General features: G+C 38.8%; 5 protein-coding genes, 1 long non-coding RNA gene, 2 other non-coding genes and 3 pseudogenes across 8 annotated transcripts; 8 read left to right on the forward strand and 3 right to left on the reverse strand.

The window, feature by feature from the left end:
- The first annotated feature begins 12,498 nt into the window (after positions 1–12,498).
- Positions 12,499–14,927, forward strand: LOC137732024 (ferredoxin C 2, chloroplastic). The gene is made up of 6 exons (XM_068471307.2): positions 12,499–12,882; positions 12,991–13,054; positions 13,388–13,476; positions 13,876–13,944; positions 14,322–14,366; positions 14,576–14,927. The coding sequence occupies exons 1-6, from the start codon at positions 12,598–12,600 to the stop codon at positions 14,618–14,620; spliced, it is 597 nt and encodes a 198-aa protein (XP_068327408.2). The 5' UTR covers positions 12,499–12,597; the 3' UTR covers positions 14,621–14,927.
- A 16,127-nt stretch (positions 14,928–31,054) lies between these two features.
- LOC137730537 (aluminum-activated malate transporter 12-like) lies at positions 31,055–33,887 on the forward strand. Its single transcript, XM_068469526.2, has 6 exons — positions 31,055–31,643; positions 31,748–31,888; positions 32,063–32,335; positions 32,510–32,628; positions 32,721–32,864; positions 33,156–33,887. Exons 1-6 carry the CDS (start codon positions 31,337–31,339, stop codon positions 33,768–33,770), a joined length of 1,599 nt encoding a protein of 532 aa, XP_068325627.2. The 5' UTR covers positions 31,055–31,336; the 3' UTR covers positions 33,771–33,887.
- Positions 33,888–34,110: 223 nt separating this feature from the next.
- Positions 34,111–34,182, reverse strand: TRNAC-GCA (transfer RNA cysteine (anticodon GCA)). The gene has a single exon. It is a non-coding gene; the product is annotated as a tRNA-Cys (tRNA).
- Positions 34,183–35,056: 874 nt separating this feature from the next.
- LOC148690232 (uncharacterized) lies at positions 35,057–58,403 on the forward strand (annotated as a pseudogene).
- LOC137712189 (uncharacterized) lies at positions 48,654–50,320 on the forward strand (annotated as a pseudogene).
- A 2,051-nt stretch (positions 58,404–60,454) lies between the features above and the next one.
- On the reverse strand, positions 60,455–63,501 carry LOC137732389 (NAC domain-containing protein 71). The gene is made up of 5 exons (XM_068471697.2): positions 62,673–63,501; positions 61,857–62,134; positions 61,404–61,727; positions 61,066–61,300; positions 60,455–60,974 (listed from the first exon to the last, which is right to left on the reverse strand). The coding sequence occupies exons 1-5, from the start codon at positions 62,827–62,829 to the stop codon at positions 60,859–60,861; spliced, it is 1,110 nt and encodes a 369-aa protein (XP_068327798.2). The 5' UTR covers positions 62,830–63,501; the 3' UTR covers positions 60,455–60,858.
- Positions 63,502–81,405: 17,904 nt separating this feature from the next.
- On the forward strand, positions 81,406–82,225 carry LOC148690233 (uncharacterized). The gene is made up of 3 exons (XR_015957693.1): positions 81,406–81,517; positions 81,613–81,723; positions 82,176–82,225. It is a non-coding gene; the product is annotated as an uncharacterized LOC148690233 (long non-coding RNA).
- Positions 82,226–84,136: 1,911 nt separating this feature from the next.
- LOC137732916 (3-oxo-Delta(4,5)-steroid 5-beta-reductase pseudogene) lies at positions 84,137–84,939 on the forward strand (annotated as a pseudogene).
- Positions 84,940–89,239: 4,300 nt separating this feature from the next.
- LOC137731173 (pentatricopeptide (PPR) repeat-containing protein) lies at positions 89,240–91,887 on the forward strand. The gene has a single exon (XM_068470279.2). The coding sequence runs from the start codon at positions 89,585–89,587 to the stop codon at positions 91,739–91,741; it is 2,157 nt and encodes a 718-aa protein (XP_068326380.2). The 5' UTR covers positions 89,240–89,584; the 3' UTR covers positions 91,742–91,887.
- On the forward strand, positions 89,300–89,429 carry LOC137733074 (U6atac minor spliceosomal RNA). Its single transcript, XR_011068392.2, has one exon. It is a non-coding gene; the product is annotated as a U6atac minor spliceosomal RNA (small nuclear RNA).
- Positions 91,888–92,435: 548 nt separating the features above from the next.
- Positions 92,436–98,841, reverse strand: LOC137731832 (protein phosphatase 2C 29). The gene is made up of 4 exons (XM_068471066.2): positions 96,810–98,841; positions 95,322–95,435; positions 94,561–94,825; positions 92,436–93,115 (listed from the first exon to the last, which is right to left on the reverse strand). The coding sequence occupies exons 1-4, from the start codon at positions 98,655–98,657 to the stop codon at positions 92,991–92,993; spliced, it is 2,352 nt and encodes a 783-aa protein (XP_068327167.2). The 5' UTR covers positions 98,658–98,841; the 3' UTR covers positions 92,436–92,990.
- Positions 98,842–101,148: the final 2,307 nt, after the last annotated feature.

Genomic DNA, 101,148 nt, shown 5'->3' on the forward strand with positions numbered 1-101,148 from the left:
CGTGGGGCCTAACCGGAAGGATTGGAGCATGCGTTTAGACGATGCACTATGGGCATATCGCACTGCCTACAAAACACCCCTAGGGATGTCTCCATTTCGGCTAGTTTATGGAAAACCTTGTCACTTACCCGTGGAGCTAGAGCATAAGGCACATTGGGCCATCAAAACGTTCAATTTGGACTTAGATGCTGCTGGAATGCATCGGAAGCTCCAATTGAATGAGCTTGAGGAACTAAGGAATGAAGCCTACGAGAATGCCCGCATTTACAAGGAAAAGACGAAGGCGTTTCATGACAAGATGATTAGGGGCAAAACCTTCACAATTGGGCAGAAAGTTTTACTTTTTAATTCTCGTCTACGTTTATTTCCCGGAAAGTTACGTTCTAAATGGATTGGACCTTTTGTTGTTACTAATGTTTTTCCACATGGTGCAGTTCAAGTCCAAAGCTTAAGGAATGGGGTGGAATTCAAGGTCAACGGACATAGATTGAAGCCATACTATGAGAATGTCGTGGGGCAGGTTGTGGAGGAGATCTCACTCCATGCCGTGGGCACCAATGGTGCCTGAACATGTTCTTCGTCCGGCTGCAAGACGTTAAAGAAAGCGCTACTTGGGAGGCAACCCATGCCATTCAACAAAGGAAGACCTAGAAAGCACTCCAATTCCAGATTTGCGTTCCTAAACCCTTATCTTTGTTGATTCTTTCTAATCTGCCTATTTAGTTGTTTTACTTGCTGTTTGTGTGTTTCTTTGTGTGATTTTATGCTTAAAACATTGAGGACAATGTTTGATTTTAAGTGTGGGGGGGTAACTAAGTGTTTTTCATGCAAATTCGTGGGATTTTATCACCCATTATTTCAAAACTTGTTCCTTGCTGTTTTTAAGTGTTTTTAAGCAGTTTTGGTGTGTTTTAGTATGTTTTGAATAAAAATCCGAAAATCAAAGAAAAATTTGAAAAATTTGTTTTAAAAAACCCAAAAAAGAGTTGTTTTTGTGTGTTTGTTTGTGTCTTAGGGTACCTTCCAACACAATGATGAGGATTTGGTTTTTAAATACATGGCTGTTAAAGAGAGTGATTAACATGGATGAAAGTTTGATTTACTCTATGTTTATGCTTGGTTGTGGTTATAACTTATGAATTCACATGCAATCATAAAAGAAAAAAATCAGTTTTTGTAACATGCTTGAAGGAAGGAACTCAAATTAACGCTACAACCTTGTGAGACTTGAACCTAAACGTTTATTTGGAGAGTTAAAATCTGTGCATTCTTTGTTTTCTAAAATCGTTGCATGATCTCATTATTCTTTGCTTGGTTGCTACTTAGAAGGCGTTTCATCATTTAGTTCCAAACACTAGAAGTCATGCCCATTTCATTCAAAGCATGGTATTGATTAGCATAACACATATTCAAGATGAAGTTGTGTAGTGACCACCACTTTAACCAAAAAGCCGTGTGCCCTACTCCATTATATGTTTAGGTGTTAACCCCATTGAGCCTTGTTTAGCCTTTTCTTTGTTAACCCACATTACCTTCACCTAGCCTAGATTAGGACTATCCATACCCTCGTTCTTAAAGTATAGTAAGCATGATTCAAATGGAATTCCTTTATGGCAGAAACCAAGTGTGGGGGAAGTAGAAAGAAAAGAAAAGAAAAATTCGTAAAAAAAAAAAAAAAAAAAAAAAAAAAGTATGAAAAGAGTTGAACAACATGAGAAAAAGAGTTCCAAGGTGTTGTTTGTTGAAGAAAGGGTCCAAAAAGTTGAATTCGGCCCTAAGAAGTTGTTTAAAGTCTTCCCCTTGTGTTTTTAAGTTAATTTCTGCAAACTAAGTGAATTCTAAGTCTTAATTTCATTACTTTGCTTACTAATGCTTGAAGTAACGTTTGTTTTCCCTATCCTTTCTTTGTTAACCAATACCCCAAGCCCCGTTGCAACCCTTAAACTTCTATCTTGAGTGTTATGTGTTTCAATTTGTTGAGTTTGAATTTGGTATGAGCATATGGTGTCACTGGTTCTCGCATCTAAGTAGTAGCATTCCATTCATGAGATCATATCTAAACATGCCTATTAACTCCGGAAATTGCATTCTTTGTGATACATATATGTGAGCATTCGTTTTTATATCTACATCAATTCTCTCACATATAACTAGTATAGGGTGTGTAGTTAGAAAATCTGAGTGAAAATAGAGTGCAAATCTATTAAGGATAGAAGGAATTCTCTAAGGCATGTTACTACATTCAAAACATTGTTTTAATTGGTTAATTGTGAACTAGTAAGTAGTGACTATGATTAAGCATGTGCTTAAGTGTTAAATTGACTCAAATCTGTGGGAATGATAATCTTTAACATGTCATGTGCATTGGAAACCCCTGAGGCAAACGTTGGAAGGTTTAGATTATGTTTGTTTGTTTTGTCTTGTTTTATTTCTTTGTTTTGCTCGAGGACTAGCAAAAGCTAAGTGTGGGGGAATTTGATAGGAGCATTTTTATGCGACTTAATTGGCTTGTTCTCATGCATTTATGTTGTTTTTCCTTAGTTAGTTTAGTGTTTAAAGTCATTTTCGTGCAATTTCAGGTTTTAGTGTCAAAGTATGCAAAAAGAAGCAATTTGGAGCATTCTAGAGCATTTTTGGGCCAAGATTGGATAGTGCAAGCATGGAGGCATAAGGATGGACGAATTTGAAGGCTTGAATTCAGTTAGGGAGCTGCAAGGGGGCCTAAAAAACCTTATTTCTAGAAGGCTTTATCTAATCACACATGGTGCCTAATTTCTAGCTTGTCTCCTAGCCGTCCTAGCTTGTCTCCTAGCCGTCCTACCTTGTCTCCTAGCCGTCCTAGCTTGTCACTAGCCGTCCTACCTTGTCTCCTAGCCGTCCTAGCTTGTCTCCTAGCCGTCCTAGCTTGTCACTAGCCGTCCTAGCTTGTCTCCTAGCCGTCCTAGCTTGTCACTAGCCGTCCTAGCTTGTCACTAGCCGTCCTAGCTTGTCTCCTAGCCGTCCTAGCTTGTCTCCTAGCCGTCCTACCTTGTCTCCTAGCCGTCCTACCTTGTCTCCTACCTTGTCCAAGCTACACACATATATCCTTTAAGTGTTTCAACTAAGTTCAAAAACCTTTCCTAGCCCTATAAATAAGGCTTTGCAGCAAGGCACTTGGGGGGATCACTCATTCACCCAATTTTCGTCCATTCATCTAGCCACACCACTCTATACATCCTAAAATCCTAAAAACACAATTCCAGCCAAACACTACACCTTGTCGTGCCTATCCTCCATCCAATTCCATAATCCCTGATCCTAAAACACATCCCAACCATCCCATCCACCTTTGTGCCGTAGCAAGGAGAAAGAAGGAAAGACTCTTGGATGCTCAAGCTTCGTCGTTGGTGCATTCTAGGTGTAATTCGTTTTATGATTTCAATGTTTAATTTATTTTCCTTTCATTTTGCTATGAACATGAGTGGCTAAACCCCTATTGGTTAGGGGTGATTTCGAAGCCATAACTATGTGTGCAAGTTGATTTGATAAATTCCAGTTATGAGTTCTTGAATCGTGAATGCAATTGGCTTAACTGTGAGAGTAATAACGTATTTGTGTTTGTTAATTAGGGGTCGACACTTAATTGGCTTGCATGAATATGATGCTAGAATATAAGTTTGTTTCACATAATTGTCACACACTTATATTCACAAGTAGTGAAGGTTGCTAGTCACAATCGCGTTAAGTTCAATTCCTAGCATAAGTGTCATGATGTCATAGTCACAAGTGCTTTGTCAATGCTTATAGTTTTCATTGAACGTAATGATCTTTGATTGTATCTTTATTATGATGTCATGTAAGGAACTTTTGAAGAATGCTTTGGGTTGTCGTATGATGTCATCCAATTCAATAACACAAGGAAAACTTGAGAATTAACTAGTGATGTCATGGTTAATTTGGGGCATTGTCATTCATAATTCTATGAAGGAATAACTGGAAATCGAGTCATTTGCATACTTGTCATGTGTGGAGAAGGAACCCCTAACTAGTCCATCATCCATTAAAAACCCCAAAAACGTTTCAAAATCAGTTTTACTTTGCAATCTGTTTTCTCAACTTTAATTTCGTCCAAATCAAATCCCCCTTTACTTTGAAGTCTCAATTTAGTTAGAAATTGTTTTGGTTCATGTTTTTAAGTGTTTTGAGTCAAGTTTTCAACCAATTTCGTCCAAATTAGTGTAGGTGCTCAAAACTGCCCAGAAAGTGGTTTTTAGGCAGTTTTGAGTCTTCTAGTTGCTGTTTTGAGTTTTTGTTTTGTTTTAGTGTTTTAACTTTGGTTTTTCATTCTTTGAGTCCAAATTAGTGTTTTTAACTTTGTTTTGGAGTTCTTAGGTCAGTTTTCAAGAGTTTAGCAATCCCTCCTAATCCCCGGTTTTGAACGATCCCTACTTACATACTTTGCTACAATTGTCAGAAGAGGGTTTAATTTGTGTGCTTAATATATTTCGCATCAGTGGAGCACCAAGTTAGCCTAGGGTTTTCAAGGTCTTAAGTCCAGGTGGTGATGGTGGTTGTTGTTGTGTGTGTGATTTTCAGAGAGGGGAGGGAGCTCTTGCAGAGTGAGAGAGAGAGAGCTCGGAGTGAGTTTGAGAGAAAAGGAGAGAAAGTGATAAAGTGAAGGGGGAGAGAGAGATAAGGACAAGGAAATCCAAAAAGGAAAGGGGATCATTTGGTAGGGATAAGGGGGACAAAAATCTTAAGTGGGTCCCCTTGGTTCGTAGTTAGGAACGTATACACAAAATATTCGAACAATGTTCGACATTCGAATGTAGAATCTTCGTTACAAATCCGATTTTGAATCCGTTCATGCCTATGCATTCGTGGCGATAAGTACATTAAGAATCATTTAATAAAATTAAAACTACACGTTTCAGCGAGACGATCAAACAAAATCAACTCAAGGGCAAAATGGTAATTTCATGAGTCCGTTAATACGAAAATACACTAAATTTGGGACGGGGTTTCATAATCTACCCCCTTAAATGAATTTCGTCCCCGAAATTACAATCTCAAATAAATAAGTACGGATACTGACACCTTATCAGTTCTTTTGTTTCCCACGTCGCTTCCTCAACTGCATGGTTCATCCACAACACATTTACTAATGGAATGACTTTGTTCCCCAGAGTTTTATCCTGTGGGTCGATGATCACCACAGGTTCCTTAACATAACTTGCATCCTGACTCACCTCTAATGGTTTCAGCTGAATAACGTGAGAAAGATTTGATACATACTTCTGAAATATGGAAACATGAAATACGCCGTGAATCTACGACAACTCTGGTGGTAGTTCCAATCTATAAGCAACCGTACCAATTCTCTCTGTGATTTGGTAGGGGCCGACATATCGAGGACTAAAGTTTTCCCGCTTACCAAAACGAACTACACCTTTCCAAGGCGACAACTTCAAAAAGACAAAGTCACCAATCCCATGCTCATGATCCCTGGAATGTTGGTCCATGATGCTCTTCCGCCGATCTTGTGCCGACTTCAAATTCCACTTAATTAACTAGATGTTAGTATTAGTGGTGTCAACAATTTTTGGCCCTACTAACACCCATTCACCTACCTCAGTCCAACACAACTGTGTCCAGCATGCCTTCCCATATAGTGCCTCGAACAATGCCATACCGATACTGGAGTGGTAGCTATTGTTGTAGGAAAACTCGATCAAAGGCAAATAGTTATCCCAACTACCCTTCCATTGAAGAACAGACACTCTCAACATGTCATCCAAAGTCTAAATCGTCCTCTCAGATTGACCATCGGTTTGTGGATGATAGGCAGTGCTCTACAACAGCTAAGTATTCATGGCGTCATGGAATGCTCTCCAAAAACTAGAGGTGAATCTTGGATGTCTGTCCGAAACAATGGTGACGGGCACACCATGAAGTTTAACAATATTATCAATGAACAACTGTGCTAACTTCTCCAGTGTGTAGGTTTGTCAAACAGGTAAGAAATGAGCAGTCTTGGTGAATCGATCCACAATCACCCAAACGCCATCCAACCTTGATCGTGTGCTCAGCAAACCATACACGAAATCCATGGTGACGTCTTCCCACGTCCACGCTGGTATAGGGAGATTTTGCATTAGCCCTTCAAGTTTTTGTCGGTCCACCTTCACCTGTTGGCAAATAAAACATCTATACACATACTCTGCCATATCCCGTTTCATCCCATACCAGTAGAAGAACGGACGGATAATGTGATACAATTTGGTACTTCCCGGATACATGGTATACACCCCAGAAGGTTGTAGTTGAATATCATTCTCATCGTAAGAAGTTTGAATCAAACTTTATGCAAGTGGATGAACTGGAGAACCAAGATGGAGATTTCTAACTTTCAAGAGGATGCCACCCCAATGGAAGATTAGAATCTTATACATAAACTTTTTTTTTTTTAGTGAATCTTGGACATAAACTATTTTTCTTAGACATAAACTATTTTTTTAGTTGAATTTGTTTTTTGATATTAAGTTTTTAATTAATTACTACCCTTGAATAATTATATTATTTTGAATGGATATTTATTTTTAGAACTTTTATGCATGTGACCGATTCAAATTCATTTTTATTTCTAGGTATGACTAGTGGGAAAGTTAGTTGTCTAGTAGATAGTGTAACCACGCACACCGTTTTGTGTGAACACATCTATTTCACTAACTTCATACCTAAGAAGGCACCTCTGACAACCCTCTCAAGCCCATCCAACCTGATCGAATGATACGGTAAGGCACGTTTAATGTTGTCCAATGGTACAATCTTGACCATTGATGAGGTACCTTATTCTCTGCCTTCTGAAAGAACGTTGCTGAGTTTCAAGGAAATTAGAAATAATAATTACCATTCTGAAATCTATGTAGAAAACGGAGCTGAATTTCTGCATAACTTCCTATGATTATGGCCAGAAGTGTATTCTAGAGAAGATGGAGCGTATGCCGAGTCTGTATACTATGACCATACGCCCTATAAAAAGCCACTATGTGGTCGGCCCTACCTTTCGAACCACACACAAAATTACACTTTGGCATGATCGTTTGGGACACCCTGGACAAACAATGATGCGTCGTATCCTCAAATCATCACATGGTCATCCACTATCCCAAAGTTTAGGTTCTATTCAAGAAATCGCATGTTAAACATGCTCCATGGGAAAAATTATTATTAAGCCTTCTTATGACAAGATTTGTTCGAATCCTTATATTCTTCTACAAAGGATTCAATGGGACATTTGTGAACCGATTCACCCTCCTTGCAGACCATTTAGATGTTTTATGGTTTTGGTTGACATTTTCATACGTGGTCACACGTGTGCTTGTTGTCCACAAGGAACGCTACATTCTCTAAATTGTTGGCTCAGGTTATCATGCTCACGGCTCACCACCCTGATTTTCTGGTCCAATTTATTCCATTGGATAATTCACATCTAAAACTTTGTATGGCTATTGTATGTTGGTTAGGGTTAAACTTGAACATTCAATACCCCATGTTCACACCCAGAACGGCCTGGCAGAGGCATGCATTAAGCGCTTACAAATGATTGCTCGATCGTTAGTTATACATACCAAGTTCCTGATTGTTGCTTGAGGCTATGTAATATTGCACGCAACCATGTCTGTCTGCCTAAGGCCTATTGCAACCCAACCATATAACACTTTTCAGTTGGTTACCGGATACGAATCTGACATATCACATATGCGCGTTTTTTGTTGTGTGGTCTATGTGCCGATTTCGCCACCCTTACATACAAAAATGAGGCCTCAACGAAGGATGGGAATTTATGTCGGATATGACTCCTTCAATTATTCATTACTTAGAACCTTTGACAGACAATCTATTTAGCACTCGTTTCGCAGATTGTCATTTCTATAAGACAATCTTCCCGTCTTTAGAGGGAGATAAGAATGTCAACGTTCCTGAAGAACGATGCAAATTATCATGGGTGACTCCCATTTTGTCTCATTTAGATCCTGCATTGTTCAGTCTGAAACTGAAGTGCAGCACATATTAGATCTCCAGAGCATAGTTTAGAGCACGCCAGATGCTTTCACCGATTTAGCGCGAGTGACAAGATCATATATTCCAGTTGCGAAACAAATATGGATGTACTAAATGTACGACGAACTTCCCTGATGGAGGCCCGGGACGCCACTTTGGTCGATCCACAAACATTGGTGGCTAGCCAATCATCTGCCCTTATACAGAAGCATGGCATACCATTTGGTTCAAAGGATTCACACCTTCAGAAGAGGAAACCCATGGCATAGGCTCCTTCTGAGCCTACCGTGAATCTGATTGTCACCCACTCATTCTATCCAACTCATGAGAAAATTCTAGATTATGGAAGCTTGGATGATGTTTGGTGTAGAATCGTGAGATTTCAGTCCATTATGCTAGCTAGGATGATGTTTGGTGTAGAAATGAGATGATCATCGACGATGCATTAGCATATGCAGTAGCTACTAAGATCATGTTGAGCAATGACATTGAACCCCGTTCTGTTGATGAATGTTGACATATAGCTGATTGGTTAAACTGGAAACAAGCAATCCAAGTTGAACTCGATTCGCTTGCGAAATGTAAGTTGTTTGGACCTGTAGCTCATACTTCTCCACATGTGAAACCCGTTGGCTACAAGTGGGTTTTTGTTCGGAAGCATAATGAGAATAACGAAATTATGTGTTACAAAGCTTGCCTTGTTACGCAAGGCTTCTCACAACATCCCAGGGATTGACTATGACAAAACTTATTCACATGTTATGGATGTGATTACTGATAAGCTTATATTTATATATATTTTATATCAAATTCACTTGTCTTTTCTTAGTTAGTTCCTTATATTTTTGAGTTATTTACTTTGTTTTTGTGTTTTGTAGGATTTGTCAAGTAAAGAAAAGAAAAATAACACAAGTGGAATTTTAAGTAATAAATTCGTCAAAACTGCCTGTGCAGGTCAGCTGACTTTGGAAGCAAGTTGCGGACAGCTCAGAATGAATTAGAGAATGAGCCTTATATTCTTGGAAAGCTACGGATGTCTATTTTCTGGAGCATTTCGCAGATTGTTAATATCATTTTTCTAGAAGAAGTTATGGCCGTTTTAACACTGAAAGGTTCCCAAGAAGCTGAGCAGTTTGTAACTGACAAGAAAGCATTGCAGGCAATAAATCCCATAAAACTAACAGCCAAAACTGATGCAGCCAAGAATAAGCCAGCTGACACCTATTCAAATATCAGAGGAAATGAAATTAAAGATGAGGATTAAAAGGGAGTAATTGGCATAAAGGCTACCCAAAGAGTTACAATTGTTTTAGCATTTCCTCTCACTTATTGTCATCACTAAATGGCTATTAGTGGGTGAGTGAAGGAGAAGAAAATGATGCAGCAAGAATTGGTTTAAAAGTAGCATTGGGGAAGGAAGGAGAAAAGGAAGCCTCAGGCGATTTCTTTCGGTTCTATTTTCTCAAACTCATGCCTATCTTTTGTTTTAACTTAAGGATTGTGTAACTAAATTTTTAGTAGTTAGGGGCTGTTTGAAGCCCCGAATATGATTGCAAGTTTGTTATGACATTTCATTTGAATTACTTTTATAATGGATGAAAATTGGTTAACTACTTGTCTCATTGATGAATTCTTTATGAGTTTTCTACGGATGCATACTTAGTAAGCATATCTAGGATTCTAATGCTATGAATATGTGTGTGCCTGCCCTTGTCAAATGAGGACCTACATATGTTCCAGAGTAGTACTTGTTAATTGCGATTAACATGTGAACCAATTTCTAGGATAAGTAAGACAACACCAGTACTTACGATGCCTTGTGATGACTCAAACTCTTTTCGTTCTTAATGATTTCTACTTGTTAAATCTATGAACACACCCTTCTAGATTTCATGTTAGGGACTAAGTTAAGTTGAAAACGCCATTCTCTTAACATACTACATAAAAAAGAGTAATAGGTTGGGTTCTAACATTGAGCCAACTTGAGCATCTTCATCCGAAAAATGAAAGGAATTTGAATGAAACATAACATGTTTGCATGATTATTTGGTGGTGGATAGCAATTCCCCTAACTCGTTTTTCTTAATTTGTGAATTACTTAAAAATTTGTCTCTGTCTTGTTTTTGTTCAATTTAATTTAAATATCAAATCAACTCCAAAAATCCCAAAAATTTGTGTGAGTGTAGCTCTATGTGTCTAGTATCTGTATATAAAATTTCGTAGACTTTAGATAAGTGTAAGTCGGTCTAATAATTATTTTTCGGTGGCTGGTGAGTAGTGACAGCAGCCCAGTTTTTGTGACATTTTAAGTGGTTAGATAAAACAATCTTCTGCGGGAAAGACCCTTATTTTCATATTCTACAATTGACAAATCTTAGTGTTAATAAGGAAAATCAATAGGACATTTGTGTGCTACTTTGTGGTGTGCTTTTAATCCTATCAATTACTTTTCGCTACCTTATCAGTTTGATAGTTTTCGAAAAACTAAGTATGCAGCTGATGAACATAGTAACTGTGTATCTCTACGAGGATCTTGATACGGAAATTTATATGAAAGTTCCCGAATGACTTACATTGATTGGATCAAATATTTCCAAACCTCGGAATACGTTCTCAATTCGGCTGAGGCGTTCACTTTACAGTTTGAAGCAATATGGAAGAATGTGTTATAACTGTCTGAGTGAGTATTTGACTACTCAGGGATATGTGAACAACAAACTATGCACTCGTGTGTTCATTAAGAAGTCACATTCCGGTTTTGTGATCGTTGCAGTATATATCGATGACATGAACCTCATCGGAACTCCTAAAGAGCTCGAGAGAATTTATGTGCACCTTAAGTTGGAATTTGAGATGAAAGATCTAGGAAAGACTTGATACTGTCATAATCAAACTACACCCAGAAGGTGTTGTGTTGCTTTAATGAGGATAAAGTGAAGCCTTCGAGTACTCCTATGGTCGTTCGATCACTAGATGCAAAACGAGATCCTTTCCATCTGAAGGAAGATGATGAAGAGATTTGGAGCCTAAAGTTCCTTTTCTAATTGTGATAGGCGCTTTATTGTACTTAGCTCAATGCACTAGACCCGACATCTCATTCACTGTTAATCTTTTGGCAAGATACAGTAATGCACTAACACGCAAACACTGGACTGATGTTAAAGACATTTTTCGTTACCTTAAGGGTACCACGGATTTGGGCTTCTTCTATCTTTACGGATCCTTGAGTGAGGTCGCACTCCCTTTATCTCGAGTCGATTCTTGCATTGTTGGTTATGCCGATACAAGATACTTATCTAATCCACACAAGGCACGCTCTCAAACGGGTTATGCCTTTACCGTTGGAGGCACCACAATCTCTTGGAGGTCAACTAAACAGATCTCAGTTGCTACTTCATCTAACCATGTTGAAATTCTTGCCCTACCTGAAGCAACTATGGAATACTTCTGATTGAGATCTTTACCCTGTCATTGATGTCCTGACGACAATCTATGAAGCAACGCAACATGCATCGAACAACTCAAGAAGGGTTACAACAAAGGAGACAACACCAAGCACATTGTTCCAAAGTTATTCTTCTTACATCAACAATAAGAGCATCAGAAGATTGAAGTCATGCAAATCTGTTCACAAGACAATCTGGCCGACCTTTTCACCAAATCATTACCGAAGGCGACGTTTCAAAAGTTTGTTCAAGGAATAGGTATGCGTAAACTTTCTGAGTTGTAACATTGCTAGTTCTCTTTGGAATTATGTCGAACTCAGGGGGAGTAACCTGAAGTATACTTGCTTGATCTTAATGTACTATTTTTCCCTACTATTAGGAGCATTTTTCCCACTGGGTTTTTGCTACCTAATGAGGTTTTGACTAGGCACCCACCTTGGTTGATCATGTCCCTAATGACGTCCTGTAGATATTTCATTTGACTTTGCATTTTTCACACATTTTTCCTTAGACTATGGATTTTGTCCCTACTCGGGTTTTTACCATAGCTATAGGTTTTTTGTGAGACTTAGTTCCATATGAAAGTTCCTACCTTATTTGAAAATAGCGTGTTCTTAGAATCAGTGTCCGCGAGTCGATCTCGTCAACTTTACATGATGCCGAATCTACTTGAGTATTTACACACTCAAGGGGGAGTGTTATAAACTTCTTATTTAAGTGTGATTGTGTAAATCTTAGAGTAAATTTAATTCTAGTTATTCTTCCCTATTAGGACTTGTATTTCTTGGAGGAAAAATATTTCTTCCCTCCGTTATTACTATAAATAAAGACATTGCGTAAGGAGAATAACACATCCTCTACACAACCCTACAAACACATCTCTTTCTATATTTTCTCTGTGCCGCCGGCCCCTCTTCCTATCAGTTAAATATAGACCGCAACGTGAATTTTATTTTCTAGAATTGTGAATTTTCTTATTTAGTTATTACAAGCGCCATCTTGGAATAATCCAAGCGCTTTGGTGCTCATTCTGCACGGTTGCTCCATACTGTCGGGAACAGCGTATAATAGTCCCCATCTTCTTTATCTTCTTGACCGCCCATGGACCATGCTGTCAACCAGAATTAGTGTCATGGACCATGCCATTCCCTGCAATCCCTGCGTTTCCCTTTCTATCCACCGGAAACCGCCACTCTACCGCCAAATCACTTGGCCAAACACCGTCACCCACCACTCCAACATAACCAAATGGCGCCGCAACACGATTTCCGAGCTCCAAACTCCGGTGGCTGTCACCGACCGAACCGGTGACTACTCTCCTTCAGTTCCCACACACAAAGTCACCGTTCACGACAGACAACGAGGAGTCTCCCACCAGTTCCTCGTCCCCGAGGTAACTATCCGAGTCTTAACTTTGTTTTTCTTTCTTTGTTTGGTTGCTGAGAAATTCGCCTAGAAAATTCTATCTATTTTCTCCTGAAAATTAAGTGAATAATTTCAGGACCAGTACATATTGCACACAGCAGAGTCGCAGGACATCACGCTTCCATTCGCTTGCAGGCACGGTACTGTTCGTTCAATCATTTTCTAGTAATAATTTTCTTCAAGAGGATTAAATTCGGGACTGGCTAAGGTTCATGTAATCGACACAATTACTATATCGGTCATATATAGTCATGTATGATATTCTCTCTTTTCCGTTGTATATCTGATTTAGGGTTAATGGTGAATGGATTAAGTAAATGCATGTAATCGTAGCCAAATTCATCCCGGATATGTTATAAAGTGATGTGGAGATTTTCCAATTCAACTCTTATAATTTGAAGTAGGTTGTGTTTTTTTTTTTTTCTTTTTCCAATTCATTCTATGATAGAATCTCGATTGTTTTTACTTGGCAGGTTGTTGTACTAGTTGTGCGGTACGCGTAAAATCTGGAGAACTTAGACAGCCTGAGGCACTAGGAATTTCTACCGAACTGAAATCAAAGGCATGTAGTTGTGTGGCTTTTTCAGTAGTTTAATCAATGTGTTTTGCATCAAAGATTTGTTCTTTGATAATCAACTTATGTTTTCGAGTTTACTTGAAGGTTGGGTTTGTTCTGTGAAGAAATTATAGAAAACAAGAAATGAATTTCAGAACTACTACTTCAGTATCGTCTTAAGTTAATGTATTGAAATTGGAAACAATAATATTGCAAAACGGCATTCCGAATTGCTGACAAAATGTGAAACTTATGGGGTCTTTGATCTTTCGAAACATTTTGGGAACTAGTCCTTTTGTGCTTGGAAGATGTTGATGCATCTGCCCCCTACAATGTCACATTATGTTAAACTAATAATAATGAATAAAGTAGTCTTGAATTGTTGTAATTTTGTCTGAAATGCAGGGCTATGCACTTCTCTGTGTGGGTTATCCATCATCTGATCTTGAAGTAGAAACGCAAGACGAGGATGAGGTAATCTACTGAGATCTACCTTTCTCTCTCTGGAAATGTAAAGATCCTATTTGGAAGTCAAAAAGTTCCAATCTATGTCATTGAGATGTAAATACCATATAAAGTTTACTCCTCCTTTAATGAAAATTGTTGAGTCATTTTTCTGTCATCATATGTGGTTTAGTACTAGAACTCTTCTACCTTTATCTTTTGCAACTACTGTTTGTTCTCTTTTCTTTTTTATGGATTTATTTGGTATATGATGGTGTTTTGCACTGTGTGATTGATCGTGAAAAAAATTGTATCATCGTCAACCACCTGAATTGTGCATGGATTATTTATTCTAATTGTCTTTCCATTCATCTGGTTATAGAAATCTGAAATATTTGTAACTACAGGTATATTGGCTTCAGTTTGGCAGATATTTTGCTCGGGGACCAATTGTGAGTTCCTCCTCATTATCTAAAATTTTTCAAATGTCTAATAACAAGTTTAAGACTGATATCATGAGGTATTTAAAAAAACATTAAGATTCATTTCATGGGGAGACCTCGGACTGAAAACAGATCTCATGTGGGGAACAGAAGAACAATGATTAAGGCAATGCCAAGAAACTAGTGTATCTTAATTCTACAATATGTTCATGATGCAGGAAAGAGATGATTATGCATTGGAGTTAGCTATGGGGGATGAATAAGCAATGTAGAGTACTGGCTTTGGAGTTGCGACCTACTGATTAATCATGCATGTCGTATTTTGTTTGCCTGCCCAGAACGGTTCCTTTCCATCTTCATGGACCTTGGTTTATGTACCATCCTTTCCACTGAGTGTACATCCAATGCTAAGTATGGTCGTTGCCTAGGTAATGTTCTCTTATACTTGCTTTGCTGTTGTCATTGTTTTTTAGCTTGGATTGAACAAGGCCATGTGTGGGTTGAATCAATTATCTAGGATGACCTCTATGTAATCAACTGTTATGCAATACAAATTATTTCTTTGCTCGATGACAAGAAAGAATGATAGGAGATCCCTTGTCAATGTATCTATCAAAAATGCTCATGCCAATAATAACCCATGCGTGTTACTAATTTGGTTGTGAGCAATGAATATGTGTCAATGCCCCATTTGCTCTATGTTGTGTATTTCGTCACTTGTTACTATTTTGTCACCAGATTAGAATACACTTGTAGTGGGAAAAATGTATATTGGAAAGTTATCGCCATTAATACTTTCGTTACCTGTTGGAAATGACCATCTTTAGTTCGAATGAAGCAGGACTTCTTTGTTTGTCTTGGTAGTTTTCTTTTGTAGCATCTCTCTCTCTCTCTCTCTCTCTAGATTCCTAGTTGTATAAAAAAACTGGGAATTCTGTTTGTTCTTTACATTCTAAACATATGTAATATGTGGCGCGTCTTAAGTTTATAGGCATTTATCTTGTATCGTTTGGATAAGAACCAGATATCAGTTAGTTGGATCTCTTTTTGGCCGCTATGAGAGGTAATACTGCTAACCAAGGGAGGAGTAGATCCCTGTCGTCCCTTTGAGGACCGCATCTGATCATATCCATCCAAATAGGATCGTCACCTTCAACAAAACGAAATCGGTCATTAAATTTGATCGATAGTGATAATGGGTTTGGTTCCCAAAGTTAGTGTAAGCAAGCACTGGTTCACTCTCTTCTCCCATCTTTATTTCGTTGGCCGAATTCTGTGTCTTCAAATTGGTAATCAAATGCCGGTGGCCGCCACACTGATAAACATCAAAGGCCAAAAAATCTTTCCAGATTGTCACCGGTGTCTGTAAAAGGCGCTAACTCCGGTCTTCAAGATACTTATGAGGTTCAATGGTTTGAAAGAAGAGCTAATTGTGGTAGGGATGCATAATGACCTGGTTTTGTGATGTGCGAGCCAGCAATAAATTCAGGACGACACCGGTCGGGATTATGATCATCCATTTTATATTTAAGGGCAATTCCGGGAAAGGAACTCTTGGTTCAGATACATCGCCCTCTCAGTTCCCCTCTACCAAGAGAAGGTCGGTATACCTTGTCCTAACCAGGACAGTCGGTGATGTAAGCAAGCCACCGAAAAGTAGATCGAGACTGAAAGAAGTAACGAGTATTAATGCTTTTTCGGATGTGTAGAGAACGCGAAATTCGAATAAGCCCACTCTGGCATGATACCACTCATTTAAGCATTCGGAGCAGAAGATAGTACGGACGAAAGTAAGAGTAAGGTTGCAACGACCAATTTGTAAATGCAGAAGGATCTCCTTCCATAGCTGCGACAAGGGAAATCTCAACCCCAAATCAAGGTAACAAGGATGGATCCTGGTATAAGGACGACGGGGATCAAGGGTGGGGGAAGATTGTAGGTCACATCATTGGTGTCTTCCAACTCGACACGACACCCGTTGAAGAGATGACTACGACCCGCGAGAAAGGCTTCTTCCTCACCCTTATTATGAACCCTGACCATGTTTGGGGTTATCTAGAACCGCAGGTTGAGTAGGTTAGGCAGAGGAACTAGCGGCCATGATTTTGTTTGAATACAACAAGGGTAACAACGACAAATGTAAAATTGAAGTGCTTTTGGGTGAGACGAAGATTTGGGAATTTAGGAAAAGAGTGAAAGTAGTGGTACGACATATAGTTAAAGAAGATATTTCAAATCATCCTACCGTTAAATACGGATTGGTTCGTCTCAAGATCAATTGACTCGACTCTTGTGTCTTTAGGGTACGATATCGAAGGCGATTTCTTGTATTTTGCGCACACGCAACAGGTGCGATGCATCATCATTACGGGGTCTGAGGGATGGAGTTCAAGTCAGCCCATTCAAAACTGAAAACGCCGCTGCTTCAGATCCAAAAGTTGCATCGTTTGCAAAAATTTGAAGACCAAATGGTACGTATTCTAGCTTACTCCGAAAGACATGGTCTTCAGTTAACAATCCATCGTCAAAGGATATAGGTTGCCTCTCAGACGGATCGTTAGGGGCAATTGTGGGACCATGATTTTCTAGGGCCGGAGTAAGTTTGATCCAAGTACAGTTACCTCAGAAGTCCAATCATGGACTCACCAGCTATGAGCGGAGCTGTATCAGACGGAGTAGCGATGCCACCATCACTCTACTCCAGGACATTAGGCAAAGTCTAGATGACCATGCTTATCCTACAAGACACGCGATCTACTCCGAATATGGACACAATTAGATCTTATAAGTCATGGTGTTCCTACAAACTAGGGATTGGCGTACACCATAAGTAATCACAAGAGGGTGCAATATCTACTTCTAGATTTCCTCTAGGATTCTCTGAGCTTAGAACGAGAATTCTATCCTAAAAGGGTTTCTCTCCCCACAGTATGAATACACCCACCTAAGGTTCATCTATGGTAACGTAATCTAAACACTTGCATTCTCTTGCCATTGCTTGATTCTAAAATCATTCACTAACTTGACTATCAAAAAGCCTTTGGCCAACACATCATCTCCCCCTTCCCCCGGGTATTAGGCTGGCTCATTGTTGGGTACTATTTTGCAGGTTGCTCAAATTTACTCGAATTTGCGCTCGACCACCGCTCACGGAGGTGCGCGAATTTGGTTCCAACACACATCATGCTACACTTGTATAAATAGGCTTCTCACACTTAGTTGCCACAACCATTAACTCCATAGCAAAAAAGGTATTCTACTTCTCAGATAGCCAAAAACAATTCACAACACATACATGTCCAAGCTCAGACATGAAACTGAGGGTTTTAACATCAAGTTTGTACAACGTGGAACCTCCTCACTTTCGAGGTCACCCAAGGCAAATCCTACATCATCGTTTAGCTCTGTTGACTCAGAGATGCCACAAAAAAATATAGATCAGGTCTGTTGACTCAGAGATGCCACAAAAAAATATAGATCAGGTCTATGGAAGACTTGATACGAGACGATGTTGCCGAGTAGTGGAAGCACAAGCTGATGAAGGCAGAAAAAGAGCTTGTGGACCTCAACAGTAAAGCCAACGAAGCGCTTTATCGTGCAAGCAAGCAGAAAACGAAGGCTACCACGTTTGGAGAAAGGATCCCATTCTTAAATTTTCAATTGTCGCAGAAGCGTCACAACTATATTGAGTGTTATAAGCATTCCGGGGAGGGAAATGCCAAAATGAAGGAGGAACGCAACAAAGGGTTTGAAGATTTTCGTCAAGTAGTGAAGGAAAAGGAACCAAATGAACCACAATGGGATTCTATAACAGTGTAGGAGGTCAAATCTTTTAATAAAATTTGGTATCGGTGATCGTTGGTGAGGGCTATGGTTAATAGCTATGGTAGAATAAATTTGAAGGCACAACCTGCTTGTGGTTGACTTGAAATGTTTAATTATATGTTAAGCAATATAACATAGTTGTACAATATATTTGCTTGTTATTATATGATAATAAACATGAGAATTATGTATCCTTGTTATCTTGGGCACCTACCATGTCCTAAACTACCTTAATGCGAAGACTATCAAATATGAAAATACTCACTATATACACTGTATGTAAACAATATGCATATTGTATGCATACGATATGCACATGATATGTACACTATATGCACATGATATGTACACTACATGCAGATCTTATGCACAAAACTAAAGATCGGGTAGAGAGCTACTTTTGGCATTTATAAGACAATTTAACGGCATGTTATTGCTATAGTGCGTACCACTATAACATAATCCACAACGATCACATATATAAGGTTACGGTAACATATAGTGGATACAATTACAGCATAATCCATAACGATCACATATATAAGGTTACAATGACAATTTGCAAGTCTTGTTCCATATATCAACCACCACTTAACCGGGCACGTGGAAAACATGAAACTCGGTGTCACTTATTTTATGGACACGCATGACCCTTAACGTCCTCTAACCTTTTTCTTAATTTTGTTTTTCACCAAGGCCGGACCACAACTAGGTTGTGGTCATACTCGCTAATTTTCGGGGCACAACATAAGTGCATCATAACTAGTGAACATTCCCGCTTCTCATGTTATGGGAAAATTTTCTTGAATTTCACAAATTTCTACAATTGGACACTTAAAACAGAAATCGGAACATACCCAGTATTCTAGCACCTCAAAAATAAAGTTTTTTCCACAACCCATAGCCCCCAACATGAAACACAAACCTTAATTGAACTTCCAAATATAAATTCACTTTACAAACAACCTATATATTCCATAAATCATTGATATAGGAACTTGGAATTAAACACCCTACCTTACTAGCCTCCAAACCGAGCAGATGCCTAAGGTGCCCAAATATGCCTACCGAAGCTTCAGTCCCTGGAAAAAATGAAACTTTCTAGCCAAAATGGAAAATATGGTACAAATGTCCTATCCTTAAGGATGGAAGAATTTGGTGTGTTTGGTTATGGAAGAATAACACACATAGCTCAGAGATCTGACCTCAAACCCGAAAACCCTGACCTTACTTTTCTCACATCTCTCTCGACATCCTTGTGTTTGAGACTAGAGCTCTGAGCTCAACCAAAAACCCAGGGCTCACTCTTCTCACCTCTCTCTCGACTTTCCTCTCTTCGAAATCAAAGCTCACACATCTGAGCTCAATACGTGGTGAATTGCCCTGATAAATATGGTTTTCATCTTCTATCCACTACAATCTAAAGTTCAAACTTTCTCTCTCCTTTTAATGTAGTTTACTGTAGTAATATCGCTTGCAATAAAAAAATATTTATTATATAAAAAATCTTGAACGGATTGGAACATAATTAATTAAAAAAACTATATTCTTTACAGAATATTGGTTAAATTGTGCTCCTTGTTACAATCTTCCCTTTTTTCTTTTTATCTTAATTTTTTAATAATAAGGGGGTATGCCGCCACACATTGATGGTAGACCCATGCAACCCCAAAATACAATGAGGGCGGCAATACTTTTGGTCTCTGCGTCAAATGGTATGCCAAAGCAGAGCTGTTTGCCCTCAAGTAATGCATCCATAGAAGTTCAAACTCGAGTTAGAAGTTCTAAACCCTGATCGCTTTTTGCTGGACCAACTCCTTATAGAGTAAAAAAAAGAAAAATACAGGGAGAATATATAAAACGAGCAACCAGCAGCTCTGATAGGCCGACAGCAAGACCCACAGTTGGACAAGGAAGGAAGTTGCCAAGTGGTGAAAGCTAAGCTTCATGTTGAGAAGTTGAGATGCACGGGAGCACGAGTGATGTTATTTCACACAAAAGATCAAGCAATACAGCTGTTTGAGAACAACAGCTATATATGCCCAACTGCCAAATTTCCCATGCAACAAAGTGGTTCATAATTCATGGTGTTAGGTTAACAACAAGCTTTACTTCCTTTTCTAGCAAGTTTGATATTTCTTCCATCAAAAGTTGGCTCTGTAATAACTTGTAATCCGTGAGCCTGAAGAGAACTGCTACTAGCTGCACTTTTTAATGCCACAAATTTGTTTCCACACAAGTTTTGCGGACCCTCAGTTGCATTATTTGCAATCTCCGGGTCAACTCACGTTGCACCGTTGACCCAACCAAAAATTTCTTTCATTTCTTGTATGTCAACATCGGTACGGTGCTTGCGATCTTTGTACCTGTTTTTTCATGAAGACAGAAGAACTTTAATAATTTTTTGTTTTTTTCTTTGCTAAATTAGTCAAAAGGATTCTTTTGATTAAATTCCATTTTAGTTTTAGGTTTTATTATTAGTGTTAAAGATAGAGGGAAAGCATAAGGGGAAAAATAGAGACGGGGAAGGATGGAGGGAGGGTGATGGAAAGGAAGAGGGAGAAACAAAGGAATTCTATGAAACAAATAGCATATTTACTTAATATCCATGAGGTAAGGAAGAAATTGGAGAACTTAAATAAACCAAGTAAGAAAAGAGAATATGATTACTTAATATCTATTTGGTATCATATTGCTGATTTGCAGGTATTGGGCTGTGAACTATAAAGAGATATCCACACTTTTTGGATTTCATATGTTTTAATAGATATCACAGAAGTTAAGAATGAAAATTGTCACGCCCCGATCCTAATGTCCAAGGGATATCGGGGTGTTCACATGCTGACCGACACTCAAAGGTGACGCAAACCATTTAATGAATGCATATGTTAAGAACATGTAAATCATGTGTATAAATTTCGTTAGAACTACATAAAATAATATACTAATATTCAACACATATCGTTGGAAAAGAACTACTAGGGTACGATATGATGTTTATGAATTGTAGCAAAATAATAAGAGGTGACTATTCATTCCTACATGAAGATAGTGATAGTGCATGACATGTTCAAAGCATACATCTAATTCAGAATACAATAGAAGGTGTTATTACAATGATGTCAAAGCAGAGATGATGGCACGATATCACTGCTAGGGGAAAGCCTCGTAGCGCGGAACGTAAGCCTCGTTCATATGTCCTGAGGGGGCACAAAACAAACATGAGTGGATCAAGTTGATATATATATATATATATATATATATAAAATACTGAAACAGTTATTCAACATACTAACCCCTAAAGTTCATGAGAACTAATAACATAATATTTGATAGGTTTTCTGAAACCCTAGCATGCCATAAAAACTTTCATGAAACATATATCGTATAATGTGCTAAATAGTGGCATCTTAGTCACCCGTGGTGTTCAATAATTATATCTCCTGGCCCGAAGCCAACAATTATCTTCGCTCGTAGATAGAACAGGGACCACTAGCTAAGCACAAAAACATTGAATATACTCTTTCCAAACATAGGTACATATATCTCAAAAACATCTTCATAACATATAGCCATCCATCATATATACTATAAAGAAGTGTAAAAACAAGTTCATAAGTAGTATATAGTCATCCATCATATATACTACAAAGAACATAAGTTCGGAAAAATATGGTATTCCAAAATATTCGTGGTAAGCATGATAATCATAAAGTGTAAATCTAATTTACCCATAAAACGTTTTGTAAAACGTAACCATTAAATCATGCTTTTCATGTATGAATTCATACTATTAAAACATGCATTTTAGAAGGGGTCCACTCACAAATACTCTGTCGTCGAATAGCCGTACGAAATAGGAATGACGGAATCGCCGCTAATAATTGCACCTAAGCACATAAAGGGTACAATTAACAAAACTATACTTAAACGATTGAATTTCGGTAAACGGACATCATAAACGGGTTCGAGACATCAAAAAGCATAAAAGGGGACCTTGGGTGCCCCCACGTGCCGTCGCAAGGTGCTGGCTTCAGCGGCCACGCGATGCCGCACACGCCGTCGTGGATTGCCAAAAAATTTGCCAATGCCATCGTGGACGGTGGCGTGTGTGCTCCACGTGCCAGCACCGGTAAGCACCCACGCACAGGCTCACGCGCAGCTGGGCTGCTAGGTTGGATGGGTTTGGGCCTCGGTTCTTGGGCTTAAAGGTTTAGGCCTCATGGGATTAAGGTTAACGGGCCTAAGGTCCGGGTTCTCATGGGCCAAAAGCCCTAATCGAATGGCCTAAGAGCCTCAATCTAAAGCGTTTAGGTTTAGGTTACGAAAGGGTTTAGGGTTGCGGTTTTAGCAGGCCAAAGGCCCGATGTTGGTCACGGCCCGAAGGGCCTTAACTCAAAGGGTTTGGGTTTAGGTTGCCCTAAGGCTTATGGCTCAAGCTCAACGGCCTGAAGGCCCAGTTCTACATGGCCCCAAGGGCCTGGTCCGTTTCTTGACGGGAAAGAAGGCCATAGCCTTTCTAGCTCAGGTCGCCGTCAACACTTAACCTTAGGCTACAAACTACGTACCAAAATGAAGCTAGAGACGAGAGGGACTGATTAGGTACCTTTGATTTGTCGTGGGGTGGCTGAAGTTGGTCGAAATATGGGTTCAAAGTCTCGAGACTTGCCAGACCTGGGTTGGGTGTCTTATGGGTGTCCCGGAGCTTCACAGAGATGAAAAGAGAAGAAGAGAAGGTCCACGATGGTGGTCGTGGTAGTGTTGTCGACGCCAGGGGAAAATGAGGGAGAATGAGAGGGTCCAAGAGAGAGATGAGAGTGTGTGAGAGAGAGTAAGAAAAGGTTGACTCGGGGAGGAGGAAAGAAAGAGAAAGAGTGAGTGTTTGCCACGTGGCAAGCAGAGAAAGGTGAAGAAGTTGAGGGAAAATATAATAAGGGGATTCGACACATAACTCTGGCTTCTGACATAACTCACATCCTGATTCACTTACAGTGGTTCCGGCTGAATAATATGAGAGGGATCTGGCACATACTTTTGAAGTATGGAAACATGAAAAACGTTGTGAATCTGTGCCAACTCTGGTGGTAGCTCTAATCTATAAGCAACTGCACTAATCATCTCCGTAATCTAGTAAGGGCTAACATATCTAGGGCTCAGCTTCCTTCGCTTACCAAATCGAACACACCATTCCAAAGAGACAACTTCAAGAAGACAAAGTCACCGGTCTTATACTCGCAGTCTTGGAATATCGGTCTATAATGCTCTTCTATCAGTCTTGTGCTGTCTTCAGCTTTCTCTTAATTAGCTGGATGTTAGTATTAGTAATGCCAACAATTTCTGGCCCCACTGACACTCGTTCATAGACCTCTGACCAACACAACAATGTCTGGCACGTCTTCCCATACAATGCCTCAAATGGTGCCATGCCGATATTAGAATGATAGTTATTGTTGTAGGCAAATTCAACCAACGACAAATAACTATCCCAGCTACCTTTCCACTGGAGAATAGACACTCTTAACATATCCTCTAAGGTCTAAATCATCATCTCCGATTGACCATCAGTCTGTGGATGATAGGCAATGTTATACAACAATTGAGTATCCATGGCGGCATTAAAATCTCTCCAAAACTTGGAGGTGAACATTGGATCTCTATCCGAAAAGATAGTGACAGGTACACCATAAAGCTTGACAATATTATCAATGAACAGTTTTGCCAGCTTCTTTAGTGAGTGGGTTTGTCAAACGAGTAGGAAGTAAGCAGTCTTGGTAAGTCAATTCACAATCACCCAAATGCCATCAAATCTCGATTGCATCCTTGGCAAACCGTACATGAAATCCATGGGGATGTCTTCCCACTTCCATGGTGGTATCGGGAGATTCTGCATTAGCCCCTCAAATCTTTGTCTTTCTGCCTTGACTTGTTGGCAGATAATGCTTCTCTTCGCATAATCTGCCACATCCCATTTCATCCTAAACCAGTAATAGAATGGATAGATAGTGTGATCTGTCTCTACGGATTTTCAAATCTCGTCTCAACCGATCCAGTACCTGTTTCTTTAGGTTCACACATTGTGGATCAAGCTCCTGGGCTTCCCTAACCATATCCACCAAGATAGGCCTAACCAGGAAGTGTGCCAATAGTGCCCTCTGTGAGTCTGGCTTCACTGCAACACCAGTTTCTCGAAGAGAAAACATTAGCAGAACATGGATAGCTTGAAGGGAGGCAAGTTGTCCATGAGATCTTCAGCTTAGTGCATCCGCTACTATATTGGCATGTCCAGGATGATACTCGATAGTGCAGTCATAGTCACTAATAAGCTCTATCCACCTTCTCTACCTTAAGTTCAATTCTTTCTAATGAAGACATGTTTCAGGCTCTTGTGATCAGTGAATATGCGGCACTTCTCGTTGTACAAGTAATGTCGCCAGATTTTTAGAGCAAATACCACTTCTTCAAGTTCTAGATCATGAGTGGGGTAATTTCTTTCAGGATTCTTGAGCTGTCTGGAAACATAGGCGATGACTTTCCCATGCTGCATCAGTACACAACCCATTCACAATCATCATCCCACTCAAAAGAGCAAGGACGGAAGCCTGAGTAAGACGCTGTTTAAGCTCCTAGAAACTTCATTCACAATCAACACCCCAATCGAATTTGATCCCCTTCCGAGTCAACTTAGTAAGAGGTAGGGCAATTGCTGAGAAATCTTGCACAAAGCGTCGATAATAGCCTGTCAGCCTAAGGAAGCTCCTCACTTCAGTAACATTCCTTAGTTGTTCCCATTTAGACACTGCCTAAACCTTCTAAGGGTCCACACTAATTCCCTCTACAAAGACCACATGTTCGAGGAAACTAATATGGTTCAACCAAAACTGACATTTAATGAACTTTGCATACAACTGATGATTTCTTAGCCTCTCCAACACCAGCCTCAAATGCTTCATGTACTTAACATTACTTTTGGAATATATTAAGATGTCATCAATTAACACAATCACAAACCAATCCAAATAAGGTTTGAAGACTCTGTTCATCAAATCCATGAATGCTGCAGGTGCATTTGTTAACCCAAAAGGCATGACACAAAACTCATGGTGTACATACCTAGTGCGGAAGGCAATTTTCGGCACATCTTCATCCCGGATCAGTAACTGGTGATAACCCGAATGAAGATCGATCTTACAAAATACCTGAGCACCCTTCAGTTAGTCAAACAAGTCATCGATTCAAGCAGGGGATAACGGTTCTTCACCATTATCCAATTCAGTTACCTATAGTCAATGTAAAGTCTCATCAACCCACCCTTCCTTCTTTCTGACAAACAAGACAGGAGCGCCCCAGGGTGACATGTTGGGCTGGATGTAACCTTTATCCACAAGCTCCTAGAGTTGAATCTTCAATTCCCTCAACTCCATTGGTGCCATACGATATGGTGGTAAGGAGATAGGGTTGGTACCTGAAAGTAAATCAATGCTAAATTCGATTTCCCTCATAGGTGGTAATCTTGGCAAATCCTCAGGAAACACATTGGTGAATTTATTCACCACTGGCACATCTTCAGAACACAAAGAAGGTTTACCCCATGTAACCACATGGGCTAAGAATCTCATACATCATTTCTGCAATAACTTAGTCGCCTGGATGGCATAAATAATACTATTTGGAATGATTCATCCCTCACCCTGAAACATGATCGACTATCGTCCAGGCCAATTGGATGTCACAAATTTCTCCCTACAACCAACTTAAGCATGGTGCTTGGATAGCCAATCCATTCCCAAGATGACATCGAACTCCGCAAGTTTGAAGGGAATTAAATTAGTCTCCATGAGTTCCCCTTCAACTATGACCGAGCAATCCCTATACTCCCACTGTGCACAGAAAAGATCTTTGGGTGGCATTTGTACAAGCATATCAAAATCAAGCGGTGTAGGTTGTGAGTTTACAACCTGTGCACATGATGGAGAGATAAATGCTTAAGTGGCTCCTGGATTAATTAGAACTCTAGCCTAATTACCATACACAAGTAATGTACCAGTAATGACACTGGGGTCCTGCTTCGCCTCCTGCTGAGTCATGGCGTTGATACGCCCATAGACCTGACATCTCGCTCCACTGTTACGATAGCCTCCAGTCTTAGGACCCTGGTTGTTACGGCCTACTCTGTTCCCCCGAGTATGACTACTCGAAGCTACTCCAGAGTATTATAGCTGTCGCCGAGCAGAAAACTAGGTATTATGACTACCACTACCTCCATAACTCTAATTAGTCAAATAGTCACCCTTACCGTAACCTAAAGTACTTGGATTATTACTACCACCGTAACCTAAACCAAAAGCATAACTCTCTGGTGGTGGTACCGAATGGCAATCAAGGATATAGTGCCACGTGCCACCACACATGGCAGAATTCACCCTGCAATCTCCTCGATGGCGCAAACCACACTACGTACAAGTCGTGACTATTGGACTGAAATGGCTGAAAGATCGCCTAGCCGACTCACTACCTGAGCCTTCACTAGATGATCTCGAACCCTAACCCTGTCGTTTGAACGAATGAGAGTGTCTAGGGTCGAAGGGGTAAGAAGAGGTAGAGGGATCCCTCATACTCCAGGATCGGAATCCACAACCCTGCTGATTCTAATTCCGAGGTCGGTTCTGGCTCTAAGGCTGGTTCTGACTCTCATGCTAATCCTGGTTAAGACTGTCCCATCTCGTCTGTTCAATCCTCAAGGTCGTCTTAATCATATCCTAGTAGGATCTATGCCTCTGTGATGCCAGAAGCTTGCGATAGTCTAGGTTTATTGCAATCAGTAACTGAATCGTCATCTCCCGCTGGTTCTCATAGGTTCCCTCATGGTGTCTCGAGAGATGCCGAAAAGTGCTATCAAATTCTGTAATGCTCAGATCGCCTTAGCGAAACTCTAGGAACTCAAGTCTCTTCCTTAACTGATAACTAGAGCTCAAAAAGTGTGCGCTAAAAAGTCTCCTGAATGTAGCCCAAGCCATCATAGAATTAGGTGGACGAGAGCCCCTCGCTGACTTCCACCAAAACCTTGTGTCCCCCTAAAGGAAGTAACCAGCGGTATTTGCCCATTCAAACGCTGGGCATTTCATGCTCTCTAGAATATCCTCCATTTTCTCAAACCAATCCTCAGCCTCCTGGCAGGCTCCAACTACCCTAAGGTCCATAACGCCATGGCTACGAGCAATCTCCATGTATGTATGACTAGGCCTGCTACTAGCAGGAAAAGCCTTCTGTAAAACGGAGGTTAACTGCTAAATTCCTCTCACTATGCCAAAATGAGGTCATCGAGGTACATTCCCACCAGGATGGTCCATAATTATGATAAGAGGCAAACAAGATTTAGAAAGACGTAAGATTATGGATACAAGAAAGCTTATGACTACCAAATATAAGAATGAAGTCCTAAGTATGCTCTGATACCAATTTGACATGCCCTAATCCCGTTGTCTAAGGGACATCGGGATGGCCACATGATGGCCGACACCCGAAGGTGATGCAAGCCATTTAATGAATGCATATGCTAAGAACATGTAAATCATGCGTATAAATTTCGTTGGAACTACATAAAATCATATATTAATATTCAACACATATCTTTGGAAAAGAACTACTAGGGTACGATATAATGTTTATGAATTGTAGCAAAATAATAAGAGGCGACTATTCATTCCTGCATGAAGATAGTGATAATGCATGACATGTTCAAAGCGTACATCTAATTCAGAATACAATAGAAGGTGTTATTACAATGATGTCAAAACAAAGATTATGGCATGATTTCACTGGTAGGGGAAAGCCTTGTAGCACAGATTGTAAGCCTCATTCCTATGTCCTGAAAGGGCGCAAAACAAACATGAGTAGACCAAGTTGATATATATATATATATATATATATATATATAATACTGAAATAGTTATTCAATATACTAACCACCAATGTTTATGAAAACTAATAGCAAAATATTTGATAGGTTTTCCGAAACCCTAGCATGCCATGAAAACTTTCATGAAACATATATCATATAGATGTGCTAAATAGTGGCATCCTAGTCACCCATGGTGTTCAATAATTATATCTCCTGACCCGAAGCCAACAATTATATCTCTTGGCCCGAAGCCAATAACAATATCTCCCGGCCCAAAGCCAACAACTATATCTCTTGGCCCGAAGCCAAAGATTATTTCTCTAGGCCCTCAGCCAACAATTATCTTCGCTCGTAGGCAAAACATGGACCACTAGATAAGTACAAAAACATTGAATATACTCTTTCCAAACATAGGTACATATATCTCAAAAACATATTCATAGCATATCTATCATATATACTATAAAGAAGTGTAAACAAGTTCATAAGCAGTATATAGTCATCCATCATATATACTACAAAGAACATAAGTTCGGTAAAATGTGGTATTCCAAAATATTTGTGGTAAGCATGATATCATAAAGTGTAAATCTAATTTACTTATAAAACGTAACCATTAAATCATGCTTTTCATGTATGCATTTCTACTATTAAAACATGCATTTTAGAAGGGGGTCCACTCACAGATACTCTGTCTCGAAGAGTCGTACAAAATAGGAATGACAGAATCGCCACTAATAATTGCACCTAAGCACATAAAGGATACAATTAACAAAACTATACTCAAATGACTGAATTTTGGAAAACAAACGTCATAAACAAGTTCAGGAAGTCAAAAAACATACAGAGGGACCTCGGGTACCCCCACGCGCTGTCCCAAGCACCCTCACGTGCCGTCACAAGGTGGCGGATCCGGCTGCCACGCGCCGCCGTGGGTCGCCGGAAAATTCACCAGTGCCATCGTGGATGGGGTCTTGCGCTCCACATGCCAGCCATGCGCAGGCTCATGCGCGGGCTGGGCTGCTGGGTTGGATCGGGTTTGGGCCTCATGGGCTTAAGGTCAACAGGCCCAAGGCCCGGGTTCTCACGGCGCAAAGGCCTATGATCCAAAGGTTTTAGGTTTTAGGTCTAGGGGCTGAAGGCCTTAGTTGAATGTCCCAAGGGCCTCAATCTAAGGGGTTTACGTTTAGGTTTAGGTTATGAAAGGGTTTAGGGTTGAGGTTTTAGCAGGCCAAAGGCCCGATGTTGGTCACGACCCGAAGGCCCTTAACTCAAGGGGTTTAGGTTTGGGCTACCCTAAGGCTTTGGGCTTAGGCTCAACGGCCCAAAGGCCTGGTTCTATACCGCCCCAAGGGCCTTATCCCTTTCTCGCTGGGAAAGAAGGCTGGAGCCTTTCGAGCGCCGGTCGCCGTCAGCACTAACCCCTAGGCTACAAACTAGGTACCAAAATGAAGCTAGAGATGAAAGGGAGTGATTAGATACCTTTAATTCGTCGTGGGGTGGCCGAAGGTGGCCGAAATCTGGGTTCAAATTCTCGGTACTCGCCGGACTTGGGTTGGGTGTCCCGGAGCTTCATAGAGATGAAGAGAAAGGAAGAGGAGGTCCACGATGGTGGTGGTGGTGGTGGTGTCGACTTCGGGGTGTCTCTTTAGGTAGGTGTATCGATCAGGAAAGGGGGGAGAAGGAGAAGGTCCGAGAAAGAGATGAGAGTGAGTGTGTGAGAAAGAGTGAAAGATGGTGGACTCAGGGAGGGGGAAAGAAAGAGAGAGGGTGAGTGCTTGCCACGTGGCAAGTAGAGAGAGGTGGAGAAGCTGAGGGAAAATCTAATAAGGGGATCCGGATAGGGTAATAGATGGGGGACTTAAATGTAAAATTAATAAATCTCTAGGGAAATTGTGAAATTACAACAAGTTTGGGGGTGGGGTTTAACAAAATTGTTTCTAATGTAAATCACATGGTGGAATGAATTGAAGATCAAGTTGAATGATGCAAATCGGGTAACAAGAAAAATGGTTTGCATATTTAGGCTTCGAGTATGATTTGGGCCCATGACCCCCCGTTTAGAAGAGAACGAAGTTGCACATCAAGCACACTACTTTGTTGTGACATATGCGCTTTTGGGTCAAATTCCATCATTTACAGTGTTTTAAGTCTTAAGGTATTTTTTGTATTTTGTTAATTATTTAATTCTAAATATAAGACTCCTAGGAAATCAAGGGTTAAGGGACATTATAAATAAAATGTTTAGACATTATGTTTGTTATCTATTAATTTTCCATAAATAAATTTTAAAGTTTTGTACTACTTTATGGTAGATTTATTCTTTTTCGCGTTGCACTAATACTCATATTTTAGTAAATGCTTGTAACTTAAAATTCAGATTGATTTCATTTTAATTCTCATTCTCAGTAAGTGAATGTCTTTTGCTTTTTCTTTTCTCATTTTACAACTGTTCCCCTTTTCCTCTAGCCTTGATACTGGATAAATCAAACATATCAAGTTTGATATTCAAGTACACAATTTTGGATTAGGATAAAGTTTCCACTAATGGAAATTTGAGATCTCAAATATTGGCATTGTTAATCTTAATATATGTGAATATGACCTTAATTTATAGTTGAGAATCTCTACATGATGGAAAATTTCTTTTAAGTATTTGAGATCTGAGAACACATGGTACAATACAAATTTTAAATTTGGCTGATGCTCAGTGCCCGGTTTGTGTGAGTCATTGATCTCCCTCCCATGCCATAATGTGAAAATAAAAACGTCATATATGGAAACCACTAATCAAGGTTGAGTAAATAAACAAAACAGTTTTGAGTGATGAAATCAATATTGATTCTGACCACTTGTGAAAGCAACCCATATTTAATATGAAACCCCTTTTTTGTGCTAGGCATGTGAAATGTAGCAACAGTCACCAATCTCATTTTCTCACTCCATATAAAGTAACCCTAAGCTATGTTAGAGAGAGAGTTGGGGTTTCCTGTATACAACGAAGACTCCCAGCAGCAAGGCACATCATAATACTCAGCACTATTTTAATACTTCCCCTATTATGGCTGCATGGTGTTGTTCCTCAAACTGAATATATATATATCCACACATACACATACATATATATACCAAACTTCTAGTGATCAGAACTCTAATGATCTGATCACCCCTCCACCAGTTTCAGTTTGTGGGTGTCCTCTTTTTTTTCCAATTTTTTTTTTTTTTTTTTTTGGGTGGTGGGAGGGTGTGTCCCTGTATGTTTCCCAAAGTTCATGCAGGTATGGAAATGGACATGGTCAAGGATTGTGGTAAAAATGGAGGGAATGCATTCAAGCGTTTGCAGATTTTTGCCGATAGAATGAAACGATTTCCGGGTTTGGTTTGGAGCACGGTGTGGATCGTCGCACGGGATGACCCGAGAAGGGTGATCCATGCTTTGAAAGTTGGCTTGTCTTTGACACTGGTTTCCTTGTTGTATCTGATACAGCCGCTGTTTGTTGGGATTGGACAGAATGCCATTTGGGCTGTCATGACTGTGGTTGTTGTGCTTGAGTTCACTGCAGGTGATTGATTAGCCTATGATTTGTTTAAATAATACGCACGTGTATATATACACATATGTGATGAACAAAAGTTGTTTCATATTTTTATTATTGTTTGTAAATAGGGGCAACTTTATGCAAAGGACTGAACCGTGGACTGGGGACATTGTTAGCTGGATCATTGGCCTTCTTCATAGAGTATATTGCAACTGAATCCGGTCGGACTTTCCGAGCAGTTTTCATCGGAGCGGCAGTCTTTCTGATTGGTAATCTCATTTGTGTTCACTAAACAATCTTTGATGACATTTTCTAGTGCAAGAAAAGACCAAGATTTTTTTTTTCATGTTAACTTAAAGTTATTTCTTTAGCCTAATTTGTCAATTTTCTCCACTACAATTTTCAGTAATATTTTGCTATGTTGTCACTTTTTGATTTGGCAGGAGCTGCAGCCACGTACATGAGGTTTTTTCCTTATATTAGGAAGAACTATGACTATGGAATTGTGATATTTCTCTTAACCTTCAACCTAATAACCGTGTCAAGCTACCGCGTCGAAAATGTCCTGAAGATTGCGCATGAGAGATTCTACACCATTGCCATAGGCTGTGGTATCTGCCTAATGATGAGTCTACTGGTATTTCCTAATTGGTCAGGAGAAGAGCTCCACAATTCCACAGTGTTCAAGCTTGAAGGCCTAGCTAGAGCTATTGAAGGTATATGCAAGGTTGCTTATCATCGTGATCATATTTTTGACCTTTGCATCCAAGTTTCAATCTCCCTGCACGTATTTTAGATTAGATTAGAATACTGTTCAAATAAAAAAAATAATAATATCATTAACTAAACCTGCCATGATTCGAAGTATTTTGGGATTTTTGATGTTGCAGCTTGTGTGAATGAGTACTTTAGGGAAGAAACAGAACTAAACCAAGACAAATCAACAGAGGATCCCATATATGAAGGTTATAAGGCTGTGTTGGACTCCAAGTCTCTGGATGAAACCATGGTGATTGTATTTCTTGGAAATCTTTGTTTTCGTTTATATTTGATATTCAACTTGACAGATACGTGAAATCTTTGGTGTTGCAATTTGAGCAGGCCTTACATGCAAGTTGGGAACCAAGGCATTCAAGACACTGTCACAGATTTCCATGGCAGCGATACGTGAAATTGGGAAACGTTCTTCGACATTTTGGATACACCATTGTAGCTCTACATGGATGTCTAGGAACTGAAATTCAGGTAAAATACGTATCCTAATACAGTTGCCCTATTTGTTAATATTCATTAGAAGAGAAGGGAGAAAAAAACATATGAAGTATGATGATTGTCACGAGAGTTATGATTATGTGCCAGAGAAACCTCATAATCTGTTCATAGTGAACAAGAATATAGGTCACATGTTTCTTGTTGTGATAGATCGCAGATTTGGAAAATAATTTCACACGCATCAACACAAAAGGGGATCTAATTTTGGCTTTGGTTTTTCTTAATAATTGAGGTACTTTTTTTTCTACTAAATTTCTGTTGCAGACCCCAAGATCTGTTAGGTTACTCTTCAAGGACCCATGCATTCGCCTTGCTGGAGAAGTATCGAAAGCACTAATGGAACTCGCCAACAGCATGAGAAATCGCCGCCATTGCTCTCCCGAAATACTATCCGATCACCTCCATGAAGCCCTCCAAGACCTAAACACAGCCATAAAATCACAACCAAGACTGTTCCTAGGCTCCAACAACAACCAGGCTACCAACATGCTTGCCCTCGCAGCTGCACACGCCACACAACAAAAGCAAGGAGTCTCATTATCAAGCGTGAAAACCGACAGTTCAGCGCTGTTCGAGTGGAAAACAAAGAGGGCTAATGAGCAGGCAAAGGAGCCGGAGAGAAAGTTCTTGAGGCCACAGCTGAGTAAAATTGCCATCACCAGTCTTGAGTTCTCGGAAGCGCTTCCGTTTGCCGCTTTTGCATCTCTGCTGGTGGAGACGGTGGCAAAGTTGGATAATGTGATCGAGGAAGTTGAAGAGTTGGGGAGAATTGCATGCTTCAAAGAGTACGAGCATGGGGATGAGAATATTGTTGTAACTTATGAGAGGCCACCGGTGAATCCTATCCAAAACCATTTGCCTTCCCATGGGGCTGATTAATTATTAAGACTTTATCTGTACAAGGAAGGAAGGATGTCATAATCTAAATATTATTGGCAGTGGTTAGCTAATAATTGTTAATTGAAACTATTTATCAGATATCTTTAGCTTGCTTGTCTCTAGAGACCAAATGTTTATAAGATTAAAAAATAATCGGTACTGAAAGATAGAAACCGCCATAGCCATTTTTAATATTTTTGTTTCCATGAAATTTGACAAGGAATCTGTTATGGTTATTGTTAAAACATATTTTTATTTGATTATTCAGTTCAAACTCAGCTGCAGCTAAACGATTTGAAAAAATGTTGACTTGAAAAACATGAATGATAAAAAACATGAAAGGGCCCAACCGGGTTCGAACCGGTGACCTCTTGATCTGCAGTCAAATGCTCTACCACTGAGCTATGGACCCACTTGGTGATAATACTTGCGTCTTATCTTTGATACCTATTTCCATAAATATAAGGGGAAAACACGAAGGAATTTTTTTTTTTTTCAGATTATCAATAATGACTCTCCTTTTAGTTTAAACATGTATATGTCTAGATAAAATATATAATTGGTATTTGAATTTAGGTAAAAAAAACGAAAAACATTTTATGCTTTAGTAAAAGGTTTTTTTTTTTTTTTTTTTTAATTGAAAGGATGATAAGGGATTAGGAGTCAAACTACACATAAGGTTTGCTCGTTGGATTACAATAGTAGTCTTACTCTCTAAACTCACACAAGGCCGTTTGAAAGAACCAAGACTACAAATTCCTCTTCATTCTGTTGTGCTCATCGAAGGAACTGCCTATAGCACACTTTTGTGGATCCAAACTTCTTATTCTAAGTCTTTTTCTCCAAGATAAGTCATCAACTACAAAGTATGCTACTTCTTTTCCACTCAAAGCGATTTAACTCCCCAATAAAACGATCACCCCATCTCCTATCTCCAAAATTTATTAAATAATGAAAGCGAAAGTAAAAGAATGCAAGCTGGGGTTCTAGGCCTAAACTAGTGACTCTGGAAACTTTGGCGAATGGTAGTAATGTGAAGTGAAGATGAATTTTCCTTTTATTGACCTATATTAAAAAAAAATCAAGCATCCATTGACCTACGGTGAAATATGAAAATTTTCTGGACTGAAATCAAAATTTTCTTGTAGTGGAATTATAAGTCTTAACAAGCTTAAAGCCTGGGCACATTAATGACAAAGCCAATAATTGCATGACACATTTCATTTTAAGGGTAGAAAATGTTTATGGATAATATATTACAAGCATTTTTGCAAGGATAGTAGTGAATGAGATCGTACTGTTGGGTCCGTAATGATATGCTGCACACGCACAATGGCTTACTGCTTCTCAAACACTATCTTAGTTATGGCTTGAAACTGAAATGAAGCAGCCCATATAACCTGTTTGGCTAGAATATATAGGCAAGACCAAACAGGATGAAATGCCACAAACCAGTACTATGACACTGATCTCCTATTTCCACCTTCACTGGTTGACAAAGCATTCTTAAGTGATATTTTTACTGTTGGGATATTGTGTTTATTTTTAATAACTTTAGTTTTAATATTTTGAGTTTTGGAGGAAGATGTTGGCTTCCTATTTTTTGGGAAGCAGTTTTTGGTCAACAAAAATGAGTTTGTTTTCAAGTGAGAGACCTATTCTTCTTCAACTAGTTGATTAGTTCCTAATTTGTTGGCCTGATTCTTTGGCCACTTTTCCCTCAACTTTCTGATGTAAAACTCCAAGTTTTTGTCATAATTATTTGGGCTTTTTCATCAGTCAACAGATAAGAAAAAATTGAGAAACAAAAGCTATAAAAACTCCAGTTTTCTGAGTAACTAAGAGGGTGATTGTTTTCGGATCTTCCTTCGTGCAAGTGGGGGTCTAGACACAGGGAATTCTGGGCTTTTTATCTTGAGGATGACATGACATTAAGACTACTTGCACAACTAGGGCAAAGCCACGAAACGTCTTAAAGAAAGCGACATTGTCCACTACTCAACCCAAGACATTTTTGCATCCATCAGTTTTTTGTTCACTGGTAACATTGTTCTTATTTTGGTTATATTAAGATGACATTCTTTCTGCCATGGATATTGAAACTAACTCTTTCGTTAATGATCTGAACAAACCCACCAAGTTTGAAGGACTCCACTTCAAACGTTGGAGACAAAAGATGCTATTTTTCTTAATCACCAAGAAATTTGCCTCTAACTATACCTATGAAATGTCATCACTCCCTGATCAACCCACTATTGAACAATCCAAGTTATTTCAAACAAGGACTGACGATGATTTTCTCTGCAAAAATTATATCTTAAATGGTTTATTATGGGGTGACTTGTATGACAACTATTCTTCCTGCAAGACTGCTAAGGAACTTTGGGATGAACTCCATAAGAAATATGATACTGAGAAAGCAGGTGCAAAGAAGTTTGCAAGTAGCCGGTATCTATAGTTTCAAATAGTTGATGACAAGTCAGTGGAGGCACAATCACACGAGCTACGGAAGAATGCTCATGAAATCATCTTTGAAGGGATGAATCTGGATGAACAATTTCAAGTTGCTGCGATCATTGACAAGCTACCACCGAGCTGGAAGGAGTTCAAGGACCTTTGACACAAGACTAAGGAGTTCTCACTAGAAAGTTTGATCACTCGTCTTCGTATCGAGGAAGAAGCCAAGAAGCTAGACATGAGGGAAGAGGTGCTGGTTTTTTCCAACAACAAAAAGAAGAACTACAACAAGAGTCCTACAGCTGTTGTGCTCAAACCCATTGGTAAGAATATGAAGAATCCCACCAAGAATCGCTTTGTCAACAAAAACTCTCTGAAGGTACATAATTCTCAACGAATTCAGAATAGGCAAGGACCCCCTCACGAGATGAAGTAGTTGAAGCCATTTTTGTGTTATAATTGTACCAAACCTAGACACTTGGCTAAAAACTGTCGCAACAAGTGAAGAGTTGCTCCTCAGGCAAACCCAACTGAGGATCAACTTGTTGCTATTGTGTTTGAGATCAATTTAGTTGATGGATCTGAGTGGTGGTGGGTGCAATTGGAGTTGCACGCCATGTTTACTATGATCGTGGACTTTTCAAGTCCTATTCTAAGGCTAAAAATATGAGGGTTATGATGGGAGATTCTCACTCAACAATGTCACTAAAATTGGTAAAGTTGAGGTAAAATTCACCTCAAGGGAGGCTGTGATTCTGAAGGAAGTGTTGCATGTTCCAGAGATTAGGAAGAACTTGGTATCTGGTTACCTTATCAATAAATTTGGGTTCAGTGGAACTATTGGGGCTGATATGTATACTCTCACAAAGAATGGTGCCTTTGTGAGAAAGGGGTGTGCCATTAATGGAATCTTTAAGTTGAATGTTGATGTTATGAATAAAATTTCTTCTTATGCTACATGTTGTGTTCATTTAATGTTTGGCATGCAAGACTGTGTCTTGTAAACAAGAAACCAAACAAATGAGTAGCTTTGGGGTTTTACCTAAACTATTACTAAATGATTATGTGAGTTTTGTAGTCAAGCCAAGATCACGAGATCGTCTCATAAATTAGTACATAGAGAAATTGAACTACTTGATTTAATTCACTATTATATTTGTGAATTGATAGGAGCATATTTATGCAACTTTGTTAGCCTATTTCCTTGCATTTACTCAGTTACTTTCTATTTATTAGAGTGTTTTAAGCCATTTACATGTGTGTAGGTCCAAATGGCAAAGTTGGCAAGAAAAGGTAATTTGGAGCATTTTAGAGCAGTTTTGGGCTTGGATTGGTTAGCATGCGTGTGGAGCATAATGGATGGACGTTTTTGGTGTTTTACATGTGTTAAATATGTGCTAAAATCTGGAGGAATCAAATTTGGAAGCTTGGAAGACAAGGAATCAGCTGAAAAGAAGGAACCTTATCCAAACTTACCTTATCTTATCTAGTCCTATTTTATCTCAACCTTACCTTATCTTCTCTTATACTATCCTAATCCTACCTTACCTTATCTCCAGCTGCAAGGGGGATTCCTTATCATATTAAATCACCTTTTATCTGATTTAAGGAATCCTAAAACTATGCAAACAACTAATCCTTTTCCTCCACAAACAATGTCGTGCCCTGCCTATATATATTCAATCCTTGCCGCAGGTTTGGGGAGGGAGTTTTAGAGAGAATTTCAGAGAGAAAAATACATATCTTCCGCAGCTTTGTAAGGAAGGAAGGAGAAGAAAAGCTTAGAGCCGTGCCTGCCATCCAAGGCTATTGGAGTGCTGAAGCGTTTCTAGGTGTATTCTATCCTTAGTTTTAGTCCAATGTTTGTTTTAATTTGGTTTTCAATTATGATGGACATGTGGAACTAATTTCTTTTTAGCTAGAGGTGAATTCAAAGCCATGAACATATATGTGATATGAATTGATTACATCCAGTTATTGTTTCATAAAACATGAATGCAATTTACTTATCTGTATGATTGATAACTTATTCTTGTATGTTGATTAAGGGTGCACACTTAATTTTCATGCATGAATCTAATGCTAAAATATAAGGAAATTTCACCTAATAGTTATGAACTTATATTTATAAGTAGTGGAGGTTGCTAGTGACAATTGTGTTAAGTAAATCCATGGCAGGAGTATCATGCAACTCATAGTTACGAATGCCTTGTCAATGCTTATGATTTTCATAGAACTTAATGATCTTTGATATGTTTCTCAATCATGCAGTTCATATGGGGAACTTGATAAGAATAATTTGATTGAGTCGTTGAGTCCAATTCAATGAATTTAGGAAAATCTGATGGTTAATTTGTCCAGTTCATGGTTAACTTGGGGCATTGTCATTCATGGTTTATAGGAATAATAACTGGAAATCGATTTGTATGCATATGTGTCATGTGTGGAGGAGTCTCTAGCTAGCCTTTCACCCTTTAATTCACCCAATTTCGTGCAAACTTAATTTGTTTATGCAATTTACTTAGTTTTAGTTAAATTCGTCAAAACAACCCCCATTTACTATTCTGAGTCTTTTTAGTTTAATTTTCGTCCAAACTTCTCTCTAGTTCATGTTTTGAGTCAATTTAACTTAATTTTGTGTTATTTGAGTCAATTTAGCTTGTTTTGAGTTGTTTGAGTCTAGTTTTCTGTTTTTGAGTTAAATTAGTGTAGATTAGCATCCCTTCTAATCCCCGGCCTAGAACGATCCCAACTTTCATATACTACAACTATCAAAAAGAGGGTTTAATTTGTGTGTTAATTTATACCACATCAAATTTTGGCGCCATTGTCGGGGATTAGCAAATTTGCTAATCTTCCCCTTGTTTCTGTTTTTGCTTTTCTTGTGTTTTTTATTTTGTTTTGTTTTGTTTACTTTGGTTTAGGTACTAGTTTATGACTCGACGTTCTCAACTTGTTCGTGCACATATATTGGAGTTTAACGACAATTTTGAATGAACTTTGAGAAGGAAGAGGAAGCAACCAAAACCCAATCCACCTAGTTCTAGCTCTGAATCCGAAATTGAAGAAGATGAAGAAGAAGAACAAGACATGATTGTGGACAATCGAACAATTAAGGAACTTTCAGCCTCGGGATTAGACAATGTTGTGCCCTTATGCATGAAATATCCTAGGGCGGCTCAAGGCAAGACCGATGAGTTCGAATTGAAGTCTAGCTTGCTGCATCACATTCCCAAATACCATGGGTTGTCCATGGAAGATCCAAACAAGCATCTTAAGGAATTTGAAGTAGTATGCTCAAGCATGACACCAACCAACGTGGATGGGAATATTTTGAAGATGAATATAGCACCTAGAACCATCACTTCTTGGGAAAGCATGAAAAGAGCATTCTTAGAGAAATTCTTCCCAAATTCAAGAGTCATTCTTTTAAGGAAAAAGATTAGTGGAATTCAACAAAGCCAAGGAGAATCCTTTTCAGCATATTATGAGCGTTTTAAGACTCTAGTTGCATCATGTCCACAACATCAAATGAAGGAAGAGCTTCTAATTCAATATTTCTACGAATGACTCCTTCCAATTTAAAGACAAATGCTAGATGCTTCGGTAGGTGGTGCTTTGGTTGACAATCGAGCCTTGAATGCACAACAATACGAGAGAGTTGGACAAAGAGACCCCCCACGGCAAACCCAAGTGAATGAGGTAAGTGCAATTTTCGAAATTCAATCTCAATTGGCTAATCTCACTGTTCTTGTGTTACAGGTTGTTGATGGATCCAAAGTGCAAGGAGTAAGTATTTGTGGCATGTGCACTATGCAAGGACATTCCAATGATCAATGTCCTAAATTGATAGAGAATGGAGGATGGGAAAGTGCTAATGCCATAGGATATCAAGGCGATCAATATGCCAGCACTTACAATCTGGGCTGGAGAGATCACCCAAACATGAAGTGGAGGGAGCCTCAACAAACTCAACAACAAGGAAAATTTCAACAGCCAACCCCCATGATATTTCAAAAGCCATTTGCACCAATGCAACCTCAAACACATTCGGCCCAACCAAATTCAGGTATGTCTTTGGATAATGATAAAGTTATTCAATTACTCACCTCTTTGACACAGGGAATACAAAATCCAACCAAAGAGAAGCAACATCAAGCTAAAGAGGTGGACAAATTGAAGAAACAAATGGGGCAGATGGTGGAATTCATGGGACAATTTAGGGAATAAGGCAAACTGCCTAGTTCAACCATTATTAATCCAAAGGGAGGTTTTGAAACCGACAATGCCATCACTTTGAGAAGTGGCAAGGAGGTTGAAACCAACCCACAAACATCCAAATCAAGTCAAAATGAGGACGAAAAGCTGCTGCTCGAGGAATAGGAGATTGCCAAAGTCACTGCAAGGGTAGAACAACCCTTACCGCAGCCACCTAAGGACCCTAAGTTGTCTAACACAAGTAAGGTAGGTTCAAATTCAATTGTTTCTAACCTTATTCCACCAAATGTTCCTTTTCTTAGCAGGTTTATGCAATCTAGGAACGAAGAGAATGAAAAAGACATTCTAGAGACATTTCGGAAAGTGCAAGTCAATATCCCGCTTCTTAATGCAATAAAGCAAATTCCGAAGTATGCTAAGTTTTTGAAGAAGCTTTGTACAACAAAGAAATGAATTCAGGAGAAAGAGGTGGTACATGTAAGTGAAAATGTCTCTGCAATGTTGCAAAGGAAGCTGCCACCTAAATGCAAAGATCCAGGTAGTTTCACTATCCCTTGTGTAATTGGTAATACAAGGTTTGAACATGTTATGCTAGATTTAGGTGCTTCCATTAATGTCATGCCATATTCTGTTTATGTATCTATGAATCTAGAAGAGCTTAAAAATGATGGAGTTATTATCCAATTAGCCGATCGTTCTAATGCATATCCGAAAGGAGTTTTGCAAGATGTTTTGGTGCAGGTTAACCATTTGATCTTTCCAGCCGATTTCTATGTGCTTGAGATGGAAGATTCAGCCCACTTTCCACTGTTTCCAATCTTACTTAGACAACCTTTCATAAAAATAGCCCAAACCAAGATCGATGTGGCCAAGGGAGCGTTAACAATGGAGTTTGGTGGCGACATTATTAAATTCAATGTTCCTGAATCTGTTAAGAATCCTAATGATGTTCGATCTTTTTTTGCCATAAATGTGATTAAAAATTTAGGGTAGGAACGTTTAGCAGCACCAATCAAGAAGGATGTATCTAGAACCACCATCAAAGAGGGAATTGGAGTGGAGCACAAGGAACACGCCGCTGCCCTCAAAATACCCAATCTGGCCAAGAGCATCCCTAGTGAATTTGTTAACAATGTTGCTACTTTTGAGCCTTTGTTACCTTCTTTGGTGTAGGTACCCAATCAAATCCAAGGTGGTGGGACAGTTTACGTTGACTTTTGGAAACGTAACGTCAAAATCAAGAAGGATCATTATCCCATGCCGTTCATAGATCCAATGCATGAGTACTTTGAGGAGCATGTCGTGGAGGAAATAACCCTCCATGCCGTGGACCCTAATGGAGCTCAAAATGAGGTATTGTTCGGCTAGAAGACGTTAAAGAAAGCGCTTCTTGGGAGGCAACCCATGCGTTCAAATAAAAAAGACCTAGGAATCTCCGGCTCCAAAACCAGATTTGCGTTCCTTAACCCTACTCTTTATTGCTTTTACTTTGCCATAATTGTCATGTTTGTTAGTTATGTTGTTTGATTGCTTGCATGTGAGTCTAATTTTGAAACATTGAGGACAATGTTTGGTTTAAGTGTGGGGAGTAAACAGAATGCTTTCCATGAATTGTTTTCGAATTTTATCACCTATCACTTCTAAAAGTTGTTACTCACTGTTTTTAAGTGTTTTTAGTGTGTTTTGAAGTGTTTTAATGTGTCCTATAACAGAAAATCCAAAAATTTTGAAAAAAAAAATTCGAAAAAGCTTGAGAAAATACCAAAAAAAAAGTCATTTTTGTTTGTTTGTTTGTGTCTTAGGGTACCTTCCAACACAATGATGAAGATTTGGTTTTTAATTGCATGACTATTAAAGAAAGTTACAAACATGGATGGAAGTTTGATATGCTTTTTGGTTTATGCTTAGTTGTAGTTGTCGTTTATGAATTCACATGTAATCACAAAGGAAAATATCAGTTTTTGCAACATGCTTGAAGGAAGGAACTCAAACTAACGCTACAACCCTGAGAGACTTGAGCCTAAACTTTATTTGGAGAGTTATTAATCTGTGATGTTTTTGTTTTCTAAAGTCGTTGCATGATCTCATTATTTCTTTGCTTAGTTGCTACTTAGAATGCGTTTTCATCATTTTAGTTCCAAATACTAGAACTCATACCCGTTTCATTCAAAGCATAAAATTGATTGCATAACAAGTAACAAGATGAAGTTGTTTAGTTAAACCAGAGCCAAAGAGCCTTCCCCTTTGCATATGTATTGTAGGTTTAACCCCTTAGAGTTATTTAGCCTCTTTTCTTTGTTAGCCACATTATCCTTACCTAGCCTAGAATAGGACTATCCATACCCTTGTTCTTAAAGAATAGTGGAGCATAACTTAGAGGGAATTCTTTTTTATCTACAATTTGCAGAAAGACAAGTGCGGGGGAAGGTTTTTCGTTGGAAATCTATGAGGATGTACGTTTTGTGTGCCAAAGAAAGAAAAGGGCACGAAAAAAAAACGTGGAAAAAGAAAGAAAAAGAAGAAAAAGTTGAGAAAAGAAAGAAAAAGAGTTGAGAAATAAGTGAGAATGAACTCACAAGTATTGGTGGTTGAAGAAAGGGTCCAAAAGTTTGAATCTGGCCCTAAGTGATGTGTGAATCTTCCCTTCATGTTTAAAGTTTATTTCTACAATCAAAAGTTGAATTCTAAGTGTTTATTTCATTACTTTACTTACTATCGCTTTAAGAACTTTATTTATCCTTACCTGTCTTTGTTTAACTAATACCTTCGCCCCGTTACAACCCTAGACTTCTATCTTGATTGTTATGTGTTTCAATATGTGGAGTTTGAAATTGTTACAAGCATATGGTATCCCTAGTTCTCGCGTCTAAGTAGTGGCATTCCGTTCATGAGATCATATACATGTTAATAAATTCCAGAAAGTGCTTTCTTTGTTATAACATATGTGAGTGCTAGTCTACATGTTTACATCAATCTTCTCACATATACCTAGTGTAGGGAGTGTAGTCAGAAAATCTGTGTGAAAATAGAGAGTATATCCAGTGAGGAATTGAGTGAATTCTCTAAGGCATGTTACTACATTCAAAATGTTGTTTTAATTGATTAAATGCAAGCTAGTGAGTAGTGGCTGCAGTTAAGTGTATACTCAAGAGTAAAGATGGCTAAAATATGTGGGAGTAGTGATATTTAACATGTCATGTTTCATTGGAAATCCCTAAGGCAATTGTTGGAAACTTTAGGTTGTGTTGTGTTTTCTATGTTTTGCTTGGGGACTAGCAAAAGCTAAGTGTGGGGGAATTTGATAGGAGCATATTTATGCGACTTTGTTACCCTATTTCCTTGCATTTACTCAGTTACTTTCTATTTATTAGAGTGTTTTAAGCCATTTGCGTGTGTTTGTAGGTCCAAATGTCAAAGTTGGCAAGAAAAGGCAATTTGGAGCATTTTAGAGCAATTTTGTGCTTGGATTGGTTAGCATGCGTATGGAGCATAATGGATGGATGTTTTTGGTGTTTTACATATGTTAAATATGTGCTAAAATCTGGATGAATCAAATTTGGAAGCTTGGAAGACAAGGAATCAACTGAAAAGAAGGAACCTTATCCAAACTTACCTTATCTTATCCAGTCCTGTTTTATCTCAACCTTACCTTATCTTATCCTATCCTAATCCTACCTTACCTTATCTCCAGCTGCAAAAGGGATTCCTTATCATATTAAACCACCTCTTATCTGATTTAAGGAATCCTAAAACTATGCAAACAACTAATCACTTTCCTCCACAAACAATGTCGTCCCCTGCCTATATATATTCAATCCTTGCCGCAGGTTTGGGGAAGGAGTTTTAGAGAGAATTTCAGAGAGAAAAATACATATATGCCGCAGCTTTGCAAGGAAGGAAGGAAAAGAAAAGCTTGGAGCCGTGTCTGCCATCCAAGGCCATTGGAGTGCTGAAGCGTTTCTAGGTGTATCATGTCCTTAGTTTTAGTCCAATGTTTGTTCTAATTTGGTTTTCAATTATGATGGCCATGTGGAACTAATTTCTTTTTAGCTAGAGGTGAATTCAAAGCCATGAACATATATGTGATATGAATTGATTACATCCAGTTATTGTTTCATAAAACATGAATGCGATTTACTTATCTGTTTGATTGATAACTTATTCTTGATGTTGATTAAGGGTGCACACTTAGTTTGCATGCATGAATCAGATGCTAAAATATAAGAGAATTTCACCTAATAGTTATGAACTTATATTTCTAAATAGTGGAGGTTGCTAGTCACAATCGTGTTAAGTAAATCCATGGCAGGAGTATCATGCAGTTCATAGTTACGAATGCCTTGTCAATGCTTATGATTTTCATAGAACTTAATGATCTTTGATATGTATCTCTATCATGCAATTCATATCGGGAACTTGATAAGAATAGTTTGATTGCGTCTTTGAGTCCAATTCAATGAATTTAGGAAAATCTGATGGTTAATTTGTGCAGTTCACGGTTAACTTGGGGCATTGTCATTCATGGTTTATAGGAATAATAACTGGAACTCAATTTGTATGCATATGTGTCATGTGTGGAGAATGACCCTCTAGCTAGCCTTTCACCCTTTAATTCACCCAATTTCATGCAAACTTAATTTGTTTCTACAATTTACTTAATTTTAGTTAAATTCGTCAAAACAACCCCCATTTAGTATTCTAAGTCTTTTTAGTTTAATTGTTGTCCAAACTTCTCTCTAGTTCATGTTTTGAGTCAATTTAACTTAGTTTTGTGTTATTTGAGTCAATTTAGCTTGTTTTGAGTTGTTTGAGTCTAGTTTTCTGTTTTTGAGTTAAATTAGTGTAGATTAGCATCCCTTCTAATCCCCAACCTAGAATGATCCCTACTTTCATATACTACAACTATCAAACAAAGGGTTTAATTTGTGTATTAGTTTATACCACATCATGAATTTGATGTTGTGTGAATTAAAAATGGAAATTGTTTAAATTTTTGTTATGTCTACCGTATGAAAAATAAAAGTGAAGCACTTGACATGTTTAAACTATTCATAACTGAAGTAGAAAATCAGTTCAATCGAAGGATTAAAAGGCTACGAAGTGATATGCGACTAGAGTATGAATATGGAGCTTACAGTTAAAACCTAGGTATTCTACATGATACCATTGCACCTAACTCCCCAAAAATGAATGGTAAAGCTAAAAGGAAAAAATAGGACACTTTGTGAATTAACTGTGGTTGTGCTTCTCAACTCGGGTAGTGCTTCATTTTGGTGGCATGAAATGCTGTTAACTATTCGCTATGTACTTAATAGAGTCCCATCTTCAAAACCAAAATACCACCCTATGAAATATGGAAAAATAAGAAGCCAAATGTGTCTTACTTAAGAAATTGGGGTTGTTTGGCTTTTGTGCGTAAACTTGACCCTAAAAGGTCAAAACTAGCTAGTAGAGCTTTCGAATGTGTTTCCGTTGGCTATGCATACAATAGTAAAGCATATAGATTCTATGATTTAAAGAACCATGTTATTACTTGATCAAATGATGTTGATTTGTTTGAGAATAAGTTTCCTTTTAAGTCAAGAAATAGTGGGGCCTCAACCTCCATTGGAAACCACCTAGGAAAAGTGAACCAACATTCACTGTTTTGGTCAAAATTGATTCCGAACCAAGGAAAAGTAAAAGAACTAAAGTAGCCAAGGACTTTGGAACTGACTTTCATGCTCATGCATTGGGAGAAGATCCCAAAACGCTCCAAGAAGCTTTGACTTCCTTGGATGCAAACTTATGGCAAGAAGCCATAAATGATGAGATGGATTCACTTGAATCAAATAGAACTTGACACTTGGTTGATCTTCCTCAAAGTTGTAAGACAAGTGGATGCAAATGGGTGCTGAAAAAGAAGCTAAAGTGTAATGGTACAGTTGACAAATTCAAGGCCAAGTTAGTATAGCTAAAGGTTTTAGGCAAATAGAAAATGTTGATTTCTTTGACAAATTTTGAAAAATTGCATGTGTGTTACATCTGAAAATAATTTGTGTGCCGTGACATGTTTCTATGTTGATGACTTGCTTGTATTTGGGTCTAACATTCATGTAGTGAATAATGTCAAAAAAAATTCTATGTGACAATTTCGCTATGAAAGATTTAGGAGAATCAAATGTTATCCTTGGTATACATATTACCAAGACTGAGAAAGGGTTGTCTCTTTATCAGTCACATTACATAGACAAGATTCTAAAGAAATTCAATTACTTTGAATGTAGACTAGTATGTACTCCATATGATTCTAGTGTAAAGTTGTTCAAGAACATTGGTGACAGTGTTAGAAAAACTAAGTATGTGAGCCTTTGATATACTACTGATTGCTCTAGGTCAGACATAGCTTATACAATTGGAGTACTATGTAAGTTTACAAGCAGGACCATCAATTATGGTCTATTTTATAAGAAGTTTCGTGGTGTCCTTGAATGATATATCGATGCTGATTGGAATACACTTTCAAAAGACTTTAAAGCCACAAGTGGTTATATTTTTAATATAGCTATAGTTGTAGTATCATGGAAATCTAATAAATAAACCATACTTGTTTAATCAACAATGGAGTCTGAAATGATTGCTCTAGCAACAGCTAGTGAAGAAGCAGGATGGTTAAGAGATCAGTTGTCTGACATTGCTCTATGGGAGAAGCCCATCCTCGCTATTCTCATCAAAGTGATTGCACAACAGCCATTGCAAAGGTTCAAAATTGGTATTACAGTGGAAAGAGACAACAAATTGTCGTAACCAGAGCACAATCAAAGGGTTTTTCTCTGTTGGAGCTGTTAGAGTGAATGATGTAAGGTTTGAAGACAACTGTAGACATCGAAATTTTGGTGAAATGAATGTTGACCAATAAATAAAATTTCAACGCTCAAGTGTCACATAAATTTTACACGTTGCGTGTGACTCAATGAAAAATCGAAATAAATCGGAAAAGTCATCCAATAGGACACATGTCAATACCTGGTAGAAATGATTTATTTCATCTGATTATTTAAATCCAAAAATCAAGTTTTGGAATTCTATAAATAGGAACCCAAGGCATTCATGAATGAGAGGAATTGATATCACACCAAAACCTTAAAGCTTTGAAACTCTAAAGCTCTCAAGCAAATCCCGAAGGATCAAGAAAGCTCTATTCGTTCTTCGTCAAATCCTCCTTCAAGATCAAGCCCCGACGGCCCTTGAAGAACTTCCACCAACTCAAGATCAAGCCCCAACGGCCCTTGAAGAAAGTGTTCATCGTTCATCATCCGTTCATCCCAAGATCAAGCCCCAACGGCCCTTTGGATCAACAACATCAACAAATCCACACATCCAACCGTTCTTCAAGATCAAGCCCAAAAGCCCTTAAAGATCCGCTCATCCATCAACCTTCAAGATCAAGCCCGACTGCCCTTGAAGAAATTCACACAACCATTATTCAAAGATCAGGCCCCGACGGCCCTTGAAGAAGCTCCCACCTGTTCATCCTAAGATCAAGCCCCAACAGCCATTTGGACCAACAAGTTCAAGATCAAGCCCAAAAGCCCTCAACGATCTGTTCATCCCTATTCTTCAAGATCAAGCCCCGATTGCCCTTGAAGAAACTTCCAACTGTTCATCCAAGATCAAGCCTCGACAGCCCTTGGATCAATAACACGTCAACAAACCAACATCTTACGGAGATCGAATCAGAGGACCAAATTACAAAGAGATTGTAACCCCAAAATCATTAATACAAAATATTACTTTGTACATGTGTTCTTGTCTCGTTCATCGTCAGGAAAATTCGTGTTTACAAATTTGGCATGCCCAGTGGGACAATCTCTACCTCTCATCTCTTTCTCCGTTCAAGAAAACCAAAGCACACTTCCAAAATAAATGGCATCAAGTAAGGGACAAGTTGTTCTTGCAACCACCAAGGGAAGGAGCCTGAGCACTTCCGCCTCGAATGGAGCCTCCATTGGCACCACAACCACTCATCAACATGCCGCTTCAAAGTTGATACCGCTAAGCAAGCAAGAGGATCATCAAAGGCATGAGTCGGTCATCAACCTGACCTTGCTGGGGGCACCAAAGCATGTTGTTGAGGCACACAAGATGACATCCCAAAATAGCCAATGGGGTTCTTCGTCAGCACCTTGGATGTTTGAAGGAAAGTCGTGTCTATTGGTTGCACCAGTCATGATCATCGGCGTCACCTCTATTGAAAAACAATTGGCTCAAATAAGTGAAGTAATTGCAAGGCTCACAAGGACTGTGGAGGAAAAAAACTTGCAAATCATCGTACTCATCAACCGACTGGAGACGCAGGATGACGAGAAATTTGACCTAAAGGTTAATCCACTAAAGAGATGAGCCAATGAAGAAGAGGAGTCTCCGGTGGAGAAAGTCAAAGAAGAGCAGGAGCCAGACCAAGTGGCAACACTCATGGGATCTCTTTCTATCCATCAGTTGCAGGAAATGATCACTAACACCATCAAGGCACAGTACGAATGGAGCTCACACACCTCCATGTTGTACTCAAAACCCTACTCCAAGAAGATTAACGCCTTGAAGATGCCGAGTCACCAAAATTCATGCAATTCGATGGGAAAGGAAACCTAAAGCAACGTTTCGGCCATTTCATTGAAACTTGTAACAATGCTGGGACAGAGGGAGACTACCTCGTCAAACAATTTGTGCGCTCGCTGAAAGGTAACGTCTTTGACTGGTACACCGACCTCGAGCCCGAGTCTATGAATAGTTGGGATCAGCTAGAAAAGGAATTTCTCAACCGCTTCCACAGTACTCTTCGCACTGTAAGCATGCTAGAACTAACCAGTACGAAACAGTGGATGGATGAACCTGTCGTCGACTACATCAATAGATGGCGTTCATTAAGTCTGAATTGCAAATATCGGCTTTTTGAAACCTCCGCCATTGAGATGTGCGTTCAAGGCATGCAGTGGGGACTACACTACATCCTTCAAGGCATCAAACCACGAACCTTTGAGGAGTTAGCCACCCGTGCCCATGATATGGAGTTAAGCATCGCCCATCATAGGAAGAAAGAACCGATCGCCGGCTACTAGAACGACAAAGTTTTGGGGCCAAAAGTGGATAAGGCTGTGTGAAAACCCACCAAGGAAGCAATGACGATCAACACAACTCCAGTCAAAATCTCTACATGACTTAAGGCGATTCAAATCGAAGCTTTTCGCAATCAAGAGATGCGTATACGCACTTTGAAGGAGCTTGAGGAGAAGACTTATCTATTCCCCGACTCTGATATGGTTGCCATGTTGAAAGACTTGCTTGACAAGAAGGTGATCGACCTACTTGAGTGTAGATGGCCAGAAAAGATGAATCGTACTGACAGTCCAAGGTACTGTAAATTCCACTGCTTCATCAATCATCTGACAAAAAAGTGCTTCATGCTAAAAGATCTCATCATGAAGCTAGCTCAGAAAGGAATCATCGAGCTAGATCTTGACGATATGGTAAAGTCAAACTATACCACCGTCACTTCTGGCTCTTTCGACACAAAATCTTCACCTCAACCGTTGAGGGCATGCTCCAAAACCATGTCAGTCAAGTCAAGTGAAGTTGAAGGATGGACTCATGTCACTCAAAAGAAAATACACAAGAAGCATACATCTCCTCCACAAGCTCACCAATCGGAAAGGGGGTAAAGCAGCTCTCGTCAACCTCCAAAGCCACATGAAAATGTTGAGGATGATGAAATTGTGACATGAAGATCGTCCGTTGCCATCACGATGCGTGATTTCTTCCCCAAAGACTTATTCAATCACTCGGTCAACACTCTTTGCTATGAAGATTGCAAAGAATGCCCCTCTACGATCGTTTGATAAATTCACAAAGCTCCTCATCCGCACGAGCCTAAAAGGCGACAACCAATAGCTTCTTGCCTACACGAGCTGAAACTGCAAACGGCAACAAACGCTCCTTGCCTGCACGAGCTGAAACTCTAAACGGCACCAAAAGCTCCTTGCCTGCACGAGCTGAAACTACAAATGGCACCAAAAGCTCATTGTTCGCACAAGCGTAAAAGGCGACAACAAATGCTCCTGGGCCCGTAAGAGCATAAACTGTGTACGGCAAAATGATCATCAAAACCATCACTCATTTGAACTACATCATGACTTAATCCCTCCTCAACCAAAGGTACGTAGGCAACTTGAAACTTCAAAACTTCAAGTACAGTCACATCATCAACAAAAACACAAACACTTTGAAGAATAAAGAGCGAATTCAAAATATGAATACTTTACTCTTTAAAGGAAGGATTTGGTTACAAAGCCTTATTACAAAAGAAAAATGAACAGCAGGACGACGGTCAATGCAATGGTGTGCAACGATCAGTGCAGCAACGGCGGTGCAGCAAGCAGCGGCAAGAGGCACGACGACGTCACCACCAAGGAAAGTTGTGACCAAAAGGCACTACATAGCAAAATCCCGCTGCAGTCTTTTGCACAGCACCACACGGCAGCGCACCACCGAAGGAAAACTGTGACCAAAATGCACTACACAGTATAAACTCGCTACAGTCTTTTGCATAATCCCACACGGTAAGAGCGACGCACTGGAACAATCTCCACGCAGCAATGGCAAAGAGCCCACGGAAAGCAACAAGGTCAATGTGCACGGCAACGTCACCACCAAGGAAAGTTGTGACCAAAAGGCATTAGATATCATAAACTCGCAGCAGTCTTTTGCATAACCTTACACGGTAAAAGTGACGCACTGGAACAAGCTCTAAGCAACAACGGCAAAGAGCCCACGGCAAGCAGCAAGGTCAATGTGCACGGCAATGTCACCACCGAGGAAAGTTGTGACCAAAAGGCACTACACAGCATAAACTTGCTGCAGTCTTTTGCACAACCCCACACGATAAAAGCGACGCACTGGAACAACCTCCAAGCAGCAAGGTCAATGTGCACGGCAACGTCGACCAAAAGGTATTACATAGCATAAACTTGTTGCAGTCTTTTACACAACCCCACACGATAAAAGTGACGCGTTGGAACAAACTCCAAGCAGCAACGGCAAAGAGCCCACGACAAGCAACAAGGTCAATGTGCACGGCAACGTCAACACCAAGGAAAGTTGTGACCAAAAGGCACTCTACAGCATAAACTTGCTGCAGTCTTTTATGCAACCCCACATGATAAAAGTGACGCACTGGAACAAGCTCTAAACAGCAGCGGCAAAGAGCCCACAACAAGCGGCAAGAGGCACAGCAACGTCACCACCAAGGAAAGTTATGACCAAAATGCACTACACAGCATAGACTCGCTACAGTCTTTTGCACAACCCCACACAATAAAAGTGACGCACTGCAACAAGCTCCAAGCAGCGGCAAGAGGCACGGCAACGTCACCACTGAGGAAAGTTTTGATCAAAAGGCACTACATAACATAAACTCGCTGTAGTCTTTTGCACAACCCCACACTGTAAAAGTGGCGTACTGTAACAAGCTCCAAGCACCAAGACTCACGGTGACGGCAGCAAGGACAATGTGCACGACAAGAGAGAGATATATGTAGAAGATGTACAATTCCTCATACATTTGGTCTTTCTTATATAGGAAAATGAAGATGCAAAATGACAAATCAAAAACATCCACTTACTTCACCTACAACCTCCACTCATTTCACCTACAACATCCACTTACTTCACCTACAATCTCCACTCATTTCACCTACATCATCCACTTACTTCACCTACAATCTTCGTTCATTTCACCTACATCATCCACTTACTTCACCTACAACCTCCACTCATTTCACCCACAACATCCATTTACTTCACCTACAATCTTCACTCGTTTCACCCACAACATCCACTTACTTCGCCTACAATCTCCACTCATTTCACCTACATCATCCACTTACTTCACCTACAACATCCACTACATAGTGGGCATTCATTCACCATCCATTTTCACAACAAATCTAGAATTTACATAACAAAAAAAAAATAATAAATAAATAAATAAATAAAAAACTGTACACTAAGTCAAATAAAAGCTCATTTACTGATATCTCTGAAAAAAATTACAGAAATGTGGATGTACATGAGTTAAAAAAAATAATAATAATTAAAAAAAAAAAAAAAAAAAAAAAAAAACCTTCATTGATCAGGTGGAGCCTCATCACTCGACGGAACTCCAGGAAGAAAAGGCGCCAGAGGTTGATTGTTTGGAGCCTCAACACTCGGTAAAACTCCAGAGGTCAAAGGCAATAGGTGCCTCTGGAGTAAAGCCACAAACATCTGATGGTCACTCTGAATCCGACTTTCGGATTCCTGAAGCTGGTCAAGCTTTCTCTTCATGCTCGTTGAGTAACTATTGGCAAGCATGTGCAACTCTCTATTCTCATGCCGGAGCCCTCTAATCTCTTGCTTAAAGCTCGCCACCTCAGCCATCAAGGATTCAACCTGGCGAGTTCAAGCAAAAAGGCGTTGGCCCATGTTCGATACAGAGCTCGCACACTGAACACTGAAAGCCAAAGAGTCTTGAACAGCCAGCTCATCAGACCGCTTGGAAATGATCCTGTTATCTTTTGGGGTGAGAAGATTTCTAGCAACCACCGTGGCGGTTATGTTGTTCTTCATCGTAGAGTCCTCAACTGTTAGATGACCACTAGGGGATAAGAAGGATAGGTGCCATATGTTGTCTTGAGAAGACATGTCAGGGTCTTCCTCAACATTCAAATCAAGACAACGGTCAAATAGGCAAGCTATTTGCAGGAATGATGAAGGAAGAAGAGGTCGTGTAAATCGAGTTCTTAGAAATACAAAATGAGGGAAATTCCTACAGGTAGCAACTCTCTAAGTGTGTTTTTGGAACAAGATTAATGCCTCTATAAAAAATAAAAAATAAATAAAAAAAGAGGCAACAGGGCCTGTTCATAAATCGAGGAGGCAGCATGGTCGTTCAGAAATCAAAGAGGTACCTCTCCAAAAGTCGGGCCACTTGTTAGGAAATCAAAGAGGCAATAAGGCCACTTGTTCAGAAATCGAAGAGGCACCAAGGCCACTTGTTCAGAGGTCGAAGAGGCACCGCTCTCCGAATTTCAAAAGACCGGTTTTTCCAAATTTGTCATCACCTTCCACACGCAACCTCAACTTTGCAGAAATCACGGGCAACTTTGTCAAAGATTTCTGACAAAGTTGAAAACGCGTGAATCTTACTATTTCAATTACCCAACAATTGCCGACAAAAGTAAAGGAATAGCACCACTACTAGCTGTTGGCAAATTCTTATATATGTCGACCTTCGTCCTCCACAGCAAGGCGGACCTGCAAAAAAATGCCCAACCCTTCTTCACCTCTAAGAGTACACTCCCAGCAGAGCTTCTCGAAATGCTCAATTTTCTTCCTCTCTAGGAATACCCTTGCAAACAAATGACACCAAAGCGAAAGTATCACATATCATCAAGGTTGAAAGCAAAAGTATCTCATATCATGCTTTTTCCCTGTCTTTTCCTTTGCCCTTGCTCTTACCTGCAGGACAAGGGGAAAGAGTAATCAGTCAGAACCTGAAATCAAACTTCCGAATGGAACTGATTGCCTGGAACCTTTGCCTGGTTGCTCACCTTGCATTGCTCTCAAGTACTCATCGTCACTGAGAAGTAATGTTCTGAAGCACCATTTAAATGCAAAGGTTGCATTCAACTCCTACATCAGGAACAAATACAGCAAGAGATTGAAGCATAATGATCAATGATGAGCTAGAACAGATCACTATAGCACGACGCCCTTCCCTGCAGAATGGCATAATCCAGATGGAGGAGTTTATGTCAAAACCAAGCTCGGCATCGTTGCTCTAATCAAATAGCTCAAAAAGCTTCAACAACCTTTCACTGGCACCATCGCTGAAGAGCAAAGCCTCGATGTGCAACGCTGTCAAATCACCACCACTTCTTCGAAAGCAAGAGTATCTCATATCGTGTTTTTTTCCCTGTCCTTTTCTTTGTCTTTGTTCTTACCTGCAGGATGAAGAGAAAAAGAGCAATCATTCGGAACTTGAAGTCAAACTTCCAGTTAGGGACCGACTGCTTGGAACCCTTCCCTGATTACTTACCTAGCATCGCTCTGCTGGGGAAATAGACAAGGCAGCAGAAGATACCACATCTGCCTGGAGAACAAATGAGGCAAGCAAAAATGATACACTGAAGCATGTGGAGACAAGCACAACAAAACACATGCCAATTCATCTCCTAACCCTCTTCATTATGAATTAGAAAGATTGAACAAAGAAACAGGCCATCATCTCCACCTCGCGCTTCCTTGCCATGTGTCCGAATCGTGAGACCGCTCGTGGTCCAATTTCATTCAAGATTAAGCCTCGACGGCCCTTGAAAAAATCAGAAGTCCTGTTCAAGATCAAATGTCCACCACCATTGAATCAAGTTTAACTCCAGATAAAAGGAGTAAATTCAGACATTTGGTGTAACTCTAGCAGAAGAAACCCCCCAGCCCAATTCAAGAATGAACCTGTGGAAAGTCAATGATTAGAGGAAACTAGAAAATCCTCCAACCCCGTTCAAGATCAAAGTTGCGGAAAGTCAACAAGCACAAAGATTTACCACGTGAAGCTCCTTGTGGTCCAATTTCATTCAAGATCAAGCCTCGACGGCCCTTGGATCGAAATCTACATTAAGGGACTTCAAAACGCATCTCCAACACGTGACTAAGCACATGTATGCGATGCGCCTTGAAGTGGGGACATTTGTAGATATCAAAATTTCGGTGAAATGAATGTTGACCAATAAATAAAATTTCAACGCTCACGTGTCACATAAATTTTACACGTAGCGTGTGACTTAACGAAAAATCGAAATAAATAGGAAAAGTCATCAAATAGGACACGTGTCAATACCAGGCAGAAATGATTTATTTCATCTGATTATTTAAATCCAAAAATCAAGTTTTGGAATTCTATAAATAGAAAGCCAAGGCATTCATGAATGAGAGGAATTGATATCACACCAAAACCTTCAAGCTTTGAAATTCTAAAGCTCTCAATCAAATCCCGAAGGATCAAGAAAGCTCTCTTCATTCTTCGTCAAATCCTCCTTTAAGATCAAGCCCCAACGTCCCTTGAAGAACTTCCACCAACTCAAGATCAAGCCCCAACGGCCCTTTGGATCAATAACATCAACAAATCCACACATCCAACCGTTCTTCAAGATCAAGCCCAAAAGACCTTGAAGATCCACTCATCCATCAACCTTCAAGATCAAGCCCGACGGCCCTTAAAGAAGCTCCCACCTGTTCATCCTAAAATCAAGCCCCAACGGCCCTTTGGATCAACAACTTCAAGATCAAGCCCAAAAGCCCTAGACAATCTGTTCATCCCTGTTCTTCAAGATCAAGCCCCGACGGCCCTTGAAGAAACTTCCAACTGTTCATCCAAGATCAAGCCTCGACAACCCTTGGATCAATAACATGTCAACAAACCAACATCTTACGGAGATCAAATCAGAGGACCAAATTACAAAGAGATTGTAACCCCAAAATCATTAATACCAAATATATTTTGTACACGTGTTCTTGTTTCAAGGAATTTCCGTGTTTACAACAACACTGCTGATCTTTTGACAAAAGGGTAAGCTCGTTTGGAAAATCTCTAAGGGAATAAGGTTAAAGCCCTTAATGAGTTTAGTCGTTTGTGATGGTAACCTAACCTATGGATCGGAGATCTCGAGAAATATGTTTAATAGGTAATAACAAGTCATGAAGTGATATGAGATCATGTTATACTTCTTACAGAAGTAATCTTTAAATTTTCTATGGAAACATGACGTCCTATAACATTTGTAAAGGATGAGTTACTAAACTCTTAAGGAAAACTATACTTTTTTAGAGTGGGATGTCTAGCTATAGGGATATCCTTGATAGTTTCACCTTTGTGATGGTGAAGGTTAGGCCACCTCCTATGAAGTTTTTAGGGCAAACATCTACCACTGTCACTAAACTGGGATATAAGCACATGCGCGAATTGTGTTGGCTTCGAACATCACCCAAGAAGAGTTGTATGTGCATTGTTGTCAGAGGTAGAGTTCAAAACCAAGTGTTACTCTTGTTGATCTAAAGCAATATCACTATGCAATGGTTCAAGTTGTAACAACACCTTTACTTATGCATAGCTTTATAATGCTTTACTCAATGACAAGTTTTTAAATAATCAAGTCGGGGATTGTTGGGATATTGTGTTTATTTCACAAACTTAGTTTAATATTTTGAGTTTTGGAGGAAGACGTTGGCTTCCTATTTTTTAGGGAAGTCGTTTTTGTTCAACAGAAAAAATTTTGTTTTCAAGTGGGAAACCAATTTTTCTTCAACTAGTTGATTTAGTTCCTCATTTGTTGGCCTAATTCGTTGGCCACTTTTCCATCAACTTTCCAATGTTAAACTCCAAGATTTTTTTATAAATATTAGGGTTTTTTCATTAGTCAATAGATAAGGGAAAGTTGAGAAACAGAAGCTACCAAAACTTGAGTTTACTAAGTAATTAAGAGGGTGATTGTTTTTGGATCTTTCTTTTTGCAAGTGAGGGTCTAGACAGAGGGAATTTTTGGGTTGTTTTATCATGAGAACGGCATGGCATTGAGACTGCTTGCACAGCTTGGGTGGAGCCCAAAACGTCTTAAAGAAAGCGACATTGTTCGCGACTCAACCCAAGACACTTTTGCATCCATCAGTTTTTGGTTCACATGTAACATTGTTCTTGTTTTGGTTATTCTCTCTCTCTCTCAATTGCGTTGTACATGTAACACTAGTGATTAAGAAAATTACATAATTGTAGTGGTAGGTTGCCTTAATGATTAGGGTCTTCATCTTTAACTCACTACGCCTTGAATTCAAACATTTTCCCCTCATCTTAGTGTAGACTAGTATAGAATATCGTTTGTATTAAAATATAAACAAAACTATTTAGTTAATGTATATAATTGAGTTCAAACCATATAATACAGGTCTATAATTCTTTTCTAGTGCATCTCTAATGTATAATTGAGTCCAAATGGTACAATGAAATTCCATAATAATTCTTGTGCACATTTAATGTATTATGTATAATCCCTCTAGCAATTACGTCTCTCACGAAAAGATATAAACACAAACAGAACGATGGTTTAATGGTACATATCACAGTGAGTGGCATAAAATATGAAAACACATCTAGTTTAGGGTATTTAATTTGTGATTTGTGCGTATTAGCATATATTATATAGTACAAATGGAATCCTAAGTCACATTAATAATAATAAGAAATCAAATTCTTACCTTCTTTGTTTCCACTGACCATTTAGTCCAACAAATCTGTCATTTACTTTGTTATAGAGATTCTAAGTTCAAATCTTATAGACAATTATGACCCAAATTTTTTTTGTGACATTGACCTTTAAGTCATATGATGATTTTGAGCAGGTAGGGAACTCAAGTGTTGCTATAAGGCCACAATTGACGCATTTAGTGCCATCTAATTTCCACAAACTCTGTGACTTCAAGGGGCAATGTGCCATAATTGGCTACACAAACAAGTCCTTCAAGTTTGGTGCATTCAACCCTGAAGGCCTACAGAAGCACAAACGACAACTTCCTCTTCTACTGGACAGACAATGCCATAACTGATCCAATTGTTCTGCCCAAGGTAGGAGGCAGTGGTGCAGCCCTTTTCGATTATGCTCGGGCAGGCTGCAATTTCGGTCCGATGGGCTGCTTATCAGGCCACCTCTAGCGCCCCCTGCCCAGATACTAATTTGGGTAGTGGTGATTTAAGGCAAGCCGAATGTCGACTAGGATTGCCATATTCAAAGAGGGAGGATGGAAAGGAGTCACTTTTTGGTGATGAGTCTAGAGCAACGGCAGCCTTTGCAGAAGTTGGAAGTTTATTGTAGTCCTCAAATTGCAAGCTTGTACTAAATTTAAAGTGTATATATACACACACACATACTGATCAAAGTTCTATATACTCCCTGCTTATACATGTACATGTAACCACGTGCATACATCCTCCTCTACAAATGCGGTGACGCTGTCAAGAGGATTATGCAATGTATACTCGGTTATACATAAGTGTTTCTAGTATACGTGCGCCCTCTTCATTGACATGGCTGATTTCATGACTTTCCTGATGAAGCTACTTCCTCATTTCATTTTCAACCAAAACAAGTGGAGAATACTCATTATTTTTCTTGGACGACAAAGGAAAAGTCGCAGGCACTTATTCGATACTTTAGACGAAGCAGTAGGTACTGATCTACTGATAGTGAAACGAAATGTATAGTAGTAGGGGGTGGGAGAATCTTTTTTAAAAAACAATGGTGGGTCTTGGTCTCTTAGATAGGAAAGAGTAAATTATAGGCCTTTTAGGATGGCAAAGCAATAGCTTTCCTAAAGTGAAGTGACATATGGGTATAGTCTCTTCTCTTTAACAAGATGCTTAACAAGGTGAACAACTGGAAAACTTGAGCTGAGGGAAATGTACATTGTTAATGGGTGTGGGTGGCACCCTTTAATTTTATGGCCTTTTCAAGGCATCATGCCCATATTTAAATCTATTATTTTTAATTGTCCAAAAATAAAGTTACAATTTGTTTCTTTTGGTGGAATGTTCACACTACTAACTGTCCAAAAATGTGGTGGCTGCACTTCTCATAAGAAACTCTTGTGTTTGGGGTTGTCAAAAAAACACCTCAAAGATTGAAGAATGAATGGAATTCTGATGGGTAACTTCAGTTCAGCCCCATATGATTAAATCAGAGCAACTTCAAACTTAGGTAGAAAACTGGAAGCTCCAATTTAAACACTGCTATAACTTCTCGGAGTATCGGAGGATGAGATTCTAAGTTTGAATCCGCACGACCGCATGCATAATTCAAATTTTCAGAACAATGTTCTAACTATAAAAGTTTGAATGATCACTCAACTCCATTGTCCCACTGAACAACAACAAAGCAATTTACTCTAATAGCTTTTGAACAGATAAGTGGTGGAAGTCTATCAAGTATCAAGGGGCCCTCAGGCTTAGAGCTTTTCCACTGTAAGCTCTCAAAGTTATATAATGTAATTTTTTGGATTAGAAGCAGCCAAAATAAAAGATCAAGTTTAACAGAAAAGTGAATCTTCAATCTTCAAAAGATGTGGGAATTCTAGCAAGTGAAACTCTTTTAGCTAGTTGCCCACCAAATTGAGTTGATTACAAACCAACAAAAAGCATAAAAAATGTGTCTAAACTCTAACTCCCTAATGAGATTATGGGATGGCTTATCAATACATTAAAAAGTTCACTTTCTCACTAGCTTTAAATCTCGAGAGAATATTTTGGAAAAATTTCAATAATTTGAAGGAGCATGATGATTGAAGGTGGTTGAAAGTTTAAAACACAAGTACTACTGCCTTCAGTTCACATGCTCAACCTCATCTCTCTTTTTGTTACTCTCTTTAGTATTTAATTGGCGTACTTACAAACTAATTATTCTTTGCCTTATAAAAAGTTGAACATAGGTCAGTTGGTTAAGGTAGTGTGCCCACACTCTTGCACACGAGCTCCAGTCCCCCTCTCAATACATTAGGGTTGTACTGCCTTGTTAAAGAAATGATAAAAAGTTAGAACATAGGCAGATGTGAATTAGGTTAGTTGGTTAAGGTAGTGTGCCTACCCTCTTGCACTCGAGCTCCAATTCCCCTCTCATTAGATTAGGGTTGTAATGCCCTTTTAAAGAAATGATAAAAAGTAAAAATTATAGGCAGACGTGAGTTAGATCAGTTAAGATAGTGTGTCAACTCCCTTGCACCTGACCTGCAATCCCCCTTCTAGTTTATTAGGATTGCATCGCCTTGTTAATAAAGAAAATATAAAAATTAGAAGATAGTTAAAAGAGATCAACATTAGAAGAGAAGAAGTAAAAGCACTATGTATAACAAGTTCATAAGTTCTAGTATCATATAAAAGGAATCAAATAACTAAAGGATGCTTCCACATACATGCACAAGGCATGGAAAATACACTGTATAGATAATAACCACAAGGTAGCATACATATTTAACAATAAGACTTTTTAAAACCATACAAGTAAATAGAAAAACCAACACCAAGTGCAATCGATAAAAGTGATTCACCCGGAGAAACTAACAGATTGCAAAGTAAAACAAAGTAGGAAGTTCAGAAGTGGCTTCTAAAACAACTCCAAACAACAGATGAAGGACACATGCTACTCCTGAAAAGAAAACAAGCCACTCGTTATATGTAAAAGACGAGTGATCATAGTTATCTTATACTACCAAGAACCAACATTAAAAGGCGTTGTCTTGGATATCGACTGTGGATGACACAATACATTGTACCGGGTTGATCAATCCTGCACCGGGCCGACCCCTACATCACAATGACCATATTGTCTTCCTGTAACCAAAGTCCTCCTAATTCCCCCAAACTTCCATCTGCACTCACTTGCCTGCAAATTAGAGCTTGCCTATCCCGTGTTTCAGACCCTGCATTAGAAAAAAGGAGCGATAAAATGATCTTTCGGTTCATCTTTTCAGAAGGGGTTTTGATATCTCGGTGAACTGGTTTGGTCAAGACCTTCAAATTGCATTTCCTCATTCCCATAGTAACCCACGTAGTCTGTGTGTCCAGAGAATGGTGACATGCCACCTATTTGATGCACATCATCGGCCATTTTAAGGTCCCCTGTGAAATTTGAGTATGATGAGCTAGGTGATTCTCTGGGTTCATATGACTGCAACAGCATCATTGTGCTTGGAAACTCGTACTGCTGAAAGTAATCAGGCATAGCTTCTTGTAACTGTGGGTAGTCCTACAGTAAACTCAATGAAAAATGTTTGAGAAAGTTGTAACAATATGAACAAATATCATTAGTCCTCCAGAATTTCATGGTTTTCTTTTTCTCTTATCAATACCTTAGAAGAATCAAGAATTAAATCAGGTGAGACCCAAAAGTCTGCACAGTTGGTCTCTCCCAAAGCTGGCTCAAACTCTGCCATTGGATTAATTTCATATGGAGAAGTAGCGCGGCTTGAATAATGACTTTCGTTATTCAGGCAATTCGAATGTAATATATCAGCAGAGATGCTTAAGGGGTCGGTTGAGATTCTTATTGAGGTCATATCCTCCTTATTGCTCAAAGCGCTTCCAAACCCCTTGACCTTTGGCCCTTCATGGGAATCAAGCGTCTTCTGTGCATGCTCGTTCTTTTTAACAACACGGCACAAAGCAAAAACTCCCTGCAGACATGATCAAATTCCTGAATTCAACTTAAGGTTTCCGAAATGTATATAGTAGCATCAAAAGCTCTCTAAAATGAACAACTCCAGTTATAATTAGCATTTGATGGCATTGTAGGATGGATGTACCTGATGACCTGATGGCCCCGGAGCAAGATCATCGGTGAGGCGGTACTCATGCATGATCCAGTCTGTTCTATCTCCTAGAGGAGCACGTCCACGATAGAACACAAGGGTCTTGCGATACCCAGTCACATCAGATTGACAAACAACCTTGCGGTCTTTTCCAGTGGCCTTCCAGTAGCCTGCCTTAGTAGCTCTATTTGTTCTTGAACCGTTTGGATACTTTCGATCCCGAGGACAGAAGAAGAACCATTCCATGTCACGTCTTGGGAGGAAGGATTTTTCTGCAATCAAAATTCAGAGGAAAAAAAAAAGGAATTTAGGAAGAAAACAACTTTCATTGTTCTTGTACTTATAGGGGAATATATAAAGCCAATTATCTCGGCTTTTTGGTAATAAAGTAACCTACATGCCCTGTCAAAAAAGGAAGATTATTCACAGGTTGAATTCATAAAAAGAACAAGAAAAGAAGCCAAAGTAAACATAATTGTATAACTCGCTTTATGGTATCAATCAAAACATTGATTAATTACTTAATCCAATACAGTCACAGAAGTACAATTTTAACAATAAAATTGAAGATGCATAACTCTAGTGCCATTAAAAACAGTGACATGCACGCCTGAGCGTAGCCAAGTTGGCCAGTGTTATCCCCGTGCGCTCAAGTTCAAGTTCCTCATAGTTTAGACTAAAATAATTCACTTTCCTATTGCAGAACCAACTGGTTGCAATTCATTCAATCTCTCAGAAAGCATAACAATGGACAAGTATGTACAGAAATTGTCACTAGTAAAGAGTTGCAAGCATTGAATTACTAATTACCTGGCAACTCCCAGGGATCGAATTTGTACAAATCGATCACCGGAATAACTTCAAGCTCAAATTCGAGCCCCTCCACCTTTCTATGAAGGTAATATCCAACTAATTCCTCATCAGTTGGGTGGAACCTGAAACCTGGTGGCAGTGATGCTCCTCCCATAACTCCAATATCCCAATTTAAATGAAAAATAATAAAAATGAGAACAGAGAGCCAGGAAGATTATTTATGTAATGTTATGATGAAGAATGGCTAGAAAGTTATAGCTAATAAGTTCCCAAAATGTATCTATTAAAGATGTGGAAAATCCAGAAGTAAAAATTTTTATCAAAAATTGATTTCTTATCAAGAAGTGAGTAAAATTTCGACTGCGTGCACCCGTTGTCTAGCAGAATCATTGTCCTCGAAAACCGCTATCTTATGATCGATGTGCCACCCCCACCAATCCCCCTCACAACTTATTTCTTTAAATTCCCAAAACCATATGAAAATGAACGAAACTTGATCCCTTGAAGCAAATACCAGAAGCTGATATTGCTCAAATTTCACAACTAGGGTGCCAAATCCTTGTACCGAAACCGAAAATGTCCAAGAGAGAGATTGCTCTAGAAGTAGAAACTCTAGTTACTAATTCCGAAATCAGAACCTAGAACCTATAGCAATACACAGATGTTACACCGATTCAAAATTTGTTAAAAATTGAATTTTTTTTTGTGAATGGTTGGCAGTGGCAGCTAGAAAAATGTGGCCAAGAAAGGGATGTTGGTAGAACAAGAGTCAGTGTCAAGAAAACAAAATGGGAGAAGAGAGGGTGGGAGGGAAGAAAGGTAGAGTAAAAAGAGTGGGAAGTTGGGTGTGCTTATATATAGGTATTCTGGGGGAACCAACCGTCCAAAATGCACACAGGAAAACACCGAAAGTTTAAGAAGATTGCTTGTTGACGCAGACATAAAATTCCAAATGGAACTGGCCCACGTCCACATAACTCGAACTCAGTTCACACCCTACAGTTACTTCTTATCTCCCTCTCAAACTGAATTTCGACCTTTTGATGACTCAAACACGAGACGACTAATTAGGGTACATTGAACTCAATACAATTATACATTGACAGTTAGATATAGTCGTTGAATATGTCATTAGATCATATATAAATCGGTGATTGTACCAAATATACGAATGTATTTGTTGTAAAATCGACGGTGTGAGTGCAATGAAATAAATAAAACAAGACACAAAATTTACGAGGTTCCTCTACCGTCAGTGTGACTGGAGTACATCCTCGGACAGCAGTGGTGCTTTCATTATAATTTGGAATAATAGGAGTACAAAGATAACTCTATGTATTCTCTCATCTCCTCTTCCTCTCTTTCTTTCTATGCTCTGTCTTGAAAGCATACGGAGTGCTCTATTTATAGAGCAACTCCAAGCACACATCTTTGACAATATGATCTTCCTTCATCTCCCAAGTCAAGATTAATTTTTATGGGCATTGAAAATCTACCCAATGTCTTCAGTTTCTATGTGGGCATTCATTACCCACTATTATTTTCAACAGTATTGTATTTGTAGCCAAGTTTGAAATTTACATGCAACCAAAACATCAAGGTCATTGTATTCTAATTTGTGTGTGTCAATGTTTTAAAAGGTGAAGGCGTGGGCGAGGCATTTCATGGATAGCCCCGCCTAGGCGAAAGCCTTGGGGTGTGAGGCTTCGAGACCTAAATTTTTTCATATATATATATATTATAATATGGGTTATATTAATTGTCATTCAAAAGTGCACACGTCGTCGACAAGTTTAACTCTCAAAAATAAATTTAACCAAGCAATCAAATTAATCAACAATCAAACAAATAGTCATACATTTAGAGTCTTAAGTAAGTCCCTATTTATATGTATATGAGAGTTTTGAGCAATATTTGGGTAGGATATGTAGTCTTAAAAAAAAAATTAGAATAATATAATGTTCCTTTAAGAAAAGAATAATATTAATGTAAAAAATAATAATATTAATGTTTTATCTTTTTTTTCTTGGGTTGTCATGAGAATATCTAATAAAAGATACTTATCTATTTTCAAAATAAATAAAAACAAAAGCAAAAACAAAAAAAATCTTATCCATCTATCTTGCATTTGAGGAAAAAATAATTAAAAAATTAAAAGAAGAACAGAAAAATATAGTAGGATAATAAATATTAGTAAAGTGGGTCCGTTTATATTTTAAAGAGAAAAAATTATAAATAAAAATAAAATAAAACCCTCGTCATCATCTTCTTCTTCTCTGCAACTTCAACTTCACTGGGCACCCTAGCTCTGCAACTCAAAATATTACGGATTCTGCAACTTCAAAAAAGAAAAAAGGACGCCATTAAAACGCCTAGAGGCGCACCTTAGCAGCCTAGACGCGCCTCAACCATGTCTAGGCGTGTTTTCGCTCACTCCCGCTGGGCAGAGGCGATTTCATAGCCGCCCGCCTCTGAAGCCGCCTAGGCGCACCTCGGGGCGAGTTTTTTGATACACTGGTGTGTGTGTGTGTGTAAATAAATAAATAAGTATATATATAATCTGTTCGAATACAATTTAAGTTCCCAGTGCAAATCATCATGTACTTAATAGACATATATAGTTCTATACTACTTGTTGCAGTGAACAAATTAATTATACTAGTTTGTAAAAAAATTTGTGTGCGTGATCATTCAAATACATACCAAAATCGTACATTATGGTATACCATTTGTCCCTTTCATAAATGTATATATGGAGATATAAATTAACCACGTCTAATAGGAGAAGAACACATGGATTATATGCTCTCTATGACGATTTCACCCTTGACATTGTGAACAGACCACAAACCACTTCACTAAATGTGGCATTCATCATGCAATCACACTCTTAATTGATTTAGTACTGCAACAATGAATGTATTTTATGTTGTGAAATTTAATTATTGGGGGAGAGTACAAAGAGGTGGTGGCTAGAGATGAGAGAGAAGGAGAAGGGATTGAGGAATTATGTGTTAATTCCTCATATATAGTGTCATTATTTATGCTAATCGTGATGAACTTTACTATCTCTACAAGTAATACAAGTCAAGGAAATATCTTCTAGATCCTTTGATTCCTACTTCTAATTTACACAATCACACTAATTACAAAATACTATTTAGAACATTTTATTTTGGGTAAATTAAATAATACCCCCTCAGGTTTGAGGTCTATTACAACCCCATACAACATCTTTAAAACATTTCACTTTCATACCTCACATACTATTTTTTTTTTTTTTTAACATGTATCTTCTAAATAAAAATAAAAATAAAAATAAAAATAAAACAAAAAACAAAAGCTGAAGCACACCTCCCACAACCCCCAAACCCAGAAACCTTATCCCCCCCACGACCCATGCAGACGCACCTCCCTCCCCCCCCCCTCTTTCTCCTCTCTTTTCCCCCATCTTCATCTTCTTCTCCCTGCAACCCAGGAAAAAAAAATCCCTTCAATTCGTCTTCCGCCCCCCCGCCCCCCCCCCCCATCTTCATCTTCTTTCCCTTGCAACCCAGAAAAGATAAAAAAATTAAAAAAATCCAGATCCCGTCTACGCTGCCATCATCGGGTTAGTGAGGTGAAAATGGGAGGAATAGGTGTGGATTTAAGGAATGGGGTGTGTAGAGGAGGGAGGAGGGTGGGTACGAGGGTGGGTGCGGAGGGTGGGTGGGTGTGGGGGAAGGGGGGTGGGGATGAAGAGGAGAAAGGGCTAGGGGAAGGTGGGGGTGGGGGTGGGATGGGGTGGGTTTTTGGATGGGAGGGGAGGTGAAGAGAGTGGAGGAGAGGGAGGTGGTTGGGAGGCTTGGGAGGGAGAAGAGGGGTGGGGAGAGGTTGCAGGGGTGGGTTCTACGTTTTCTAAGTTTTTTTTTAGAAGATGCAGGTTTTTATAAAAAAAAAGAAGATACAGGTTTTTATAAAAAAAAAAAATTTAAAAAAAAAAATTGCCACGTGGCACACATTTGGCAGCCACGTCAACGCTTAACGGATCAATGGATGGAAAATGTAACAGAGGTATTATTTTGAAATAAAATAGTAGGTAAGGTATGAAAATGAAATGTTTTAAAGATGTTGTATGCAATTGTAATAGATCTCAAACCTGAGGAGGTATTATGTAATTTACCCTTTTATTTTATAGTTTTTTGACTTATTAGGTTGTGGTACTTTCAGGTTTTTCAATTTTTTTTTAATAAATTAAAAGAACTTAAAATGTGGGAAAAAAAAAAAAAAACAACCAACACCAGCAACAAATAACTGAAGAGAACTTTAACGAAAAGTTTCCAGTACTGTACACTTTACCGAAAAACTATATTTTTACACTAAAAAGTCAATCCTGGTACTATTCACTTTATCCTTTATTTTGTCCTTATCATTAAAACTCAAAGTTTTTATGTCATTTTCATTAATTTTCCTATAACCTCAATGGATAGGCCTGGGTACCCATAATCTAGTGGGTCGTGTTTGATCAAGCTATTCTATGGGTATGGATGTGCCCATTAAACATGCAAATGAATTTGATGGATAACGGGTCATTTTTCATCCTTTGATCAATAAGAGCATTTTTGCTCACCATCTTCAAATGATAATAATGTTTTTCATTTTATCTATCACCATTAGATGACTTTGAATTTGAGATTTGTGTTTATCCATTACACGAATATTAAATTTTAAACTCATTTAACAATGATAAATAAGGTGCATACACCATAGTTTATGAAGATGAATAAAAATGCTCCCTTGATTAATTGGCATGGTTTTCTCCAGACCCATTATTTTTATACCATTGCCCATTCGTATTTTCATTGTACATTTGCACAACTTTTTTTTTAACTCTATCACTAGAAGAAGAAAGATGTTAATTTTGAAAATCTTCGGTTAACATCGTCTAGAGGAATATCATCATTCAATTATGTCATCTGTTGTGTTACCAGCTCCATAATATCCACTTTTAAGTCAAATATGCATCAATATTATTCTCAACTTAACATCTTAAAAAATCAATACTACAAAAATATCAAGCTTAATGGACGTCACGTATGAGATTTGATCTTAAAAGAACTCAATGCAATTAAGAGTGGATCATCTATATTTAAACCTTAAACTGTATACTAATATTAACAAAAAGAACATAACATTGAATTCTGTTAAATACTCTAATGAAATTTTCAATTCAATTTCAATCCATTTAGGTGACATAAACAACTTACAAAAAAGAGAGTGTGGGATCACTTTTTCTGGTATTGAGGTATAATTTACTTGACAAAAATGTAAATTAATCTTTGCCATACATATATATGTAGATGAATCTCAAATTTTTTTGACATCATGTGAGAAAAACTTTGGCGTAACCGAATTTATGTCTGTGAGTGAGCGAAGATCTTTTTTAGGGCATACGTTTACTCTTTAATTAATTTGTGAGATTTGCGATCGCCTCGCTGGTCCTCTGTCTCCTTGCATCTCTTTTCTTTTGTGTGGAGACTTATAGGAATATGTTAAGAAGAATAATTGAATTTGAAGAATTTGGGTTTACTAGTTGCAGTAGAGGCCAAGCTCCTTCCACATCATCATGAGTAGGAGAAAAGCACTTTTTTCCTTATTATACAGAAGTGATTGTGTCATCTTCTTTTTTGGTCTCACACGGTACAAAAAAGGACTCGTAGTAAAAGTGTGTGATTTGCTTACTCAGATTTCCAGCTTTTTTGGAATTAGAAGAGAAAAACAAAGCCTTGGTGGGAGCTGAAGGTTGAAGATGTACATGAAGACTCTTTTTGAATTTACCTATGCACATATTTGTGGATGAAAATGTCACTTGACGATCTGCTTGCAGTGGGACCAACTGATGTAGTGCTTACAAATAAGTGTTTTGATTTGATTGAATTGCACTCTCTACTTTTACTTAAAAAAAATGTAAAATTAAATGAAATGCTCTTCTCAAATTTTCACTTGAACTCAAATCAGTGTGTTGGTTTGATTGAATTGAACTCTCTATTTTTACTTAAAAAATGTAAAATTGAATGTAATGCTCTTCTCAATTTTTTACTTGAACTGGGTTTTTGCTTTTTTATTTTTTAAGTTAAGTTCTTGCTTGGTGTGCTTAGCTTTTGTTTTGTCAAAGATAACTTCATTATCAATAGAATAAGATTTCGAAAAAGAAGGTCCAAAAATAAAAGTAAGCACAAAACAAAGAAAAAGACCATCCATATACAAATATATACAAACAAAGTTTGAGCCTAATACAGAAATTGGAGCCCAAAAGAAAGAAAAAAAAATCATAGAAACGCTAGCAACTTGTTCTATCTCCTTGCAACCATCGCCGCAAGCAACCCAAGCACCAAAGAGGAGACCTAAGTCTCGACGGGAATTCTATAGAAGATTTACAATAATTTAGGAGAGGGTAAGTTTCAAACTCGGGACGCATGGGTGGAAACTCAACACCATATCCACTAGAATATTTACACATTATTACCTATTCCCGATTTTCACAATATTCACTATGTTCACAAAAATTACAATATTCACTATTTTCACAATATTACCTATTCCCGATTTCCACTATTTTCACAATATTCACCCAAAAAAAAAACAAAAACAAAAACAAAAAAAAAACCCACAATATTCACTATTTTCGCAATATTCAATATTTTCACAAAATTCATCATTTTCACTTAAATCATAATATTCAAAATATTCGTCATATTCACAATATTCTTAATAATTCACAAAAAAAAAACCACATTCCTAACAAATCTTACAAATTAATATTAAAAAACAAAAAAAACAAAAAAAAAACAAACAAACAAACCAAAAGAGAGAGAGGACTTGCAGTGAGATGCCAGTTGTGACAGTGGTGGGGGATGTGAGTTGTGGCCGAGAGAAAGAATTTAGAAGTGTTGCCAGACAAATCTATTTATATTTACCGACGACTTGAACCTACCTAATTCGCTGGGCAAATGTTAATTTTTAATTTAATTTCAAACGGTAAAAAGATCATCAAATTTGATGATTTGGTCGATTCATTGCATGGTTTTACTCTCAATTACCATCCTTCAAAAAAAAAAAAAAAAAATCAAAGGTCATATAGCCATTAGTGATTTTTCATTTGTAGCTGTCAAACGATTTCATCCCGATGCCTAACTTCTGAACATTTGTTTTTGGTGATTTTTGGCATTTGCGATCTCGGAGTACATGCAAACAAGTTTGATAGTTGGATCATTGTAACTAGTTTCATAGATCGAATTCGTATCACGTCAAAACAATAGATTTAACAAACACTTAGACTTTATTCTATGCTTCCATTACGTAGAACGTAAGATTTTATGGTATCCACTAATGTAAGTATTTTAAATTAATGATCAGGTTCGTTCATTCTATTCTTCTAGGGTCAATGAGTGCAATTTTGAAAAATCATCAAAATCGGAGCTCAAATGACTGTTGCATGATTTTTTGTTTCTAACTGTCAAAAGATTTCATTTGTAACCTAATCCTTGAAAGTTTGTTTTTGGTAATTTCTGGCGTACGTGGTCTTGGAGTATATACAAATAAGCTTGACGGTTAGATTGCTAAAATTAATTTTGAAGACTGCGAAAATTATCGAATAAATTAAATATCCCAACCATATCCTCACTTTTTCCCAACGAAATTAAAACCCTATACCCTAAATTACAACCTTTACGCGACGAAACCTAGATGTTTCACGGGTAAAGGTTGCCATTTTACGAGCCAAGGTTTCCATTGGTGCGAAACCTTTACCCAAAGACCAAAGCTTTGCCTGTCGAATCATTTTTGTCAGGCAAAAGCTTGTGAAGAAACCAAAACGTTGACCTTTTCGCCCAACAAACATAGGTCTTCCGTCGGGTAAAAGTTGCTTGCCTGACGACATGTAGTTCGTGGGACAAAACTTCGTACGGTAAATGGTAATTTCTGGTTGTGCCAACTGCAGTACTGTAGCAACTAACACTTTCTACATGTTCAGTTGAGATAAGTAATGTGGACATGATTCAAATTCTTCAACTATATATGGTATTATTATATATACTCAACCAGACTCTTCCAGTACACTCTCTTCCCCCTAGAGCTTTATGATTAACTAACTAGTAGTTGTCAAATTTTTCCTTAAATACATTTTTGGAAACGTTTTAAAGATAATAGTGCTTGACCAATATCCATGAGCTAGGGTGAACGAATTCCCTCTTAATTTGAGTTACTGGGACAAAAGTACTCATCAAATCAACTACCAACAGTTACGAGCAATGACTGAAAGTAGGGTTTACTGTACAGTAGTTGAGTAACTTGAGGCTGTGTGAAATGGAGTCAAGGGAAAAGAAGGTCAGGACTCTCTCTCTCTCTCTCTCTCTCTCTCTCTCTCTCTCTCTCTAATTGTGAACGAAGATACTAATCGAAGAAATAAGGGCAATGCAGAAGTACATTTCTGTGTCTTTTTATGGGAAATTGGCGAACGAGAAGACGACCTTGTCTTGCTTATCCTGGTCCTTGTTTGTCTACTGCTTTCGGCCCCTTTGTCTGCTGGTGCCAAGAATTATGAAGGGGTCAGTATATTGGTAAACTTGGCACTAAGTTTGCACCGGGGTAGAAAAATGTGACAATTTGCCGCCCCAATTCTCAAATTAGTGGGCTAAGATTTGATTTAGCTGCATCCACCAACTCAAAGACCCACAGATGTTTATACACACTGTTTTTATAAGTACCTTCAAGGTCATTCACACACTGGTTTTGGTGTCTAAGGACATTAGCCACCATGCAGCCACTAATGTATGATCAACGTCCTCTATCAAAGTTTCTATTTCTCCATTGCCCACTGCATGTGTTTTGGTGTCCCTCTTTCAATAGTGAACCATCACTTCAGCTTACAATGCTCACCAAAATATTATTTCTTCTTTGGTATCCCTGCTTGATGCGTTCAACACCATTCTCACATGCTGCTATTGAAACAGTGGCTTACAACAAACACACTTCCACGACATTTCCCGTGCTTTTCTTCATCACTTCCATGCAATCAACCATCATTCCGCACTTCATGGTTGCCACTTCCATGTCCATCTTATTTATTCTGCCCACTACTTCCTCTACTGTTGTACCATATTTGCCGCCTCAAGCATCTGCCTTTCCTCTTTCTGTGTGACCTCCATCCTAAGCCTCTCAATTTCATTATGAGCTTGATTTGCTGCCCCTCGTTGCTCCTCACATGCCGCTTGAACTGCCTAGACCACCCTAAACAAGCCTTCTCCTCAGTAACAATGCCTGGCACATTAGACCAATTAACTCCTCAACCAAAACCTCTAACTCGGTTTCTCTTCTCCGGTCCTAGAACAGAAGAGTATACAAGGTGGAGTGCCTCATCATTTACTTCTTCATTCCTATCCTCATACTCTTTCAGCTTTGTGTTAAATTATTCTTTCTAGATGTACATAAATATTTGATTACCATATTATTAAACTTTTACTTGTTCAACAACAATTCCAAAGAGAGCAAATTCTCAACATTGCTAAGGCTGTTTAGTTACTTGCAATGATTTTCGAGTGTGTTAGTGTTAGCTTCCAGAATTTAATACGGTCAGGTTGGCACCCATTTATTTGTTCCTGCACATAAAAGCAAGTCCTTCATATGACATATATCTCATACTCCAGTCCAAATCCACAAACCCTTCTTCCCCTTCACGTCAGATACCAGAAGACCCCTCTCCTTTGTCAAATTTACAGACCTATATAGCAAAAGACCGTTCTTCATCAAACCCTCCGACCAAGAACGTGGTTGAGCCGGATACCAATTGTGAAGTGGATGCTGTGCCTCCTCGGCCGGAGTTGGTGGCGTGGGATTGAAGACCTTGTAGGTTCTAACAAGGCAGACAAAGCAAAGGAGACGACATGAGGTCTTAGCAGTCCTCTGCTTTTTGAGGGGGGCTCGCTAAGACCTTCTAGCAAGGGACTTAATCGACGCAGGTTCCTTGTAATCCTATTAAAGCTAGTCCATGTGGTAACGACCACAGAGCTACACTAACCTTTAGTGCACTCCAGTTAGTAAGGGCTAGTGAGAGCAAACAAAGGCACCCTTAGTAGCTTAATAAAGCTCAATTCACTATAGTGCACTCTTCTCTTTATCTCGTGAATAGTTCCCCAAATTTGTTTTGGCTAGCAATTTTAACTTAACATCTCCAATGCCATTTAGTACTAAGGTCTAGTGATACTCCTCTTTACTTGTAAGCGAAGGGTCATAGGTTTATTCTCGCCAAAGGTGAATCCAAACCACATTATTTCTAGTCCATTGTAAGGTTTAGCCCACCCCACTCTCTTAGTATAAATAATATCGTTTGTTCAACAAAAAAAAAAAAAAAACTTAACATCTCCAACAACACTCTATATTCTAAACTATTTTGACTAGCTTAATATACTTTTTTTTTAACAAATAATACTCTTTGTGAAAAAATTGAGGATATGTGTGTAGTGGAACATAAAGTAAATAAGACACAGTATTTACGAGGTTCAGCAAGTGTGCATACGTCCTCAAGGCAATAGCTGACATGCCTCGATCCCGATATACTCCAAACACTAGGATGGGCACGTGCTGGCCAACACCCAAGGGTGACAAAAGCCATTTTAACATGCATGCGAGTTATGAAGAAAAGAACGAACGTAAATAAAATATGTAAATTTAAATAAAATGAAATATATAAATGCGGGAACGTGTTCAGATCATACAACTAGTCAAGAATACCGCAAAAGTAATATTATAAAAAGGTAAGATTACAGAGAAATGGGTCCTATAGCGAGATGAAGACTCAAAGCTACTAATATGAGAATGTCTCGACGCCAGGATCGTACGCCTCATTTGTAAATCCTAAAGGGGGTGCAAAACAAAGGGTGAGTGGACCAAAGTTTATAATAATAAGCAAGAACCTTTTTTCTTTAATGTACTAACTCCCTATTTTGGAAAACTCATATAGCATACATATATAGTAGGTTTTCCCAAAAACCTAACATGCCATAAAACCTTTGTAAAAATATGTGTGTGTGTGTGTGTGCGTGTGTGTGTGTGTGTGGGTAATAGTAGCGCTCGGTAGTGGTATCATAATCGCCCGAAGGCATATCCATCACCTGAGGGTGAAGCTGTACGACATTGGGTTATGCCAGTGAAGAAACATGGTAGGCCCCATCACCTGAAGGTGAAGTTGTACGACTCTAGGTTACGCCAGAGAAGAAAAGGTACATAACACATCGACATTAGTCGTGGCTTGCGAAGCCGTCCGACACTAGTTTCACTAGTGAAGCTTAGAGTATGTCATAAATATCTCACTACTCATTAATTTGTCATATGGTCATAGATAGATACATACTCGTATTGTGTGCAAGTCTTGTATGATTACCCACTAAATAAGCACAAAAAATATAAATCACATCTCTTGTATCAAATCATCAGAGCTCAAAAGCTCAAAGCATCATATCATAAATTTATAAAAGTGTTCTAGCTCAAATCATCGTCATAAACCATATTCACAAATCCATAATGTCTCAAAAGGTGTAAAAGCAATAGTTAGTAAATCTTTCGTAAGATGTAATTCAATAAATCATAAACATTTAATAAGACGTAAATTCGATAAATCATAAATATATCTCATGAAACGTAAAATCAGGAAATCCTGCTTTTCATGAATGCAATCCTAGAATTTACAATCATGCATTTAGGAAGGGGTCCACTCATAGCCATTTTTTAGTCGAGTCATAATCCGCCATGCGGGCTCTGGAAATCTTTGATATGCATTTCACCTAGAAACGAAACAGTTTACATAAATACGTAACCTACTATCCTAAATTCGCGTATTCATACAAAGTATGGTTAATAAAATAGCTATATTAAAGCGATCGAATTTCAGAAAACGGAAGGTGAATTCGAGTTCGGCATGTTGAGGAACTAAACGAGGAACCTCGGGTTCCTCTACACACCACCACAATGACATGCCTCAACCCCAACATCCCCAAATATCAGGGTAGGCACGTGCTGGCCGACACCCGACGGTGACAAAGCCATTTTAAAGCATGCATACCGATAAAATATGTAATTAGAAAGACGTACACTAGTGCAAAATCATGTTCAAAGCATACAACTAATCAAGAATTAAGTGAAATAATTATGATAGAAGGTACAAACCGAGGAATGGGACCTACATAGAGCAAACTTGAAGATACCTAAGCAAAAGTGTCATGACGCCTAGATCGCGTGCCTCAATTCTAACACCTAAAGGGGTGCAAAACCGAAAAGGTGAGTGGACCCAAGTTTGTAATAATACTAATAATACAAAAACCATTTTATTTATGAACATACTAACCCCTTATTTTGAAAACATATATATAGTACTACATAATAGGTTTTCTGAAAACTCTAACATGCCATGAAAACGTTCGTAAAACATGTATGCTTAAAACAATGCTCAGAGATGGTAGTAAAATCACCCGCAGGCAAATCCATATACTCATCCATACTATACTCTCTAAGGGTATCATAGTCGCTCAAAGGCAGTACCTGTCCGACACCACTTTCGGCGGTGAAGCTAAGGGTATATATATCTCACTACTCCTCCACTATGTCCTATGGCCATAGACGTCATACCCATGGTATGTGTATGTGCCATATGATAACCCACTAGATAAGCACCGAAAACATTTCTAAAAATCTCATATAGTATAGTACCAAAGCTCAAAGGCTTAAACTCCATCTCATAAATCATGATAATTCACATATTCATAAATTCGTAAAATAAAGCATATTCGAAAGCCATAAAATTGTATATACGAGAATCCAATAATTCACAACTTTTAATAAAATGTAAATTAGATAAATCATAAATATTTCTTAAACTATAATTATAGAAATCCATAAAACATAATATAAAACATATTCAATTCATGAAGTGTGAAATGCATGCTAGGCTAATTTTTTATAAAAATATGGAAATTTAGAAGAGGTCCACTCACAGATATTTTGTTGCCCAAGAGCCACTCGAACGAAGGAGGATGGTGTCATCTTCCAACCGACGCACCTAAACGCAAATGAAGACCATTTAATAAAACTCTATTAAAACGATGGAATTTCAAAAAAACTAATAGCAGATTCGAATTTAACACGTCAAATAACTTAAGGAAGGGCCTCAGGTTTTCCCCACACAGCGGTTTCCCGCGAACGGAACCCACAAATGCTGACCAACTCCAAAAATCACCAAATTTTACAAGTATGAAGATCTCAATGAGAGGAACAACTTTCATACTTGGGTCAAAGTCTAATTCGCCCGAGAAGTGGCCTGGAAATGCCGTGATCCGCCAGAAACCCTACAAATGGTGCACTTCGATTCGACGGCAACACGACCTTCAACGCCTTGATCTTGGCTTGGGTTTTGTTCCTAGGGTTGAAAGATATTGTTTGATGGTGATGATCGACGGCATAACTCACAGAAATAGTGGATCGCCACTGTGGAGCTCCGGAGAAGATGAAGTTTGTTCATCGTGAAATTACCACTAACAGCCATCAAGTTTGTATGGAAATTAAAGAGGGATGGTCGATGAGTCTAGTGGTGGTGGTAGGTGACTCCAACTCATCAAAAAATGGATGAAAACAACGACGGAATGAGCCACCAGAAACCGACTCAAAGGGATCCGACCCTGGTTGGCTGTTTCTCCCCTTTTCTCTTTTCCTTCCTTTATCTCCACTCTTATTAGTTCACTCCCCACCTTCCTCTTTGATTGGTCCACACCCTTCCTTTTCTTTCCTTTTCTTTCCATCACAGCCACACATGTATCTTCACAGATCTTTGCTCCAGCAATCTGGAGCCTTCCAGATGATGGTCAAATGACCATTATGCCCTCAACTTTGTTCGTTTATAATTTCTTCATTATAACTCTAAATTCGATTCCCCTTGCTCCCACACATTCTTAATGATGAGTACTTCAAGAATACACCAAGGAAATGAATCTTATGTGACACAACACGATGGTCAACAAAAGTCAACATTTTTGCCTCGAAGGGCATTTTCGTAATTTCACATTTTAAAATTATAAAAATTGTAATATTTGGGGACAAGTCGTTACAACAAGGTGGTTGTGCAGGCAACCACGCGCTGTACACACCGAGCGTAGAAGAACCCCCACGCATCCGCTAGTAAGCTAGTACTCGCCTTCCTCGTGAGTTACTACAGTTTTGCAAGTTTTTCCCCCGACTCTCAGATCTCATTTCAAGCTCGACTTTCAACCAAATTTAATGATTCAAAAGCCAAAGTGAAGCTAGGAACATGTTTATACTAAAATCGAGGCTCAATGGAGGCAGGAAATGGTCCAAAAAGAGGTTTGAAAGTGACCTAATGGCTACGGTTTCAAATTCCAAAAAAATGCACAGTGCCCTCTCTTGGGAATTCTCTGCATCCACATGTGATCAACACTTAAAACTACCCTAATCCAATGCCAAAACACAATCGAAGGGATTCTATGGGGTTCACCTTTGCCGGAGATGGTGAGAACTAGCCTGAGAAACACAAGCACAGTGGCTGCTACTATACAGCGCAGGGAGAGATATTTGAGGGGTTTTCTCCATTGTTCCTGGTTCGTGGGGCTCCCATATGTCATGAGGAGGCTATTGCAGTCCTTGTTGTTGTTGGTTGTGCGTGTGTGTAGTGCTTGGAGTGAAAGAGAGTGTAGAGAGAAATGAGAGAGAGAATAAGAGTTCTAAGATAGAGATGAGTGAGGGAAGAAAAGAGGGTCACGAGGGAAAAAGAAGAAGTCGGGGACAAGGGGACACAAGTGGGCCCTACTGGCTGACATAATAAGGTCCACAAAGGATGAAAATAGAAATATCTTCATGAAATATAAAATTACCAAAATACCCCTAACGTTTAAAATTTCGTAAAAACCTCATTCAAACTCCAAATTTAATCTGCACAACATGCCCACAAGTTCGTGACGACGAGTACGATAAGAATATGCTAAAAGAATAGGTCATACATCTCCAGATACGAGGGCCAACGGAAGTCAACATTTTTACTCGAGGGGCATTTTTCGTAAAATCACACCTTTAAAATTAATAAATCTGTAAAATCAGGGACAGGTTATTACAATCTACCCACCTTAAAAAAAATTCATCTCTAAAATTTGAAATAAGTTGCTATACCTAACATACTTGAAAAAAAAAAAAATATATATATATATATATATATAAGGAAGAAATCAAGTCAGAGCAGTTGTATAAATGAGAATGTCATTCTGTCGCGATCAGATTCGAAGGATTCCTCTTTCATGCCTCCAATCTCATACTTTCATTCTCCTTTAGTATAATATCTCTGTAACAACATAAAGTCAAAAACATACATATATACACACACACACAAAATAACATAACGTCAAGAATACATATATAATAATATAAGTTAAAATACTAGCACTAAAATTAAAACCGAAAATGATGACTCTCATCCAAACATTCGTAACGTCGTGTACTTCAAAAATATGTGTATGTGTGTCTCTTTGGGTCAAGCCCATATAATAACTAGTTAGGTACAAAACCTAATTAATCGAGATACTAACGTATACGGCCTACTTGCCTACTTGCTTAACGAACCCAAAGAATAAGCCATCGATATTACAATCTGCAACCCGCAATACCAACAACTCACTGTTGTCTCAATAAGCAAGCAACTACATCCTGAGAATGCAAAATTACCACTTTGCCCCTCACTAAAAGAATATGCATAAATCGTCCGATTTACACCTCGATCGCACTCACGCACTACCTTCCAGGGCGACATTAATAGAAATACATAGTTTCCCACATCGTAATTTCGGTCCCTCAAATACATGATCGCAATACTCTTTTGTTTATCAAGTGTTGTCCATAGAATTCCCCATACAACGTAACACCCCCTGTGGTGCCATACCCAAACTAGAATGATAAATGTCATTATAGAACAACTTTCAATGGAGATAGGTGTCCATCCCAACCTCACTAAAATTGCAGAACATATGAATGTAATATGTCCTTCAAGGCCCGGAAAGTTCGTTCAAACTGGCTATTAGTCTAAGGGTGAGTTGTGGTACAAGTTAACAACTTAGTACATGGCCTTCAAAAAAGCTTCCCAAGACTTGGAAATGAAACGTGCATCACGATGAGATACAATGTGATGGCACACCACGTAATTGAACAATATAGTTCATACATGCCTTAGCAAGCTAGCCTATTCGGAATTTCCTCCCTAATTTAGCAAGAGACCATGCCAAAAAAGCTAAAAGAACACTCAAGAATTTAAGGGTCAAAATAAGTTCATCAAATCTAAAGTACAAGATAACTGGATTGAATACATAACTCTGATGCACGAACACGTGTAAGTGCTTACCTTGATTCTGTGGTGGCAAGTTGAAATGGTTGAACATTGACTCGACTTGATCGGTAGTCTGATGAAAACTGACGAACAGGAACCACTACTACAATATTAGCTTTAGGTGTCGGATGATGGTGGCAGTTTAATAAGCCATTATGTCGGATAAAAGATATCTGACATATCATTCAGTTAGTGTCAAATGCAACCGCCATAAAGTTATTATAACCGCCAGTATTTTTGAATTCTTTTTTTTCAAATATTTTTAACATATTCCGGAGGTTTTTAAGTTAATGGTGGCGGTTATAACCGACAGAAATTGACTACTTTATTATTTTAGTTTCTGGCGGTTATAACCGACAGAAATTGACTATTTTATTATATTAAAATATTACATTGATTATAAATAAATAAATAAACACATGATTTAAATATTATTTTTTTTCACTCATGGCCCTGTCGGATATAACCGACACGAACAAAGCAAAATTTTGCGCTGCCACCAGAATAATCTCTGGATGTTTTTTTTTCACTCATGGTCCCGTTACCTAATCTCTGAATGTTTCTTTTTTTTTTTGCGATTTCCTACACATGCTATCTCAGAGTATATACAAACATATTTGACAGTTTGATCTTTGAAACTAGTTTCCTAGAATGCATATCCTATCAAATTGATAGATTTAACAAACACTTAAGACTTAATGTTATACTTCCATTAAGTATAAAATAAGATTTATCCACTAGTGTAAATATTTTAAATTAAAGATCAAATTCATTCATTGCATTCCTATAGGTTCAATGAGTGTAACTGTAAAAAAAATCATCAAAATCGGAGCTAAAATAATCGTTAAATTGTGATTTTTCATTTATAATCATCGAAAACTTTTGTTCCGTTACCTAATCTCTGAATGTTTGTGTTTTGTGATTTTTTACGTATGCAATCTCGAAGTGTGTACAAATAAGTTTGATGGTTGGATCATTGAAAAACGTTTTGTAGAATGCGTATCGCATCAAAACGGTAGATTAAACAAACATTTAGAGTTAATGTTATACTTCCCCATCAAGTATAAAATAAGATTTTGTGGTATCCACTAGTTTAAATATTTTAAATTCAAGATCGAATTCGTTCAATGCATTCTTATAGGATCAATGAGTGTAGTTGTAAAAAATTATCAAAATCGGAGCTAAAATAACCGTTAAATTGTGATTTTTCGTTTATAACCATTGAAAACTTTTGTTCTGTTACCTAATCTCTAATTTTTTTTTTATTATGATTTTTTAGTATGCAATCTCGGAGTGTCTACAAACAAATTTGATGGTTAGATCATTGAAAAAAGTTCCGTAGAATGTGTATCGCGTCAAAACGGTAGATTAAATAAACACTTAAGAGTTAATGTTGTACTTCCAGTAAGTATAAAATAAGATTTTGTGGTATCCACTAGTTTAAATATTTTAAATTGAAGATCAAATTTATTCGTTACATTCTTATAGGGTTGAGGAGTGTAACTGTAAAAAAATTTTAAAATCGGAGCTCAAATAACCGTTAAATTATGATTTTTTGTTTATAACTGTTGAAAACTTTTGTTCCGTTACGTAATCTCTGAATGTTTGTTTTTTTACGTTTTTTGACATATGCAATCTCGGAGTGTGTACAAATAAGTTTGACAGTTGAATCGTTGAAAATAGTTTCGTAGAATTTGTATCGTGTCAAAACGGTAGATTAAACAAACACAAACACTTAAGAGTTAATATTATCCTTCCATTAAGTATAAAATAAGATTTTGTGGTATCCACTTGTGTAAATATTTTAAATTGAAGATTGAATTTATTCATTGCATTCTTATAGAGTCGAGGAGTGTAGCTATAAAAAATCATTAAAAGCGGAGCTAAAATAACCGTTAAACTGTGATTTTTCGTTTATAACCGTCGAAAACTTTTGTTACGTTACGTAATCTCTGAATGTTTGTTTTTTACAATTTTTTATGGATGCAATCTCGGAGTGTGTACAAATAATTTTGATGGTTAGATCATTGAAAAATGTTTCGTAGAATGCATATCACGTCAAAACGATGGATTAAACAAACACTTAGAGTTAATATTATACTTCCATTAAGTATAAAATAAGATTTTGTTGTGACAACCCGTCCCGAAAAATTTTAAAACATACGCGTGAAAAGAAGATTTTGCCCCTAGCGTGATTTTTCGTTGTGTAGTTGTTCTTTTTGGCTTGGTGTGGCTGGTTTTGCACCACACACTCCTCCCCACACTCACCCTCACTGTTCCCCTATCCCTGCACCTGTCCCGAGCTCCCTTTCCTTTCCCATTTCCATCCATTTCGTACGGACACACACACAAACACATCAAATCTCCACAGATCGAAGAAACAAAGTACATATCCATGCTCGTGAGGCTCGTAGGAGTCCAACCATACCCATTTCAGGTAAGAATACCTTCGTTTTCACGTCAAACTCGGGATGCCCGATTTTGGGTATTGTTCATGCACACGTAATTTCTCATGTTTTTGGGAATTTCAAGCTTGTAGGAAGCTTGGTGAGGTCCCTAGGAGGCTCGGGGTGGTTCGCTTGAAGGTTTTGGACGTCGGGATAGTGAGTTTCGAGGTTGGCCGGAGTTGGGGTGATTTTCCAGGTGAGATTTCGTGGATTTTAGCACTTGAAAGTAGTATGATTTTGTTCCTCTCGTTGTAAGCTTCATTTTGGTACCAATTTTGTGAAATTTGGTTGACAAACGAAGAAGATAGGACGATTTAAAGTTTTCTCGATTTTCCGGCGCCGGAGTCTCGCCGAAGAAGACAACGGAATATTCTTAACGCCATTGACGGTTACCGTTAGGGATAACGGAATATTCCTGACAGCGTCAACTGACGCCGTCAGCGTGCCAGGCACGTGCTTGCACGTGGTCGGCGCGTGGGGGCGCGTGCGACGGTGAAAAATTATTTTAAAAATATGGGGATGTTCCTGAGGTTGAGTAGATCACGTTGGTGTATTCATACACCCCATTTGAGCATTGTATGAGAAGTTATTTCTAAAGTTTGGTTATGTGCTTTAAAATTAACGTTTTTATAGTTGTTTCGCATATAGGTGAATCCTATCCCGAGGACGAGCGTGGTCACTCGAGGCAGGGGGGTTACGAACCTTCCATATACCAGTGAGTGGGCTTTTGGTTTTCCGTATATACCTATATACTTATATTTTCCCAGAAAGTGATTTAAATGTTTATTAGTTATATGCCATATATTATATTGCCGTTTGTTATGCATGGTTAGTTGCATTTATATATGTGTGTGTATTGGTGCTGCGGACGCACAGGTAAGTGCCAGGTAAGTGTAATTCATGTTTACATTCAGTAGTGATTTGAGATGCTTAGAGAGCTCATAACCTGCACCCCCGGTGTCAGTGCTCCCGCCCAGAGTTGAGCACAGTCCTTCACGTGATGTTCACCTCCCGCACCATACGCTCAGCTTGGATCCAAGTTAGGTGCACAGTCCTATCGTACAGACCACTTTAGGTGGTTCCGACTCGTAGGTGACCCGCGATTATTCGCCCAGCCTTCACATGATCGTAGCACTTGAGCGTATATATATATATATATATATATATATATATATATATATATTACACCCAGGCTTGTCGTACAGACCACTTTAGGTGGTTCCGACTCGTGTGCAGGTCTAGATAGTGAGATTGAGACTTGAGCTCTAGATTCAGCCGTACAGGTCACGTTAGGTGACTCCGGCTGACAGTTTATATGATATTGATGCGATATTACCTAAGCACTTGCATTTTACTTTGAGGTTTTGGCATAACATATTCCTGAGCATGACTTATATATTTATATACTCTATTTTCTGGGAAGTATACAAGTTTTACGGCGAGAGGTTAGAACTTATTTATTAAATGGTTTTCGAAAAGCTTTGTTTTTGCCCACTCACGCTTTTGTTTTGCGCCCTTCCAGGTTCTAGTTGGCTAGCACGTTTGGTGGTTCCCCAGAGGATTTTCCCGGCATATCTGACAGACGATCACCAGCGTAGGGCCACCTTCGGGTGTACTTTTGTTGTGTCATTTTCTTTTGGACTGCTTTAGGCTTTATGCTCTGAACTTAGCGTTACACTTACGCTTGCACTTGTTATTACTTTACGTAAAACTAGTTTTTATTTATTCGTATTACTATTTTCATTATTATTTTATTAGCTTCCGCACTGTGCACATGGTTACGTCACTTCCACGTGACGGCCAGCATGCCCTGATCTCGATCGGGGTGTGTCATTTATGGTATCCACTATTGTAAATATTTTAAATTGAAGATCGAATTCGTTCATTGCATTATTATAGGGTCGAGGCGTGTAGCTGTACAAAAATCATCAAAACCAGAGCTAAAATAATCGTTAAATTGTGATTTTTCGTTTATAACCGTCCAAAACTTTTGTTCCGTTACCTAATCTCTAAATGTTTTTTTTTTTTTGCAATTTTTTACGTATGTGACCTTGTAGTATCTACAAGCAAGTTTGACGGTTCGATCATTGAAACTAGTTTCGTAGAAATTTGCCTAAATTTTGAAGTGAGAAAAGTAATCTGTGCTAAATTTTTATTTATGTTTTTCAAGTATTGATTAGACAATTTTTAGTTTGTGTGATGACATTTTCATTGTACAACATGGGTTATTATCCATTAAATCAAACAATTATTTATTTAATTTTTAAAAACGTATTCTATTTAAATACATATTATTTATTTATTAAACCAAACAATTATTATTATATTTTTTAAAATCGTAACAAATTTTTGGGGGGAATTTAAAATTTTGGGAGGGAATTTTGGGGGAATTTTTGTTGCCATTTTTTTTCTGTCGGTTTTTATTTTAAAAAAATGTTTTTGTCGGTTTTAACTGACAGTAATGAAAATTTTCCAAAATAAAACCTTCCATCTCTTCCTTGTGCTGTTGCCTTCTCCCTTTCCCCTTCCTTGCCCCTTTTCTCCTCTCCTCATTTCCTTCTCATGCTCCTTCTCCTCTCTCCTTCTCCTTCTCGCTTCAATCACCATGGATGAACAATTCGAGAAGCAACATTCCAAAACCAGTACGTTTTAAATTATTTGTATTACGTTCAGTTTGTGTTTTAAATTTTGATTTTGTTATTAAATCGAAGAGGTTGAGAAAAAAAAAGGGTTTAACTTGGTTGGAAGGCTTACCTAGGCTTGACGTGCCCAATTTTTACTACACTCTTGAAGACATATTGTTCGAAGAGGTTGAGAAAAAAAAAAGGTTTAACTTGGTCGGTACATTGGCCTAATAATATTTTTGGGTTTTCTCCTTATAGCTTGATGAACATAATCGGTGCGTTTTGTGTTTATGCTGCTATATGTAAAAAGGAAGGAAGACCATTGAAGTTTCTCGGTAGCAAAGTGGCTTGGGAGTGTTATGCGTGGCTTCGGATGCAAATTTGATGGCAAAACAGCATATATGGGCCTTCCGTATGCGAAAAACGAAGCATTTAATGTGGACAATGGAGATGTGTTTAAGTGGAAGCATTTTTGGGAGGCGTTGGCTGAGCATTTTGGGATCGAGGAGTATGGGTTTGATGAGGAGGAGAGTGGTAGGCTGAGGTTGGTCGAGATGATGGAAGGGAAAGTCGGTGTGTGGGAGGAGATTATGAGGGAGAATGAGCTACAGCCGACGAAGTTGGAGGAGGTGGCGGTGTGGTGGTTTGCTGACTTTGTGTTGGGTGGGGAGGCTTTGTTGGACAGTATGAATAAGAGCAAAAAGCATGGCTTTTTGGGGTTCAAGAATTCCAAAAAGTCCTTCATTTCACGGATTAAGAAGATGAAGGCTTACAAGATTGTTCCATGAAATGCATTATGAGGAAGAAGAGTACCTATAACATGCGTATGTAATGACAATAAAAATTGTTATTCTTTCTCTTTTTTTGTACCATCATTTGTATTGTCTCTTTAATAGAGATGAGACATACATTTGTACTTTTTTTATTAATATATTTTCTGTCGGTTTTATCCAACAAAGAATGCTTTTATTTATTCATTATTAATAAATTCCCTATCGGTTATATCTGACACAAGTTCTGGCAGTTTTAGAGTATTTTCTGTCAGTTTTATCCGACAGAGAATGCTCTTATTTATTCATTATTAATATATTCTCTGTTTGTTATATCCGACACAATTTTTGTCGGTTTTAGAGTACTTTCTGTCAGAAAATTCATTTCCTGACGCTGGCAATTTTGTCGTTTATTATATCCACCACTACATCCATTTTCTGTCGGATTTTGCTTAATATTCGACAGTAATATACATTTCTTGTCGGTTATCATAGCGACACTAATAAATGGTTTTGTAGTATTGAACTTAGATTTCCCCTAAATCAATATTCACAACATCTCGCTACAACAGTAACTTCAGAGATATTCAATCACCGATGGTAAGGATTTGTTCGATAAGGTGTTAATGGGTGCTTGCAAGACTGATGATCTTAACTAAAAACTTGAATGTCTGAGTGGTTCTCTTGGACGGTCTGTCTACTTAAAAAATGACACAAAGTGCAGTAGATAACCCAAGATTGACTCAAATATATTTTAGTGCCAGGAGGTGAATCTGGGATTACGAATAGAGTCGAAGCAGACCAAAACGTCAAAGTGTCTGACAAATTCGAGAATGAGGAATTCTGCCAAACAGTTCAAAGTAGTCCTCACGGACTGATAGATAAAGCGCTGAGTGAGTTAGTCGACAAACACCAAAACATCACCATAGTCTCCACGTATACCAAATAGTTTGTGCAAGAAATGGGAATCGCTCTCAACAACTCGAATGGTTCTTTTCTTCCTATTTTGACCCCCAGGTAGTAAGGTATTTGCCTAACGACTAAGCAATTCCTTTTTCATCTCACGTCAAACATAGAAAGGTAGAACTTGGAAATAGGCTAACAAGGTTTCTTGATGATTTGAAAAAAAAATGTCACATCAGTATTCATGAGTTCTGCACAAGGTGGAAATATAAAAGGTTGAAGAGCGTTCAGGTATCTATGTGTTTTTCCACTGAAGTCGTCAGCAACCACATTTGCACGATTAGGGTGGTAGACGATGGTGCAATCGTAGACATTGATATATCATATCCATCATCGCTATTTGAGATTTAGCTCATTTTGAGTGAATATATACTTTGAGAAGTTTATGAGGTTGATAAAGATTTGACACGTTTCTCTACGAATAAGGTGTCAACAGGTTTTCAGGTAAAAACGGCAATCGTTGACTCTAGGTCATATATAGGATGGTTCACATCATGTGGTCCCAACCGTCAAAAGGCATAAGCATTACTCGACCATATGCATCAGCACGCAACTAAACATTCAATAAAACATCACTGTAGGATTTGAAATTGATCGACGTCATCAAAGAATGTAAGAACAATGGTCGGCTAAGACAACACTCCAGTTGCCAGAAACATTGTTCAAATTCAACATCTCAAAAAAAACTAACTTGTTTCCTAGCCAAAAATAGGAATATGGCTATGCTTAAAGAATCATTGACAACTGCCCATCGAAATCGACAAGACTAATGATCACAACACTTTATGAGGATTTTTTATTTTCTGCAACCGCAACCGCTTTGGAAATTGTAAGAATATCATCTACTACGCTAACATCTCCCAAGAAAGGTATATACTCTAAACAAAGTTAACATTTAAGGAATGTGGTATAAAGTTGACTGTTGATGTTTAGTAAATTTTCCCTCATTGTTGGAGTAGACAAGAAAATTGTCATTAAGGCAATCACAAATCCATCAGAAAATGCATGGATTACCCGGTTAGTTAGATTTATACAATTCGTTTAAGCATTCGTCAACTTGTTAAGAGGAAATGCAATCACCAAAAATCTTATGAGGTCCACACGAATTCCCTCAACGAAAACAACAAGCCCGAGAAAATTGATCTGGTCTAACCAAACTGACACTTGCTAACTTCACTTACAGCTGGTGCTTCCTTAATTTCTCCAACACAAACTTCGGATGTTTCGAGTAATCTCCATATAGGTATGACTATGCCCGCCATTCCTAGGGAACGCAAGTCGCAGAGCATCATCATCGTTTCAGATCTTCAGTTGGTCTTGACCAAATTTCATCCTTATTTCGCATCACTTCTATGTAAATCTAATTCTGCCGCCATTCCTAAGGAACGCATGTCGCAGAGTATTGGTCTGTTGTTGAAAGTCATCCATCATTCCATTATGTCACCGATAAGGCACAATCCTGACACGAATTTTCATACTTCAAATAAGGATGTGACAATTCTGACTGAATAAGAATTGCACAACTGTGCCGAAAGACATCTATAAACGAAAGCCGTGACATCCAAATGATATCAAGGCCAACGCACTACTAGAGTAGAAGTCTCTAATACCAATCTGACATACCCCGATCCCGGCATCAAGGCATTTCCATATCAGTAGCTTCGAGTCCTCATCTCGGTGTAGGACCCCTTTCTCTATAATCTTACCTTTTTATAATATTCCTTTTGCAGTATTCTTGATTAGTTGTCTGCTTTGAATACGTTCTCGCATTTTCATATTTCATTATATTTAAATTTACATATTTTATTTACGTTCGTTCTTTTCTTCATAACTTGCATGCATGTTAATGGCTTTCATCACCCTCGGGTGTCAGCCTACACGTGCCCATCCTGGTGTTTGGAGGATATCGGGATCAAGGCGTGTCAATAGCAATAGTTTCTCTCATTATCAAACTGAAATTACAAAGCAATGGAAACAAGAGATTGTATCTTCTCTATCGTCTCTACATATTTGTGAGCAAACAAGCATTTATATAGGAAAACTATATCTTCTCTATTAAGGCCAAGAGATGTGAAAGTAGATAGCACACCTTCAACATTTGTTGGCTAACAAGACGCAGTGGATGGTGCATATTTCTTCATGCAGGTCATCCACTTTTGTAACACTCTTAGATATTCACCGATTTACATGAGGATTGAGGAGAGAGAGAAACTTCAATAGTAGGAGAGTTCTAATATTATTTTTAAAGTTTAGCTTTAAAAAAAAAAAGTTTATTATTATTAAGGAAAGGGAGAAGAGTTCGAAATAATTACAATAATTAGGAGAGTGTGGAGTTTCGAACTCGAGAAGCAGGATAGAAATCAACACCCTATCCACTAGGATACCTTTTCAAATCTATAGAGTACTATTTCGTTAAGTTAAACTAGCAAGTCTTTTTAAAGACTCTTAGGGCAATGTTTTGTTGATTTCTTACTAAAATATTTAGCATAGTGTGGTTTTGGTGTCTCTTGGAGTGTCACTTAGTATTACAGTATAATGATATTCCTATTCACACATAAGTGAGATGTCTTAGGTTTGAATCTCGTAAATAACGAGTTTAAAACCAATTTATTCACCTCACCCCTTAATATAAATATGTCATTATTTAAAAAAATAATAATCTCTTGAAGATGCTCAACTTCATAATAGTGCTAGGTTTTTTTAGAGGAAAGAAAACAACTGGAGAGAAAAGAAAAAAAAAAAAAAAAAAGGGCGTTGTAGAGAAGTTCAAGATTGAGAGTGAAAAATTCACTCCTCCTCTAGCAACAAATCGGCACTTCCTGTTAGATAAATAGTAGGCTAGCTTCTATATTTCATTTGTTCATCACCATCAATATCAAATTTATGAACAACCATGTGTTCCTTGGTTCCAAGTCACAAGGAGAACATTTTTGTGTAAAACTATGCTATCTTGTGTTGTAAAAGCTGTGGGAATTGGCCCACATGGTTTAGTCGAAGGTGAAAAAGTGAGGACTAAAAATAATGGTATTGTCAAATTTTGCTGTTGTGGTATAGCATGGTCTTCAACTTTCAACTTGTATGACACGGTTTATCAATATGCATTAATTGCCCTTGTAGATTTCTGCGTGTAAATGACTATATATAAAGAGCATGCAGTGTATGATTAAACAACACGAAGCAATGATACAAATATCTCTCCCTTGTCTTTACCTGCATCATTTGTGTGATACAATTACGAACATAAACAATGCGATACTTTTATCTATTTATAACATCTTGCTATTTGTTTAGACTTCTTTGAATGATCTAGTGCCAACTATAGCACCAAGCCCAAACCAAGACAGGGCCTGTATCCCACATCGACCAAACACAAAATCTTTTCTAGTTTATATAGTTCCAACTCCCAGGCAAGCCCGTGTTCGTAGAAAGGAGAGATGGTTGGCATCTCCCCTGACAGGGACGGGAACAGCTTCCGAGCTTACCTGTTACCACACATCCGGTTAAGGCTACCCACCCTTGTGGTGGATCTATAACCAATTTTTTCTACTTTTTTCTTTCTTTTTTTTTGGCATTTTTCCAAAATAATTCAACCGTTAAATTCATTTAGGGTTCGTCGTAAAGCCAGAATTTTGCTTCCGTTTTAGATAAGGTGTCAAAATATCCACAACATCTTCGTTTACCAAACAACTCTCAATCTTTAATGGCTACCAGTGCTGTCCACTGGACTCTGAATTCCTCGGATACAAAGCGACCCATCTTCTTCTCTTCACCTTTTCGACAAATCCCAACCAAAAAATTCAACATTTCTTGCCGCTCCGCCAAGTCTCCTCCCAAATCCCCGCCGGATTTAGCCGAACCCACCACCAACAAGAAGAAGAACCAAAACCCATCTTTATCTTTGTCCGAGCAGCTCCAGCCTCTGACCACAACCACTCTCTCCGACCCTCCTCCGACCCAAGACCAATCCCAGTTGATATCCAAGCCCAAATCCATCTGGGTCAACCCGGCCAAGCCGAAACGCTCCGTGCTCTCTCTGCAGCGGCAGAAGCGGTCTCTCTACTCTTACAATCCTCAGGTGAGAGATCTGAGGGGGTTTGCCCACAAGCTCAACGACTGTGATGCCACCAAAGTTGCCTTCTTGGCTGCCCTTGAAGAAATCCCCCACCCGCCCACACGAGAAAATGCGCTTTTGATTCTGAATAGCTTGAAGCCATGGCAGAAAACCCACATGTTCTTCAATTGGATGAAGTCCCAGAATTTGTTTCCAATGGAAACCATATTCTACAATGTCACTATGAAGTCTCTGAGGTTCGGGAGGCAGTTTCAGCTCATCGAAGAGCTCGCGGAGGAGATGATAAGGGACGAGATTGAGCTCGATAACATTACGTATTCTACTATAATCACTTGTGCCAAGAGGTCCAAGCTTTTCGACAAGGCGGTCGAGTGGTTTGAGAGGATGTATAAGACCGGTTTGATGCCGGATGAGGTGACTTACTCTGCCATTTTAGATGTTTATGCTAAATTGGGCAAGGTTGAGGAGGTTCTTAGTTTGTATGAGAGGGGAAGAGCTAGTGGGTGGAAACCGGACCCGATTGCATTTTCGGTTTTGGGTAAGATGTTTGGGGAGGCTGGGGATTATGATGGTATTAGGTATGTGTTGCAAGAAATGGCTGCTCTTGGTGTAGAGCCTAATTTGGTTGTGTACAATACTTTGTTAGAGGCAATGGGGAAGGCCGGAAAGCCTGGTTTGGCAAGGAGCTTATTCAAAGAAATGGTGGAATCAGGGCTAACCCCGAATGAGAAAACATTGACGGCGCTTGTTAAGATCTATGGCAAGGCAAGGTGGGCTCGAGATGCTTTGGAATTGTGGGAGCGAATGAGGTCGAATAAGTGGCCTATGGACTTCATTTTGTATAACACATTGTTGAATATGTGTGCGGACCTTGGTTTGGAGGAGGAAGCTAAGACGCTTTTTGAGGATATGAAGCAGTCGGAGCATTGTAGGCCAGACAGTTGGAGTTACACTGCAATGCTGAACATCTATGGGAGCGGAGGGAATGTTGATGAGGCAATGAAATTGTTTGAAGAAATGTCCGAGTTGGGTATCGAGCTCAATGTCATGGGGTGCACTTGTTTGATTCAGGGCTTGGGGAAAGCTAGAAGATTCGGTGATATGGTCCGAGTTTTTTATGTTGCAGTTGAAAAAGGGGTTAAACCAGATGATAGGCTTTGTGGGTGCTTACTCTCTGTTGTATCGTTGTGTGATGAAACTGAGGATGAGGATAGGGTGCTTTCTTGTTTGCAGCAGGCAAATCCGAAGTTGGTGACTCTTGTCGAAGTGCTGCAAGATAAGAAAATCGGGTTTGAGACTATTAAAGATGAGTTCAGGAACGCTATTGGTAGTACCGCGGTTGAATCCCGGAGACCCTTCTGTAATTGCTTGATTGATATATGCCGAAACAAAAACAACCATGAGAGAGCTCATGAGCTGCTCTATTTGGGAACCCTATACGGGTTGTATCCGGGTCTGCACACCAAGACTGCAAGGGAGTGGTGTTTGGACGTTAGGTCACTATCCATAGGTGCAGCTCACACTGCACTTGAAGAGTGGATGGGAACGCTCTACAAAATAGTACAGCGGGAAGAGGCGTTGCCGGAGATGTTCTCCGCTCAAACTGGTAGCGGAAGTCACAAATTCTCGCAAGGGCTGTCGCATTCCTTTGGTTCTCATGTGAAGAAATTGGCTGCGCCGTTTAGACAGAGTGAAGAGAAAGCTGGTAGTTTTGTGGCAACCAGGGAGGATCTAGTGTCGTGGGCGCGGTCACAGGCTCCGTCGTCGGCCGTCACGACAGTTTAAGTGCTTTATATGTTTATACCATGTAATGTCAAATGGGAAATGGATTATCTCATTTGGATCGTTGTATGTTTCACTTTCAGATTAACTTTTTGTACCAGAGTAATACAGTTTTCAGGCAACCTAAACGTTTAGGGAGTTGTTTGGTATCCTACTTGTTTTTCGTCCAATTTTTCGTTTTTGAAACTAACTAGAACCAAGTAATTTAGCTACGTTTATCATTTTGAAAACAAAGGGTTGGATCTTCGTGAAAGACAAAACAACCAAACTCCGTGCTTGGACATAGTTCACTTTATGTCCGCTTTCCCGCGCGCGCTGTTAGACCAAGAGCTGGTTCGGAGTTGAAGCTCCTTTTGCTGTACTGTTAGAATAAACACATGTGATTTGCGAGCGAGGTTAAGCGTCGTTGGATCAATAGGTTTTAGTGTAGTTGTCACCTTTAACTCAACTTTCTAGTGTTAATCAGATTTGGAAGGGTTAAAAGATTTGCCGGAAAGAATCCTTAAAAGTACTTGTACATCAAATAGTGCTTTCTAAAGCAGCACTTGTGAAAAAAGCGTCTTAATAGATCGATGCTTAAACTTGTATTACCTTTATTTTCTCTTCCCTGTTGTTTCGTATATAGGTACCACCGTACCGGTAACATAAGTCGACTGTGACTTGTTGATGCTACAAAGAATTGAAACGCCAACACAAATTCTAGACAATCCAACTCTTGTTATCCGCAACGGTGGAAAACCCACCTTCCAAAATTAGAGATGCTCAGTTTTGACAAGGGAATGCTAAAAGTCCAGTAAGTAAATGTGTACCCCCACCAATTTACAAACACCATTTCCGCTCCGGGAAAGAAGAAACGAGATGAACAAGGCACAGATGAAATCGAAAGAGCCTCCGCCTATGCAATTTTTTCTATTTTTGTTTTTCTTTAAACAAAAATGTAAATCTAAAAGAAAAACGAAACGAAAGGAATAGATTTTTCTTTCCCCTCCCCCACCACCCAAAACCAAAAGAGCAGTTCCCAACAACTCCATCTGACTTTCCCCCCTATTAAGTATTTGGTGATATCTAACATCAGCCTTTTCCCATCCCTAACTAGTTGTATGCTTATGCTGTGAGCGAATAGAAAACCCTAATGGACCCATGCAACTGTCAGCAGCAAAGCTTTTCCCTACTGCTTGCACAACATCCCTAGCCGAAAACCGAAATTGCAATATCACCTGTTTTAGAGAGAATATTGCCTGCGTATAAAGTTTCAAAGGTACTTTCCCGATGACTTCCAGATTCTTCCTTCAAGTGATATAACCATAACGGTCACGTCGTCATGATACTTCCTGCGAGCTCCTTGCGGGATGTCCAGTAATTCATGGAAATCCATTCCTGCATACCAAAACACTTCAGGTTCAAAGCTATAAAACCCTAACAAAATATGTAGACTAATAATAAAGCTTTTTGTCCAAACTAGAAAGACAAGTATCAGATTAAGGGATTAAAGTCTATGCTTTCAGGAGGCCAAAAACCTAAAACCTTAGATGGGTAAACTTAAAAGCATCTTCAACCAACTCCTTTCTCCACCAAAAACCTAAAACCTTAGATGGGTAAACCTAAATCCTAGCTAAGTCTGATGCCTACCAGGAGTGTAAATGGGCCGAGCCAAGTACCAAGGTGCTCAAGCTCAACTTAGTTGATATTATGCATGCTCAAGCTCAGCCCAATTGATATTGTCACGTAAACATATGCTCGAGCTTGGCTCTGGAAGGGGAGGGAGAATGCACACATGCTCATAGTAGTAGATAGTAGTAGAATGCACATATGATACCGATCAAATTAATAAGGTCAATGTACTATATTTTATAGAAATTGCCAACAATTATGTCAAAATCACAGTCACTCAGAGTGCCGACACTTGATAGGAAGGAAGGTGTTTATTTCCACCCTTTATCCAATATTTTGAAAGAATCACAGAAGTTTTTGTAACATCAATAGTTTCGTAGTAATTATCTGATCAATTTCATCTGTTGTTTTCTTGTGGGGAATCTGGTCAAACGTCAGTGAAATTCTGGTTTGGGTACTGAAATTTCTATGCAACTTTGTACATGTGATCTGAAAAGTTTCAAGTAGAAGTTAAAGATGAACAAGAAGAACAAAGAAGAAGGCCCCTTCTCTATTTCGAAAACACTTTTTAATCATTATATGTTAAAGGTTTGACTGGCGACGGCTCTAGAACCCACATGCTAGACAGTTACTGCTCTTTGATCAATTAGATAAACGCTTGGGCAAAGAAATTAGCTAGATGGGATTTGGTTAATAGTGAAAACCATGTTTCAAATGCAGCCCCTTATCACTTAAAATTCCCCATGTTTAAAGGTAGACTTTGCTCTTTCTTTTTTTTTTATTGATATTTCAGTAAATCTGGACTACCAAAATATCTACAACTGCAGATAATTTTATCCTTGAATTAGGCAAGACTAAAAACCTATGAAGCCAGTGCCGTTCTTTTGCAAATTATCTAATCAATTTGATACATAACTATATTTTTTTTTAGTCAAATGATAAATTTTGTTAGATTAGCTAACGACGGGGTTTGAACCCACGCCATCATGCAAAAGCTCCACACCTTTCCACCACTGTGGTAAAGGTCACTTGCATACGTAACTATTTCCAATCCTAAAATATAGTGCCTGCACCCACCATTCTAACACCGTCCTACTAAGCCTTGCATTGTTCTTGCTACGAATACTTCAAATTACAACGAAAAAAGAACACCAAAAGTACGTATATACAATTTTCACAATATAAGAGGCAAAAGAAATGGAGGAAATTACCAGCTTTTTTTGCAGCACGGAAAAGAAGCTCCTCTATCAGGTGTTGTGCAGGGTCTCCATCTGGAAACTTCTCCATAAAATTCTCAACATGGGAAACTACTTCCTGATTGCTAAAATACTGATACAAACCGTCTGATGACAGGATTAAGAACTGATCACTAGGGCAGAGTCTATGGTGGCGAAGAGAAGGCAAACATGATATGTATGGTGCAGTGCCAATGTACTCATTTCGAAACATTTCCAATAACGTGTCATTCCACTTGGGCTGCACAACAAAAACAAATCACATTGTTACCTACTGAGGACACTGGACCGTGCGTCCAATGCACTTGAACATGGTGAGTTCATGCAGCAACAAAAACACAAAATCATAATTAACTTTTAACAAATTTGCTGAGGATTCTGGTTTTGTTTGATTAGAGCGAAAAAAATAATAATCTTGAAACATACAGACACAATTATACATTCAGAGGTAATAAACATATGTACATGATTTCTTGTAACAAAAAAGAAAAAACATATGTACAGATTGAAATTGACCATTCACAACTTGGGACTGTTGAAACTCTATGTCAATAATTACGAAACCTCGTTAGGTTGTTCCCTTATTATACAAGTAATGTCAAGCCGTAACTTTTCAATAGATGTGTAAAAAGCAATTTTACTTCAGATTCTCAAAATGTATATGAAATAAGTATCTCCACACCAAACCATGCAAAAAGTGAACTTCAACAGGATAGTTAACAATAATGTACTTAAACCTGTTTTAGAAATCCAGCCCCAAACGCTCTGGTAACTTTAAGCCGACCTTTCACTCTATCATTGACAATACAATGTTTGTCATCTGGATGTTCATTTTTTATTCTTGTTACTTCCTGCAGAACGAAAAGAAAAATTGTTGAAAAACAAAACACAAACGAATACGAGCTAAGATGCATCAAACAACATGACTCAGAAACTAAACGAGGAAATGCCTATAATTGTTACCAGATGACACTATGGATGGGAAAGAGAGGGAATAGTACAAAGAACAACAACCAAACATCCGCACCAATAAGAAGACAAAAATGAGTGTCTGAGCGCATTATTATGGTGAGAAGTAACTTTTTGGAACAGAGGTGAAAAGATCCACCAAGGCATTGACAGAAAACACTTCATACTTATCAACATGCGCACATCAGCTGCACATCCACAAGGTTATTAAACATTGAAGGACTGGCACAAGAAAAGATACATGCACGGAAGCTTCCACATATTGTCCCCATCCATAAAGGAATTGAACATAAAGGCAAATGAGACAACCGAAAAAGCCAGGACGGGAAAAGGAAGCTTCTTCAATTCTTTAAGTCTGCTGTCCCCGTCCCCAGAAAGGACACATTGCTTAGGGCAATTGTACAAAATCAGGTTCAGTACAACCAATGGATGATACTTTAGTAGGCTTATTTAAACAGTTGAAACATGATTTGATAATTGCAATTCCTAGATAGCTTTTCTTTAGAGTCTAGACCACGTCATAAATAGTGACAAAAAGCAAATTTAGAACGCACCTCCCCTACAATTAACTTCATTTACTTTTATTTCATAATAAATTTCTTTCAAAGAATTACTGATGATATTTTACACATTGGTTAGATTTCTTATAGATTAATACCTCAAGTTTGCCAGTACATTTTTCCAACACTTAAAGAAACACCAGAAGTTTAAGAAACAACAAGAACCTTAAGTTTGCCTTGGTAGGAAGCATCAGAGCCGGTGTGGCGTTTTCTAAAAGAAAACTCGAATACATATTTAGCAAAGTATCACACAATCTAAGGGAAAAATCTAGCTCCAGTGTCGGAAGACTATATATCTAGCATGAATTACATGAACGAGAAGTGTGCTTCAACTAGTACCGATTTCTCTCACCAACTTTTCATAAAAAAAAAATAAAAAAATAAAAAAAAAAAGAGAAATTCTATGACCAAGATGCATTACCAGGAGATAAAATTGTGAAGCATGCTGCTTCAAAATTATTAAAGATAGCAACTCAAGAACCAAGAGACCATGGAAAACAAACAAGTTATTTGGCGTTTGCGCATAAAAAAGTTTTTGATATAGGATTCTTTAGTAAAATGAAAACTTAAACACACCAACCTCATCCATCCAGGAAAATACAAAACAATCAAGTAGGAATTCATTAATGACTGGTCAAACAATATTAGCATGAGAACAAAAGCTACAGATACATACATGAAAAGCAGAGAACTTACTTCTTCAATGCTCGTGCTGTGATCAGTGGACAGTTGCAATGCAGTCAATTGCATTGCTTGAGTAGGAGCCTCATTGGCCACAGCTGAGGACGACTCAGTTATATCCTCAGTGTTCAACCCATTGTCCTTGTACCCTGTCAAAGCACTGCTTGAATCACCTTCCTCCGGCTCATAATGTGCTACAATGGCCCGACTATCCCCCAAATTCATCACATACACATCCTCATCCCTCATTAGCACAACCAACAAGCACGACCCCATCAATGCAAGTTCCGGATTCGTATCATGAACCTTATCGGTCATCTCCAAATACGCTTCCTCCGTCGCATGTAAAGCCCTTGACAATGCACTCAACACCAACTCATGATCCACCGGTCCCTCCTTCCTCTTCCTGCCAGTTGGAGCAGACCTCTCCTCCACTCTATTCTCAACCTCAACCTTCTCTTTATCCTCCAAACCAAACCGCCATGGAAACAACGTCCTACTATGACCCTGACCCTCCTTGTGCTTAGTCAAGCCTTGTTTCAATTTTGACAGCAAAAGCCACCGCCTACTAACAGCAGAACCCGAACCCTCATTGCTCACTGTAACTGCGTCATCAACAGAAAATGCAAACCTCTCGGAACCCGAAAGGTCAAGCCCCTCTTCAGCCTCAGCCTCAGCCAGCAATTCCCAAAGCCGCCGCCTTCTAACACCCTCGGATTGAAAAGTCACTCTCTTTTCCCGATCAGCTTCCGGCATGGGTTTCGAATCTGAATTCGACTCGTTTTCAGTTTTGCCCTCTACAACTACATCAGTCTCTGAAGCTACATTTGGTGGTGGGTTACTGTTATTGGCTTCTTGAGCGGCTTCTGGGGCTTGATCATTGTCACCAACCTCCCAAAACAAACCCTGAAGCTCATTGTAAAATGCACGGTAAAGATTACCCATCAGAAATTCCGGAGCATCAGGGCCATTAAACCCATCGTAAATCCCAACAAACAGCCACCCCTGCTCTTCCGATACAACCACATGTACACGATCCTCCCCGGCTTTGCCAAGAGCCCACTGGACATTGCTCTCGCTCTTGGGCTCAGGCTCCTCTCCGATCGACGGTGGACCCTCCTTCCGACCAACGAAATTGAGCACCGGAACAACCCAGGGGCGCTGCTTCTTCTCCGAGAAATTCCGATACAGCGCCTTCCCAATCCCCGAAATGCCCTTCTTCCGCCTCTTCTTCACGTAAGGGCCACCGAGTGGCGCCGAGAAGTGAACCCGCCCGTCTGGCCCGGCCGGGTTGGCGTTCGGGTTTGGGTCGAGGGGACCGGAGAGGGCGCCGCGCTCTATCGGGCCAGAGAGGAAGAAGCCCGCCCGCTCCATTGGACCCGAGGGATCTCGCTCACCGCCACGTGGCACGGGCTGAAGAGGCAAGGCGCTAAACGACGACGTACTTTCGAAACCATTGACTATACTCCCCCGGACGCCACCGCCGCATCCGCCGAGAACACTCTCAGTTGCATCGTCGTAAATATTGTCAAGCTGGAGGACAGTCCTAGGAGTGGCGCTATTGGCACTGACGGAAGCCCCGGAGATGGCTTTGAACCCGGTTTCGTGCAATCCGGGTCGGGTTCTGGAGCCGGATTCGTGAGGGGGCGAGAAGCGGAGGGAGTTGGAAGGGGAAATGAAGCGATCCGACTGAGTAGGAGAGAGAAAGCGAGCTGAGGAGCGGACGTAGCAGAAAGAGTGGCCTAGGGTTTCGTCCAGGGGCTCGGACGCCGCGAAGACAACGTCGTTGTGGTCCGGGTGGTGGTGGTTGGTCCGGTGAACCGGCCGGAAGCAGGCGGAGAGGGTGGAGACTCCACTTCCCATCACATTTGAGTCGCGTCCGCTGTTTGGCTACCGAGAAAATTGTCCCCTACACGATTTTCCGGCAAAGCTCAACAACCCAAATAACACCATTAAAAAAAACGAAAATAAACAAAAAAGAAAGAAGCGGAGAGAGAGAGAGAGAGTGGCAGTGATTTTATATAGTAGTTGAGTAGACTGACTGGCCTCGATTTTGTAGAGAGAGGAAGACTTTGTCTCTCTAAAAATAATTTTTAAATATTTTTAAATATTTTTAAATTGGTGATATTTGAATTTTAATTTTTTGTTGTTGGGTGCAGTTGTTGGCTCTTGTTTGACGGTTACACCTGGCGCCCAGCAAAGCAGAAATGGCGAGTGCTGGTTTGGAGTACCTGCCACGTCGGAAGACACGTGGAACTACTGTGATTGGCAATAGCGATTAGGGAAAGGCAGCGGGAGGAGTCAGACAGAAAGCGGTGGTGGGAGTAGGACTGTTCACTCACCGCAGGGTCAATGTGGAAAACCGAGGTTGGATTAAAAGGGTTATCTTGCGGGGGTGCTTTTGTCCTTTTCTCGGTTTGGATTTTCGGACACCCCCCAGCCCAAGGCCCAATCTCGGTTGACCACTACTTTTCTGTTTTTATCTTAAATTACCATTCTGCCCCTGGTATTCTCTTTATTTGTTATTCTTAATACGGGCGAGCAAATCTGTTTTGTGTTGTTGGGGAATCGCGATGCAATTAATGATGTGATAAACATTTTCAGTTTCAGAAGGGGTATGTTAATGTTCGTGTATAGCTGCAACTGATGAGCCTATTAAATTATTAATTAAATTGATATGGTCCTATCAAGTGACGGAGCTACGTCCCTACAAATTCTGGAACTTCAGTCCTTTTTTTCTACTTTGTGCAAGTGTTTTAACAATCGAGCATGTGACTTATTGGCTGGTGTGGTTTTTCAATTCTGCGTGTCCATGGTTCGAGACTTGCTATGTTGACATTATTTAGACTTTTTTTAAATTGAAATACTAACACTACCCTTATAATTTGTCTAAGTTTTTAGGAATTTTAACGAAATATTCCTGGTACTGTTCACTTTTAACGAAAAATCACATTTTTACCTTTCTTTAATACTATTCACTACACCTTTATTTGTCATTTTTCATTAAAACTAAAGTTTTTTTTTAGACTTTTCATTAGTTTTTCTTAGTTTTTACCATAATAAAACTGAACTCTTTTATTTTAAAAAATAAAAAAATAAAAAAAACTAAGCACTTTTTTTTTTTTTGGCTATAATTAGCCTTATGTTTTAACATATGAAATCATACACTCCTTTTTTAGCTAGTTGATATAAAACAAATGCTCATACAATCTAGAGCAGGATCTTATTTTGAACAACGACCTTAAATTTTTGTTGGAATCTAATGTGTTAAATCTTTTTTAATCAAAGCTCCTAAATAGGTTTTGATTTATAATATAATCATTTCAATTCTAGGTTTTCATACAAAATTTAAAGCTCCACCCTTCTTGTTAGATTAAGCTCGTAAACAAGTTTTGATTTATAATATAATCATTTCAATTCTAGGTTTTCATACAAAATTTAAAGCTCCACCCTTCTTGTTAGATTAAAATTTTCCATGCCAATACAAAAAAAAAAAAAAAAAAAAACTTTTAATTTTTTCCCCCATTAGTGATATTGCAATCTTTCGTATGGCTTAAAGGCCCTTTGTAATCTAGTTTTCTAGCTCCACCACTAGTACTATTGACATGACCAACCCTGATATTCTCCAAACACCAGGGTAGGCACATGCTGGCCAACACCCGAAGATGACAAAGCAATATTAGGATGCATAAGAACTAAGAACAATAAACATAAATAAAACTTGTAAAATTAATTATAATGAATATGCATTTGTGGAATATGTTCAGAGCATATAACTAAACCGAGACACTAAAAAGGAATAATATAAAATTGAATGAACAAGGAGATGGATCCTAAACCTAGCCGATGCGGGAGTGCCTAGACATTGGGATTGTATGCCTCAAATCTAAGTCCTAAGTGGGGTGCAAAACAAAACATGAGTGGACCAAATTTATATATAAGTACTATTGAAACAGTTATTCATCAATGTAATAACCCCCAAAGTTTAGGAAAGCTCAATAGTATAATATGTAACAGGTTTCCGAAAACCCTAGTATGTCATAAAACCCTTGCGTAAAACATATATCGTATATAATATGCTAGTAGTGTTATCATAATCGACCAAAGCCGCTACATCACCCGACCATAGCCAAATATAAATATCTTCCGGCCGAAGCCAAACATAAATATCTTCCAGCTGAAGCTATATATAAGTATCTTCCGGCCGAAGTCATCTACAAATGCCCAACCGAAGCCAAATATAAATATCTTCCAGCCGAAGCCACCAACCTACGCCTAGCGAAGCGATATATATATATCATTCGCCCGTAGGCAGTATCGTTTAATAACCACTAAGTAAGCACATAAAAACATT

The sequence above is a fragment of the Pyrus communis genome, chromosome 16 (genome assembly GCF_041283825.1).
Source record: "Pyrus communis isolate YQ-2024b chromosome 16, ASM4128382v1, whole genome shotgun sequence".
Lineage (NCBI taxonomy): Eukaryota > Viridiplantae > Streptophyta > Magnoliopsida > Rosales > Rosaceae > Pyrus > Pyrus communis.

Coding starts and splice junctions, on each gene's coding strand:
- LOC137730537 (XM_068469526.2), top strand. CDS start 31,337: ATGTTTCCCAAAGTTCATGCAGGTATGGAAATGGACATGGTCAAGGAT. Junction 31,644..31,747: donor TGTGCTTGAGTTCACTGCAG/GTGATTGATTAG, acceptor GTTTGTAAATAG/GGGCAACTTTATGCAAAGGA. Junction 31,889..32,062: donor AGCGGCAGTCTTTCTGATTG/GTAATCTCATTT, acceptor TTGATTTGGCAG/GAGCTGCAGCCACGTACATG.
- LOC137732389 (XM_068471697.2), bottom strand. CDS start 62,829: ATGGGAGGAGCATCACTGCCACCAGGTTTCAGGTTCCACCCAACTGAT. Junction 61,728..61,856: donor CGGGGCCATCAGGTCATCAG/GTACATCCATCC, acceptor TCATGTCTGCAG/GGAGTTTTTGCTTTGTGCCG. Junction 60,975..61,065: donor TGAGGAAATGCAATTTGAAG/GTCTTGACCAAA, acceptor TTTCTAATGCAG/GGTCTGAAACACGGGATAGG.
- LOC137732024 (XM_068471307.2), top strand. CDS start 12,598: ATGCTGTCAACCAGAATTAGTGTCATGGACCATGCCATTCCCTGCAAT. Junction 12,883..12,990: donor ACCAGTTCCTCGTCCCCGAG/GTAACTATCCGA, acceptor GAATAATTTCAG/GACCAGTACATATTGCACAC. Junction 14,367..14,575: donor ATTTTGCTCGGGGACCAATT/GTGAGTTCCTCC, acceptor TTCATGATGCAG/GAAAGAGATGATTATGCATT.
- LOC137731173 (XM_068470279.2), top strand. CDS start 89,585: ATGGCTACCAGTGCTGTCCACTGGACTCTGAATTCCTCGGATACAAAG.
- LOC137731832 (XM_068471066.2), bottom strand. CDS start 98,657: ATGGGAAGTGGAGTCTCCACCCTCTCCGCCTGCTTCCGGCCGGTTCAC. Junction 95,436..96,809: donor ACAGCACGAGCATTGAAGAA/GTAAGTTCTCTG, acceptor TTCGTTCTGCAG/GAAGTAACAAGAATAAAAAA. Junction 94,826..95,321: donor GGGCTGGATTTCTAAAACAG/GTTTAAGTACAT, acceptor TTTGTTGTGCAG/CCCAAGTGGAATGACACGTT.